Here is a 144,179-nt window from a genome sequence, read left to right as displayed (position 1 = left end):
AAGCATCGCTCATGCGAAACTAAGCTTGCCATTTTCTCACGGCCTGTCCTGCCAACTATGGATGAAGGGAAACAAGGAGATTCAATTTCCTAAATTTCCGAAAGGAATCTGATACTGTGGCCCACTGCTGATTGGTAACGAAGTTAGAGCATTCCGAATAGGTTAACAGGTATGTGAGTGGCTCGAATACTTCTTAACTAACAGAACCCAGTATGTAATCCTCTATGGCGAGTAATCATCATAGACAACACTACCGTCAGGAGTGCTCCAGGGAATGACAGGACCGTTCTTATTTTCTATAAACAAATTGATCTGGCGAACAGGGTGAGCAGCAACCTGCCGCTGTTTGATGATGATGCTGACGTGTTCAGGGAGGTGTCTATTTTGAGTGACTGTAAGAGGATTCAAGATGACTTTACAAAATTTGTAGTTGATGTGATGAAAGCCAGTGTTCAACCTCAAACTCGGTTACGTATGTATTTAAAAACGCTTGAAAGCTGCTTATTACGTAAAAGTAGGAAAATTCCTCGTTGCATATCCAGCGTTAAGGTGAATCTGCACCGGTTTTTTAGTTCTAATAACAACCATTGTGATATTAAACTGACATGCTGTTACTTGAACAGTTTACGTTTATACCTTAGCATTGTACTGTATTTGACTGTTGCATTACTGCCTCACACACACACACACACACACACAAACACACACACACACACACGCACGCACACACACACACACACATATATATATATATATATATATATATATATATATATATATATATGTATATGACTACTCTGCAATTCATATGTAAGTGTCTGGCAGAGATTTCATCTAACCACTGATCACACTATTTCTCCACAGTTCCACTCACGAACAGCTCGAAGGAACAACGAAAACTTAAATTTTTCCGTGAGCTCTTTATCTTGTTTTATTACGATTGATTGTTTCTTCCCAAGTATATGTACATCAATTAAATATTTTCGCACTCGAAGGAGAGAGTTATACGTTTTGTAGCTTACTTTTGTTACTCATTGAAAGTGGTGCGGCGGACGTAGAAGAATTATGCGCAAAATTTAAACAATTGTAAATTGTGCTCTGGAGAAGTATGTACCGAGTTAGTTGATTAAGGATGAAAAAGACCCAGCTTGGTTTAACAATGAAATCTGGAAAATGCCGAGGAGGCAAAAACTCTTGCACTCTCGGTTCAAAAGAGAAGGCACAAATGACGACACGTGAAGGTCAGCAGAGATTCGTGGGTACGTGAGCGAAGTAAGTGAGACAGTCGGGTGTTGGTCACACTGCTGAGCGTTCTCGAAATAGCTATCAGAACACAGAGATGCAACGCAGGGGATGTTGAATTTTCAGGATATTATTTTGTAAAGACTGATTTGAGAAGTTTGAAAACATTCAGGTAATGTTGTCAATCCGTAGTATGCTTGCACACAATTTATTATAAGATAAAAGAAGGCAAATTTTTAGCACAATTTATATCTGTTGATTCTGGTTAGTTGTTTTTATTGTCGAGACGTGATTAAACACCTCATCTGGTCACATAGCTTCGATTCAGAGTTATATTCTTACCACTCCTTTACCACTTCAGTAGCATATTATACGGACGACAAATATCTTTAACAAGAAATGAGTTCTTTAAAGATTGTAATTGTTAAGGAATGAATTTCTTAACTCAAAATGCAGTTTTTGAATGCTAGTCTCTACTCAGTCTTTCAGTGAGTTGAGTGTTTGCTATGTCTCCTCACGAAATTTTAATTTTGTACTTTTTTGGATAGAGAAACACAGTTGATCAACTCATAAAGCATTATGTGCTTACCATAGCTGGTTTTCGTTGTATTACACTTGGCAATGTTTTTCGTCATCTGGTTTTCTGCGGCGCATTATTTTAATATACACTACTCTCGAGCAGTACCGAGTTTCCGTTTCCACACGGTAAGTCATGAAAATTCGTTACGGCCAGTTCAACATCACTGTTTAGGACACAGTAATATCATTTATAGTTAAGCATTGCATTTTAAAATTATCTTCAGGGTCAGTTTAGGTGCAGTTCAGCTGAGATTTCATTTTCTTATCAGACCTCCTCAGTCTTACGGAGTAGTGTTACATAACTGAGTGTATGTCACGTGGTGTTACGATATTTATTTGGTCAGCGACCGTAATTTTGCTGGGAATTTTAACAGAAGCATTTTAGACATCTATTCTGTCGAAGTTCATTTTTTAATTTTATGCAGACTTTTTGCTCCTTTAGTTTTGTGTGTTGTAATACCAAGACACGTACTGTGACGTGACGCAAAGTAGCACTGTTCTCTGCACTGCACAATACGGTTTTCACAGGACAGTTTCTTTAGTACACAGTTTTACGTTTCTTAATTATTTTGGTAAACTTTAATCGCAATACAGTTACACAGTTTCAGTTGGATTTATCGAATCATTTCATCAGGTAATGTTTACATAAGCACGCCACATAGATTGTTCAACGTTCACATACACGACAGAAACACACACGAAAGTTAAAGAATAGAGAACCAATTTACATGTACAACAGCCAACAAACAATGATAAAAAATAAAACACAAACGTTTCACTTGGCGAACCGTCAGCCTAGGATGAGACGTTTTAAGATTTTTCTGTTATTTTTGTAGTCAGACGAAGCTACGATCTCGATAGTGAAGTTACAACAACCCATTTCCACAGCAGATTGTGTACATGATGCTTTGCTGGTTAATATCAGTGGAAGAATTTTGCATATTTGTCTTTAGGTATTGTCATTTGTGTTATACTGTTTATAGTTTTAGGGGTATTTGCGTGATATTTTCGCTATTTGCTGAAAGGTAACTGTACAGTCTCAGACAACTGTAGTGCATATTTTACGAGATTCCAATTAATATATGCATTTAGCACTTCATTATCAGGGACAAATTATCTTTTCGTGGACAGTCAGTGATTGAAAGTTACATTTTTGTGGACAATAGAACTTTTTCGTAGTATTTCATTTTCGTTGCGATTTATCGTCACCACTACCGAAGCTAAACTTGCTCTCCTTCTGTTGAGATTAATGTGTGATCTGTGAACGTTTGTCTTATAGAATTGTTGCTACAGATAAAAAAGCCACAGGACGAGACAATAGCATATGTTAAGGAACATTAGGAAACTGGATGAAAGTAATGTGTCAAAGAAAGAGAAACAGAGAGGATTAGGTCACAGGAAGAAAGTACTGGAAACAGGAAGAGAAACTGGAAAAGTTAAAAAAGCCGCAGGAAAAATACACTTGTTCACAGGAAGAGACAAAATCAGAGATACATAATTTGCCAGTTCAGATTAGTACTGAGACCAGGCCCCGTAATATTGAGACAGAACATCGTCTACACTTCGAAATGTGCTTATGAAGAGATAAAAAGATACGTCCGAGAATTTCAAATATATAACGGAATCAAGATCAGAACAAAGAAGTACTGCTAACACAGCTGAACAGTATACTGCCGAGTGCTGTAATCGCTCAATAAAATGAACAGAATGAGCAACTCGATGTTACTATTCGCAAAACATGTGAACAAGATAAGGCATTGTAATTGCAATCAGAAACAGAGAAACGAAAGCTAGATACTATTTCTGAGGAAGTTAAAGCACCTACTGCGCAAGTGACATATTTGTCGACTAACGCATACAGGGATTCTGAGAATACTTTATTGGCTCGTTTTTCGGACACAGAAAAGTACCAAGCCTTGAAACGATTTACAGATGGCCAAATGAAAATCGTTCAACAGTAGAAACGAGAAGTCAATATGATACGTGATCAGCTCACAGAAATCGAAAGAAAACTCACTCCAGATGGCGACGTTAGTGATTTTGGTCATTCTCAGTCAGATAATTTAGATGGAAACGGACACTCTTCGCGTATAGGTTAGCATTCTCTGGAACAACATTTCGCTCACAGACAAGATAATGGGCAGCCAAGGTGTGTACAGGAACAAGAGGAAAGACCCCCAGAATACCGCTGAGTTAGAATTTAACTGTCGACAAAACAAGGATGAAATACCTATTAAACGTAAAGTGCAGAGACATAAAACATGAAGGCGCAGACAACAGATGACACTTTTTCCCAATCATTTTTCACTATATAACTTTTTCTTTCATAATGGAGACGGCCGAATTTTCTCGTAGGAGAAGGATGTGCTACGGTGAAGTATTGAAGTCTCAGTGTATTTAAAGTGTGCGTGAATAATACGGTTCTGAAGAGCAGTATCAAGCATTTTTATTTATTGAAGTATGTGAAGTGAATTGTTTTATAATTACGAGAAGTGCCAGTGCCCAAGGAGTCCTTCGCCGCCTGCATCTTTAAGCATTCCGGCGAAGTCCGATCGTTAAACGAAATTAAGTTAAGCACAAGACAGACATTTACGCAAGCAATTACATTTTTCATATTCTTTCTAGTTATATTTATTATGTTCATTTTAATTATATTACAGGTGGCGCAATAAAGGACATTCTGGTACGCTGAAGAATGAGACAGTTTCGATTCTAAGCGTTTCCTGAGGTTGATATAATATTACGTTCCAAAATTTTTGAAAAAAAGCTGCAATTAGCTGATAAATGTTTTTCGTTTTGTACGTTAGCACGCAGCTACGTTCCTTCATACAACTGCTTATTTTCTGATTGTGCAATGTGGATTGCTGTAGTTTTACTCTTTTATTTTCAGTCACATGTATCGCATTATAATGTAAGGGCTATATTGTATTTTGTGGATTTGTACCTTGCTGTGTACACTGCCAGAAAAAATTAGAACACTCTCTTACAGGCTTCAAATTCACTCAAGATTTATTGCTGTAACAGTGCATATGGGGTTTGCAGAATGATTAAATACACAGATCAGTAGCAATAGCACCTCTTGCTGAAACGCCCAGTTTAGTACGCGATGTAGCCTCCACAGGCGGCAGTGTAGGTTCTGATTCCTGTATCCAGTTAATCGTAGAGGCAGCGAATACTGTCCTAGGATACATTATGCACACCAACTTGAACTGTTCACGTTCTTTCGTAAGAGTTGTCGGTTGACGAATCGCACGAGTCACTTCTCCACCCATTATATCCCACACGTGCTCGATTGAAGACAAGTTTGGAGATCGTGCTAGCCAAAGAAGTTGTTGAATGTCTTGCAGAGCACGTTGAGGTTTACAGGTAGTGTGTGGGCAGGTATTATCTTATTTGAACAACACACAACGTTCCTGTTGCAAGAACGGCAAAAGAATGGATCTAACAACATTCTGCGCCTACAGACTGCTGATCAGTGTCCCCTCTAGAAGCACCAAAGGTGAACGTGAGGTGAACGTGAGTTGTAGATTTTTCAATTGCAGACCATACGGTCCTTGGCGGGGCCAGCGGGTCTGGACAAACACACTCAACAAGACAGCATTCACAAGGTCTACAGTGTAAAGGCAAACAACCATCACTTGAGCGCAGGCATAATCTGCTTTCATCGCTGAAGACCACTGCATGCCATTCCAAGTGGTCCTCTGATGGCACCATTCAACTCCTGCACGTCGATGCTGCGAAGTAAGTGGAAGACGGGCAAGAGGTGTGCATGCCCGTAGTCACAGTGCTAATAACCGGTTTTCAACAGTTCGTGTTGACACGTCTGCCTTCATAAGTCCTCTTATCTGTGCTTTGGTAGCTGGACGATTTACCACCGCTACAATGATCCCGAAGGGAATCTGTGCTGCTTGGACATCCAGAATCTCGTCTACGGGCTGAGAATGTTCACGTGACGAATGATACCCAGCATCGTTGCAAAAGTAACGCAGCACGTCCAACTTGTGTGGTAATTCCTCTCAAGGACCATCCCGTCACTCGGAAGGCCACAATTTGACCTCTTGCCAATTCGATCAGTTAGCTGTAGAAAGTACGAGTGTATCCCCGTGGCATGGCTGCCTGCTTGCTTCACACATCTGCACCACAAGGATCACAAGAGGAGGAGGTATACTAGGAAAAGGCCGGGTAATACGGGAAAATTTTAATTGGACAGAGATTCCGAAGTCAGATACTGGTTTGTAAGGCGTACCCAGGAGCAGATATAGACTTAGTCATACAGTAGTGATGAAGAGTAGTGTGCAGTTCAGGAGATTAATAAAGAAGAATCGATACGCAAAGAAGTGGGATACGGAACTACTAAGTGATGAAGAAATATGCTTGAAGATTTCTAGGGCTATACATACAGATATAGGGAATAGCTCAGTAGGCAATACAGTTGAAGAGGAATGGACATCTCTAAAAATGGAAATCACAGAAGTTGGAAAGAAAAAAATAAGCACAAAGACGTCAACTGCGAAGAAACCATAGATAACAGAAGAAATAATTCTGCTGATCGATGAAGGAAGGAGGTACAAAATTGTTCAGAGAATTAAGGAATACAGAAATACAAGTCGCTGACGAATGAAATAAATATTAAGTGCAAAGAAGTTGAGACGAAATGGATTCATCAAAAATGTGAAGAAATCGAAAAAGAAATGATTGTCGGAAGGACAGAATCAGCATACAGGAAAGTCAAAACAACCTTCGGTGAAATTAAAAGCAAGGGCGGTAACATTAAGAGTGCAATGGGAAGTCTATTGTTAAATGCAGAAGAGAGAGCGGATAGGTGGAAGTAATACACTGAAAGCCTCTATGGGGGGGAAGATTTGTCTGATGTGATAGAAGAAGAAACAGGAGTCGATTTAGAAGAAATAGGGAATCTAGTATTACGATCAATATTTAAGAGAGCTTTTGGGGACTTAAGATCAAATAAGGCACAAGGGATAGAAAATATTCCATCAGAGCTACTAAAATCATTGGGGGCAAGTGGCAACAAAACGACTATTCACGTTAACGTGAAGAATGTATGAGTCTGGCGACATACCATCTGACTTTCGGAAAAATATCATCCATACACATCCGAAGACAGCAAGATCTGACAAGTATGAGAATTATCTCACAATTAGCTTAACAACTCGTGCATCCAAGTTGCTGACAAGAATAGTATACAGAAGAATCGAAAAGAAGATTGAGGATGTGTTTATGACGATCAGCTTGGTTTTAGAAAAGGTAAAGCCACGAAAGAAACAATTCTGTCGTTGCGGTTGATAATGGAAGCAAGACTAAAGAAAAATCAAGACACATTCAAAGGATTTGTCGACAATGTAGAATGGAGAAAGATGTTCGATATTCTGAGAAAAATAGGAATAAGTTGTAGGGAGAGACGAGTAGAATATAATATGAATAAGAGCCAAGAAGGAATAAGAATGGACGGCCTAGAACGAACTGCTCGGATTAAAGAGGATGTAAGACAGGGATGTAGTCTTTCGCCCCTACTGTTAGATCAGTACATCGAAGAAGCAATAATGGAAATTTAAAAAAAAGGTTCAGGAGTGGAATTGAAATTCAAGGTGAAAGGATATCAATAATATGATTCGATGGTGACATTGCTATCCTGAGAGAAAGTGAAGAAGAATTACGTGATCTGCTGAATGGAATGAACAATCTAATGAGTGCAGGGTAGAATATCTTTGGTGTGATGTCACATGTGCTGGACTGCAGTTGAAATTGTTCCTCAATATTTTATAAAGTTTTAGTCTTCAGTTACTTATTTTAGAGTTTATTAGTGTTAATATTTGCTGTAAAAGTAACTTATTAGTGAATTTTCATTAATCTCAGTCTTTCTTCTTGTGTTATTGACTCGAGTAGTATTTTATTCGTGAGTGTGCGCCGTTCGTCCAAGCCTAACGCCTCAGTAGTGTGTTTACATTTTGCAGCGTGCAGTTGCCGCTGTGGCGGCTATAAAGCTAAGTACTGAAAAAGTTATTTGTGCGCTGCTTTACAGTTATTAAATTTAATAGTTTTCAGCAGTGTTTGGTGCTGTTTGTGGCGAAATAAGGATTTAATAAACTTTTGGAAACGTCCGCTCGCTGTGTTTTTTAGAGTTTTCTGTGCGTTGAAGTCGTTTAGTAAATTTCGTGCTTTAGTTTTCAGCTGACTTTTCTTATTGTTTATAGTGAAATATTTCGGTATTATTTTCATTCGCGGTTTTAACTTCGTTGGGTGTTCCAGTGGCTGCTTGAATTTTTGGTTTCAGCTAATAATTTTGTTAAGTTTTGTTGGTATTGGTATTAGTTGTGGTTTAGTAATATTAATACAAGTAGTTGCTTTCTTAATAGAGAGAGAACTTCGAGATCGCTATTTTTAGTTTTATAAGTAGTTCTACTGATGCAACTGAACATGTGTAACGTAGTTGTATAGATTTCAGTAACTGTAAACTTTTACCATGAGTGAGAAGCGTGGCCTCTGTCGTAAGTTTGTGGGCATTGGGTTACACTGTGCGATTTGTTCAAAGTATTTTCATGGTGAGTGGGGTGGGGGGGGGGGGAAATTGCAGTGGGGAAGCCAGCGGGCATTCTAGTGAGACCCTCTCCTGGGAATGCAGAATCTGTAGTAGAAATATGTTGATAGGGGAGCAGGAGCGTAAGATCTGTGCCCTTCAGGTGCAGTTACAACACGCAGAGGAGGAACTAGATAGGTTGAGGAGGGTGAATGGTGCTGGGGAATGGGATCTGACCGTTGGCAAGAAGGCAGCTAGGAGGAGGAGATATTCAGACATTTACACTTTGTATATTTGCAACTGTCAGAGCTGAGTGGAGAGGAGCCTCTTCGAGCTGTAGGTGTAGGTAACATGCAGTAATCCTCAGCAGTTAGGAAACCTAGGTCAATTGAAAAGTCTAACAGAAAGAAGAAAGTTCTCTTGCTAGGTAATTCGCACGGTATAGGAGTGCGCCAGCAGTTTCAGGAAGTGATGGGGAGTGAGTACCAGGTCACCAACATCGTGAAGCTTAGTGCAGGATTAGCCCAGGCGAATGATAGCATAGGTGACTTACGTAAGAATTTTACGAAGGAGGATAAGGTAATGATAGTGGGTGTGGCAGGGAACAGTCTTGATAGGGACGGGGAATGTGGTGTAGGTGGTGATCTCGTAAAGATAACTACTCAAAGTGGTGGCAATAATGTGCATTTCATGCAACTCTTCCAGCGTCACGATCGGCCTCATCTTAATGTGGCTGTAAGGCGCGTTAACATGGGGCTGGAGAAGGTACTGATGGCAGAAGGCATGGGTCACATTTCAGTGGTGCCAGTTGAGTCCAACAGCATATTGGCCGTGGCCTGCACCTCAGTAGGTATCGGAAGAGGAGGCTGGCCAAGCTTATAGGTGAAAGTGTAGTAGGTGGCGGTGGGATCACTCATGAAAAATTCCTGTAATAGTCGGTGTTAGAGCTGCACTTTTTTAGATTGAAGTTAGCTGATAGGTATACCTGTTTAAAGGAAGTCCCTCTAACTATGGGTTCGCCTTCAGAGGACGTCATGTTTTCAAGAAGAGAAGGAATTAACGTATTTCATCAAAATATAAGAAAGAGAGAAAGTTAGTGAACTACTTATAGATGTTGACTCTGAAATTGTTGGTATAGCAGAGCACCACATAAATAATTTGACAATTCAGAGGATTCCTTTACCACGATACAGATTAGCTGACTCATTTTCAAGAAGTTCCTTGCGGGGTGGGGAAGTGGCCATGTACCAAAAAAACAGTATTCCATTTGATTCTGAACAGATATTTGAATGTTGTGCAGTGGCAGCTGAATTTAGTGAAACTAAACTTCTAATTGTTATTATTTATAGCCCCCCCCCCCCAACTCTGACTTCAGAGCATTTCTGCTCAAGCTAGAGAGGGTTCTTGATTCACTTTACTGGAAGTGCCAGAAATTAGTTATATGTGGTGACTTCAATATTAATTTTGTATATGATGGTGCAAGACAAAGGATGTTGGTAGACCTCCTAAATTCATATGATCTGATGCAGACTGTGTGTTTTCCAACTAGTGTGCAGGGGAACAGTAGCACAGCCATAGACAATATTTTATTCATTCTTCATTTCTAGATGGGCATTCTCTTAGTAAAAGGATGAATGGCCTTTCAGACCATGACGCACAAATTTTAACACTAAAAGGCTTTTGTACTCAAACAAATGTCACATACAATTACAAACTATGTAGGAAAGTTAATCCAACACTAATAGAGAGTTTTTTAGAGTGGCATCATATTTCTAGTGCTAATAATATAGATGACAAATGTAATTCTTTCCTTAACACATTTCTCATGCTCTTTGAGAGTTGCATTAGAAAGCTGACTAGTGGGATAAGGATATCATGTAGAAAAAAGCGGGAATTATATCAAAATGTTAGAAGTAGTTACAGTCAAGCTACAATACCCCTTTTTTAAACAGTACTGTAAGGTGCTTAAAAATGTTACTAGGAAGGCAAAGAGAATGTGGTATGCAAATAAAATAGCTAATTCGCAGGATAAAATTAAAACGATATGGTCAGTTGGGAAGGAAGTGTCTGGACAGCAGCACAAGGTCGACGATACAGAGTCAGTCTGTAGTAAAAATATTTCTGTTACTGATAGATCAGATATATGTACAGTATTTAACAATCATTTTCTGAGCATTGCTGCTGCATTGAATAAAAATCTGGTTTCTACAGGGGATCTTATAATCACTCACTTGGCAAATGCCTTTCCGAGACTGGTGTCTGAAATACTCCTCTGTAATACAGACAAGGTTGAGAGTGAGTCAATAATAATATCACTGAAGACTAAGGACTCTCATGAATATTATGGAGTGCCTAGCAGAATATTAAAGTACTGTGCTGCACATGTTAGCCCTGTATTTAGCCATATTTGTAATTTTTCATTTAGGAATCGTCAGTTTCCTGAGCGATTACTCAATAGTAAAGGGGAAAAGGGAGAATGTAGATAATTTTAGAGCTATTTCTATGCCATCATTGTTTTCTAAAGTTATTGAAAAGGCTGTGTATGTAAGCATAATTGATCATTTTATAACACACGATTTTCTATCAGATGTATAGTTCGGCTTTAGAAGACAACAACTGAAAATGCTATATTCTCTTTTCTCTGTGAGGTACTGGGTGGGTTAAACAAAAGGTTTCGAACGCTAGGCATTTTTTTAAAACTAAGGCGTTTGATTGTGGTTCAAATGGCTCTGAGCACTATGCGACTTAACTTCTGAGGTCATCAGTCGCCTAGAACTTAGAACTAATTAAACCTAACTAACCTAAGGACATCACACACATCCATGCCCGAGGCAGAATTCGTTTGATTGTGTTGATCACAAAATATTGCTCCAGAAGTTGGACCATTATGGAGTATGAGGAGTAGCTCACGATTGGTTTATCTCTTACTTTGGCAAAAGACAGCAAAAGATCATTATTCACTGTGTTGAGAATGGCTGTGATGTGGGGTCTGAGTGGGGTATGGTCAAGTGGGGGGTGCCCCAGGATTCAATGTTGGGGCCACTCATGTTCCTTATTTGTGTAAATGATATACCCTCCAGTGTTATGGGTAAGTCTAAAATATTTTTGTTTGCTGATGACCCTAGCTTGGTAGTAAATGATGTTGTGTGCAACATTGGCTCGGTTTCAAATAGCGCACTTCATGACTTCTTGCTTGTAGAAGATAAACTAACGCTAAAGCACAGTAAGACTCGGTTTCTACAGTTTGTAACACACAAGTCAACAAAAACTGGCGTTTACTTATACCAAATTGGCGTATGATTAGTTAAACTGAACAGTTCAAATTTCTAGGTGTTCAAATAGATAGTAAACTGTCGTGGAAGGCCCACGTTGAGGATCTTTTTCAAAGACTTAATGCTACCATTTTTACTATTCGAACAGTATCTGAAGTGAGTGATTGTTCGACACAAAAATTAGTCTACTTTGCTTATTTTCATTCGCTTACATCGCCTGGTATTATATATATTTTGGGGTAACTCTTCCCATTCTAAAAGGATATTTTTGGATCAGAAACGGGCGGTTCGGGCAATAAGTGGTGCAAGTTCACGAATCTATTTCCGACGTATTTTGACATTGGCCTCTCAATATATATACTCATTACTGCCATTTATTGTTAACAATAACAGCTTATTCCCAAGAATAAGTAGCTATCTCTCAGTTAATAGTCAGCAGGAATCAAATCTGCGTTTGGATTGGCCTTCCTTAACTCTGAAGGTGTGCAATATACTGCTGTATCCATTTTCAATAAGCCTTGACTAGAATTTAAAAAATCTTAGCAGTAATCCACGCGCTTTCAAATCAAAACTGAAGAGTTTCCTCGTGGGTCCTCCTCCTATTCTGTCGAGGAGTTCCTTGAAAAATTAAGCTGATTCTTGTTGTATTGTTGATTTCGTTTACTTAAATTTATGGCTTGACTATTTTAGGGTTCATAAACATTTTATTTTTATTTGTTATTACTACTACGTAGTAATTTCATGTACCGACACCTTCCATGACATTGGAGATTTGCTCCACAATTTGATCCTACCTAACTTGACGTGTAAATAAATAAATAAATAAATGGAGTGAGAGTAAATCGAGAGAAAAAGCGGAAATGAGAACAGAGAGAAACATAATATCGGGATTGATGGTCACGAAATAAGTGAAGTTAAGGAATTCCATTATCTAGGTAGTAAAATAACCAATGATGGACGGAGCGAGGAGAACATCAAAAGCAGACTATCAATGGGAAAGAACGACGATCCTGGCCAAGAGAAATGTACTAGTATCAAACATAGGCCTTAATTTGAGGAAGAAGATTCTTGGTATGTACGTCCTAAGTACAGCACTGTATGGTAGTGAAACGTGAACTGTGAGAAAACCGGAACAGAAGAGAATCTAAGCGTTTGAGATGTGGTTCTACAGACGGATGTTGAACATTATGTGGACTGATAAGGTAAGGAATGTGGAGGTTCTCCGCAGAATCGGAGAGGGAAGGAATATGTGGAAAACAAAGGAGAACGGTCAGGATTGACGACATGTGGCAATGTCTTCCATGGTACCAGAGGGAGCTTTAGAGGGCCATAATTGTAGAGGAAGACAGAGATAGGAATACATCCAGCAAACAATTGAGGACTTAGGTTTCAAGTGCTACTCTGAGATGAAGAGGTTGGTACAGGAGAGGAATTCGTGGCTGACCGCTTCAAACCAGTCAGAAGACTGCTGACGCAAAAGAAAAGCTTCTGGTTGCGAGCACTCCAGTGAAAGGATAGACACAGATGGCGCTCTGGTAAAACGCCACTAATTTATCTGTTGGCGAACGACGTCGAAACCATTATCAGTATATCTACTCTCGTACAAGTGGTGTCTGCCGTCATCAGATCAATATCGACATCGCCTTTCAGGTACGCTAACTTTTTTAAGGCATGTATTTAAATTTCATTTTTTATGTTTAAGGGATGTGTGACTCCAAAGAAAGTACAGTGCGAGATGTATTTTACGAGATGTCAGAAAGAAGATATTAATTATTACTCATCTGATGCAGGTAACTGGTAGAAAAGTTAATACTTGTATAAGCGATGAAGATAAAAGAATGAATAGAATCTGTTTTAACTTTCCCCTTGTAATATAAGCAATGCCCTAGATTTTTCTTTTAAATTTAATTTTTTCCCTCTGTAGTATAACTTTTAATTTAATGTGGATATATTCACTTCTAATAATATCCTTCTCAGTTAATGTAACTTGTCCTTTTAGAAACCAACGATATTTAATGAGAGTAAAATTCAAAGACATGATGGCAAAGTGAAGCTCTAAAGCTGGACGAAGATCAAACAAGATAAAGATGACTTTTCATTCTGCTTAGTATGCCAGAGGAATTTCATTCTTTTTTTATGTGATATGATATGGTGGTATGGTTGTTTTACAGTGGTCGAAATATGAGTATGAAATTAAAAGTTGATGAAGCAACGGGGATAAAAGGTAATATTATAAAGATAATTTTATAATGAGGATTAACATGTTAAGGTTTGATGACAGTAAAAGTTCATGAAGCAATTGATAAAGGGTGTTATGATAATGATAAGTTATAAGGAAGAAAAGTGTGATCAAGATTAAGGAAGGAAATGAGTCATCTATGTTCACTGCACTGAGAGGAAATGTTGGCTACTTCACTTAAGTGTGTTTTTACTGCCAGCAATGGCCAAAGCAAGCAGTAAAGGAAACAAAAGAAAAAATTGCAGTAAGTATTAAAATCCATGGAGAAGAAATAAAAACTTTGAGGTTCGCTGATGACATTGTAATTCTGCCAGAGACAGCAAAGGACTTGGAAGAGCAGTTGAAAGGAATGGACAGCGTCTTGAAAGGAGGATATAAGATGAACATCAACAAAAGCAAAACGGGGATAATGGAATGTAGTCGAATTAAGTCGGGTGATGCTGAGGGAATTAGGAAATGAGGCACTTAAGGTAGTAAAGGAGTTTTGCTATTTGGGGAGCAAAATAACTGATGATGGTCGAAGTAGAGAAGATATAAAATGTAGACTGGCAATGGCACGGAAAGCGTTTCTGAAAAAGAGAAATTTGTTAACATCGAGTATAGATTTAAGTGTCAGGAAGTCGTTTCAGAATGTATTTGTATGGAGTGTAGCCATGTATGGAAGTGAAACGTGGACTATAAATTATTTGGAGACGAAGAGAATAGAAGCTCTCGAAATGTGGTGCTACAGAAGAATGCTGAAGATTAGATGGGTAGATCACATAACTAATGAGGAGGTATTGAATAGAATTGGGGAGAAGAGGAGTTTGTGGCACAACTTGACAAGAAGAAGGACCCGTTGGTAGGACATGTTCTGAGGCATCAAGGGATCACCAATTTAGTATTGGAGGGCAGCTTGGAGGGTAAAAATTGTAGAGGGAGACCAAGAAATGATTACACTAAGCAGATTAAAAAGGATGTAGGTTGCAGTGAGTACTGGGATATGAAGAAGCTTGCACAGGATAGAGTAGCATGGAGAGCTGCATCAAACCAGTCTCAGGACTGAAGACCACAACAACATGTTTCGACATTTCATTCTATTTTTGTTCAAACAAAAATGCAGAAGGTGAAGGAATAAAACAGATGATTTACAAAATTTTTCCTCAATAAGTTACGTTTAGTTTGCAGTACAATTTAAATATTGTTGTCTTCTCATTTTCTTTGTTGAAATAATATGACATTTCAGAGTCTGTTCTTACGTCTTTCTGGAGACTTATGGCTTCCTAACAGAATTTTTGTTGCAGCTCTAATTGTCTGAATGCATTCAAGAACGTTTTCTATAGTTAGTCCAACCACAGTTGTTCGCTTGCCCTCTTACTTGTTTATAGTCGATTTGTTTCCTTTCCTTATACGTGTTTGAAGTGGATTAAAAGTAGTTTGTGTAGTTGAGCAAAACAGTGAAATACCTTAGGTGTGTCTACACAAATAGTATTGCTTTTTCTTTCTTTCTTGCCATTAAGTTTCAACGCGTAATTTTTTGACACATGCTGCTATGAATATTTTATTTTGTCACATGTTTTGTGACATTTGAAAAATTTTAACTTTGCAACTGCTAAAAATATTAGTTTTACTCATTTCAACTAACATGATTACACTGCATGTGTAGTTTTACTCTAGTACCTTATGGATTATTACTACGTTAAACTTTTGTATTAGTACTACGTTTTATGAGAAAACTGTACATATCTACTTAGGTACTACACATGTCATCGTATGTCACTTCTCATGTTCCACCCATTTTCTTTTATCTTATATGGCTTATTCAGTTATACTGTATATTGTAATGCATGTTACATTATTTTTCATGTCAGATTCATTGGACTTGCCAGGGAGACAATCCTTATCACCAAAGCAGTACAAGCCACCGGTTCTGTATGAAATGGATATTCACTTCACCAATACGATACTGCAAATGGACAAATGGTTTGGGCAGTGTGCCCTTTAATATACGAATATCGTGACCTGCGCTGCCTTGGGAAACGAACCGGATATTCATGGCATTACAGCTGAGATATTGGTATGGCGGAGCAAATGAGAAATCACAAGATGCATCAGTACTACCACTAACTGATTCGTGGGTTGTCACTAATGAGCACATTCCACCGGTCTTGCTGATTCTACACCTATTGGAAGTACATGTCGTCTTTTTGTTTCTGGCTTATTTTTGGTATTCAGTGAAGATGTGAGCACTCTTTTTATTCGATGTGTCATCCTCATATTTTTACACCACGCATTTTTCAAACAGAAGCCTTCAATAATCGAGATGTTAGGCCACAGAAGGTCTGAGCTCAAGTAACGTATCCAGTACTACTGTCGTTGTCAGAGAAACATTTAGAGTGAAGCAAGCGAAAGACTCGGATGTTGGTCACGCTGCTGAGCGATCTGGAAGTAATAAGCAGAAGACAGAGATGCAAACGTAGAGAATGTTGCTTTTTGCAGATGTGATTTTGCAACGATTAATTTGAGAAGTATGATGGCATTCGGGTTGTGCTGTCGCTCCATTTATTGCTCGAAAAGTTTTGGCAAAATTTATCATTGTTGATTCGGGACAGTTAGTTTGACTGTCGAGACTTGATTATTCACATTCACATAACTTGGACTCAGAGCCGTAGATTCACCACTCCTTTAACAGTTCAGTAACGTTTGTAACGTTTTATATGGCAGAGTAATATTTTTAATAAGAAATGAATTTTATAAAGATCGTTGCAATCGTTAAGGGATGAGTTTATAATTCACAATAAAGTTTTTGAATGACAGTCTCTTTTCAGTCATTCTGTAAGCTGAATCTTCCCCACTATCACTTCATGACAGCTTAATTTTGTAATTATTTGTTGCCGCATTGCACTTAGCGGAACATAGTTGCTCAAAATATAATGCTGCTTTCCCTCTCATTGCATTTGGCGAGGTTTTTCAGCAGCTGTGTTTTAATATTCAGAACTTTCCAACAGTACCGAGTAAGCCATGAAAATTTGTTACAGCCAGTTTAGCGTCACTGTTTAGAACACAATAATATCATTCACAGCTATGCATTGCATTTCAAAATTATCTTCAGGGTCAGTTCATATTTCATTTCGTTGTCAGACCATCTCTTACAATGCAGTGTCATATATTTACGTGTACGTCATTTAGCGTTCAGAATTTTATTCAGTCAGCGTATGTAAATTTTCAGGGAATTTTAACATAAGCATTTTGGATATTTATTCTGTCAGAGTTCAGTTTGTAATTTTATTCAGAATTTTTACTCAGTTCTGTGCAATGGAATTCAAGAAATATACTGTGACGTCACGCACTGCGTAATACAGAATTTCATAGGACAGCTTATTTAAGATATAGTTATACGTTTTCTGATTATTTTTGGTAAAATTTAACTGCAATAGAGTTACGCAGTTTCTGATAAATTTGGCGAATGACTCCGTCAGATAGCGTTTACGTAACCACCACTTGCATTGTTTAATAGATAGAACGTTTACTTTAGAATGTAATATACACACACACACACACGCACACACACACACACACACACACACACACACACACGAAAGTTAATAATGCACAACACGAAAACAAACCAAAAAGTTACAAAGTTGGTGACACATATTCCATGAAAAGATCCCGTAGCAAGGAAAACCGCCTTTCCTTGATGATTTCCACCATAATTCGTGTACGATATGCGTGACACTCTCCCCCCATAATACTAAACGAGCTGCCCTTCTTTGCACTTGTACTTGCAGAGGACTTGGAAGCGTAGGATACGCAGTCTCTTTAACACACTTGCTGCATCTTCAAGTGTTCTGCTTATAAATCGCAGTCTTTGCTTCTTCTCCACGACATTATCTATGCAACAGCTACAATTTAGGTTGTTCGTTAGTGTAATCCCTAGGTACTTAGTTGAATGGACTACCTTTAGGTTTGTGTGATTTATTGTGTAAGCGAAATTTAACAGGTGTTGGTGACGTCACATTTTTCTTTATATTGGGCTAACTGGCACATACAGATACCTAGCCTAACATATTTTGCAACTTGTTTTGACCTTCTGATGACTTTAGTAGATGTTAAATGGCATCATCATTTCCTAGCAGTCCAAGAGAGATGCTCGTAATGTCTCTTATACAATTTACACCCATTGTTATTAATTTTTTGGCGCTTTGGTGTTTATATCAGTAGTTTGGACGATGTTGTGGTGTAGAGGTAGAGACACTTCCGATATCAGTGCGTAGATGTGTGAATCTGTGTCGACATCCCTGGTGGGTAGTTGTCAGCATGTGGTTCAGCTCTCCACCTCGACACCATTGAAAGCGTGGTGGTGAGTTGGAACCTAGTGGAACACCGCTGACAAGTCAACAGAGTTAAACAGAGAATCATTTATTGTTTCCTATACCGTGATCGTTCAGATCTGGTAAACTGACACACGGTCGGAGAGCGGTGTGCTGACCACATGCCCCTCTATATCCGCATCGAGTGACGCCAGTGGGCTGAGGATGACACGGCGGCCTGTTCGGAAGGAGTACAGAATACTGTGATCGTGTAGCCGCAGCTAGCGGCTATTGTCGGACGACATCCCTGGTGAGCGTCGAGAAGCCTGAACTCGGAATTCTGTCTTCGCAGGTACGATCAGCTGAGGGTGTAAGCACAAAGCAAGCCATAGCAGGCGGTGTCCAGCCGCCAAAAGCACGCCGGTGAAGACGTGCAGTCATGGCTCCAGCCCGGGCAGCATGCAACTGTGATGGCCTCCGGAGAAGGTGATCGAGCTGGCAGGCTCTGGAGCACGCCTTGCGAGAAGAACACGGCAAGAGCCATAACTCGATTCCCCAGAAACTTCGCTGAGTGGAAGAGGAGTCAAAATAAGCGAACACCTGTCTGGGCTTACCCGCAGATAATCGATCTTTTCTGACAAGACGACCGTCGATAGAAGTTAAGTGCCTTTTATCGCAAGACAAACAGAGGCCAGCTGATGGCACAGTAGTAGCGCCATGACCTCTCACTTTTGCGTCCCATGTTCAAAACTCGATTATTGCTTATATTTATTTTAATTCATTTTACTTCTTTTATCTATCTACCCATGTCCATAGAAGATTACTGCACATATGTTTCCTGTCAAGTTACTAAGTGTAGAATTACAATTGTATTTCACAATAAGTGACATACATTACGTAATATGGTATTTTCAGGGGTTAAAATCTTTTTAATTTCTCATATTCTTGTATTTCATTCTTATATACGTTCTTAATTGCTATATTTTATTCTTATGCTTATTCTTCAAGAAGATTTGGTACACTCCCATACACTCCCATGGATGACACAGATCGTAGAAACATTCAAAACTTAGGAATTCCGAACACCACGGGTATCGAACGAAGACAGGTTTGCCACAGCGACCTACCTTCACATGAGTGTCGTTCGGCAAAGACACGTCGTTAACATCGGTGAAGGTTGCACACGTTGGTAATAATTTACTGGCAAACCACGCGTAACGGATCACTTTTCCGAAAACTGGCGCTTGCAATTGATTATGAACCAAGGTACACCACAAGAATTTCACCGAAAAAAAATTCAAATAATTTTCCCATTCATATATTGTCTTTTCTTCCTTTTAATTCATTCGCTACATGATTATTAGATGGACAAGGACAACGTTATTTCAGTACATGCTGGAAAACATTCACGTAACAGTCTTCTATGGATATGGGTAGGTAAAGGAACAACAATAAAAAATAGTAAACGGGGTTCGAACACGGGGCACAAACATGTGAAGCCGCGATGCGAACCACCGTGCCATCTCTTCGGTTGAGCTGCTTACTCGCACATATAGTACCTCAAAGTTTTGAACGTCCTTTCCTCAGAAACGATCGAGAATCTACGGATAAGCCGAGACACCACTTCCGCAGAGCAAAGTTTCCGGAAGGTCGGGTTATGGCACCTGCTGCGTTCTCATTAGTGCGGAAGACACCAGAGCGTTCTGAGTTGAATCACGGAAGCCAGTGATAGCAACTAGCAGCTGTACAGTATAGCCGCACAAGGCAGCAAGGGGAGAAGCGAGGATCGACAACCTGGCGACCTGCATTCGACGGAAGTCAGCCGGCGGGTGGCCTTCCAGCTGTAAGGCGCCAGTTTGGCTGGCAGCAGCATTGCCAGTCCCACTGCTAGTGAAGACACCGTACGGCAGCGGCAGCTAGATGACCTATTTAAAGACAACGACCCCTACGGAGAAATTGTGGCTGCAGGCGGCGACTGATAGTGAATGCCTAAAATGGGCCAGATTTCTACGGCCTTGGTCTGTCACTATTTGGAAACACCTAATTTTCCATCACGTAAGCCATAACAGAAACGCAGCGTCAGGCTTGGTCGTGTGGCGATCACATCCGTATAGCCACAGTGGCTTCCGTCTTCCTCCTGAGCCAGCAGTGTTACAGCTCTGGCTACACCATCCGGGCCTGAAGATATATTAACTTCTGCCATGAAGCCCTAGAGACAATTCCCGTGGTTTCAGTATTGTCACGATGCAGGTTCATAAGCAAGAAGAACAACTGGTCGGTCTCCTTCAGTGCTTCACAGTTTTTTTGAGACAGCCTATGGTGACGTCTTTTCTTCAACTCAGCCATGCCGAGTAAACAAGCTGTGGTACAACACACTTCCCTACTTTGGAAGATCTGAACCACCAGATGCAGACTGATATGTATTATATATCAGTCTGCATCTGGTGGTTCAGATCTTGTGTTGTACCACAGCTTGTTTACTCGGCATGGCTGAGTTGAAGAAAAGACGTCCACTTTTTCTCCCGCCTCCCGATTATACCAGTATTTCTCCCGATTTTTACTAGTTAACGTCAAACTTACGATATTTGTTTTGAAAACCCGCCATTTCAGTTTTTTTTTTCGCCAGTTGCCGGAATTAGTTGCGTATTAGTCGACCTTAATCGATACGTATCGAATTTTATAGAAATCAGGAAGTTGCGCGCGATTTATATATCGATAGTTATTTTTCCTCTTTCCCGCACATTTTGTCGAAGATGTACCAGTGTCCCGTAGTGCACATGTTGTAACCTCTCGGTAGTGCACAGTGTTCTGCTTGGACGTGTGTTGATGCATATTCTTGTAGTGTTCTGACTCGGGGCTTTGTTTTTAAACATGGCCAAAAAATATAACTCCGTCTTCTTAAAACAACTTTCGGAACAGTTTCCGTGTATTGTCGAGTCGAGGAAAGGCCCGTTGTTCGCTTTTTGTACCGTTTGCCGATGTGATATTTGTGTATCACATGGTGGAAAAAGTGATGTTTCCAAACATGTGGACACAAAAAAGCACCGAGACAATTTGAAGTGCGTCAATAACAATAAAAAACTGGAATTCAGCGACAAAAGTGAAAGTGATGGAGTGATAAATGCTGAGTGTATATTTACATCTTTATTTTAGAACATAATTTGTCGATTAATTGCGCTGACCACGCGAGTGAACTGTTCCGGAAAATGTTCCCGGATAGCAGTATAGTTACAAAATTCAGCTGCGGAAGGACAAAAACTATCGGAGAAATGGCAAAAAAGGAAAAAGAAGAAATCGTAGACATTTCGAAAAAATGGCCATTTTCTATTGCACGGACGGTAGTAACAAAGGGGATGCTAATTTACATCCCATAGTTGTTACCGTTTATAATGAGCCAACCCAAAAAATTGAAAGTACCTTATTATCTCTCCCCAACTTAAAAGGAGAGTCCACTGGTGTCAACATAGGAACACTTCTTCTCAACACATTGAAGGAATGTAATATTCCACTCTGTAACTGTTAGTCAATAGGTTGTGACAATGCCCCTGTAATGGTTGGATTGAAAAACGGAGTTTCAGGTCTCTTGAAACGTCATATGCCTAACCTCTTTGTTGTTGGTTCTCCCTGCCATTTGTTAAATTTGGCAGCAAAAAAGGGAGCTGCATGTCTGCCTTTCCAGATTGATGACTATTTACTAGACATATACTATTTTCTGCGAAAGAGTACAAAGAGAAAGAATTTCACAAATTATATGATGTCGAGATGAAGAAAATATTGAAGCAAGTGTGCACCCGTTGGCTTTCTGTGAGCAAATGTTTACTTCGGTTACTGAAACAGTGGAAGCCTTTGACCAGCCTGCTCAATTATGAAGTGAAGCCTGGTAAGAATGATCAGCTTGGGTGTCTCCAAACTTATCATATACCGAAGGTGAAACAGTCACCAATTGAGGGTAGTGCCTCTTCAAGAAAAAGAGCTAGTGAATTGCCAATTCCATGTACATCTACATCAAAAATAAGTAAACAGGATTCCCCAATTAAGTACAACCTGTCTCGTGAAGAAAGGATTTTTATGTTTCTGTCATCAGATTTAAATACGGCTTTGTGTCTGTTTTTGTCAAATTTTATACCTACAATTGACAAAACAAATATAATTTTGCAGTCAAGTGTACCTCACATACATTTCCTGCAAGATCTGCTGCTGGACACGTTACAGAATTTTATGTCTAAATTTGTACTACCTACAGTGATAAAATCCTGTTCTCCTTTTGAGGTTGATTACCAGAGCTGAAGAAACCAGTAGGATGATTGTAATCTGGTCATTGGCAGTTGTAATTCGCAACTTGTGGATTGCCTCAAGCATGATGAGAAGGTGGAATTCTTCTCATCTGTTCGGAAATACTTAATTGCCGCCTGTGACTATATGGTTCACAAATTCCCATTGAAGAGTGAAATGCTGAGAAATGCAACAGTTGTGCAAATCAGATCTGTTTCCAATGCATCCTTTTCTACCCTAAAGTATTTTGTGGAAAAGTTTCCAGTATTATTGAATACATAGCTAGAGTTAAATATGAGAATTTTAAGAATTTCTGTAATGACGTAGTTTCCCTGAAAATGTGTAATACTAGCTAACTTTGAACATGCAGAGATATAACATGTGAAATCTTACGAGGCGAAAGTAGGTGCTGGCCCTGAAAAATAAAAAAGAAGTGGTTGTGTTAAGATTTCAGCATACACCGGAGAACCAGTTGGCAAACCTATTTTTACAGTTTTCATGTGTGTCACAAAACAGTATGGTGAATGCTGTTTTACGGCAATCATACTTTTTTTTCCAATGCCAAAAAACATCACAACCTAACAGCAATTAGCTGGGCGAAACTACAAATAAGGGTTACGGAATCAACATTTTGGGTATTTCCAATGTTTCTATATGTTTTTTTTGCCATTATATAGCTTTGTGCCGCCTTAAAGAAAAACTTTTCAGTTGTCTTAGGTGTATACAAAAATGAGCCACAGCTTTTTGATCTTTCATATCTCCTGATTTCTCCTGATTTTTAAAAATGAATCTCCTGATTTTTGGTTTTTGAAGGTTGGCAGGTATGATATATATATATATATATATATATATATATATATATATATATATATATATATATTAGTTCAGCTTAAACCACAACGGCCCTCGGCTGTATACTTAATTATACTTAATTAGTCACTATTACTAAGGCTGACGCAGTCGACTGGCAAATGGGCCACTGGGAGCTCAAGTGCCTGGGCACTTTTCCGCCTCAAATTGGTACACGCTGCACACACAAGAGTAAAGCCCATTGAAATTGAAACACTCATTACCACGACTCGTTGAGTTGATCAGTACAATATCGCAGCTAGTGCTGGATTATCTGTTCCGCAGTAATGCACACTTTATGAACTGGTATAAGCTCACTGAACTTACCTCCCATTTTACAAGTATCCATTTCCACATTAAATCAACAGATAACAAAGTAATAAAACAATATTGCGAAACTCTGTCTCCCCAACAAATCTCGTTACCAAATGGTCTTTTCACACGTAATGATGGTAGCGGGAGTGGTATGACTTGCGCATTTACTCATTACTTACTAACAACATAAAATCTCAATTTATAAAGTTTCCTTTGTGGGCTTTCAAATAACTATGCACCCTGCGACTCAGAGTTGCAATACTAAAAGGTTTGGCTGGTTTCGTTGTTTGGGATCTGGGATACGTAGTTGCCGCATTACTGGCCAAATACTGCTGAGTCTACAGTCTATGATAAGAATACACACGTGCATCGAATGGTTGAAGGTTTCTATCACTCGGCAATTGCGAATTATGAAAGTAACAAATAAATTTATAAAGGAAAGATTGCAATTAAATAAAATGTGCAGGTACTATCCTAACTACTTTAAATGATGAATACGATAGTAGAAATAGTTTTGAGAATGCTGTATGTTTCTGCAAAACACTTATTGGTGTCGATGGTCGAGCAATTAAATAAAATATAAGTTGAATAGCAAGTAAACAATAGAATCCTATTACATGTAATTAATGATAAGCAACAACACATGTCGCGAGATAGTCACTTCTAAATGCACACTACGTCATCACTGTATAGGCCACGGAAATCGCACAAGTCAGCTCTTCGAAGTATTTCTACCTCTCGCGACCATGCGCAAACTGCTCCACACTCCAAGTCTCCGTCGCGCCGATAGGTCCAGCACTCCCTTGTTCTGTGTCGTACTCTCCAGGACTGCTGCACTGCCCATAACTACTTCGTGTCCTCCCCGGAGACGATCGCTGTGATTGGCTAAAGCGCTCCTGCCCTGTCTTCAAGCCAACGCCCACACAAAAACACAATGAAACATACGAAATACTGGAGTTACAGTTAGATAACTCGAAATTAAATAAATATTCCTATGGCTAGACCATAGACACGCTTTAACACACATTATTAGATACATAAACAAATTAAATAAACATATATGAAAGGAATAGAAGGAAAGGTAGGCTAGTGACTCTGTGCTTTCTAAAACACAGTAAATATTTAACCAATTTCTTCATGAATAGTATATATCGGATATATATACAAAGACATAGATGAATAAGTATATTTATAAGCATGCTACTACCGTTTTTTCGCGTAACTGCGGAGTACTTATGGCCTGACGCGATCGATATAATCGGCCATTTTGACCTCCTATAACTCATGGACTATTCACGTTACATGCCAGTAATTTATACCAATTTAGGTTTACACTAATAGCTTTCTAAAGACACGTAGATCGACAAAATCGGACGAACCGTTTAGATTTTGGAAATTCGTTGCTGGGTGTTACTTGTATAATTTAGTCAGTTACTAAACTTTAAACTAATAAGGATATTGAAAATCTGATTACACCATCAGAATCGTCCTGCAAATAAAAGTAATGTACATGTTTCTTTTGGAGATATCATGAGTCATCTGGCTACTACTAATTTCTATACGAACTGTGAAATGTCTGCCATTAAGGTTTCACAAAGTCCGCCATCTTTGGCACTCCCAGCATAGAAATATCCTTCATCGACACAAAGCACCGTCCTCGTCACAGTGTCAACGTGGAATTCCCAGCCACTCTGCCGCTGGACCCCTTTTGCTTCCGCCAACGTCCAGCACCACGTCGTCGGCCTGCCGAGCGGCCCACGCCCGCCGAGGGTCGTGTGCGACCGCCCCAACTCTGAACATACAACATTTGAAGTGCGTCACAACTCGCCCGTTACCTCACACCTTAAAAGTGCTATTTTTTTAATCAGTCACCTAGATAGCCAATGCAGCAACAAGAATTATTGACAAGATAACGCTTAATGATAAGAGTCAAATGCGAGGAACAACAGCGAGTATCTTAAAGTGATATTGATTGGCTTACCCCTAGGATAAAAACAGCAATGATCAACAATATTCAAAATGGTTCAAATGGCTCTGAGCACTGTGGGACCTAACATCTGTGGTCATCAGGCCCCTAGAACTTATAACTGCTTAAACCTAACCAACATAAGGAAATCACACACATCCATGCCCGAGGCAGGATTCGAACCTGCGACCGTAGCGGTCACGCGGTTCCAGACTGTAGCGCCTAGAACAATATTCAAGTCACGTCGTGAATTTACACTGTTAAATGAAGCAGTAGCCAAACAGAAATATACGAGTAGTAATAATTAAAATACTAAGAGGGGAAAATAAATTTACGCTATTACAGTGAATACAAATAACGGCCCAGAAACAGGTAATAATAACCAATAGGATGCACAGGAAGTTAATAGTGCCCACGGCATGGATGAGTTATAAACTGTAAATTCCAGTTTAATTCAGAAATTGCTTTCACACAAATCTACAATCCAACATAAAGCTTCTGCTGAAAATCAGTCCCATAACCACATGACAGCAGAATAAATTATTGTGGTCAAACGAACTAAGAACAATTGCACGTATCTACTATACAGTTCCACCTTCTGCTTCCAGTAAATACTACAGTAACTGTATCACAGGAAGGTTTACAATACGCTCTAGAGTCTGCAGAGAGCTACATGCAAAACAAGTACATACATACATACATACACACTTACACAGATACACAGGACGACGGTTCAATTCTGCATCCGGCCATCCTGCTTTAGATTTTCCGTGATGTCCCTAAATCGCTCCAGGCAAATGCCGGGATGGTTCCTTCGAAAGGGCACGGTCGACTTCCTTCCCTATCCTTCCCTAATCCGATGAGACCAGTGACCTCGCTGTGTTGTCTGTTCCCCCAAAAACAACCGAGCAACAACGGATACACGGTTTAAGTCTAGCCCAATTGTCACACTCCAACAGACGCAGAGCACAGGGTGCTTTATTATGAAAATAGGAGTGGCAGAGTGAGAAAGGAAAGGAAATGAAAGGAAAGGAAAGGAACTAATGATGTCAGCTGCATCGGGACTCTGTGGGGAGTCAACGGCGACGAGTAAAAATATGTGACTGACCAAGATATTTTTTAAGGATTTTTTTATATTTTGAACTCTTTTACTTCAGTTTTTTACATTTTTGTTTCCTTTATATCAAACCTAAAACGCATGTAACTAGCACCACATCATGCACGAAGTAAACAAAACAAATAATCTTGGGGCTTTCCTACACATAGGTAATATACCGGGTGATCAAAAAGTCAGCATAAATTTGAAAACTTAATAAACCACGGAATAATGTAGATAGAGAGATATGGTGTTTTATTAGAACAAAAAAAATCACAAAATGTCCGACAGATGGCGCTGGACAGCATGCAACTGCTACCGTGACGGGTGAGAGGTACGCCAATATGTTACAGAATCGCATCATCCCCAGCCTGGCTGATAAACACCTGCTGGAACGTACGATGTTCATGCAGGATGGCGCTGCACCCCATATTGCTAGACGCGTGAAAGATCTCTTGCGCGTGTGGTTTGATGATGATCGTGTGCTCAGCCGCCACTTTCGTCATGCTTGGCCTCCCAGGTCCCCAGACCTCAGTCCGTGCGATTATTGGCTTTGGTGTTACCTGAAGTCGCAAGTGTATCGTGATCGACCGACATCTCTAGGGATGCTGAAAGACAACATCCGACCCCAATGCCTCACCATAACTCCGGACATGCTATACAGTGCTGTACACAACATTATTCCTCGACTACAGCTATTGTTGAGGAATAATGGTGGACATATTGAGCATTTCCTGTAAAGATCATCATCTTTGCTTTGTCTTACTTTATGCTAATTATTGCTATTCTGATCAGATGAAGCGCCATCTGTCGGACATTTTTTGAACTTTTGTATGTTTTTGGTTCTAATAAAACCCCATGTCATTCCAAGCATGTGTGTCAATTTGCACCTCTCTATCTACATTATTCCGTGATTTATTCAGTTTTCAAATTTATACTGACCTTTTGATCACCCTGTTTATGGGGAAACGGGAACGTGGTTTTTACACGATGCAAAAATGGTGCGACACAACTCTCCTTACGCTTCATCATCCAGGTATTTCATCACGCATGTTGCATGTTATTCCACCAACAATCGGTCGTGTTCTTGTAAGCTCAGTCACTTGTTGTCTTCTGCTACCTGTTGATGATCCAGCTGCGTGAAGGGTCGCGTTGGGCACTCCCTAACTAATTAGAAAAATACTGTGCGTATTTTGGGTTCCGTACTATCTTAAAATGACGTTCTTGTTGGTAGTTCTAAAAGTCCAATACATCTTTAGGTCCATCGTGAAATAAATATTGCACCGCGTGCGCACGGACTCAAGTGACGGCGTTGGTTTTGGTGCAAGAGAAGTACAGCTCACCCGGAAAAAGTAGAAGTCGAGGTGCAATATGTTCCAGAGTCACCCTAGAAAATACGACAAAATTTGTCGCACCAAGCGCCATTTGCCTTCTGTCGCGCCTCATCTAAGGCGGTGCTCGTCCGTGTCTTGTACTCCACATTCCGCACATAGAGGCGGGTCCACCACATTTATCTTGTGGAGGTGCGATCAGGTGATCTGTTTACCGTTCGTTTTGATTACCATGTTGGTCGGACGTCTGTATCCAGTGTTACCGAGTGGTCCAACTACCTTCCAACTAACATGAGAGTTCTTGCCCTCCACGTTTGTTGGAAGCCTGTGATGTAGCACACGATATATCTCCCACGTTGTCGCCTGTTTCGTCGTTGGTACTGTGATACGGTCATAACTGTGTTCAATGAAAAAGTGACCGAAGTAGTAGAAAGACGGGGGTATGTCTTGTGTCGTCACTGAAAGCGTAACGGAGGGCGGAGCTAGGGACTACAGCAACAAACCTGTCAAACTTTCCGAGCAGTGGCACCACAGCGTGATGTACCCCAGAACGAACGATCAGGGTTTACGCTCTACTAAACACTTCAAGCATTTTTTTTTCACAGGGTACTTGAAGTCAGAGATTACAAGGGGGAGCGGGCTGACAAACTGGGCCACCGCTCTGTCGAGGACGTGGACTAGGCCAAGACCTCCCCTGCCTGGGGAAAGGGTCAGCGATTCATAACTGACTCTGAAGAGCATGCTTATACTGACGTAAACTCCGAATGCCACTAATATACGTCGATCCGTCGGTACAAGGGCTACGTTGTCCTATGTTCATGGCGACCGATTTGGTGACGTTGAGACAGCTGCCTGATGCCACACCGTATGTAGTAGTCTATTCTAGTGTCGTGGTTGCGGAACATGAGAACGACCACTCGAGTACAGGATCTCTTTTGCGCCACCCAGACACAGTGTTTATAGCGCATGCGCAGCCTATCTCGGGTCTCTCCCGAGTCGAGTCACATCCCACTTCGCGCTGCTTACTCCCAGCCCCCGTCCATTTCCTCCTCGCTCGTTCATTTTAGAACCCTGCTGGTGTCTAACGTAAATGTGTATCTGCACTGAAGGTTGTGGATTCATTGCCCATCGAGATGAATGAATTACTTGAGTGCGTGGTGTCACACATTAATGTAACAGACGGCTTTACTGAAACACGCCACACGTGCCGTATTTGCTTCCATCAAACAATACGTTCTTCATCGCGACTGTATGCCAGCTATTGGCTAGCTTCCTGTTTAACTGTTCCACTCTGCCTTCTTGTGAAATATTTCTTGTCTCTGTGGTACTCAACGTTCTGTCCGTAGTACGAAATAGTGTCTCACTTTGGCGCCAGGTGGAACTGGAGTAGCGTTGTATCCCCATAGCAGCTCCCTCACACTGCAGCACTGGCGCGGCTGAGGCTATAATCTCGCAGCCCTTTGAATTGCTGCAGGCGTGTGGCGTCGAATGACGGTAGCTCAGAGAAGACGAGCCTACTCAGTTGATCTTTCCTGCTCGGCATTTCGTCTCGCTTATCCATCAGCTACTACACTCGCTCCTTCGGTACTTCGTCTCTGCAGCAAACGTTTACCTTATACTTCCCCAGGAAATTCATAAGCCACACTAACATAACTCACGTTTGGTGCTACCAGCACCCCGTATGGTTTGTTGTTGTTGTTGTTGTGGTCTTCAGTCCTGAGACTGGTTTGATGCAGCTCTCCATGCTACTCTATCCTGTGCAAGCTTCTTCATCTGCAGTACCTACTGCAACCTACATCCTTCTGAATCTGCTTAGTGTATTCATCTCTTGGTCTCCCTCCACGATTTTTTACCCTCCACACTGCCCTCCAATATTAAATTTGTGATCCCTTGATGCCTCAGAACATGTCCTACCAACCGATCCCTTCTTCTAGTCAAGTTGTGCCACAAACTCCTCTTCTCCCCAATCCTATTCAGTACCTCCACATTCGTTATGTGATCTACCCATCTAATCTTCAGTACCTCCACATTCGTTATGTGATCTACCCATCTAATCTTCAGCACCCCGTATGGTATTCTCACATAATTCTCTTACTTTATTCCTAACATTTTCTTACTTTTTTTCGGGCCGTGCCCATTCAGCTGACTTATGTCAAGTAAGGCTATACGATCGTAAGGACAACACAACAACCAGTCCTCAAGCGGAGAAAATCTCCCACCCAGCCAGGAATCGAACTCGGACCACTTTGCTTAGTTACTGCTACCTAGCTTAGCACCCTGTGCTTCGCTCGCGTAGACTAATTTTTTTAATATAACATTATGTCGTTCACAAAATGTAACATCTTAAATTATCACTCTAATTAAGACCAAAGAAGCATGGTCTCTTCCGAAGGTACTTCTGACCGAAAAAAGTACTAATACCTGCGGTCGGAGGTCTTTGTTAACCGTGTCTTTTGTGTTCCTCTGATATTTCTACAATAACTTTCAAACCCTAACACATATTTTTCTAAAAGAAAAATACCAATTTTTATAAATTTATCCTTAAATATGTTTTAGTACAACGAAATATTTTAAGAAAATTTATTGTCTCATATCTCACCCCTGAGGCGTTGAATTTCCAAAGACCCACTGAAAAACTTATTTTTTATTTCCAACTGAGAAACCAAATACAAATATTTATATATATATAGTTTCAAAAGTGATTTCCATAAAAACTCTCATCCTCCATTTTACCCCCTAGGGGTTGGATTTCTAACCGAGAAGCCAAACACAAACTTTTTTTTAGATTTATCTTGCACAATGAAATATTTCCATAAAAATTATCATCTACGATTTCATCTCTGCAGGGGTTGAATTTCCAAACGCACTGAAACAGTTTTTTTAATTTCCAACCGAGAATTCAAATACCAATTTTCATAGATATAGAACTTTATAATGCAAAGTGCCATACCCATTAAACTTCATAATGAATGGAAGTAAAATGAACCACAAAACAGCTGTAACTGGTGGTATCTTTATTGTCACAACCGGTTTTGCTGCATTGAAACAACATTCTCAGGTGAACTACATATGAAGAAAAGGATCCCATGTAATCCATATAATCAAAACACTACAAAAAATAATTTTTTATAGATCCTATGTAAAATGTTTAAACAGCAGGAAAAATCAAAAATTAAGACTTAGCTACAACAGTGTCGCATTAGCCTACCAGCACGCCCCAGCGTTCTTACTCAAAAATCAAACCCCAGAAGAGAGGAAGTTGTCAAAATAAATAAAACTGGACACCGGGCGCGAAGAGTGTGGTGGCGCACTGCGATAGAAATACCATATGTAACTACAATGAGTGAAACCAAAATACATAAATGAAGAAAGATCAAAACTAGGCCTCCAGCGAGGTAAACAACCAAATTCCCTTCCATTCCCCCCCCCCCCCCCATCCCGGACGCTTTCTCACACTCTCCCCCCTCACTCACTCTAACAACGTTATGAATATCCATGTGGAATCCATGAAGTGGAGGACACTAAATTAAAACGGCAACATACTGACATAGTTACCGACTTGTTAAAAATATTTTGTCAGGCAGACTATATCAAGTAGAAGGACACATAATCGTGACGGAAATTTAATGTGATGAGAAAGCGAAGGACTATGATAACTTGAAGGAACATAAAACGAGGATCTACACGTACCCTGTGGTGGTTGCAAAGGTACAGCACGGAAGCTGGTCAGGTGTGTACCAACACTGAAAGTTGAGGTACGATGGGAGGCACAAATGTGCGACGGCCAAACAGCGACACTAGAGGCCTACTGCCTAGTGCAGTACTAAATAAATGAAACCGATTTTTCCCGCATCTCACTGTTTATGACATCTATCTCTTGAACTGTGTCGTACAATGATATATTTGAGTACGTAAATTCAGCAGCACATATAGATACTGTCAGCGAAATATGTTGCGAAAAGAGTTAGTAGCAAAGAAGTAATAAATTTAAATTTAAACGTCATGAACACTGCGGGAGTTTTTCACGCTTCTCAATGTTTATGACTGTTGTTTGTCCAAAATCATTTTTATAGTAAGTACGAATATTGTTGTTGTTTAGAAAAAATATTCTTTTTTGGCACATCTAACACGTGAGAAATTGACACTCCGAAATCTACTCGTGCAGACGCTTATTTCAATCCGTATCTGCCCCGTGTCCTAATCTGTGCGTCATTTAACTTAGCCGAAAAAGGGATTAGCTTATTCAGATGTACAGCGTATGGCGTGCGTCCGATAACCAATCTATTTGACTAAAAACACTACAGTCAACATCGTAAAAATATTAACATTATTCGCAGTTAACCAAACTCAAATGAAAAGGTAAAGGTTACCAACAGGTTGCGTCAGACGGTAGTGTCGCCTTAAATCGACGCACTCACGACAACCACGTGCCAGAGACACTGTTTTAATTACATCTTTCTTTTTAAGAGGAATGGGAAACAGCACCTGTACTGACCCCTGAAGTGAACTTCAGGTCAGGAAAAACTCTGAAGGAAAAAGGAAGGTTAAAGGTCAACCCTCCGCAGGCATTGTGATCATAACAAACGAGCCGAGTTACAGAGTACGCGAGATACTCATGTTTGACATAAACATTCCGTGTGAGCTTGCACAAGAGCACGTCGCGTAATATCACGTAAAAAAAAAAGTCGTATGCTAAATTTAGTACATATCTCTACTGTGAAAGGACCTCTCTACAGTCGTCGGAACGTTTGCTTCTGCTATAAAGTGACCTGCACACACTGCTCGGGGAGTGATGTTTGAGTACAGTAATTACCTGCACTTACCACAGGCCTCGCGGCGGCCTGGTATTAACATTCGTACTATTCAGTTCGTCGCTCCACGTAATTCGTCACTCTACGTAATTTCCAGATGTCGGGCTTGTTGGCTGCAAAAAACACGTTCTTCTGTATGTCGTTTACCATTTACCTGGTGGGTTATGGTCCAATTGTTTTGAATAATAAAATGGGATGTCATTAACTCTTTTTTTTGTAAGCCAAGTGCACTCTCCTCCTGAATTGCAAAATTTGCACAAAACTAAAATTCCTTCATACTTTCTAACTCAAGCACCGATAGACCTAGAGGGACACAAATTCGATGTAATATTACAAGCTCTTAATAAGTGGGCGTAATGTGTTATAAATCAAATTCGAGAGTTGACTCACTTCTTACTTATTTCTTTAGTTTTATTCACCCCATAATCATCTCACAGTGATACAGGAAATAACATGACAATACGATGAAAATCAATAGCTCAAAGTGTTCACAGAATACTTAAGGTGTTTGTCGTGACCTTCATGAAGGAACTATGCCAGCATTTGCCTGAAGTGATTTTGCAAAGCCACGGGGAAACTAAATCATAATGGCTCTCGAAAATGAGTTCAGTGTCGTAATAACTGCATTAAGTAGAAAGAATGTTTTAACTGCCTTTTTGAACAGATATATTTTATTAACCTCTTTCATTTCCTTGGTCATTTTATTATACAATTTTATTCCCTCTACAAAACTCTGTTTTGAGTCTCATTTATTTTTCCTTGGCAAATGTAAGTCCCTACTGGCTCTTGTTACGTGATTGTGAATAAATCTATTACTGAACTAGGGGCCTGCCTTCCCGGGAGTATGTAGGTGGGAGCCACATGGGCCCTTATCTACCCGTGACATTTCTTCCACTTTGTTGTATCAGACATCGTCCGTTTTCTTTACTGTCAGCCTCTCTTGGCAAACGCTTGCTTTTTCGACCCCGACGGTGTTTTGTTTCGAAGCCTGGGTTTGACTTTTGTTTTGATTCCCTATTGAAGAGGATGTCAGAAAAGAATGTTATATAATATCCCAACGGAGGCTGGTTCTCTCCACAATATGCATCATGCAGACGATTTAGACAAGTCAATGACAAACGATTAGGTATCGCAGACAGGAGAAAAGAGCTACATGGAACGTAAAGGGGTTGAGAAACGAAGAAATAGAATTAGATCTAAATTAAGAAGTAAATAAAAAAATGGTTCAAATGGCTCTGAGCACTATGGGACTTAACTTCTGATGTCATCATTCCCCTAGAACTTAGAACTACCTAAACCTGACTAACCTAAGGACATCACACACATCCATGCCCGAGGCAGGCAGGATTCAAACCTGCGACCCTAGCGGTCGCGCGGTTCCAGACTGTAGCGCCTAGAACCCCTCGGCCACTATGGCCGGCGGTGTGATATCTGTTTTGGCCCCAATTACTCAACGAAGCAGTTACAGTGATGGCTAAGAAGAAGACACCTAGGCCAAGAAGGCAAACAAATCCTGAAAATGTCTTTAAGGGTTCTTTGTGGAATAATGTGGCAAAGTATTAAGGAATGCATTGAAAGACCGGCATATGTGGTATTGGGAAAAAATAAGTTAAGGAAAAGTGAAAAACTTAGAAATGCAGATAACAGTTACATTTATTTAATGTCAAGGATACATCCCATAACAACACCTTGCACCACTATTAGTGTCAATACCAAACCACTACGACATCAGCTACCACAATACAAACTACTCACACTTGCGTCTAAATAAAATTTTATCTAACTGGTTATACAATAATTCCTTCACATAAGGCAATACAGAACAGAATCTTAACACATCAAACCACTCGCTCAGTCACTACAATTCAGTACACAATCAGTTCTTCAGGCCACTGAATATACAAATGCTTCACAGACTTTAACTTTTATTTAATTTGCCTAATTACGCTCACAGCTTGTACTTACACAAATAGGTATGCGCTGTCGCATAACACATATAAAAAAATGGCTCTGAGCACTATGCGACTTAACTTCTGACAAGGGAACCTCCCAATCGCACCCCCCTCAGATTTAGTTATAAGTTGGCACAGTGGATAGGCCTTGAAAAACTGAACACAGATAAATTGAGAAAACAGGAAGAAGTTGTGTGGAACTGTGAAAAAATAAGCAAAATATACAAAACGAGTAGTTCGTGGCAAGATAGGCAACATCAGGGACATTACGATCGCAGGAGCGCCGTGGTCTTGTGGTAACGTGAGCAGCTGCGGAACGAAAGGTCCTTGGTTCAAATCTTCCATCGAGTGAAAACTTTAATTTTTTATTTTCGGTGTATGTTACAAAACTCTTAGGTTTTCATCATTTTTTTGGGAGTGATTATCACATCCACAAGAAAACCTAAATCGGGCAAGGTAGAAGAGTCCTTTTACCCATTCGCCAAGTGCACAAGTGAGGTGGGTCGACAACATATTCCTGTCATGTGACGCACATGCCGTCACCAGTGTCGCATAGACTATATCAGATGTGTTTTCCTGTGGAGGAATCGGTTGACCTATGACCTTGCGATCAAATGTTTTCGGTTCCGATTGGAGAGGCACGTCCTTTCGCCTACTTATAGCACGGTTTTGCAATGCGGTCGCAAAACACAGACACTAAACTTATTACAGTGAACAGAGACGGCAATGAAAGAACGGACAGATAATAACTATGCAAAAATATAGAAAGTAAAATTTTCACTCGTGGGAAGACTTGAACCAAAGACCTCTCCTTCTGCAGCTGCTCACGCTACCACGGGACCACGGCGCTACTGAGCTCACGTTTTCCTTGATGTTGCCTATGTGGACCATCGACTACTCAGTTTGTATATTTTGCTTATTTTTTCACAGTTCCACACAACTTCTTCCTGTTTTCTCAATTGATCTGTGTTCAGTTTATCAAGGCCTATCCACTGTGCCACGTTATAACTAAATCTGAGGGGGGTGCGATGGGGAGGTTCCCTTGTGAGGTTATCAGTCGCCTAGAACTTAGAACTAATTAAACCTAACTAACCTAAGGACATCACACACATCCATGCCCGAGGCAGGATTCGAACCTGCGACCGTAGCGGTCACACGGTTCCAGACTGAAGCGCCTTTAACCGCACGGCCACACCGGCCGGCATAACACATATAGTCACACACTCCACGTGCGATAAACACCAAACCGGCTGTTACTCAAGACTCACGGACTTTCACTTAAAAGTTAGCAGTTGATGGTTGGAGTGCTGACACACTATATGCGTATCCTATAATGCTGGCAACTGATATATAGCGATCATATCAACAACGGCCTGAAGGCGACGCATTGAAGCGTTGAAACTGGGTGCAAAAAAATAAAATCAAATCATAAGAACGGCTGTAGGTGTTTTATTTTGTCGCAATTTCCCTTAGAAAGAAATTCACACGAGGCTTCAAATGGCTCTGAGCACTATGGGACTTAACATCTGAGGTCATCAGTTCCCTAGAACTTAGAACTACTTAAACCTAACTAACCTAAGGACATCACACACATCCATGCCCGAGGCAGGATTCGAACCTGCGACCGTAGCGGTCACGCGGTTCCAGACTGAAGCGCCTTTAACCGCACGGCCACACCGGCCGGCATAACACATATAGTCACACACTCCACGTGCGATAAACACCAAACCGGCTGTTACTCAAGACTCACGGACTTTCACTTAAAAGTTAGCAGTTTATGGTTGGAGTGCTGACACATTATATGCGTATCCAATAATGCTGGCAACTGATATATAGTGATCATATCAACAACGGCCTGAAGGCGACGCATTGAAGCGTTGACACTGGGTGCAAAAAAATTAAATCAAATCATAAGAACGGCTGTAGGTGTTTTATTTTGTCGCAATTTCCCTTAGAAAGAAATTCACATGAGGCTTCAAATGGCTCTGAGCACTATGGGACTTAACATCTGAGGTCATCAGTTCCCTAGAACTTAGAACTACTTAAACCTAACTAACCTAAGGACATCACACACATCCATGCCCGAGGTAGGATTCGAACCTGCGACCGTAGCAGACTGAAGCGCCTAGAACCGCACGACCACCGCGGCCAGCGCCAGGGGCTTCATTTAACACAGATTGCACATAACACGTTGCACCGTTGCAAACACAAGGCCACCAGATTGCAATCCAGCGTTAACTGCAAAAGCACTGACGTTGTGCTCCTTATGATCTGCCGCACTAAACTACAGTGCTGTGCATGAGACCCGGAAAGACAGCTAACGTTCCCTCAGGTTGTGCTGGACATGAAAGCTCTTCCCTGTACTTGGACTTCTTCCTCCCGAACTCGTCGTCGGGAGGAGGTAATTTTAACTAGACTCCGGACAGGGCAGTGTCTTTTTAGCCATCGACATATTTTAAGTGTTTTAAGTGGCGATCCTCCCCCTCTTTGTCCCCATTGCTCCCAACTGTGGACGGTGAGACACCTTTTAGTTGAGTACCCCTATTTTACTCCGTTACGCACTCGTCTACAGCTGTCGCCTGATATATCTTCCATTTTAGCAGATGACACGCGCTCAGCCGATCGCGTCCTCGAGTTTATTAGTGTCAGTGAGATGACGTCGGTCATTTGAAGCACTTTTTGGAGAAAACAATCCCCCCTTCTATAGTGGTTTTCCAAGCTTTCCTTCTGTTTTTTAGTTTCCCCACTTTTTGAGTTTAGCTCCCATTGCTGCTGATTTCCAATTTGGATTCTTTTTTTACCTTTCCCTAAGCCGCATACCGGGCGCTAATGACCGTTGCAGTTTTGCGCCCTAAAACCATAATAAAATAAAGTTCCCTCAGGTTGTTGGCGCCACCGGTCATGACCGTTATCTCGTCCAGTACTGTCCCACAACCGGCATGCTGAGGACATCGAACCTGACTCCACTTACAAACCGGCTCCATCTAGGAACTGATATCACAGTCACCAATAAAACGGCACGGCTTCTATTAGAGAAAGCAAATGAAACCCTCAAGGACGTCAGTGATTAGGCAATACATAATAAATTAACATCGAACCTTAAGAAAACAAAGAGTATGCACTTCAGCACAAAGATGGTAAACACCACTGTTGAACAAAGTATACATGTATATGATAAATCTATAGATTGTGTAACGAACATAAAGCTTTTAGAGATGAATATTAAGTCATTTAACATGAATGTTGACTTACAAAGACATTGGTAAACATAATATCGTCAGCATTTTTACTCTTACAGTTTATCATCAGTTTGAGTGCCGGAGTGGCCGAGCGGTTCTAGGCGCTACAGTCTGGAACCGCGCGACCGCTGCGGTCGCTGGTTCGAATCCTGCCTCGGGCATGGATGTGTGTGATCTCCTTAGGTTAGTTAGGTTTGAGTAGTTCTAAGTTCTAGTGGACTGATGACCTCAGAAATTAAGTCCCATAGTGCTCGGAGCCATTTCAATTTTTTATCACTAGTTTGAAGCCACCATTGTCCTGTGATGACACACTGTTCCTACGTACACTCAGTTCGTAGCCGTAGGATTATTTTTTGGGTATCAATGGTACAAAACATGGTCGCAGTTTTTAAACCGCATGAAATGGTCCTCAGAATAATACCTAGAAGTACAGTCTCACTGTGCACCACTACTAAACAACTAGGCATCCTTACTGCAATAAGTGAGTATACCTCACCAATTTGTGGTGCATATTAGTGCAGATATTACTGTTTTACTAACAGCATTCTTCTTCATCTGCTGCTCGATGCTTAGCGTTAGTGCCTGTTCCGTTTTCACCTTTCGCTGGCGCCTCGTACTGGGTCTTCCTACATCCCTTCTTCCTCTTCGCTGGCCTGATGCAATATGATTTCTACACTCATTCTCTGAGGTGATGTTCCCATAATATTTCATTTTCTTCATGCCTTTCTTTTATTATCAATCCAATCTCCACAAAACCCATTTATCAAGTAATTAATGTCTGTCAGTGATGCACATCTTCAAACTTGATTAACTCCTAATATCATTGGGCAGAAAATCATGTATGGGCCACATATTTTATAAAGGGGAATTAAGGAAAAATATGAGAGAAGCAGGGATAACTCCGTGCGCCTCATGTCTGGTGGTATTAAGGGCTAGGTTCAGCCATGGTAAAGGAAGGTCCCATTTAAATTGAAGCTCAGACAGTCAAAGAGGACTTCAGGTTATGGTTAACTCTCTTCGAAAATGAAGGTTCTACATCTACATGGATACTCAGCAAATCACACTTAAGTGCCTGGCGAGGGTTCATCAAACCACTTTCACAATAACTCTCTGTTATTCCACTCTCGAACACCACGCAGGAAAAACGAACATCTATATCTTTCCATGCGAGCTCTGATTTCCCTTATTTTATTATGGTGATCGTTTCTCCCCACGTAGGTCGGCGTCAGCAAAATATTTTCGCATTCGGAGGAGGAAGTTAGTGATCGAAACTTCGTGAGAAGATTCTGCCGCAACGAAAATCGCCTTTGTTTTAATTATGTCTACCCCAAATACTCTATCACGTCCGTTACACCCCCTCCCCTATTTTATAATACAACACGTGCTGCTCTTCTCTGAACTTTGTAGATGTACTCCGTTTATCATATCTGATACGGATCCAAGACTGTACGGCAGTACTCCAAAAGAGGGCGAACAAGCGTAGTGTACGCAGTGTCTTTAGTACATCTGTTATATTTTCTAAGTGTTGTTCCAATAAAACAAGTCTTTGTTTTGCCTTCCTCACAATATTTTTGTGTGTTGTTTCCAATTTAAGTTGTTCGTAATTAAGTTGAAATTACGGCCTTTAGATTAGGCTGATCCATCGTGCAAACGAAGTTTAACGGATTCCTTTAACCACTCATTTGGATGACCTCACACTTTTCATTATTTAGGGTCAATTGCCAATTTTCGCGCTATACAAATATCTTTTCCAAATCCGTTGCAATTTGTTTTGATAGTCTGATGGGTTTACTAGAGGATAAACGACAACTTCGTCTGCAAACATCATAAGACAGCTGCTCAGATTGTCTCTTAATAAGTTGGGGTATAAAGATATCGTGGTGACGTGTTTAACTCCTGATTGTAAATAGAAGTTCCGAAACTCTCTCGAAGAGAAAGAAGGCACGTTATCGCTAACAATGAGCTTTTGAGGACCGAAGCAATAGAAAGTCTTTCTCAAAAACCTTAATTCTTCCTCCGGCAGTATATCGCTACTGGGGAGCAACCAGCGGAACGGAGCACACCCATCAACCACTGTAAATATACAGCGCTATTCATCTTAGGTGCCGGCCGTGAGGATCTAGGCACTTCAGTTTGGAACCGCGTGACCGCTACGGTGGCAGGTTCGAATCCTACCTCGGGCATGGATGTGTGTGATGTCCTTAGGTTAGTTGGGTTTAAGTTGTTCTAAGTTCTAGGAGACTGATGACCTCAGAAGCTAAGTCCCATAGTGCTCAGAGCCATTTGAACCATTTTTGAACTATCTTCGGTCCACAGAAGAGGACCGCCGTAATCAATAAAGAGACGCTCTCTCGGGACCTCTGTCCGAGTGGAATGAAGCAACCCCTTACGACCATCGGAATTCGGCTCAGCCATCATGCATTCTCGACAACGACTAACCATTTTTTCTAACATCACACTACAGGGCGAGCCAGGTTAGGTACTCACGAATCTCCAGAGTGGGTTTAGATACCCCCCACCCACCGATCATTCTGCACTAAGTAATTATGATAATATTGGAAAACACCTGGGATAAGAACAGCAGGCCGACAGATTTTAAGCTTTTCATCCCAGCTCCCGTGACAGCAGAGAATGTCCATCCGCAATACGTACCCGGGAACTTGCCGACCGGATCTCAGCTGCTCCTTAATGGAGCCCAACTTGGTGTCCTGCTTCTTATGTTGCGCAAACAATACCGGAACCTTAGTAAGAACTGAATCAACAAAACCTTCTATCACCTCAACATTGTGGAGAGAACAACTATCCTCCTCCTCTTCGAACATTCTGCTCAAGGTATCAGCTATAATGTTATTTCACCCTCTAATATGGTACACGTTGAAGTGGAAGGTGGAAATTCGGACAGCCCCTACACGTGTTTGGGTCTTGCTACTTCTATATTGGACTCCGTTCAGCTTCCTGTTGTCGTTGATTCCTGTCCCTGTGTCTGGAAAGGCAATTTGAGGTGCACGTCGCTCATATGAAAACATAATAGCTTCAGTGTGGCAACTGCATTAGAATTTTGATTGTGTTTTAAATTATTGGGCTCCTTGGGGATGCGTAAATTTTAGTTCAATGTGACATTTGCTTTCTTAGTGACTGTGAGCAACAAAGTTTATGCGTGTTACAGGTGCAAATCTTTCTGCGTGTAGTTTGGTGGGTTAATACTTCCAAGCTAAGCTTGCTTTTAACGTAGGAGAGGTTGATCAGCCAACTGTTCGGGACTTCCTTGTACCTATGTTTTTCATCCAACGCAACGGTTAAGTATTTATCGTTTCCGCCTTGTAGTGTGATTTGAAGCTGCATCTCGGTTGGAATCAGCTCTAAGTCGGGTTGGCTGCCTTGGCTAGTTTACCTTATCATCTTTTAGCAACTTATTACTAATGTTTTGTCCACCCTGCGAGCGTCTAGTCTGATGACTTACGATATTACTTGTTTCACTTAAAAGTTACTTCACCAGAATATCATTGTATGTTCGTGCCTTGGGGCGTGTACCCATTGGGATGTGGTAAGCAGCTTAGGGGGACTGCCCTAAGTAATTTCTGAGTCATTCGTCCGGACCACAATGACCGATGCGTTGTTGTTTCATATCAAGCAGCTTCAATGGATTTTTTTTCTCCTTTGAATTAACTCTTGTTAGGTAAACCCGATTTTTTTTTTTGTGCTTCAGTCAAACACATTCTAAAGATGATTGTCGGCCTGTTCTGAAGACACTTTTCCTGTCATGTTATACTTGTTATAAAACACTGTTATTTGGGGCATTGTTGATTTTGTACTTTATCTTTGAAGAGATTGTATTATCGATTATCACTAATTGCTCTTAAATTGTTTATTTAAATAGATGTTTTTGTCTTAATATTTCAAGGTCCTGTTCACCTAACTGATAGTTACTTTCCTGAACAGTGTTAATAAAAACATTGATATAAATGACGTTCATTTCTTATTTTGCCCGGTCCTTTCACTCCCAGGCAACCCTACGCCAGTAGTAAGCACCATTAACATTTTCTCCCATTGCGACGTTGAGGTTCGAAATTTGGCATGAAGGAGCGTACAACCGTCCTCCGTAATTATGCAAAGGATGATGCCCTGCGAAGTCACCCCGGAGCTCAGAGACGCTTCAGGCAGCAAGGTGTCGACACGTTCAAGGGAAAGCCAGGTGTAAGGTAGGTTAATGATGACAACTAGTTTTATCTGAATTCTGCCCAACGCTACAGTGAACGAATCATTCAATGTGAAGGTCGCCATACATCCTCTTAAACGCATCGTACTCCTTGTCTTGACGCCTCTGCCACGGAGGTAGAACCGTGTAACCTAGTCTTGGAATCACGTGGTTTTCTCGCGGATTAAGGGAAGATCTTCCTGGATAGTGGCTACGTTTCAACCGCCGGCCTAACACGTTCCCGCAAACGACGCTGGGAAAACAGCAACTATAACATGAGAACCAATTACAGACGAGTGAAGGTCCAAAACTCGGCGTTGAGTTGAACCAGCATCACCTGGGTGAAAGCTAGGTTTCCTACTCATTTATTATTGTGATTCCCGTATGGACCTTATTGGACCACGCGAGGTACAACCAATCAATGTCGCTTTTGATGGTTGGCCTTCCTTTTGTGTCGAAATTTGATTCAACCTTTCAGAACGAAGTATCTTCCTTTCATCAGACCACGGTGCTCCAGTCCGTTTTATAATTTACCTCTGACCAGCTTTACAATCACATATCTTTTGTCTGAATGTTTTTCTGTCTGTAATTCTGCCCGAAGTATACCGGCTACTTTAAGATTCTCCTTAATCCCAGCGATCCATTTAATTGTCTCAGTTTTGGTCTTACTCCTGTTTTCGTAGAATTCTATTACTTGTTTTGTCAACCTAGTGGGTGCCATTCCTTTAATGTGTCCATAAAATTTAAGTCTTCGTTTTCTCATATCACCATGTATGTGTGTGTATTCTTCTATTTCCTTGTTACCTTTCAGCCTATAAGTTTCTGCATCAGTAATTTTGAGGCCTAATATTTTCCGAATAATCTTACATTCTTTTGAATTTCTTCAGTATCCCTCTTTCTATTTAAAATTAAACTTTCTGCTCCATAAAGACATTTAGATTTGATTACAGTGCTGTAATGTCTAAGTTTACCAAATTTAGAAAATGATTTTTTACTATCAATATTTTGTATCAATCTGAGGGCAGTTGCCATTTTTTGACAGCGAACTTGGTTTGCAACATTTTCCAGACCGTTTTCTTGTACAGTTTCCAGCAACTATTGAACTGAAAAACCCTTTTTATTTTTCCATATTTCATTTTCAAAAACTTTGGTGCTTGTTTGTTGCGTGTCATATATTCCGTTTTTTCGAATGATATTTGTAGTCCTCCTTTTTCCGCAACTTCTTTAAAAATTTCGATTTGTTTTTGAGCTGTGGTAATATCCCTAGTTAAAACTGTCAGGTCATCTGTACAGGCGAGGCAATCTACTCTAATAGTACTTCTACCTAACTTGATTGATTGATTTATAGTTTCACCCGACTTTTGCTCTCGCCATTCTGTAATTACCTTTCTCAAAATACATTTAAACAGTAATGGAGAAAGTCCATCTCCCTGTAAAGTTTGGAAAGTAGAAGACGAGGTACTGGTGGAAGTACAGCTGTGAGGACGGGGCGTGAGTCGTGCTTGGGTAGCTCAGTTGGTTCAATCCTCGAACACGTTGCTTGGGCGTGGCGGCGGGATGGCCAGCCTTCGGGTGTCGAACCCTGCCCTACCCGTCGTCCTGCTCCTGCAGCGGTTCCTTTTGTTAAAAAAAAAAAAAATTGTTAGAGCACTTGCCCGCAAAAGGCAAAGGTCCCGAGTTCGAGTCTCGATACAGAACAGTTTTAATCTGCCAGGAAGTTTCAATATGATTGTTGCTTGTCAAATGGTTCATGAGTCAATTAAACGGAATAAACTGAATTAATTGGGATTCTTGTTTCATTCAATAGCCGTTGAATTCCTAATCCATTAATCAGTATGATTTCTAGTTAATTTATTTCCGATCACAGGGCCAATTTGCATGCCTGCTGGCTTACAAAATACAAGCAGTGTTTAACCCGTCTGTCATTTCACACTGACGTAACTATACAGAGCCTCTTGAGGAGTAAAAAGCAACCTTTGTTCATTTACACATACAGATGCCGCTTTTGTCTATTGGTCTTTGTATGCGTATGTGTGTGAATGAGCCCATGTGTGATGATGATTTGAAGTTCCTTCTGCATGGCCAGCTGTAGCAGTGAGGGTTTGCGTTACCAACTTAACTTGACAGGTGGGAGTTGTAGAATCCAAAGAGTTTTGGCGAATGTTAATAGAGAGACGGCTAGGTCAGTCTCAGCCCACAATTGGCACTCCTTCCGTGAACTAGAGGAAAATTCTGACTCCATTCGTCACTGGGTGGGTGGCCAGAGCTTTCCTGCCATCTGGCACTCTGATTCTAAGTACTGGTGGATAGCGTTTTGCAAGCCGCTGGTAGATGGACAAAGGTATTGCTGTTATTTGTGTTGTTCCTATAGTTACATTAATCTTTTCTTAGAAAACTGTTAATATTTAAAAAAACTATTAAAATCTCCAAAAAACTATTGACGCAATGTTACTGAAACTGCCAGTTTGCAGTGTGCGTGAGAGAAGCGGCCAAGAAGTAGCACGGAAATGTGCTGCTAGAGGGTGCAAGAATGGAGACGGAAGAAACACGATTACATACCAACCGAAGGCTGGGAACGGCTGCAAAATAAATTAAGGAGGAAAAAGACAGTGAGTAATATAACAGGGCAGTAACATTACAGGACACGTGATAAGAGGCGCCAAGATAAAACTAAAACTAAAATTAGAAGTACCATACAAACTTCCTACGCTAAAACTTTTAATAATCTAAAGTCTAGAGCAACCTGTAAGAATGGATATAATTGAAATAAAACCCATCAGAGGAAAATATTAAATAGAGACAAGTAATCGTTCCGTAGTCACCAAGTAATAGTAGGCAAATATACTTGTGGACAGGCTCTGGAAGGGAACTAAAACTTCCTGTAGCATGAGTAACATGAAATTGCAAAGTAATGTACAAAATGGTTAAAATCGTAACAAATCCATTAGGGGAACTGTTACATGGAGACAAATAACCTCTTCATATCATAAATTAATACTAGGCGTGGGTAGCACAAGTGCATACTTGAATTTCCTGTGGTGTAACCTGAATAAATGAAATTACGGAGTGGCCAACAGGGCATTTCGCAATTCACTGTTCCACATTTCTAGAGTTCGTAGAGGGAACTCAGTAGATCAAGTTTTACATAGGAAGCCATGTCCGGAAACGTCATCCAACAATGCTGAAGAGTGTCAAAATTATACGGGGTGATTCCGCGATGATGTTACAAACTTTCTAGGACAAATGTATCAATTCGAGGTAAGAGTCCCTGTAAAGGAAACGAACGAGTCGAAAGTTATAAGCGAAAAATCCCGGGATCTTGACTATTTCTTCGCTAAGTTACTGAATAATTTACCATAAGACGACATTGCTGCATTCTTTGATCTTCAGGGACTTCAAGTGGAATTTCGAAGAATGTAATGGTTCGAACCCCGAGAGCAGTACGGGTGATGGAGACTTCAGCAAAGTTACTGTCACTATGGTTGAACTTAAAGTGTTCCTCCACTGGATTCAACAATTTTCTTACATAGATTAGAATTTTTCTATTTAATAAACATCATGGAAGTGACTGTTTATCGAAATACATTCCTTCAACACCGTCCACTTCACCTTCGGCTATCGCTTCTAACCAATAACTTCGAATGGCTTAGGCCTTGCAAATTATCTGTCGAAAATAAACTCCAGAGTATCTTTTTTACTAACTCGAGCCATCATTTCATGTTAATCCACCCAGGAATACCAGAAATACACAGCACAGGGGCACTGTAAGCTCGCGAGTAACCGCACCGATGTATATGCTGCCGGCTGCAAAGCCCTCTACAACTCTCCCATCACACAACATCGCTGCTGCATACTGACCGAGCTCTACAAGCACGACGCACGACCCGCCATAACAGTTTTACTGCCACCAGTACCTCTTCGTCTATCTTCCAAACATCACAGAAGTCCTCCTGCATCATGCCGGACTAGTACTCTCGGAAGAAACCATACTGTGGAGAAATAGCGTAGTCATAAGCTCGGTTATTGTTTCCAAAAATGGATTTCCGCTATGTAGCAGAGTGTGCGCTGATTTCAAACTTCCTGGAAGATTAAATATCTATACTGAGACTCGAATAGAGAAAAGAATAGAGACAAAAGTGAAGCTGTGAGGGCCGGTTGTGAACTGTGCATAGATGGCTCAGTAGAACACTTGCTCAAAAAAGGCAAAAGGCGCAGGGTGGAATCCCGTTCCAGAATATAGTTTTAATCTGCCAGGAAGTCTCAGTAAAAGTGTTAAAATACGGATTCAGTAATGAAATACCTATTAAAGAATAAAGAAAGAATAGGCAGAAAAAGAAAGATTCGATACTAAATCAATTTATACAATATGCAAATTTCTTCTTATTTATTAATGATATTTGCGGCGTTTTTTTTCTAGATCTTTCTAGTTTTGGGTGATTTGACGTAACCGTACATATTTAATCTTCTCACCTCTGTATACTTGTATGTACTATCTCAAATGTCCTCGATAACGCTTCTCATTTGGTAAGTTTTCGTTACCTCTAGAACTAAAGGATCACTGTATTTCGTAGTATATGTCTCACTGACATTCCCCAGTATTCTTTATGGTGCCTCTTCATTTTGTTTCTTCTCTGTCCACAAAGTTTCTTATCCATCCACGGCAGCACATTTCCTACTCTTTCTGCTGGTACTTCCTGGTTTTCACACGATCCGCGTTTCACGTCCAGAAGGTCAGTACAGATATTTCTTCTTCAGTTCCACATCGTAATAACTACAATTAAAGTTGAAGAAAATTTCCTTAGCTATGGCAGTGTATCTTGTGTTTCGATGTGTATAACTTTGTTCATACATAGTGTAGTGTTGGCAGAAGAGCCAACACCGTGTTGCTAGAGGAGGCCGAAATGCACGCTTTTAAGCTCACGTAGATTGGCGTGAGGTCTGGAACAAGGTAAAGTAATTATCCTATAAAGAAAAGACGTAGTTCTTGGAATACTTAACTTAAATCCACAATTGGAGAACATCGCTCTTGTTAGACATTATTACACTGAATATAAACTGGTAATGGCGCCATGCTAGGTCGTAGCAAATGACGTAGCTGAAGGCTAAGCTAACTATCGTCTCGGCAAATGAGAGCGTTATGGTCAGTGTAGCTTCGCTAGCAAAGTCGGCTGTACAACTGGGGCGAGTGCCAGGACGTCTCACTAGACCTGCCGTGTGGTGGCGCTCGGTCTGGAATCACTGACAGTGGCGACACGCGTGTCCGACGTATACTAATGGACCGCGGCCGATTTAAAAGGCTACCACCTAGCAAGTGTGGTGTCTGGCGGTGACACCACATTCCTCCCCCGCAAATCGGCGAACGGTTGTGTTATAAGGCTTCCGCCCGCCGTGGGGAGGACCCCATGTTGACGTATGCGACGAGGTGGGGAGCCTAACAACAGGCGAGGCTGTGCCACCCGCACCCGGCCATTCGGTCCGAGGGGAGCTAGGAAACGCCTGAAAACCTAGTCCAGGGTGCACGCCAACATGCGGTGTATGCGCCCGTAAAGAGACAGGAGGGGCCGAAGATTCGACCTCCATCGGGGCGGGGCAGCCGACGGGCGATGACGACATCTGGTCCGGAGCGGGCAAGAGGTCCATGTCGGAGGAGAGCTGGTAACGGGAAGCGATCAGTGGTGCGTGACCCGGGGAGGCGCTTGTCGGCTGCAGCGAAGCGTCCACTGCGGGCGTCGCCGGCGGGAGAACAGGCGGCGGCGGCGGCGGCGGCGGCGGCGGCGCGTCGCCATGGGGCAAAATAGAAGGCAGCGTCGGTAACACCTGGGGATGAGGCGAGCCAGTAGATGGGTCCCCAGGGCGCTGACCGGACGGCACCGCCGCTGAAAGCAGACGGGAAGCGGCAGAACCCAGGCGACGACAGAGGCGCAGCTGATTGAGATGCCGACGCACCTCACCAGAGGCCCCCAAATCCAGATACATAGCGCGGCCGAGGTAGCGGAGAATGCGCCCTGCGAGCCAACGCCGTGAACCTCGATAGTTGCGATAGTATACAACGTCGCCTGGAGCAAAAGCATGTGGCTGCCGCTGCACAGGAACCTGATGCGGCGGATGCAGCAAAGACATCAAGGTTCGATGAGGACGACCGTGCAACAACTCAGCCGACGAGCGACCATCTCGGGGCTGAGAGCGATACGCGGACAAAAAGAGCAATAACGCGTCCTCCCGAGAATGCGACTCTTGCAGCTTCAACTTCTGTGACTTGAAAGTCCGGACCAATCGTTCAGCGGCACCGTTTGACTGAGGCGAAAACGGCGCGGATGTCAGATGTTGAATACCATTGGCCTTGCAGAATGACTGAAATTCTGCGGACATGAATTGTGGGCCTTTGTCGGAAACAATAGTCTGTGGAAGACCTTCAATGCAAAAGATAGCAGATAACGCTTGGATGGTGGCAGATGACGTCGTGGAAGGCATCCAAACAACAAAAGGAAAATGACTGAATGAATCTACCACAACCACCCATCGAGCATTCCAGAAAAGACCAGCAAAATCGATGTGTAAGCGTTGCCAAGGGGAAGTGGCTTTTGGCCATGCAAAGAATTTCCGCGGTGGTGCGGATTGTTGTTCGGCACACGCCATGTAAGAAGAGCACATATTCGTAATCGCAGCATCGATTCTGAACCAAGTACAGTGTTGACGAGCAAGTTGTTTCGTTCTTACTATACCCCAATGTCCTTGGTGGAGAAGCCGTAAGACAGAGGACTTTAACGAACGTGGGACCACGACTCTGGACTGATCATTATCAGAACGCAACAGCAAAACACCACGTCGTACAAAAAGTCTCTCCTTGTGAGCAAAAAATCGGCGAAACAACGGATCCTCGATCCGGGACTTTGACAAGGGCCATTGCGTAGCAACAAAACGCAAAACTGCAGCGAGAACAGGGTCAGCAGCTGTGGCTGTAGCTACACGACGAAAATCAATCGGAAACGATTCGACCACGTCATCGGTTTCCGAATCAATGAACATGCAAGCTAGTTCGGAAGAATCGAATGCTCTATCCTCAGCAACAGGCAAACGGGACAACGCATCGGCGTTCCCGTGCTTAGCAGTGGACCGAAACAAGATATCGTAGCGGTACTGCGAGAGGAAAATAGACCAGCGAATGAATTTCTGCGCTGTGCGTGGAGGTACAGGCTTGTTCGGATGAAAAAGCGATGTCAAAGGTTTGTGGTCTGTGCTGATGGTAAAGTGACGACCATACAAGAAATCATGAAACTTAGTAACACCAAATATGAGAGCCAAGGCTTCTTTCTCGATCTGTGAATAATTTCTTTGCGCAGACGAGAGCAATTTGCACGCAAAGGCAATAGGGCGATCATGCGATCCATCTTTGTGCGCAAGCACAGCACCGATCCCGAAATCCGATGCATCTACCATCAACAAAAGGGGTTTCTGGGGATCGAATGGCGTAAGGCAAGTATTAGAAAGCAACGTCGATTTCAACTGGCGAAAGGCGCGTTCGTATTCCGTCGTCCAGACGAACGGAACACCTTTACGGCGTAAGCGATGAAGCGGAGCTGAAATGGAAGAGGCATGGGGAACATAGCGATGATAATAGTTAATTTTGCCCAGCACACTCTGTAGCTGTTTCAAATTCTGCGGCGAAGGCAAGTCTTGTATGGCACGGAGGTGCTCGGGACTGGGATGTACGCCTTGGGCACTGATTACATGTCCCAGATAAGGTAAGTCACGAGCAAAAAAACACACATTTGTCCTTCCGCAAGCGAAGACCATTTTGTCGCAAGATCTGAAATAATGTTCTGAGATTGGCTAAATGTTCTTCTTCCGTCTTTCTGGAGATCACAATATCGTCCAGATAGTTTGCTGCAGTAGGGACCGATGCACAAACAGTTTGCAGATATTGCTGAAACAATGCAGGGGCGGATGCACACCTGAATGGCAGTCTTGAATCGGTACAAACCAAGATGCGTGTTAATCACCAAAACGCGCTGGGATTCTTCGTCCAGCGGTATTTGCAAGTACGCATCTGCTAGGTCCAACTTCGAAAAATATTTACCCGGGCACAGTTTGTCAAAAAGATCTTCCGGGCAGGGTAAAGGAAAAGTTGCAATCACTAGTTGTGGATTCACTGTTGCCTTGAAGTCCACACAAAGTCTCAATTTTCCGGAAGGTTTTGGCAAAATTACTAAGGGTGATGCCCAGAGAGAAGCCTGCACACGTTCAATCACACCTTGTGATTCCAAATCGTGTAATGTTCTTGCGACCTCATCACGCAATGCGTGGGGAACATTGCGCGCTCTGAAAAATTTCGGTTGTGCGTTGACTTTCAGTTCCAAATGCGCTTTATAGTTCTTAGCGCAACCAAGGCCCGGTGCAAAAATGTCTGCAAATTCTTCACATAGACGAGAAACACTGGCTGAAGGCACAGTCTGGTTCACTGATAGGACCTGATTGACTATAGACAAGTTAAACAACTGAAATAAATCGAAACCAAACAAGTTCACTGCAGAAGAAGAACGAAGGACGTAAAATGACACAAGTTTTGTTAGTTCCTTGTATGTTGCAAGACGGCTGCACTGTCCTAACACAGGGATATTCTGACCGGAATAACTATTTAACTTAAAATGTTCGGCACGTAACAGAGGTGTGCCCAGTTGTTGGTACGTGTCTTTATTGATCAGTGAAACTGCAGCTCCAGTGTCGAGCTGGAATGGTATCACGTGGCCATGAATGTCCAAATCTACAAAAAGTTTATTGTCCTGCTGACGACAAGAGCTACTGTCTCGTGCAACGCGAACTGACTCTGGTACAGAATCACTTGCGACATGACGGGATTTCCGCCGATGTCGACGTACACGTTTTGTGGGACGAACACAGTCACTGTTAGAATGAGTGGCACTGGGCGGAGTGGATTGAACTACATGAATGTCCATGGGCGAAGGTTCACGAGCCTGTGTATTCTTGGTTCGATTCCGATTCCGGCGCAAAGCAAAGGGCCTGGAATGGTTGCTAGTGTCCCATCGGAGCTTTTTCTGGCAAACACTTTGAATATGTCCTTTTCTATTAGAGAAAAAGCAAATAGCTTGGCGTGATGGGCAATCCTCACGCGAATGTCTAGTAGCACACCGCGGGCATGATTTTAGCACTGCATTTGCCTGCTTGCGCGGCACACTTAGCGGAGAGCTAGGCGGCAGCTGCGCGGACGGGCTGTTTACTGTTCCGTGCAGCTCGCCCGGAGAGCCGGTTAATGTGACACACGGCTGGCGAAGTTGCAAATGATTCCTGAGCAAAGTCAAGTGTGTCTTGCCTATCCAATATGTCTATCACTTGTTGAAGGGAGGGATTGACTAGCTTCAAAATCTGTTCCCTTATACGAACATCAGAAACGTTTTGTGCAATTGCATCACGCACCCTAATATCTGAATAAGGGAGTCCACATTCACACTCAAAAGCACAATCCCTAGTAAGGCCTTGCAAAGTTGCAACTCACTCCCGATTAGTTTGACTGGCTGTACGTTTTGTACGAAAGAAGGTATACCTTTTTGCAACGACATTGAGTGATTCCTTGAAATATGCATCTAATGCAGACAAAATTTCGTCGTAGGACAGAGTTGCTAGGCCGCGTCGGGGAAACAATTTCACTATCAATCGGTACATGTGCACTCCGACGGATGCTAACAATAAAGGCTGCCGCTCGTTACCTTGAATTCTATAGGCGGCGAGATGGAATCCAAATTGGCGTGACCACTCCGTCCAGCTTTCCAGTGCCGCATCAAAAGGACGAAAAGGTGGTGCAACTGCATGTTGTGGCTGCAGTAGCGGTGGAGCGGCGGCGGCCGCTTCGTTTTGCAGTACACGTTGACCCTGGACGAGCTGTCCAAGGGCTTCCAATAAGGCCTGCGTCTGCTGATTCTGCAAGCGATAAAATTCGGACTACATCTGGTGATTGTGGCGAAGCCATGACACAAGTAAATCAGTGCAATATAAAGAAGAAGACCGTTTTGATACTCGTCGCCATGTGTAGTGTTGGCAGAAGAGCCAACACCATGTTGCTAGAGGAGGCCGACGTGCACGCTTTTAAGCTCACGTAGATTGGCGTGAGGTCTGGAACAAGGTAAAGTAATTATCCTATAAAGAAAAGAACGTAGTTCTTGGAATACTTAACTTTAATCCACAATTGGAAAACATCGCTCTTGTTAGACGTTATTACACTGAATATAAACTGGTAATGGCGCCTTGCTAGGTCGTAGCAAATGACGTAACTGAAGGCTAAGCTAACTATCGTCTCGGCAAATGAGAGCATATTGGTCAGTGTAGCTTCGCTAGCAAAGTCGTCTGTACAACTGGGGCGAGTGCCAGGACGTCTCACTAGACCTGCCGTGTGGTGGTGCTCGGTCTGCAATCACTGACAGTGGCGACACGTGGGTCCGACGTATACTAATGGACCGCGGCCGATTTAAAAGGCTACCACCTAGCAAGTGTGGTGTCTGGCGGTGACACCACACATAGCATACTTCTTTCATTTTTTCTGATTTGTCTTCAGTTTCATTGATAGTCTAATAACATCCTCACTTTTGTATCTGACGTTTTCACTTCTAAAACAAACTCTGTGTTAGATAAGCTGTTAACGTTTTTTTATTGTTCTAATTTTCGGCATAAGAGCCATCTCGTCTACAATCCAGCAATTGTATTTGGTCCTCTTTCACATTTTATTCCTCTTCTGAAAGCGTCACTGAACCTTCCGTACAGTCCCTAAGCAACAGTTCTGATGTGTGACGTGTTACACCCTTTTTAACACTGACATATTTTTTTGGACTTGATTATTACTAAAGTGACGTAGTTTACCACGCGTAAGCTACTTGAAAGTTTTAAATGTGTTAGGAAGATTTATGCATCAGGGTAAGAACGGAAAAACTCGTTTTATTCTTGTAGCCTGTTATTTTTAATTTGCTTCTCAAAAATGATTTAATGCAATAAATAAAGAACAATTATCTGTAGAGAATAGTTAATGCTATTGAGATGTATATAAATGGTACTGCATACTCTTTTATATTTACACAGTGGCTTTAAATTCAGCTGCTATCAAATAACTTCAAAAGACACATAATGAACTGGGATAATGATCAACGTTCAGTGCACATGAGCACAAAAAATAGTTCCATATCTTCATATAATTTTTGAATTTCATTTTTCGTAAAAATGTACGTTAAAAATTCAGTTTGGCTCTGGAAAGATTTAATTACTCTCTTCATCATTCGCTGTGCGACTGTGGGGATATGATGAGTAATTTCTTGCTGCTTTAGTTAATTATCTTTTCAGTACTTTCAAGTCCTCTTATTTAGCGTTTGGGCTGATTGCAGGGTTTCGCAAAGCATTTCTGAAAAACTTGCAACAACAGCAAACTTTTCCAGCGTCGTCTTCTTCCTTCTGCAGTGTTCTTTAGAGGGCCTGATGTCTGCTGTTTGACAGATCTAAAAAGGATACTTCTTGAATGGATTCCTTAAATACGAAGTCCAGTTTTAAGCAAAGTGTTTTTAAATCTCAACCACAATGAAGAAAAATAGATTACGTCGCGCATTTCTCATGATTTTAGACCACTCTTTTGCAATTTTCATAGAGCTTTTCTTCTAATTTTTTATGCCTATCGTCTTATGATGTCAGGCATGATACATACTGCAATATTCAAAATGATACACACACTTCAGTTTCAGACAGCTCACCCTTCCATAGCATTACGGCCATAAGGATTTCCATGTACTCCATCTCATGTCCCCTTGGGCGACATCTAGTTGCAGGTCACCCACCTATCTGACGCAGATGGCTATCGTGGCAGTTTCAGATGCTGTTTCACTTATGTCTCTATTCTTCCTAATGGTATAGTTTGGAAACAACGAAAGTTACATTTATAATGCTTTTCAGTGTTCCTTCTGTTGTTGCTGCATTTTATCTTGATCTCTACAAGGTACACAGGTGCACGTTAGAAGAGCTTGAAGACTACACATAACAAGCAAAAAAACACAGAAATATACTTGAATAAACAAACTAAACATGATTGATATTTATAGTGCTTCAAGCCATGTTACAAGTCCTACGTCGACCATACGTAAGTTACAGTAGTTGAAAGGAGTCTCCTTATATGCTTACATTTAAAATTGACATGACTGATTTGCTGTTGTGAAAGTAATGTCATTTTCTCGTAATTTATTTTTCCCTCGCTTTCAAATACAATGAGTGTCATATTCCCATGACTTTTATAAATAAATCATTAAGCAATTTAACTTTTGTGAAAGTTATACACTCTCTCATATCTTGTCATAGAAATATACCGTCAGTTAGATTTTCATCATGTCTGATATGTAGCAGGGAAGAAACTCGTATTTTACAAGCGACATTTCTGCAAAATTTCTCGTTAAAAATAACATGTAAAATACTTATACGGAAAGCGTCTTCATAGAGTTCATTGAGTACAGCATCATATCACTATACTTTAGACGGATGGGATGGGTGGCGGTGGGGGGGGGGGGGGGGGGAGAATTTATTGATATTGACATGCAACCAACTCATATACTACTCGAGATCTAAATACATAGGACGCAACCTGCACTAACAGTAAGATATGGCAACTTTTAGAAATTATGAGTGAAAATTACGTTTTCCACTGATAGTGTCCGTCGTATTGTATGACCACGTCTTGAACGCGAAGGCAAACTGGGTAGCTGTTTCCGACGGCTGCAGTGACCCAAACGAATCTGCGTGCTCGAGCTTAACCGAAACTCCGCGAGATGGCAGCACTGCTCAGCAGATGCTCCTCTCAACAACTGCGATGCCAAGAATGCTGTTGTAAGGTAATTTCAATGAGTACATCATGCTGAATTAACCTACCGAGAATAAAACACTAAAACTCAGAATCTTTCGAAAGTAAAGAGAATATATGATTCCCTAACCAGACTCGCATTCCATAAAATATACAATTTTGTTGCTTCAGACTCGTACTGCAAGGACACGAGGCTTGGCATACTTTTTTTTTTTGCTTTGTTTTTACAGGTGACATCAGTTTTTGTTTTGGCAAGAACTGTATTTTCTTAATAAGTTGTGTAGCGAGCAAGCTTAAACTGTGTCAGCAGCTATTGAGAAAGTTGTATGTGGGTAAAACATGAGCTCGCTTTCTAGAATATTTATAACCAACTTCAGCGATTGCGACGACATTGTCGCCCTTTGAAATGGACAACGAGTGGTGAGAAATCTTTATCATCGGAGCAGGTGGAATCCCTCGCAAGCTTGTCTACTCAGCACTGGTCCAACGTGAAACGTAGAAAATAATGAAAGAACCAAATGACGTCCTCATTATAAGAAAGATGTTGTCTCACTCGAAAGAAATGAAGAACGTGGATGAGATTTCCAGTTTGCTGCCGCTAAACGAGATGTTCGTCGCAGGTGATAATTTTCGTGTTCTGAGGAACATCGTAACATTAGGCTCCAGCAGTAAGACTGTCATAGTATGATTCGTCATCGTAATTATGTTCTAGAGATAACTCTAGAACTCACATTCAACTGCTAGGCTATTTGCATATTCGTAACTTAAAATTTAATTCTTTTTTTTTTTATAACCAAGAATTATCATACTGCAGTCAGCCTTAACGTTACATAATAATCTGTAACCTTAGATAAATAACACATCACTCCAAGCAAGTTAAGGACATAGTTACTATAGTGATTCAGCTGATTGTCTATTGATTTATTCATTTATTGCTTTCTGAAAACCTTCCCTCTTTTATCTGGAAGTCGTGTCGTACAGCAATTACGTTCAGCAGTTTACTGTCTTCTGTGTTGGCGTTCCCTTTTTTGTTAGCTCTGTTAATATAATATAGAATATAATGGATGATATTTAATAAACCACAGTTCCTCAATACGCACATTATATAATCATAGATATTTTGTAACAGATTGAACTATAGAGTAGAACAGACAAAAGCAAAGAGGTAAGCTGCTTTTAAAGTTTTCACCAGTGTGGAAGTATATTGATGCTACCTAGTTATGTCCCACATTTTGCTTGAATCGACTGTGAAAGTCTTGTAAATATGTGTCTACGTTTAAATTTGCTGCAGATAACATCCATTAAATGTAGTTGTTACAGAAATTACCATGATTTTAGTGACTGTAGACTGGAAGCACACTAGCGGGCGTCAGTTGTTGATTATACATTTCACTGTATATGGAAAAATTGTTCGTACATTTTTAAGTCTTTTTTGTCTGTTTGTTCATGAAATTGGTATAACGTGACAAATAAGCAAAATTACATTCGAAATTACAACCATCACTTAGAGTAAACCTTAGCTGTGACTGTTAATTAATTTAACTGAATTTTTAGAAGAGCGAAGGGTTTTATGGGTGCACAAAATAAGTAGCCGTTGATTTACAGTGTCAAAAGTTGATATTGTTGCAGTTAAATATGTCCTACACAGAATCAGCAGCCACCTTAGCGAAAATAAAATAGTACAAATTAACAATCAAGTCATAGAGCCAGGAGTAATTTTTTGGTGTTTAGGGCACTGAAATTCAATGTGCATATGGCATTTTCGACCAGGAACCCCTTTCGTAAAGTTCGGCTGCTTGGTTAGGACAAAACACACACACACATACACACACACGTATATATGTACAGTACATATATATATATATATATATATATATATATATATATATATTTATATTTATATTTATATTTATATATTTATTTATTTATTTATTTATATGGAGGAAAAGTTCGACCAGGCTGGGGTTCGAACCCAGAATACTTGAAATCAAAAACTGAATAGACCTCTAAGGAACTATATACACAACAGTACAAGTAGTTCGGAGCGCTTTTGGCAAACTGAATACATTTTTCAAAACCAAGATATGAATCTATCTGGAAAGGTATTTTCACAACCATTGTTCATCATCAGTTTTGATATATGCCAGTGAGACACAGTCTTTTCATGCAAACGCGATTAAAAAATTGAAGGTTTTTCAGAAATCAACGGAGATATGTACTTTGGAACACTCTAGGAGAGGCAAGAAAACAAAGAATGGAATCAAGAAACGGAGTAGAGTGGAAATTTTATTACGACGGCGAAGAAATGAAATTGAGGTGGACATAATATGTAGCCCTGGTAGCTAAACGAAGAAAGGAAATACTTTGCTCCATTCCACGAGATGATAAAGGACTCAAACTACTACCTGATACAAGCGTATTTAATAAAAAACCGGAATTTTTTCAAGAATTTATTACGAGTACGGAATACAACACGCATTTGTTTTCCAACGTAGTCTCTCTCAAGTTCTATACGCTTACGCCAGCGCTGGAGAAGTTCCTCAATGTCACGCATAAATAATTCTTGGGGTGCGTGTGTAATCAGTACTTCCTCGTTGTCAGCGAACGTTGAGCCACTAAGAGCTTCTTTTCGTGGGTTAAGAAAGTGATAATATCAAGGCTCCAGATCCGAGGAATACGAGCGGGGAGGGGTCGGGGGGAGGGGGACAAGCAGACATACTTCAAGTCTCCCTACAAAAACCCATCATACACCTTTCTTTCATTTCTGATCTCAGATGTTTTGGAAGCCACCTCGAACACATTTTCTCAAACATAAGTACATCATGAACAATATGGTGGGTAGATCCGACACTAATGGTCCAATTTCACTCACAGTAATACGCCTGTTTTTCCGTTCTAACTCACTGACTCTCCCAATTGTTCTCTGCACAGATTGAGCGTTCAAGGCGTGGCCCATCTTTGACACTTGATACACACCCTTTGAACTAGTACACTTGTGACTGACCTAAATAACTCTCACCATATTGCACTGCCATCCGATGGTGAATTTCGGTTGATTTCAACCTGTCAGCTAACAGAAATCTGATGACAGTCCGCTGCACCTCGATGGTGTAAACCTGTGGGAGTGCCGCCCCATCTTGTTCCACTGATTCCCAGCATCCCGTTCGCGACGTCAGAGTGGAGTGACCCCCATCTGATAACAAATAAGCATAAACTTGGTCGAAGTTTTGTATTTTATAGTATTTTTCCGCTTATTTATTAAATGTACCTTGTAGATGATGAGCAGATGTTACAAGTCATCTAGCAGCAACGTGGATTTGCTGAACTGAAAACCGTAGTGATAGAAATGCCTACGTGAGGCTTTTATCCAGCACTGAATGTCAGATGCCACTTGTAGTCATAATTATGATGATGTTAATAATGATGACTAGAAGAAATGCAGGCTACTAGTTATCAATTATGAAAAGTTTCAGGTGATATTTTCTGCGAGAGGCATTAAGGTTAATGCTTGGACGTACATAAACGTTAGGAAATGCTGCATTTCACTGCCTGAGACTTACGAATTTGTTTGCATCTTGCTAGAATTATAGCTCTGCTGATCCAGAGCTAGAGCAGTGAATAACATAAGTCCTACGAAAACTTGGCGGTGTTGCATTTTAAATTGCATATTTGTTACCATTTTATTATCATCATAAACAATTCAATGCGGCGGTGTACATATGGGTTAGCAATGTCATCAAAGATAACTGGAGCACCGGACCACAGCTATAACAGCCTTTAGGTAATATTTTTCTTTGACAAATATGAGTACATGAATTTCGCTCTGGCTAATAACTAGTACTTCACGATTGAAGGTGTAACAATAAAAAAACAGACGCTTACATTAAAACATTTGGACTAATTATGCAGTAACCTGTTTCAACGTGAAAATTAATGCGCTGAGATATTACTCACACTGCGTTTTTAACATATCAATACTTGCACAAATGTTTATGCAGCTTCATACCATTTACTTTACTGAATGGTTTGTATGAAAGTTGTTGAACTTTTTCCAGTAATAATAATACAGTGTCCACTCAAATTAATGTGAGTACTCTGTCAAATGTCAGGATAACCAGAGACATGTGGGAAGACTGTCAGTAAGGCTCTGGAAGGTACTGATAGGGATTTGGAGCCATGCTTACTTCAGTACCGTGTCCAGCTGCGCTAGGTTTCTCGGCTTAGGATCCATGTTGCGAATAGCAGGATCAAGATGGTACCACAGATTCTCGATTCCGCTCAAATCAGGGGATTCTCGTGGCCAGCAGAGTACAATAAACTATAGTGTTGTTCTTCGAAAAACGAACGTACACTGCGAGCTGTGTGATACGTTGCATTATTGTGCTGGTAGATGCGACCGTGCCGAGGAAAAGCAACTGCACGTCGGTCTGGACACGGTCCCCAAGGATAGATGCATACATGTATTGTGCCTTCCAGAATGCTCTGCAGTCTGGGCCCGTCCGATAACTGTTGCAGGGTGTTCGCTTTCAGACGTTTCACGCCGTGCACGGCAACGGCGATCCTTCTGATAGTGCGTAAAACATGATTTATATGAGAAGGGCAACTGTCGCCAACCATTGGATGTCCAGTAGCAGTATCGGCTTGCTGATTCCCGCCTTCGTCACTGATGAACAGCAGTCAGTGTGGATGCATGAACCAGGTGCCTGTAGCGGAGGCCCATATGCAGCAACGTTCACTGAACAGCCATTGAGGAGACGCTGACACTGTTGGTAGTTCATCAGTTCATTATGGCGGTTAAGGGTTCCACATTTGCACATCTGTTCGCCTGTACAAATCTCTGCAGCCGTCGTGTACCCCCGTCATCAATGGCCTGTGGTGTACCAAGGTTGCTTTGGTGCCAGTTCTGGATGGCACCACTTTGTCGAGCACGATAAACTTTAACCATGGCGGCACATTAATAGTTTACGAACTTAACTATTTCGGAAATGTCTGCACCCTTGGCCTGAAAGCCAGTCATGGTTCACTTTTGGACGTCAGATAAATCGCTCCGTTTCCATATTAAGTCAATGACTGCACTGTTTCTCAACGTATCTCCAACAGGCTTTATATACCCTCCATTGCTAGTGCTGCCACCTGCCATCTATGAGTGGTTTTTGTCCGTTGACGTCGAACATAGGTGGTGGTCACATTATTGTGATGGTACAGTGAAATTGCATTTCCAGCTTTATTATTAATTAATTTATTGCAACCTGCAAGTGTAACAATGCAACGCAATCATTTGTGTAGTGGCACGAAATGTATCAGGATGGCCAAATGTAGTGGTATGAGATACAATATGCCGTATTAAAACTCGGCGAGAACTTTCCAAGTGATTTATTGTTTTTTAGCTACAGTGCCCTTGTTCCTCTTGGTCCACGTCACAGGGCCCCGCAGTGCTGAGGAAGCACCCCAGCGACCCGTGTAATGCAGTGCTGCGGCGAGCCTGCCTTCTACGGCCTGCTGAGTTCCAGTGATGTCAGGATGGCTGTTCCAGTAGCCGACTCAGTGGCCACTCTCCTCGTTGTCTCAGCGCTGTTCCACTGGGAGCATTAGGCCGGCCCTGCTGCTGCTTCTTCCTCGCTGGCACAGCTGAGATCACAGCGGCAACAAGCGACCACTATCCGGGGTCCGAATCCGCTTCCCTCGCCTTGGGAATTCTCCGGCGAGTGTCGGGAGCCGAGACGACTGCCTACAGTAGTGAGCCGAAGAGCGGCCCACCGCTGGCTGGCTGCGGACCCCGCGTCGCTCTCAGAGGGTCAAAACAACGACCCGCCGTGGACTGGGTCACTGTCGCCCCATCAGTTGCTGCATGTAGCTCGGTGGTGTGATACGCCCCGCCGTCCAGGAGAGCTGCCACACTTGAATGAATCTCGTTAGGAAACGGCACCTATTTATACTCGGCTGTGCGCCTACATTTTGCCAAGCGTGCCGCTTCGCATCACGTACACATAACACTCTAAGTTGGCCAGTGGCCCATTGTTTCTGTGCCTTGCGCCATGAAAACTGCTGTGTGTGCCTTCTCCGGCAGTTCTACACCCCTGTGGCCTCTATTTGCCTTCGCAACTGCTGGTATGCCTAACTCACTGCAATCTGGCCTGCACCTGGCTGTAACTTTTGTTCAGAATTTCGCACAAAACTAACTTTCCCTATCCTAAACTGTGGTGCTGCTACATTTGGTTTGTGGCAAAGTAGCACCTCGAAATAGTAGGATATCCATTACCAGATTCATATGCCAAGAATATATTAATTTTAGTATATCTGAAATAAATCATCAAAAAGACAAATTACATTTTCAGAGTCATTTTCCAGTGTCGTAATAGACTCTGAGAATCATTATGCAGTGTCTTATGAAAACGTGTATAGAGAGTAAGTAAACAGTAGATATTAGCTGTCACAAAACCTTGAAGTAGGAGTATGGGGGCAGAGCCCGCTCTATCTTCCGTTTTGTTAGACGAAAATGTAGTAAAACGCAGGTAGTTTCTGATATCAAAATCTACGACGAATAATATGAGTGACAAAAGCAACAACAGTTATCCCAGGCTCATGTAAAATTTTGTTGTCACAGTACATCACAAGACTGAAACGCCAATCCGTTGAATCTACCAATGGCGCTGTCGTGCGTTACATTCGACATGCAGAACGCGGCCCACCTTGTATTAATAAAATTAGACGTGACGGAAACACAATTGGCTAGCGTCCTTCCGATCTAGGACACCACTCGGAGCACGATATAATCCCAACATACGACATATTACAGACACTGGAACCACCAGAATGGGCAGGGGGGAGTTTAATTCCAAACAGGAAGAACTCCTCATGAGTGCACTTACTTATTAGTTTATCCCTCCAGTAAAAAAAGTTAAAGGACTATATTCCCACGGTGGCATTAAAATACTTTCTCTAGTGCTTGCATGTAATTAGTGGAGGTGGCAGATGCATGAAGGCTCATGAACCTTAATTCTTTATGTGATGTCATAATCATTACTTATACAGTCAGGCATCATTGAGTACTTTCAGACCATAACTGAACTATAATGCTTTCATGCAATAAACAACGTTCTATTTCTTTATCTGAATTGCTTTTGTTCTATTTAACAATGTGGATGTTATTATTATTAATAAGTAGCTGAGATACACTAGCAACAAGTTGCTCTGCATCAGTAGGAATGCACTTGTAATGGTGATCGAAGAAATATGTTACAACCAGTAATATTAGGATGGGTTTATTAAAGATAACTGAAGTAGATTGGCACGGCCCTAGTAGGTAATTAAATGTAGTTCGTTCGGATGATACAATCTTGCAAGCGACGAATGAATCGACCTTCCACCAGGTGTAGAATTTAAATGATGGATAAGTGAAAGGTATTCTAGATTATTTTGTAAAACGTAAAATATATGTGGTAAAACAGGTACTGTTTCATTTAGAAGCCGGTAATTGTGTCTAGATATTAGCATTCCCAGAGAACTGGATAAATAAGTCATATTGTGGCGAACACTCATAAAAATGGAAGCACAGTACTGGGGTAAGTATGTGTACCCTGGCCTGAAGCCCTGAGTGTAGAACTTAAAGAACTCTTCATTCATAGCTGTAATATGAAAGCATTCTTCGTGTACAACAAAATGCAAACTAATCTTGCCTCCTCAAAATTACAAAATTAATGAACTATGTATAGTGGAAGTGATATAACTGATCAACTACAGTCTGGAAAATCATTGTCGGTCTTCATTTTTTGGTATAGAGATGACCACCTCAAGTGATTTGATATAAGCTATGGGGATCTTTATGATGAGCAATTATTACAGTAATATTATAGCTTATTATTTACCTTGTGATACCATGAATCAACTACGCTGGCAATATACGCTTTAAAACAAAAACACTACACACCACGGAGAAATTATCTAAATTCGTATATGTGATGTACGTATAAAGACAAACAAATGATTAAAATTTCAGAGAAATTCGATGATTTATTCAAGAAAGACAGCTTCACAAATTGAGCAAGTCAATAACGCGTTGGTTCACCTTTGGCCCTTATTCGGCTTGCCATTGGTGGATAGAGTTGTTGGATATCCTACTCAGGGATATCGTGCCAAATGGTGAGTTAGATGGTCAGAATCCCGAGATGGTTGTAGGGCTCTGCCACAATGCTCCAAGCGTTCCCAGTCAGGGAGAGATCCGGCGACCTTGCTGGACAAAGTAGATTTTAAAAATGGTGGTATCATTTTGGGGAAGCAACGTTGTGGTAAACTACATACAATCAGTTAAAAATGTAGTGCGCGATGGTACTTTATTAAAATGACCGGATGCTCAGATCAGTTTCAGCGGCTGCGGTCAGCTGACTATTCTACGCATCGTCAACTTCAGCTGATGGTGCTGTCTGAAAATTGCCTAAGCATATGCCGAAACCGGTCATTTTAATAAAGTACCATCGCGATCTGTACTAGTTTTTTTTGTGATGTTATAAAGCAGATTTTCGAAGCACAAATACGAGGAGAAGAAGCTCTTGCCGTGTGTGGGTGGACATTGTCTTGCTGAAATGTAAGCCTTGGAAGGCTTGCGATGAAGTGCAATAAAACAGGCGATAGAATATCGTCGACGTACCCCTTTTTTCTTAGGTGCCGCGGATGACAACCAAAGCGGTGCTGCTATGAAATGGCACGGCACCCCGACCATCAGTGGCTGTCAGGACGACAGTAAGGTTGTATCCACCGCTCTCCAGGGCGTCCGCAGACACGTCTTCGGCCTGGATTCTCACTGACAGTTGTAGTCTTCAGTGATGGGTTCCGCTTCGAACTGAACCCAGATAAGCCGGAAGACGTGCCTGTGGACGCCCTGGAGAGTGATGGATACCAACCACATTGTCACCCGCCATATCGGGCCAAGAATGATGACGGTGGGGGGGGGGGGGGGGGGGGGGGGGGCTGCCATTTCATTTTAGAGCAGCATCCCTTTGGTTGTCATCCGCTGCAGCACAGTGATAGGTCGACGATATTCTACCTCACAGCACAGCGATACGCCCCGTAATGTTGCCCTTAATGGCAAGTCACCCAGGGCTTAGATTTCAGCGAGATAATGCCAATCTGCACATGGCGAGAATTTCTACTGCTTGTTTTCATGGTTGCCAAACCCTGCCTTGGCCAGTAAGGTCCAAGGATATCACCAAAATTGAGAACGTTTGGAGCATTAAGCATAGGGTACTTCAACCATCTCGGTATTATGGCTATTTAAGTCTTCAACCGGACAAAGTTTGGCAGAGTATGCCTCACGGAGATATCCAAAAATTCCATCAATTAGTACTAAGCCGAATAACAGCTTGCATCAGGGCCAGAGATAAACGAACGTATTACGAACTTGCTCATCTTCTGGTTACACAAGGTTTCTTCGCGGTTACCTTACTTGTATCCATGTTTGCCTGTCCAGCATCTGTGATCGCCGTTTCTAGAGGTCTCTGTTCCCCTTCACCTGAACTGCCTACTGTGATATTCACTGTCACAGTATCTAGACTCTTGGGGAACTTCAAGCGCACTTCATTATACGTCAGTTCTTCATTATCAAACCCCATTGAACGTTGAGTCTTCCGGACCATTCTCTTAATCTTATTATGCTTCAACATTACTCCAACGTGGTCCGTGTCTTTAACAGCAACGAGGTACACCCTACAAACCACAATCCGATTTCTGAATCTCTCTCTGAGCCTGATGCCATCCTGTAGGAATTCACCTTCTCTCGTCTATTTTTGAACATTGTATTCGCCGTTAGCTGCTGAACTTTATGTCCGAAGGTTTTCCTCTCACTGATTCCTAATATCGAGGCTATATTCTCTCGTAACTCTAATCCCTCTTCTATTACCACGTTCCGATCCCACCGATCCCCCGTGGTTATTGATTATCAGCTCCTTTTACACAATGAATTACCCATTCTGTTTCTTCCCGTAATTTTTCTATCTCTGCACGTTCTGTGACGTCGACATGTATATCGGAACTACTGTTATTGGCGTTGAGTTTCTGTAGATTCTGACGAAGGCAGACCTATCTCTGAACTGTTCATGGAAGCTCACTCTCCGCCCTGTCTTCCCGTTCACAGCGAGTCCTATTCCCTTTACGTCATTTTCTGCTGTTGTTGATATGACCCTGTATTCGTATGATCTGAAATCTTTATCTTCTTTCCATTTCACTACATTGACACCGAGCGAGGTGGCACAGTGGTTAGCACACTGGACTCGCATTCTGGAGGACGACGGTTCAACCCCTCGTCCGGCCATCCTGATTTAGGTTTTCCGTGATTTCCCTAAATCGTTCCAGACACATGCCGGGATGGTTCCTTTGAAAGGGCACGGCAGACTTCCTTCCCTAATCCGATGTGACCGATGACCTCGCAGTTTGGTCTCTTCCCCCCCAAAACAACCCAACCCCAACTACATTAACTCCACCTATATCTAGATTAAGCCCTTGCATTCCTCTTTCCAGACTGTCATTACCAAGTTAAACAAGAAAGTTTATTCAAACAGAATAATAAACAGGTAATTTTTTGTTAAGAGTTTGTTAAAAACTTTTAATTGGTAAATGTGTGTGAATTTAATTTCGCTTTGATATTTAAATTACTGACTGAGGCAATAGCTTTCTACACAAAGGAGTGTCTCAAGTAAGAAACGCTCTCTGGACAATTGACGGCTATCTCGTATTTGCTCATTCAGGCAAATAGGTAGTTTTCCGCTGGAAATATCATGTTGTGACCTCAATGACGAACACTTAGTGTGAAAACACGTGGAGATAATAAAAATAAAAAATATGAGCAGAGGTTCTCGAAGCCTCATCAGCATGATCATAGAAATGGGGCTCTAACCGCCGGCGAACCGTTCCTAAAGTAATTGTCTGGTGCGCTTCGGAAAATGCGCGCTTTTTATGGCTTACATTTACGTTCCATTCGGTAACGCAAATTAAGTGTACGCGAAAGGTACAAAAAAAAAGGGAAAAAGTTCGTTTATTTGATGTTCGTACCGCCTGCAGTTCTGGCTTAACGAAGCGGTGTTCATTGCTAGTTAGTATTCATAAAATGTCATACGTGTGTCAATGTGAGTGTTCCGAAAAGCACAGTCTGACTACTTTTGTTTTACAATGATTCCGAAAATATCTGAATCTTCACTTCCAAAGTGCATTCCATTCTGAGCTTCGTAGTTTGACATCACTACTTTTCAATTTATTTATTATTAGTGTTCTTTATTCTGTCTGAAACGTCTTCTCATTTAGTAAACGTATTTTCATTTAGTCTAGTCTTCTAAATGTCGTGTCTGACGCTTCTGAATTATTTATCAGAGTTTGTGTAATATTGCAAAATATTTTTTAAAATTTTTTTTGAGTTAACTATTAGCGTCACGACTTTGTAGCAAGTGGCCATTACAATTGCTACGTTGACGCGTTACTAGTGATGAAGCCGTCGCCAAAATACGCTGCTGGCTACTGTAACATCATCAAGACGACATGCAACAAACGTCAGATTGGCACAAAGTGTGCTATAAGGGGCGGTCGAATGCCGTACATTCCAGTTTCGGTATGCCGCTTAGGCAAAAACGCCGTGAGCGTTGAGGAAAACATCCCAACGATGCTCGAGATTGGGGATTTGCGTCTGGCAAAAGATCGTGTTCTGTTGTGTGAAGAAGTTCGGAACTTGCCCCTGCACATTCTCGTTCGACAGGAATCGTCGACCCTTCAAGGCCAATTTCAAAGGATCGATGTTGTGCCGGCCGTGGTGGCCAAGCGGTTAAAGGCGCTACAGTCTGGAACCGCGCGGCCGCTACGGTCGCAGGTTCGAATCCTGCCTCGGGCATGGATGTGTATGATGTCCTTAGGTTAGTTAGGTTTAAGTAGTTCTAAGTTCTAGGGGACTGATGACCTTAGAAGTTAAGTCCCATAGTGTTCAGAGCCATTTGAACCATTTCATCGATGTTGTGATAATTGTATGGGGAGAGATCAAGATTACAGGACTCGTGGTCGAGTGTCTCCCACTTAGGCTGGCGTAACTTCTGTGATACAACATTTGCGATACGGGGACGTGCGTTATCATAAAGCACCACGGAACCTGGCGCGCCATTCCACAACAGTGATTTTCGACATGCATGCTGCCTCATACACATTCTTCATTTTCCGATGGATATCTACCGGTGTTTGTCCTTTTACAATACGGAATGATTAGCAGCACGTTGGTCCTATTTGTAAGCATTTGGTAATAACATCACTGTAACTCACGTGTTTGCATTCATCGCATGCATGTCGGAAGGACACGGATGCCACACTAATCCCTTGCCTAGATGTCGGTGTTTGTATATCAGCGTCGGAGTAGCGTTACGATGCATATACGCTGCAGCAACGCCCTGAAAAGGAAACTTCTTTATCGCCTCTTTTACATACTTTGAAATGTAAATGAATATCATTTCAGCTCAATCGAAACAGATGGATAGGAATAACCCCTTCTACATTTCGTATGTAAGGACAGATGAAGCAGCGGGATGGTCATTCATAAATGGCGTTTTAATAGTTCTTTGCAAAAGGACGTAATATACCTCTTCTTCTTCTTCTGTTGCTGCTGATTAGGGTTGCTCCCGTTTATCTGCCTCATTCCTTGAATGTATTGGACCGACTGCTATCGCACCTCTTGGGTTGTCGTCCAGGTAGTCGTTTCCCTTGGGGTCAAAATGGCCAGAATAATCACAAATGTATTATTCTTTATTTAGATGTGTTATAACAAATCGAAAAGGTTACATATTACATCAGACATAATGAATTCAAGACAATATGGGGTTTAGTTAGAAGTGAAATGGGGACAGTTTATCAGACAAGAAGATGATCTAATAATCATATAACAAACTTCAGGACTCTCCTTCACCACATGGTGCCCTGCTTGTCACCATTGATGCCACCTCTCTTTACACTGACATCCCTAATGTCCATGGCCTTGGCACAACTGAACCCTACTTTTCCCAATGCCTGAACGATTCCAAGCCTAGAACATCCTTCTTAGTCACCATGACCAGCTATGTCCTCACCCAAAATTACTTCTCCTTTGAAGGTGTCACCTGAGAACAAATCTGGTATATGGCAATGGGCACTTACATGGCGCCATCCTATGCCAACGCATCTATGGGCCATATAGACGTATCCTTTCTAACCACCCAGAATCCCTAACCTCTCACCTAGTTGAGATTCACTGATGACATCTTCATGATCTGGATTGAGGTTGAGGACACCTTATTCACATTCTCCAGAACCTCAACACTTCCTCCCCAATTTGCTTCACATTGCCCTCCTCAACCCTACAAACCACCTTCCTCGATGTTGACCTCTACCTCAGAGATGGCTACATCAGCACCTACGCCTGTATCAAAACTACTGAGCACCAGCAATACCTCCACTTTGACAGCTGCCACCACGGCCATCACATCTGTACTGACAAGCAGTCCCTCGCGAAATATACCAAGAGTCTCACGGAGACCTTAACTGAGTGCAATTACTTTCCAACCTTGTACAAAAACATATCTTCCATGCCTTATCACTCCAGTCACCCACCACCTCCCTAAGTCCCACTGCCCAGCCAGAGAGGAGCATTCCTCCCATGACTCAGTACCACCCACAACTGGAGCAACTGAATAATGTTCTCTGCCAGCATTTTGACTACCTCTCATCATGCCCTGAAATGAGGAATGCCCTACCCACTATCCTTCCCATTCCTCCCACATTGGTATTCTACCACCCACTGAACGTACATTATATTCTCGTCCATCACTACACGACCCCAGCTCCCAAAGCTTTGCCTTATGGCTCATATCCTTGTAATAGATCTAGATGCAAGACTTGTCCCATACCGCCTACCACCATCCACACCACCTATTCCAGTCCTGTCACAACCATCCTCTATTCCATCAGAGGCAGGGTCAGCTTTGAAACCAATGATGTGATCTACAAGCTAAGCTGCAACCATTGTGCTGCATTCTATATGGGCAGGACAACCAACAAGGTGTCTGTCCGTATGAATGACCACTGACAAACTGTGGCCAAGAAACAACTGGACGACCAGTTGCTGAGCATGCTGAGCAACGCAGCATTCTTCATGTCAGTGACTGCTTCACAGCCTGTGCCATATGGATCCTTCCCACTGACACCAGGTTTTCTGAGTTGTACAGGTGTGACTCTCCCTGCAACCTATATTATGTAACTGTAATCCTCCTGACCTCAACCTTCATTACTCACCTATCCCCTTTCCTGTTCTCATTCCAGCACTACACTGCCTTCTGTTCCACAAATGTACTCCGTCTTTTTACTGCCCCCCCACCCCCACCCTCTGGCTAATCTCCTGACTGGAGCTAGCTACCCTACTCACTCTTTGCCCCATCCTCATATGTCCCACAAGCAGCATGTCACTGTCTCCCACCCTTATCCTGCTACCCCTCCCCCTCCCCCTATAAACCACTTCCTCACCTCCATCAACCGGACTGCTCCTTCCATCATGTGCTGCTACTTGCAGTTTGGTCTCAGCAGCCAGACGCTATGGTCATGTGTGTGCGAGTTGCGTCTGCATGAATACATGTGCGAGTTTTGTTTGCGTGAATGTGTGTGTGTGTGTGTGTGTGTGTGTGTGTGTGTATGTGTGTGTGTGTGTGTGTGTGTGTGTGTGTACACGTGTTTAGAAGTTCCATTGCTAAATTTTCTTACACACACACACAGTAAAAAATCTAACACTTAATTACCCCTTGCTCAATTTATCATTTTATCCTCTGTGAATTATTCTACTGAATAGTAGCATTTCTCCCACAGAATCTGCTATGGCCTGGTTTTTAGAGCATCTGACTCCATATTATTATGTTCTTGCCCGTTAACTGTTGTATATTGTCATCTCCATATACTGTGGAGTCCATGCATATAATTTCATTTGGTGCATGGGTGGCTCAAAAATGGCTCTGAGCACTATGGGACTTAACTTCTGAGGTCATCAGTCCCCTAGAACTTAGAACAACTTAAACCTAACTAACCTAAGGACATCACACACATCCATGCCCGAGGCAGGATTCGAACACGCGACCATAGCAGTCGCGCGGTTCCAGACTGTAGCGCCTAGAACCACTCGGCCATCCCGGCCGGCGCTGGGTTGCATAAAAATACTCCCCATGATATATTTCTCCTTGAATAATTTTTGTTTGCTTTTTAGGAAGGTCTATCATCATTTCCTTTGGGCCTTTGACCTGCTTCAACGTGGGGTCAGCCATGCTTCTGCGGATTTAGCAGTGTTAGTTGCAGAGGGTGGCCGGGTGCCCTTCCTGTCACCACCCCCCAAGACAGAGTTAGTGTATCCCAGTTGTCTGCATCTAGTGTAAGCCATGAAACAGTGTGAACGTTTTCAAATGTCTGCAAGTTGTGTAACGACCAGCCCAGTATTCACATAGTGGGGTGCTGCTGGCTGGCATACCGGCCCTCATCATTAATCTGCTGGGTGGATTCAATCCACGGCCAGCGCGCCTACCCCTGTCCAGGAAGCAGCACATTAGCACTCTCAGATAACCTGGCAAGTTGTGTACGAAGATTATAATTTCGTAAATATATGTGGAGGGAACAGAGTCTGCATTTTCCAAAATAATGGATGACAAGATTCTGTTTGCCACTGAGTACAAATGTAATTGACAGTTTTCTTCTGCAGTTTTAGTGTTCAATACACACTATTTGAACTTCCCCAAGAAAATTATACAATACCTAATAACAGAATCAAAATATCTATGATATGCTATTTCTCATGTACTTTAGTCAGTAGAATTTGCTAGTATTTGCACTGCAAATGCAAAACTGCTTAGTTTGTTTGATAGGAAGTCAACATGTATATTCCAGCTCAAGCTCTTGTCCACTTTTCGTTGAACAAATTTGATCATGTCAACTTCTTCCATAAGTTGACTGTTATGTTGTACTTTAAGTTCCACATATTTAAAATATTTGGTTTTGGAATGTATCATATGGGCTTTTGCAATGTTCAGTTTCAACCCATTTAACTGGAACCAGTTTTCTAGGGTATCAGTGAGCAATTAAGCCACTAGTGGCAGGTTTTCAAGGCAAGGGAGACCAGGCCTCTTCACTTTTCCATGGTAGTAGTGGTAGTAGTGGTGGTGGTGGTGGTGGTGGTGGTGGTGGTGGTGGTGCTAGTGGCAGCAGTGGCAGGATTGAAATGTTAGTTTGTGTTATTCCTTTTAAACTGCCAACACTTGAGATCAAGTCAAAAGTGCATAAGCTTGAACGTAGCCCAAGGGCAACGGATGTGTGAAGCATAGTGCAAGGAGACCAGATACATTCCAGGTGACCTGTAAATGCTAGGTTGCTATGGTAACCGTGACAGCACTATTAGGGACAGAAGATGGATTACCAGCTCTTTTAGCCATGTTGGGTTTGTTTGCATCATAGGACGCCTGTAGCTCTGGTGCTGCTTCTCTAGATTTTTCTCATGTTTGTTTCACCTTTGCAGTAGTTGTTCCATGTGCATTGAATACGTACGAAGCCCTATCTTGTACATGTACTGATGAAACACTTTCGAGTGAATACATCATTCCTTCCTTGCAGGAGCTGTTGCTTCCAAGAAGGTGATAAACTGAATGACATGAAATTTATTGAAGAAATTACATCCAACACTGGAACTACATCTTCAGAAAGATAAGTTAAAAACAGATACTTTGTAAAGTTCAAGGTATGAGCAGTGGTTATGTATTAGCCCTACGAAACGAAAATTATTCTACTGGCCAAATTTGCTATCAAGTGTGAGAAAAACTGTGTGGTCTGCTGAGGGTTTTGACGATCTGAAGGATCTGTCTAGAGGTTTACCAGTGCATGGTTCTTCTAATGTTTTATTTCATACAAAGAACTATCCAAATAAATGTTTAGTATTTCGGAAATACTCAATGAAAATCATCGCCTGAAGAAAATCGAACTCATAATGAAGTGAAAGGTAACAGAGACAATATTAAAACTCTAAATGTCTTTTTCGTAAACAGCAGCTAGCTTCAGAGGTCATGACAAGACAGACGATTCCTTGAATATCGGAAATTTCAGAGCCATTTTTAAACGTGTGCTAAACAGAAACGAAGAGCTGAAAGCACAAGAAGAAAATGAGCAATCTCCAAGGATATTTGAAAACTATACAGAATGAACTGATTGAATTTATAAAGGAGGAGATTTGTGAATATTTTCATTTAAGTTGGGATAGAACCTTATTTTATGTCTGCATTGTAGACAAAGCAACTGACTTTTCAGATACATCACAAAGTGCCATTGTTGAGGGACTGTTTCACCCATCAACTAAAATTAGTTCTGCAGCAGTGTTTTTCTTGTATAAAACTAGTAAGAATTTTTTCTCCTCATGCTTCAGAGTTCAGAGTGTTCCTGCTTTCTTTCACCGCTCTTCCAAACACGTAATACTTCTTGACGTTACTGGTAAACTCAGTCCTTCAAACAGTGAAATGAGATGGAACTATAACACCAGAAGAAATTGATGTGACAAAAGTCAAGGGATACCTCCCAATATCATGTTAGACCTCCTTTTGCCTTTTGTAATACAGTAGTTTGATGTGGTATGGGTTCAACAAGTCACTGCTCGTCCGTTGTATAAATACTGAGCCATGCTGCCTCTATAGCCATCCATAATTGCTAAAGTGATGTCAATGTAGGATTTTATGGATGAACTGGCCTCTCAATTATGTCCTACAAATACTGGATGGGACTTACATTGGGTGTTCTGGATGGTCAAATCATTTGCTCAAATTGTCCAAAATGTTCTTGAAACGAATTTCGAACAATTGTGGCACAGTGTCATGGTACATCGTCATCCATAAATATTCCATCGTTATTTGGGAACAGGAAGTCTACTTATAGCTGCAAATGGTCTCCATGTAGCTGAACATACCCGTTGCCAGTCAGTTACCAGTTCAGTTAGACCAGAGAACCCAGTCCTTTCCACACAAAAACACAGACCACACCATTATGGAACTACCACCAGCGCGCACAGTGCCTTCTTGACAACTTGGGTCCATAGCTCTGTCAAGTCTGTGCCACACTCAGACCAAACCATCAACTCTTATCAACTGAAATCAGGACTCATTTCACCAGGCCATGGTTTTCTAGTCATCTGGGGTCAAACCAATATGGTCACCGACAAGTCTGCCACTGACAGTTCTACACAAACACCTCTCTAAGTCGTTAAGTGAAGACTGTCAGACACTGCATTGTTATGGCTAGAGTTAACGCCTGAAATGTGGTATTTTTGGCGCTCTCTTGACACTTTTCATCTCAAAATACTGAATTCCCTAATGACTTCCAAATGGACAGTCCCATGTGCCTAGCTCCAACTACCACTCCGTGTTCAAAGTCTGTTAATTCCTGTCGTGCGGCTATAATCACATCAGAAACTTTTTCACATGAATCACCTGAGTACAAATGACAATTTAAACGAAATAACTGATAGTCCAGATTCTAGTTCAATGACTACAAAATAAGCCTGGGGTTAAAAATGTCTCCTAGGCTTTAACTTCGTTTTACTTCTCTTTGTTTTTCAAAGCATATTTTTAAAGACTGGACAGGTTTTCAACATTCTTAAGAAACTGATGCACAGTTTTGTAACATTGCTGTCTCAGAATGCATATCTTACACTAGAAACTTAAGAAATGACAGTCAATTTATTGACTCTTTAAATTTCATGAAATGATCAACTAATTCACAAGCTGAAGCTTCCATGTTGAAATGATGGATGAAGTACTGGATAATATTGTAACACAACTGGAAATAAGATTTTGACATTGTGATAAAGTGCTCTTTCTCAAATAAGGCAATAATACTCAGTAAGCCAATTATAGGCAGCATTTCCCTGTAGAAGGTGAGTTTTCTTTATTACAAATATATGGTGCAACCTTCAGTTGCTTGTAGTTGTGCATAGGACTGGAGACTATTTTCTTCCAAGCATAAAGAAACGTTTCACTGTTTCTGTTTGGGAGATGTTATCAAAAGAATGATTGACAATGAGACAGACCAAATTATTCAAGAAGTTTTCAAGTTTTTTGTCTAATTGCTGCCATTCCTGCAAAAAGTGCTTTAGGTGACAGACGTTTTTCTTGTCGAAAACACACAAAAACGTATTTAGAGAACAGTATGTCCCAATATTACTTTTCAGCTCTTGCTTCTACCTCAGCAGAAAAACCAGTACTGCAAATACTTGAAAGCTGAGACACATGATATGATGATTTCATCAAACAATTGAGGAAGAAGGAGAATAGTCAAGTTCACTTCGTTTGCAAGTAACAACACTGAAATGCCCACTCTGGCAGTTTCTTTGTAAATAAAACTGAGTATTATTACTACTACTACTATTATTATTATTATTATTATTATTATTATTATTATTATTAGCAGCAGTGGAACTAGTGGTAGCCCTCAGTGCAGTAGTAGTAGCGGTAGGAGGAGGAGGAGGAGGAGGAGTGGTAGTGGTAGCAACAACAACAGCTGCAGCAGCCTTGGTAGTTGTGGTCGTGAGGAATGCTAGCTATGCAGTCATTAAAAGGGAAGGAAGGGGTTTTCCTAAATGTTTCCTGCCTTCCCCACAATTTAGGTCCATAATCTGTCACTTTAAGACACAAATATCAGAATTTGCTTTCTTTATTATACTTCCAAATATGGCAGTAATATTTTTATAAATCCCAGCACACACACACACAACAATAGTTCAGTAACCTTTTGCATTTTATTAACCCACTACATATTTTGTAAACTAAGTCGCTTTTGAAACATGTAGTTCATCGAAATTAGTAAACTATAACCTAGTTGTTTTAAAAAACAACTATGTTGTTTCTGAAATCCAAAAGTATTCATACACAAGTCTTTAAATAGCATGCAGCATCCAAAAATCTTCAGTCTGCACCCTATCAGTACATGTCCTACATCTCCATGTAAGTCCACTATCAATCAACATGTAGTGACTATTACTATCTTATACGAACTACTTCCATTCATTCTGTGAGTAAATTCCATTCTGGTTACATCATTTTCTCAATAGCATGAAGATCTAATTATTTCTATAAGTGATTAAAAAGTTTAATGTGTTCAATAACTGTGCTTCAGCAAAAGAAATACCGGTTTATACCACAATATACTAAGTACTCTAAGCTGGCCTGTGGACAACTACAATTCAAGCACCATAAACAGAAAAATTCTTGAATTGTTTTTTAGTTATATGTAATGAATCTTTTCCTCCTGTATTTTGGCAAAAGTAGGTAAGCAGTAAACATAAGTAGGTTACACAGGAATAAGGAAACTCCCCAAAGAGCTAAAATCAAACAAAAATCCAGATTTTAAAAAGTTACTAAGTCAGAATTATGAGCCAAAGTAAAAAGCCACGATATTTCCAAAATTAGATTTGAAAAAGTGAGGTCAGTTGTTGATGTAGCAGCCTATCAAGACAATGTAAATTTCATAAGCTTGGAAAACAGCCTGAATACATCTTTTAAACAGTTTGAAAACAATCTCCCAAAGGGATGTCGCAAATCAAACTTTGTCTTTACAAAAGCAAACCCTCATCTGGGCAAGATGAATTACCCACATCAGTAATCAAAATAGTGTACAATATCATTTCACAACCACAATCAGTTATCATAAACCAATCTTTTGAGCACAGATATTTTCCCAATGCATCAAAATATGCTAGGATGAAACCACTATTCAAAAAGGGATCCATAGAAGACATGGGGAATTACTGGCACAGTTCTCTTCGGCCAGAACTTTATCAAGTCTGTGAAAAGATTTCAGAAACAAATTCAAAAATTTCTTACTGTAAATGACAATTTTTAAAATTAGCTCTGATTCCATTGACAGATTGATAGATTGACAGATTGACAGATTGATCCATAGATTGATCGACAGATTGAATGACAGATTGATAGGTAGATTGATATATAATAGATCGAAAGATTGATCTGTAGATCGACTGTCAGATTGGTCAGTACACTGATCGACAGATAGATCAACAGATTGAATGATGGAAAGACAGATACAGATCGACAGATACATAGATGAGAGATCGATAGACTGACAGATAGACAGTTCGATAGATCTATAGGTGGACAGCAGGGCAGAAGGGTAGATCGACAAATCAGTTGATAGACAAATCGATTGATCGATAGATGAGCAAGTGGATAGACCAACACATCGACAGATCGATAGGTCCGCTGATTGACTAATCGATTGATCAGTTGATGACAATTTTTAAAAGTTAGTTCTGATTCAATTGACAGATTGACAGATTGATCTACAGATTTATCGATAGATCGTACGATAGGCAAATGGATAGATGTCTGATATGTACATCGACTGTTTGATACATTGTTCGGCCAATGTATCGATCGGTGGTCTGCTCGGCACATCTGTAGATCGATACATCGATAGACAGACAGATCGACGTAGCGACACTGACAGATCGACATGTCGACTGATCGACTGTTGACTGACGAACTGACAGATGGATCCACTGATCGACAGATCGATAGATCGACAGATCAACAGATTGACTGTCTGACTGACTGACTAATAGACAGAACGACTGTTCTACTGACAGACATATTGACTGTTCGAATGATCGACAGATGGAGTTATCGACGGACCTACTGATCAACTGAATGACTGATCGTCTGATTGGCTCACTGACTTATGTTTGATGATTTATCGATTGATCGAGTGATAGATTCTTCATTTGATGATTGATCGATTTGTCAAGTAATCAGTTTTTCAATGGATCAGATGATCAATAGGTCGGTAGAACGACAGTATAGTAGATCGATAGGTTCGTAGATCGATTGGTCACTTGATGGATAGACCGAATGGTCCTGTTCTGTCACGATGTATCAGTCGCATGACATAGCATGCGTTCGACTCATATACAGCCACGTCTTCTGTATGTTGCATAATGCTCTGTCTACTTGCGATCATTAATGGTGAACCGGTCGGTCATCAGAGGACTTTCATCTCATCTGTGATGAAACTTAACACATTCCTCTAAACGAACTATGATTTATGTAATGTACTCTACCCCCCCCCCCTGTTGCATCTTGGGTGTAAAATCAAGACTTCAACTTCATAATTAACTTAGCGGTAGGTTCATGTCAGGCGCTGCAAACCCTGGGTATACATTTGTCTAACAGATGTGCTGTTTACAGAGTTAGTGACGGAATGACTTGTAATTTTTCACATGTCGGACGCTGGTGCTATGCATTTATCTCTTTCCTTGTAGGAGGTATTCGCTGTTACTAACGATCATTTTATATAGTGCTGATGCAGGGATAGTATAATTTCCGAACCGTGATTGGATGTGAACAGTGGGTACATTGTGCTTGTATCATGCAGAGCAAATATTTTACGGAAGTAGTTCTTTCGTTTTACGGTTCGATAATCTAGTTTATCGTAGAGAAACCGGGAAGAAGGATTATCTCATGCACTTGAAATATATTTCTCATAATGTAATATTAACAATGCTACATTCTATATGACTGATACGTCAGAAGAGCAAATGATCTAACATCATAACCCGTCTTAAGTGTAGAACGTTGTAGCCTTAGTAGTGCGTGTGTTTATGTTCTCTCTCACCAATACCTTCCAGATACCGATCCTAGAATCTAGAACAAATCTTTAAAGTTGATAGCTTGGTTGATTTACGTAAAAATGCGTCGAACTCCATCCGTCTGGAGCTCCATTGTGCATAAAAATAATTCACTTCTTGTTATTCTTAACTGTCTATTACATCACGACACTTTGAAATCTGTTTCTATACATCGATACGGAATGCTAAGCTCCTCCACATGAGCGCATCTCGAGAAATCTTGTGCATTTGGATGGGTGAGGACTCGGAAAGCTCCATTCATTCTCGAGAAGTGGAGTGTAGTGGTCTAAGTCTGATCGGTTGCAGATTAATTCGGTAACGGTGTTGCAGGGCGGGTTGGTTAATGACAATGTGATGAAGGTCTTTCTAATTCTACCCTAAGACAGCGAGAATGCTCTGTGATTCTCATACACAGAGAGATAGATCGTAAATTAAGCACTGTGCTCAAGGTGTTAGAAATATGTAGACTGCTGTCTGGCATACTTTGATGGTTTATGTGTTCGAGAATTAACAAAGTGGTTCCCATGGCTCTGACGACTATGGGACTTAACATCGGAGGTCATCAGTTCCCTAGAACTTAGAACTACTTAAACCTAACTAACCTAAGGACATCACACACATCCATACCCGAGGCAGGATTCGAATCTGCGACCATAGCGGAAGCGCAGTTCCAGACTGAAGCGCCGAGAACCGCTCGGCCACAGAGGCCGGCGAGAAATGACATTGTATGGATGTACTCTGCAGTCATCTATCAGTTACATTCACAATGATACTCGCAAAGTAGAGAAGGGGCGATTTAGCTATGATACTGAAATTGTGGAAACATGCTGTCACATCATTGGCTGGTCTCAAAATTACCGTAAAATTGCTAAAATTGTTCACGCTATCAACTGTGATGCTTATTATTACAGTACATCGGAGGTTTCTTTTCCGTCCCATATGTGCATTGGCGCGCTGTTGATTACCACATAATGATTGACTGACAGGAGGGAAACCTTCTGGGGGTTGCTAGCACCGAAACAGTGATCACGTACAGGAGTGCAATATGAGGAATCAGTCGTAAGGGAATGCAGAGCCATCATCTATTCCGTCACTGTGACAGATGAGCTTAAATGTAGAGGTTGTCAATCATTTTCGGACATCAGTTTGGAAACACTCCACAACACAGCCAACCTCTTCTAGTTTTCTTATGTTGTAACTGTCTTTTATTTAAAATCATCCACCGTGTGTCGCGTGTTATGGTAGCTGCACTAACAAACAGATTTACACCATGCGATGTCGGGTTTTCTGCGAGAGGGCGTGGATCAGAGCATCTTAATGTCAGTTTAGGACCTGACACAGTCCTCTAAGTCATGGCAGAAAAACAAAACGTATGGCAGCGTACAAAGCGTGTTAGAAAACAATGTTTCAAACAACGACACATGGTCACAGGGAACGTCTCCTGCAACTTACAGTACAGTCTGTGGGATACGGTCATCATCCTACAGTACAGATGATTATACCTTAAACTGCCCTCTGCAATGGATCAAAAGCTATATATTTAATAGGATCGTCCCGCACAGTCAGCAGCAGTTTGACAGGTAAATTCGATGACGGACAGTGTCCCGTTAGGAATGCTATTCTGGGGAGCATCGCAACAACTCTCTCTCTGTGCCGGATCCACATCGCAGCTATGTGTCATTTCGCCTGAAACAGCACATAGGTGAGTCCTATATCGGATGAAGTTAGTGGAGCTTTTATAGTTGTAATTTTTCTCTGTTGGATTGTACAGAATAATGATGATAGCATGTTATACTGATGGATCTGAATGGACGCGGATCTCGTTCCGACTGCAGTATCTGTATTTAGTTTGGAGAAGTGCTACATTGCGCACATTTCCACTGAATGGTCAAAACACGGTCCTGTTGCACTAACTCGAGTCGTTCTGTTTCTACATGGGTTTCAGAAGGTGGTGGATATGTCTGTCTCCGACTTCTGCTCAGTTCTTACTTAAATTGGAACGATCACATGCGCAAAGCTGTAGAAATGGGAGCAGTTGCAAGATGTGTATGGGCTGACTGAAACCAGTTTGGAATTCTACTGTAGTAGATAGGTTCGAGAAAGTTGGCTCGTTTCGAGATATGGGAGTGCCAGATATATGATTGAGTAGTGGTTGTAATCATTAAAGTGTCAATAGGATCCAATGCATGTATGTGCTTGAATGGAAAGACCTGATTCCAAATCATAATATCGTTTCTAGTGGATAGCGTAACACTAGAGATCTGAAATGCTAGTGTACATTTTCTTACGACCTCATCAGCACACCATCAGTGGATATATCATCAAACCTCTGACATGAGATCGAGACAGAATGCGCTACAAATACAATAGAAATATCTAGCAGCGGTGGCGTGAGGGATTCGCAGATACCGGTTTCATACCACGTTCCTTAGCCGAATCACTTTCTAAATTGGGTAATTTTATTGAAAGGTTGCGCGGTCGGCGACGTGTAGGCGCGTAATTGGTCTGATTCTATATACTCCTGTGTTGGCCGTCACGGTATTTGTCTGGACAAAAAAAACCACCTCATTCAGAGGTAATGTCATAACTCGATTTGTGAAGCGAGTAGAGCTTTTAACATTGATACTTGTATACACATGTAGAATCAAGACCGCTTGTGACAGTAAAATACAGTAGTTATTGGGATCGGGTTTTTATAACATCTGGCGGTTAAGCCTCTTTTTCTAGGACACGGTGGTAGCACTTGCAAGAAAAACTTATGAGATCTGACCACCCATTGTTGATTTTCTCTCAGTATTATTTCGTATCGCCAGTCATTAGTTATAGACGAAGTATTATACTTAGTAATAGGGAATGCATGATATGTTCGCATTTGAGCATCAGGCTTATAAAGTATGTGTTTGTATTCCGACAAGTGCAAAGGAAATGAATATTTCCAGTTGTAACGAAGGTACATATTTGACGTGGTGTACTGTGATAGCATGGGAAGAGTATGGCAAGTCATCAGAATGGGTACCGATATATCTATTACCAGAGCCACAGCCGGGTGTATTTGCGATACTTTGCTCATTGACGAGTGTCATTCAACTGAGACCGCAATGGTAACATTTAGTTGTTAAGTACTGGGATAAAATATATATGTGAACGATTTCATAGGATCATTCTGTCTGTGTGTGTGCTTGCCCTGCAGCGCCAGTGACCTGTGCGGGAATGATACACGTTTCCCGTTAACAGCAGCAGTTGTTCGAATGCAAAAGCCTGTTGAAATGCAGGAATGTATCTCAGTTAACTTTTCCGTCCTCTAGAGGGCAGAATAGTGAACTAATACTTAGTATGTGTTGCTCAGCTTTCTTGATTGCGTGAAAATTTGAGAAGATCGAATATGGAGGTGTATTTACGCTGGACCGTTATTCCCTCACACGTAAATTGTTCGGTTGATTGCTTCTGCACATTTCGCGCCTTTATTTAGTTGAGGGAACATCGATTGTGGTGAGTGCATCTAGCAGATGAAAGAGACGTTTGCTTGTTCTCTAGACATGAGAAACACCTTAGTTAACTTTGTAAATTACAGGGATGATTTGGAATCTGTTACATCACCGACATTGGTACTCGCGAGTGGAAATATCATTTTCCTCTATTTGTTTCGAGTCCTCGCGTAAAGGTTTTCGCAGGCGGGATAAGCGCTAAAGTTTCAGGTTTGTAGATAAATAATTTCAAGTCTATATCTTCGGAACTAAGTTGCGCGAGCGATCAGTAGGCTATAGCTGTGTTGCAGGCCACGCGAAAATACATGTGTTCTTGTAATCCCAGAGCAGTTGAACGGAATGGACAGTGTCTTGAAAGGAGGATATAAGATGAACATCAACAAAAGCAAAACGAGGATAATGGAATGTAGTCAAATTAAATCGGGTGATGCTGAGGGGATTAGATTACGAAATGAGACACTTAAAGTAGTAAAGGAGTTTTGCTATTTAGGGAGTAAAATAACTGATGATGGTCGAAGTAGAGAGGATATAAAATGTAGACTGGCAATGGCAAGGAAATCGTTTCTGAAGAAGAGAAATTTGTTAACATCGAGTATAGATTTAAGTGTCAGGAAGTCGTTTCTGAAAGTGTTTGTATGGAGTGTAGCCATGTATGGAAGTCAAACATGGACGATAACTAGTTTGGACAAGAAGAGAATAGAAGCTTTCGAAATGTGGCGCTACAGAAGAATGCTGAAGATAAGGTGGGTAGATCACGTAACTAATGAGGAGGCATTAAATAGGATTGGGGAGAAGAGAGGTTTGTGGCACAACTTGACTAGAAGAAGGGATCGGTTGGTAGGACATGTTTTGAGGCATCAAGGGATCACAAATTTAGCATTGGAGGGCAGCGTGGAGGGTAAAAATCGTAGAGGGAGACCAAGAGATGAATACACTAAGCAGATTAAGAAGGATGTAGGTTGCAGTAGGTACTGGGAGATGAAGAAGCTTGCACAGGATAGAGTAGCATGGAGAGCTGCATCAAACCAGTCTCAGGACTGAAGACCACAACAACAACAACAACAATCCCAGAGTCTGGAGACGTGTGTAGAAAAAAGAAAGCAAGCAAGCAGGTCCGGACCGGAAACAGTAAAGCGTTTGTGTCGAGAGGGACGAGCCCGAATTTGTAGAACAGTTGTGAGAGTGACTTCGATCCACTGAGGGCGCTCTGGTCACTCGGCGGGAGTCGATGACCGCCTACCTCGCAGAGGGATACCTAGTGCTGGGAGGAGTATATACGTTGGTGTCTGTCTTCGCTTATATGTTCAAAAAGATTTCGGGCTTGCAGCCGGTCGTTGTAAACTTCATTGCATGATATCTCGGCTGGACAACTGCCAGCCATCTTCAGATGAGCCGAACGAGGACTGACGAAGACGGTCTACGCTCCGTCTTATATAGTGCGCTGATGGTAATGCTGCGCATGCGTTGCAGTCGCGGAGACAGAAGGACCACGCCGTCCAGCGACAGCACACTAGCTGGTGGAACTGCAAGACTCAGCTGCCGTCGGTATTGTCACTGGCCACAGATATAGAAGTCTTCTAGCGTCTTCGTCTAGAGCAAATTTTTAATATGATTGGATTCCAAGCGTTATTCAATTGGTAACCACTGTCACGGTTCATCAGATTTCCCGCGATGCATACTTCAACGGATTCTTTGACAATGGATTCCCATTGCTGTGGCCAAAATCGAAGTTTCCCGCATCTCGTGGTCGTGCGGTAGCGTTCTCGCTTCCCACGCCCGGGTTCCCGGGTTCGATTCCCGGCGGGGTCAGGGATTTTCTCTGCCTCGTGATGGCTGGGTGTTGTGTGCTGTCCTTAGGTTAGTTAGGTTTAAGTAGTTCTAAGTTCTAGGGGACTTATGACCACAGCAGTTGAGTCCCATAGTGCTCAGAGCCAAAATCGAAGTTTCGTCGTACTCCATTGAATGTCCGTTGGAAATACAATGTTCCGCAACTGCAGACTTACTGAGTTGCAGTAGGCGAGTATAACGATGATATTCCGTACAACGCTCTTCCACTGTACGCATTGTGTGTCCTATATAGGCCATACCACATTGACACGGTTATTTTGTAAATTCCCGCCTTCTGCAGTAACAAATCACAAATCATCCTTCACCGATCCCAGCAAATATGAAATCTTACAGGGTGGACGAAAAACGACTTTCACATAAAAATTATTAAGAATCCTCACTATTTTCAAGGAGATATTTCCAACGAAGGGAAAAAAGCTAGCCAGCAAGAAGGAAAGAAAAGCTAGGGACTTGGTTGGCGCGTTCTCCTCTTTATCCACATCCTGGTTCCTGGTTCTAGTTGAGAAGGCCCTGTTAATTTGCCGGGTCCAGTATCCTTTGTCTCTGAACACCATCATTAAATGTGCAAGTTACTTAGGCAAATTCTCTGCATCCGACACCGTATGTGCCCTGTGCACAAGGGTTTTAAATACGCTCTTGGTTTGGGATGGATGATGGCAACTTGAAGAATGCAAGTACAAGTCAGTGTGAGTGGGCTTACGATAAACAGAATGTCACACCGAGCCGTCACTCTTCCGTTTAACCAAAACATCCAGGAATGGAAGAAAACCATCTTTCTCTAGTTCCATAGTAAATCGAATATTCTCAAGGATGGAGTTAAGATGATTAAAAACTCCATTAACTTTTCTTCTCCGTGGGGCCACGCTATGAATGTATACTCGACGTATCTCCAAAAAACAGTTGGTTTACAAACCGCTGATTCAAGTGCTCTCTCCTCAAAATCCTCCATAAAAAGGTTAGCCACCAGAGGAGACAGAGGGCTGCCCATGGTGGTACCGTCAGACTGTTGAAAATATTCCTGGTTAAACATAAAATAAGTTGAGGAAAGAACATGTCTTAACAAACCAGTGACGTTAACAGACCCTGCCCCAATGCCTTGGCCGGCCGAAGTGGCCGAGCGGTTACAGGCGCTGCAGTCTGGAACCACAAGACCGCTACGGTCGCAGGTTCGAATCCTGCCTCGGGCATGGATGTTTGTGATGTCCTTAGGTTAGTTAGGTTTAACTAGTTCTAAGTTCTAGGGGACTAATGACCTCAGAAGTTGAGTCCCATAGTGCTCAGAGCCATTTGAACCCAATGCCTTCACCGTTTCTGCGCATGCGTGAATGCAGAATACTCGGCAGTTTAAAACTCTGCACTCGACACAGTCTGTAGTTCATTGACGCCACAGACACACTTGTGTCTGATGTTTAACACGCACGTGCTTAGAGTAGTCCATTTATACCAGAAAGTCGCTAGTGTAAAACGGGCTTCACTCTCAGCGTCCTTTACGGTCATTAGTCATTTCGAGTGGCAAGTGAGCTCTTGTGAAATGCCCTGCGCTGCTATAAGGAGTCCGGCAAAGTGCTTAAGAGACAACTGGGAGGCCATTGTCAGAAGAATGGACAAATTAAATGGAACATCTTTAATGGCATTCAGGAGTGGTTAACATGACAGGAGCTGTAGGGGGAATAACACAGACATAGATAATCACCGTAATACGTAAAACTAATTTCCGTTGAGTTTAGTGGTAATGTAGCGATCAAACAATTAAATGAAGCAATGATCAAGCGGAAGGATCAACAGGATCAGATTATACCAGTGATTCCCGAAGATCAGATAAGTTCAGTGATTTCCTAAGAGATCTACAGCGATCCCCAGGGGTCGACTTCAAGCTGCAAGGAGTCCTTATCAGCAAAAAACGAACAAAAAAAATAGTGGTTCATCAAATGTAAATGCGGCCCAAGATTTAGGCTGGTTGCACGAAAATTCTTCTCATCGAGCTGAATCTTGATCCTCTGTGCGTCACTGTTCGCCTCATCTGCATAGGGAGGATGGGTCAACTCTTCATATCCGCTATCCTGTTCACAACATTCGGTGACATTGGAAACACTATATACCGCTACCCGTGATCGGCCGGGAAACGTTCAGACATGTATTAATGTGTGACATAAAACAACACGACACAACAATCACTTCACAATGGCTACGTATTCTAGGTTATTACGTCGCTGATGTTGGTCGCGGTAGAACGCAAAACATTAGCTGGCAAAAGTCAACAGACTTCCGCCGATCCGGAACTAGAAGCCCCTCGTTCTTCTCTCTATGAACAGATTATACTCTAAGGTGACCTAAAATCCTGAGATACCTCCTAATATTGTGCGGAGCTCCTTTTACCCGTGATAGTGCAGTAACTCGATATGGCGTGGACTCAAAAAATCGTTGCAAGTCCCGTGCAGAAATATTGAGCCATGCTGCCTCCACAGCCGTCCATAATTGCAAAAGTCTTGCCGGTGGAGGAATGTGTGCACGAACTTACCTCTCGATTACGTCTCATAAATGTTCAATGGGACTGATTTTTGGCGATCTGGGCGGCTAATTCATTCCCTGGAATTGTCCAGAATGTTTCTCAAATTAATCGAGAAGAATTGTGGCCGAGTGTCGTGACACCGTATCATCCCTAAAAATTCCATCGTTGTTTTGGAACACGAAGTTCATGAATAGCTTCAAACTGCCTCCAAGTAGCGGAAAATAACTATTTTCAATCAATGACCGTTCACTTGGCCCAGAGAACCTACTCAATTCTATGTAAACGCAGCCCACATTATTATGGAGCCGCCATCAGCTTGCACAGTACCTTGTTGAAAACTTGGGTCCACGGTTTCGTGGGCGTCTGCGCCACAATCGAACACTATCATCAGTTCTTAACAACTGAAACTGGGACTCGTCTGACCGGGCCACAGTTTTGCAGTAGTCTCCACTCCAACCGATATGGTCGCGAGCCCAGGGGAGGTGCGGCGGGCGATGTCGTGCTGATAGGAAAGGCACTCACGTCGGTCGTCTTCTGCTATAAGCCATCAACGCCATATTTTGCCTCACTGTCCAAACGAATACGTTCGTCGTACGTCCCACATTGATTGCTGCGGTTATTTCACGCAGTGTTGCTTATCTGTTGGCACTGTCATCACTACGCTAATGGCGCTGCTATCGGTCGTTAAGTGAAGGCCGTCGGCCACTGATTTATCCCTGGTGAGAGAGAGGTTATGCCTTAAATTTGGTATTCTCGGCACTCTCTTGAGACCATGGATCTCGGAATAACGAATTCCCTAAGGATTTTGGAAATGGGATCTCTCATGCATCTAGCTCCAACTATCACTCAGTGTTCAAAGTCTGTTAATTCCTGTCATGCGGCCATAATCAAGTCGGAAACTTTTTTACTTCAGTCTCCTGAGTGCAAATAACAGCTCCGCCAGTGCACTGCCCCTTTGTACCTTGTGAAAGCGATAATAACGCCATTTGTATATTTGCTTATCACTATCCCCTGGCTTTTGGCTCCTAACTGTAAATATTACCATATAAGTTAAAATGTGTAGGAGTGCCGGAGAAAAGTACGTAAATTCCTTTTTGTTAAATTTTCCTTTTGTATTTCCTTCGAAAGCGTAGAGAAGCGACGATCATGCCTTCAGGTTCGGAGGACTAATTTTAATTGCAATGTCCTTTCACATTTATCTAAATAGCTTAATTTTTGTCCACAAATAACTGGTACTAAACATGACCGCATTTAAGAAGAAACAGCGCTGATTATTTCAAGTTTGGGTTAATTTCTTCGTTGTCGGACAAACGATTACCTTCGTGTAGAGATGCTATGAAACAATCCAGTCTAGACGATTATCTGAGAAAGTGTCTCCCTCTAAAACAGGTAAAGATTTGAAATTCTTTCAAATAGTGAAAGAAAAACTTCACAATACAATCGCCGTGGACAATATAATCGCGTCAACGTCACCAAGAGATGATGATTGCTGGCGGGCGTCTTACAACATCTTACTACTAACAGTAAAATCCAGAAAATCACATACTATCGGGGAACAGCTGATTTTTCCAGCCACAGAAGAGGTTTTAAAATCCATTCTACACAAACCTGCTTATGATATACACAAAAGTATTCTTTGGGCAATAATGCAGTTTAAACGTGTGTTAATGAACTGAGTTATGATACTGAAAGTATCCTGTGTAATCTACCGAAAACGATACATTTCTCCATACAACTGAACGTGTTAACTTTACCGGCAAATGAAGTATTATTATTAACACACGTTCATTTCTTACGGACCAAGAAATACATGAAAAACTACTCTTCGAGAACTGTGTGTACCGACATTAAAGGTGAATCAAAACGCATTGTAACTTGATAATTGGTAAAAATTAAATTTCTGAAAGAGAAAAGAGAAAAAATTGGAACATTATCTACAAGATCAAACGTTTGGCGATGACTCGATTTGATGAAACTACTGACCAAAGGAAAGATCTACTGCGCCTCCTCTGCAGATAGTGTTACGCTCCTGTTGACTGATCGACCACTATGATTCAATACGTACATTAGCTCATTTTGCGTTGTAATTCTGTCACTGGATTTATATCTGGCATTATAGATATATCTACAATTTAGTTCTGAACCCTAATAATATAGTATCATTGGAAATAAGCTGGCATTCAACTGAGTTTGTGTCACATATTCCTGATGTTATCATCTACTATATACATTTCACATTAAATCAGTTGGACATAAGGCGTTGATTCTGCAGCTGTTGAATAAGTTAATTTTATTCTTAGCCCGCATTCTCTGCTAATTCTGTTGTCCATTGCCTAAAACAGATTTCTGTTATTTTTTTTCGTATTTTCGACCTGAAAGATTGTGTCTGTAGCGAACGAACACTAATATATATTTTTCTTTGTCTTTTCTTGCCATTGTTTAACTACCTTCACTAAATAACCGAGGTGGTATGCTCCATCATTTATTTCAGTCTTTCTGTTTGTCCATCTCTATTTTCGATTTTCGTTGTCCTCACTTTGTGTTTGTAGATAGATACCATACATTGTAACTTACCCTCATTCAAAAGTTGTAAATTTCAGTTTTATTCACTTGATGTCTATCCTCATTCATGAAATTTCAAGCCGGTGTCGTAATTTCTCAGATATTAACAAGAACTTTTTGCCTAAGTCAAAAAGTCATAAAATCGTACCTTATCACTTATCTGTTACAGCTCCTCGTTATGGACATATTTCCGATGGCGTTTTTAGCTGGATCACGCTATATGCATTTTATTCTATTTTTATTTGGTCCTGTTAAATCATCTACTACAGAAGAATGTATTCTAATGTAGGACAAGTATAAGAATAAAATATTACATGGAGAAAAAAGAGAGACACGAAAAACAGAAAAATGTATCTAATACATTTTCCGTATTAGTAATCATTATTTACAGTGAAGTTATTTGAACCGAGGATTTACACACATAGTCCTGCACTCAGTATACGCACAAGGAACACAATATTACATACAGTACGTGCGTAGTATCTGTGTGCTAGTTATCATTATTTACAATGCAGTAGTTTGAACTGAAAATCTACCTAATTGCCTCACACAGTGCCGCAGACAATACACATATATGACACTCAATATATGTACATACACACATAGCAAACAATACCATTTATAACACGTTTTCTACATAACTGAAAACTCAAGAAATTCATTTAAATTATAAAAGGTATTGAATAATTCGTTTCCTCTTAATTATGTGGGGGTTGTCGTTGTCCTTTCTTATGTTGAATGGATCTTATTTCAAACTCTTGTAATAGATTGGATAACTCCTTTTAGAACTGTATTGAGAGTTATTGTATTCCTTGTCTTGTGGCACGAATGTGAAGCCACAGTTGGTTTGTAATAGTTTTTTATTTATTTTGTAACAAATATCATCAGTGAGCACATAAACGACTTATGATTATCAATAGGCCAAAAGTCTTTAATAGGTGCCTACTGGATTCTTGGTTTTTAGCTTTACAGATCAGCTTCATATTCATTCTTTTGTCATTAAAAAGTCGTCAGTTTGCACCAGCAGGTGGGTGGGAGATATGATAGTAAATATTGTTTGTTGATACGTAGATTTGACGGTTGAATGGAAACGATTGATTACCATTTCTCATATTTAACTATCATTTGAATTAATACAGTTATGTCAGATTAGCAGCTACCTAGTTGCCACTCTTCAGTCTTGGGGTAAAACGAAACTACATAAATATACATTCATAAGAAAAAGTAAGAGTCTCTGAGCGTTGATGAGATAATGTATTTAACTCTGAATGTGTGAGGACGAAGGTCCTCGTGTCTCCTACGCTGTTTGCCAGGTAAGGGATTTGGATTCAGATGTGACTAGGTGAGAAGATAGATGTGACTACAGGAAGGCATCAACAGCAGGGTCGTAGGTGGCAGGAAGTGGCTAGCATGGCAGCTATGTAGCCAAAGTGAGGGGTACGGTAAGTTGTAGTTTACCACCTTTTAAATTAGTTCACATTTATTCTCCTGGATGACTACCGCCTTACTGTGGCGGGGAAGGTTGGTATGCTCTGCTGTGACCCAGCGAGCCATGCTTGGTGAGAGCTTAAGTTCCTGGTAGGGCCACTCTAGCCAGTCTCTTGGGCAGAGGAAGCGCAGTTCACGACGTAAGAGTGGCGGAGGAGGGCTCTTCGCAATAGGGAAACCGACACTCCTAGAACAGACAACCCTGATATAAAACAAAGACAGACACACTACAAAACCTGGAGAGCTGAGTCCATGGACAAAGTGAAGGCAATCCTCTAAAGGACACAACGCCAAAAGAAAAACAAGTGTGCCGCGATACTTCGAGATGGCAGTACGGCCACCTGCCTACCCTGGGTACAGATCGGTATTCTGTAACGGTGATGTTACAAGATTAGCCACCAAACGAAAATAGAAAAACGAAATTATCTTTTTATGGCGAGGTAAGTGACGAAAAATGTTAACAATAAAAGGACTCGGAAAATTTTGAATACAGCCACTTGGAACGTTAGAGAAATGAGCAATAAAATAGGACAACTATCAAAGAAATTAAACAGCACAAAAACCGATAGAGCTGTAATGTCAGAAATAAAGAAGTACTTACAAAGCTCTAAATAAATGATTAGTTATATTATCTTATATGTTGGAGTAAGTGAAACTGAAGGGACAAGAGCTGGATTTGCAGTTATGATCAAGCGATCCAATATAAGGGGTCTTTAGTATATTCCTACAGTCATGATTTAAGAATGATTATTGAAACTTTGTTAGTAGATTTTGTCGGAATAGTTTAAAATCTATCTTCAAGAGTCTGACAGTTCTGCTCTTTCATCATCTCTGTGACACTTTCCTGCGGGTCAAACAAACCTATGACCATTCGTGCTGCTCTTTATGTACACTTTCGATATCCCCTGTCGCTCACTTGGGCAGGATCTCCTGAATCATAAGTAAGAAATCTTTCTTCTAGACTGATTGCATTTCCCTAGTATTCTACCAATAAACCTAAGACTGTTACCTACTTTATCCACGACAATGAGCCCCTGTAACCGCTCCATTTCATGTCCCTGCTACGTGTGAAACCAAGGTATTTGTATAAGCTTACAGATTCCTACTGTGATTCACTGATATTATAAATATGCGTGCCACACTGTGCTTTTTCGTTCTGTGAACTGCACTATTTTACATTTCTGAAAATTTAAAGCAAGTTGCAAGACTCTGCAGCACTTTGAAAGCTTATTACGGTCTGACAGAATATTTTCGTACCTTCAATCAGACCATACCTCGCTGTAGGTAACTGCATCATCAGCGAAACGTCTGACACTACTATTAAGAATGTTCGCAAGGTCACGAACAGCAAGGAATCCAACACACTTCCCTCGGGAACAGCAGAAGTTACTTTTGCATCTGACGATGACTATACATCCAAGATAACATGTTGCGTCCGCCGTACCAAGAAGTCCTTAGGCCTGTCACATATTTCTTCTAATATCCCAAACGATCGTACTTTTGATAATAAGTGTACGTGTGGTACTGAGTCAAATACTTTTCGGAACTCGAGAACATCAACCTTACCGCCTTGATCCATGGCTATCAAGATGTTATGTGAGAAAAGTGTGAGTTGGGTTCACATAATTTACGTTTCCGAAATCCATGCTGGTTGGCCTGGAGGAAGTCGTTCTGTCTGATGTATCGTAAATGAGCTCAGAATTTGTTCCAAGATTCTGCAGTAAATGGACATCAAGGATCCTGGACGGTAGTTTTGTGGATCACTTCTGCTACCCTTCTTGCAGACAAGTATGACCTGTGCTTGCTTCTATTCAGTGGGAACGACCTTTTGTTCGAAGGATATACAACAGATTATAGTCATCAGTGGATCCACCTCGACCAAAAATTGGTGTAGAATTTGACACGAATTCCTTACAGCCCTGAGGGTTCATTGAGTTCTAACGATTTCAGCTTTTTCTCAAAGCCACTGACATTAACATGTATTTCAGGCATCTTTTCTGTGGTACGACAATTAAATTGGGACACTACTCCTGGGTTTTCCTTTGTAAAAGAATAGTTGGAAGCAGAGTTAGCACTTCTGCTTTGCTTTGCTAGTCTCAATTTCAGTTTCTGCCTTGTCCATAAGTAACTGGGCACTAACTTTGGTGTCACTAAAAGTTTTTACACAAGACCAGAATTTCTTTGGGTCTTTTGAAACATCTCTGGACAGTATTCTGCTACGGTAGACATGGAGGGCTTCATTCATCGCTCTCTTGACTGCCAAACACGTTTCATTCAGTATCTCTTTTAAGTTTTCTTTTATTACTAATTCTGACGGGATGGTGCATGGATAAATGTTACGTAGTGAGCCAGCTTATTAAAATAATTAAGTACTTAATTCATAGTACTTAAATTTTAATTAATACTTTATTTATTTGTTTATTTATTACGTTTCAAATATATGTCAGTTCCTCTCTTCCTGCAGATGTGCCTTTAAACTTTCTATCTGTAGCTCTATGGCTTGTTTTATACTTACTATCCAATAGTTTCTCTTTCTTTAGAAGTCTTTTACGTGACTGTATACCGTGGAGGTTATAGTTCTACTGGGTACCTATCCTATCCTGGAGAAGATGACACTCCGTTTACAGAGACGATAACTGACAAATTGTGATGCATTTTTTTTTATTTTTGACACAATCACTTTTTTATAATACAATCATGGTCTCCTTCGGTCTTCAGAGACCATCTTCAGATGCTGTGGGCGACATTTGATGAACAAGTATTCATGCGTTGTATATATCTGTCCAGTGAAGGATCAACTGTTCTTTTAAGCTAGGGCCATAGTTCATGTACACGTTGCTGTCCTAAGCTAGAAGTTTGGTTCTGTGTCTAGTTTGCTGAACATATAAATTTTTCTGCTTGTTTTAGTTGCCTTTCGTACTCTGGTATTCACTGCTGTTATAACTTCCTCATTCTAACTGATACCATTTTAGATGTGCATTTCTTCAAAAAGGTCAGGCCTGTTTGTTGCCATTAGATCTAATACATTTCCATCATGAGTGGAGTTCTTAAATATGTGTTCTACGCAGTTTTCACAGGATGTCTTGTCGTGTCCACCACTGACAAAATTTTGACTATCCTAGTTCATTATTGGATGAGTGACGTCTCCTCGAAGGCCGCTTTGGCCGAGCGGTTCTAGGCGCTTCAGTCCGGAACCACGTTGCTGCTACGGTCGCAGGTTCGAATCCTGCCTCGGCAGTGGATGTGTGTGACGTCCTTACGTTAGTTATGTTTAAGTAGTTCTAAGTCGAGGGGAATGATGACCTCAGATGGTAATCCCATAATGATTGGAGCCATTTGATTTTGACGTCTCCCCCAAAGGTTGGAGTATGATTAGGGCACTTATGTACATACGAAATGTTGTTTTCTCTAAAGTTTTGTAGCATCAGGATGTGAGTATGGTAATAGCTAGAACGACCATATTACACTCCTGGAAATGGAAAAAAGAACACATTGACACCGGTGTGTCAGACCCACCATACTTGCTCCGGACACTGCGAGAGGGCTGTACAAGCAATGCTCACACGCACGGTACAGCGGACACACCAGGAACCGCTGTGTTGGCCGTCGAATGGCGCTAGCTGCGCAGCATTTGTGCACCGCCGCCGTCAGTGTCAGCCAGTTTGCCGTGGCATACGGAGCTCCATCGCAGTCTTTAACACTGGTAGCATGCCGCGACAGCGTGGACGTGAACCGTATGTGCAGTTGACGGACTTTGAGCGAGGGCGTATAGTGGGCATGCGGGAGGCCGGGTGGACGTACCGCCGAATTGCTAAACACGTGGGGCGTGAGGTCTCCACAGTACATCGATGTTGTCGCCAGTGGTCGGCGGAAGGTGCACGTGCCCGTCGACCTGGGAGCGGACCGCAGCGACGCACGGATGCACGCCAAGACCGTAGGATCCTACGCAGTGCCGTAGGGGACCGCACCGCCACTTCCCAGCAAATTAGGGACACTGTTGCTCCTGGGGTATCGGCGAGGACCATTCGCAACCGTCTCCATGAAGCTGGGCTACGGTCCCGCACACCGTTAGGCCGTCTTCCGCTCACGCCCCAACATCGTGCAGCCCGCCTCCAGTGGTGTCGCGACAGGCGTGAATGGAGGGACGAATGGAGACGTGTCGTCTTCAGCGATGAGAGTCGCTTCTGCCTTGGTGCCAATGATGGTCGTATGCGTGTTTGGCGCCGTGCAGGTGAGCGCCACAATCAGGACTGCATACGACCGAGGCACACAGGGCCAACACCCGGCATCATGGTGTGGGGAGCGATCTCCTACACTGGCCGTACACCACTGGTGATCGTCGAGGGGACACTGAATAGTGCACGGTACATCCAAACCGTCATCGAACCCATCGTTCTACCATTCCTAGACCGGCAAGGGAACTTGCTGTTCCAACAGGACAATGCACGTCCACATGTATCCCGTGCCACCCAACGTGCTCTAGAAGGTGTAAGTCAACTACCCTGGCCAGCAAGATCTCCGGATCTGTCCCCCATTGAGCATGTTTGGGACTGGATGAAGCGTCGTCTCACGCGGTCTGCACGTCCAGCACGAACGCTGGTCCAACTGAGGCGCCAGGTGGAAATGGCATGGCAAGCCGTTCCACAGGACTACATCCAGCATCTCTACGATCGTCTCCATGGGAGAGTAGCAGCCTGCATTGCTGCGAAAGGTGGATATACACTGTACTAGTGCCGACATTGTGCATGCTCTGTTGCCTGTGTCTATGTGCCTGTGGTTCTGTCAGTGTGATCATGTGATGTATCTGACCCCAGGAATGTGTCAATAAAGTTTCCCCTTCCTGGGACAATGAATTCACGGTATTCTTATTTCAATTTCCAGGAGTGTATAATAATATTGTACATCCACCCTTGATAATCAATCGTGCCCAAACAGTCTTATGTGTTCTCCTCGATTTCTATCTCAGTGGGTTTGAGGTTCTTGTGTACTGTGACAAATAGACCACCTCCATTACCTATTACCTATCCTTTTTGCACACACTTAAATTTCCCCAAGGGTCTGACTATCGTCAACTATCAGGTTTTAAACAAGTTTCTGTGCCCAGTGTTATGTGAGCTTCAATAATGTGGAGCTCGTCAAACTCTGGCATTTTGTTGCGAATGCTTCGGCAGTTAACCACTAGGATTTTCATACTCTCACCTGCGGAAAGTATTTCTTTGGATATTACACTCACACTTAAGATTTTCCTACAGCTATCGTTACCTAGATTGGATGGAGAGTCGCCTTATCTAAAGGAAACCTTTGTGTGCACACTACTGACAGGCAGCTTCTCTGGTAGCTCCCACTGATATGTACTGCACAACTGACCCATTTACAGGAACCCAACAACACTCAACCCTATGGTGGAAGTCTAGGAAGTCACAGCCTAGCTTGTCACAGAATCTTTGGAGTCAGTGGTTCAAGCCTTCCACTCAGCTCAGAACCAGGTAACCACAATCTGCTCTGTGGACTTGAGAGCTTCACTGAAACTCCGTGAACAAGGCTGATATTCTCAATCCTCTCTACTAGTCACTGGAATGAGCCAAGTATGACCTCTGAACCCAGGCGTCAGGCATCGTTTGTTGCAAATTGCGCTTTGATTCCTCAATGATTAACGGAATAGCATGATGAATGAGGTCTTCTGGCATACACTCTGAGTGCACCTGGTGTTCCTTCCCCTCTCTTGCTGCCATTTCCCTATGGGATACCAATGTTCACCGTACCTTTGGACTGCCGACGATTAATATCCCCCTACAACTTTGATTTCGCTAGCCCTTCACACAGGACACAGTAGGTTTCCCAGCGGATGAAGCGAGTCTCATGGGCTCACATTTGGTTTCAGTGGAAGACAGCACCTCAACCTGTTGATATGTTGGATGAGTGCAACTTCCTTAATTGTCCCTGATCTCTGTCTCCCCTGTACAGGACGCATGGATCCACCATTGACACGCCACTTGCATTCCAGGTTGTACTTCCCGCAGGAGAGACAGTATCCACAAGAGAGGATAGGGCTCTGGTACACAGCTCTTGATAAGCCTCCCAAAACACCCATTCGAAGTAGCTTCTAATAGCTTGACAGTGGACAGGACGATTTCCAGCTGCTTACGAATAGCAACCAAATTATCCCCTTCCCGAGAACATCAAACACAGTTGGGCAGCCTTACACCTAGTGCAATATCTTACGGAACAGTAAACAAATGCCTTGTACCCGGTGCATCATTTTACATAATAGTAAACTAATAACTTTGAACTAAACTTGCTGATTCTGTTTTAATATATGATTTTGATATGCTACAATTATTACCAGTAGCCTTTTTGAACTTAAGTGATTTATAGGAAAAAATGAGATATCTACTACAACAACAGAAAAGTTGCTGCAAGGGGTCGTGTTTCTCTGAATCGTTTTCCAGGTTATGGTCAATAAGAAAATTTGACACTAGCGTACATTTAGGGGACATGCTGACCATATACACACTGGTTAAAAGACATTACCAATGCGACACGATATGTTACTTATTTATAGTAACTCTAAACCACAAATACCAATTTATTACGAAGTAGGTGTTGCATAACACTTTTAAATCACGGAAATCTTTGCAAGCGCCCGAAACGTATCAAAAACATATTTTTTCCGTGTAAGTATATAATGAAATTTGGGAACTTGGTCGTGAATGAGGATACAGTGGGCAAAGTTTCTGAAAAGAACAGTTACGCTCACAGCTGACGATATAATACTATCCAATACACCACGTTGCTGAAAGGTACAGGTTATGTTTACAACTGGCCATTTAATATTACACAACTTATCACGTAACTCGCAGAAGTTCTGGTAAAATGAGCACAAGAAACACTCTTACATTTTACAAAACACCTTTAAATATTTTGTCAAGTTTTCACCAGAGTTTTCGAAATGAATTTATGTGACGTACGCGATTTTACTCGAAGACAAAGTAAATATACATCTGCATCTACATCTGCATCTACATCTACATCATTACTCTGCTATTCACACTAAAGTTCCTGGCAGAGGGTTCAATGAACCACCTTCAAGCTGTCTCTTTACCGTTCCACTCTCGAACGGTGCGCGGGAAAAACGAACACTTACATTTTTCTGTGCGAACCCTGACTTCTCTTATTTTATCGTTATGATCATTTCTCCCTATGTAGGTGGGTGCCAACAGAATGTTTTCGCAATCGGAGGAGAAGACTGGTCATTGAAATTTCATGAGAATATCCTGTCGCAACGAAGAACGCCTTAGTTTTAATGATTGCCACTCCAATTCATGTATCATGTCTGTGGCACTATCTCCGCTATTTCGCGATGATACACAACGAGCAGCCCTTCTTTTAATTTTTTTGATGTCATCCGTCATTTCCACCTGATACGGATCCCACACCGCACAGAAATACTCCAGAATAGGGCGGACAAGCGAGGTCTCTTTAGTAGATCGGTTGCACCATCCGAGTGTTCTGCCAGTGAATCGTAGTCTTTGGTTTGCTCTACCCACAACATTATCTATGTGATCGTTCCAATTTAGGTTATTTGTAATCTTAATCCCTAAGTATTTAGTTGAATTTACAGCCTTCAGATTTGTGTGACTTATTGCGTAATCGAAATTTAGTTGATTTCTTTTAGTACTCATGTGAATAACTTCACACTTTTCTTTAATCAGCGTCAATTGCCACTTTTCGCACCATACAGATAACTTAGCTAAATCATTTTGGAATTCATTTTGGTTATCTGATGACTTTACAAGATAGTAAATGACAGCATCATCTGCAAGCAATTTAACACGGCTATTAATATTGTCTCCTATAACGTTAAAATAGAGCAGGAACATCAGAGGTCCTATAACAGTTCCTTGGGGAACACTGGATATTAGTTCTGTTTTACTCGATGACTTTCCGTCTATTACTACGAACTGTGATCTTTCTGACAGGAAATCACGAATCCAGTCGCACAACTAGACGATATTCCTTAGGTAAGCGGTTTGGTTAGAAGACGTTTATGAGGAACGGTGTCGAAAGCCTTGTGGAAATCTACAATATGGAATCAATTTGACATCCCCTGTCGATAGCACTCATTACTTCATGAGTATAAAGTGATGCTTGTGTTTCGCAAGAACGATATTTTCTGAATCCGTGCTGACTATGTGTCAATAAATCGTTTTCTTCGAGGTACTTCATAATGTTCGAATACAGTATATGTTTCAAAAGCCGCCTGCAAGTCGACGTTAGTAAAATGGACCTGTAATTTAACGGATTACTCTTACAACCGTTTTTGGGTATTGGTGTGACTAGAATAATTTTTCAGTCTTTTGGTACGGATCTTTCAGTGAGGCAGCGGTTGTATATAATTACTAAATATGGAGCTATTGTATCAGCATACTTTGACAGGAACCTGACTAGTATACAATCAGAACTAGAAGCCTTGCCTTTATTAGGTGATTTAAGCTGCTTTGCGACACCGAGGATATGTACTTCTATGTTTCTCATCTTGTCAGTTGTTCCTGATTGGAATTCAGGAATATTTACTTCGTCTTCTTTGGTAAAGGAGTTTCGGAAAACCGTATTTAATAATTCTGCTTTAGTGGCACTGTCATCAGTGACTTCACCCCTGTTATCGCGCAGTGAAGTTACTAATTGCGTCTTGCCACTGGTGTGCTTTATGTATGACCAGAATCTCTTTGGATTTGCTGCTAGATTTCGAGAGTTTCGATATGGAAATTATTAAAAGAATCTCGCGTTGAAGTACGCGCTATATTTCGAAGGCCTGTAAGACTTTGCCAGTCTTGGGGATTTTGCGTTCTTTTAAATTCCACATGCTTTTTTTCGCTGCTTCTACAATAGCGATCTGACCCATTCTGTGTATCATGGGGGATCAGTACCATCACTTGTTAATTTATATGGTATATATCTCTCAACTTCTGTCGATACTATCTCTTTGAAATCATTCCACCTCTTTTCTATGCTTACATGATCAGATGGGAAGGAGTGAAGAATGTCTCTTAAAACGGTATTAAGACCATTTTTATCAGCTTTTTTTTTTTTACTTTTCGTTTCCCTCTGATGGTTGTAGGTGTTACGGCATTCAGCCTAGCTGCAACTGCCTTGTGGTCGCTAATCCCTGTATTCGTCACGATACTCACTATTTGTCCAGGATTATTTGTTGCTAAGGGGTCAAGTATGCTTTCGCAACCATTTACGCTTCGAGTGGGTTCAAGAACTAATTGTTAAAAATAATTTTCTGATAAAGCATTCAGTACAATTTCGGATGACGTTTCATGCCTGCCGCCGGCTTTAAACCTATGATTTTTCCACCATATCGAGGGTACATTGAAGTCACCACCGACTATAGCTGTATGAATGGGGTACCTATTTGAAATGAGACTCAAGTTTTCTTTGAACTGTTCAGCAACTATATCTTCTGAGTCGGCGAGATAGGTAAAACGATCTAATTAATAGTTTTGTCCGATTGACGGGTGTAACCTCTACCCATTCTATTTCGCAGGAACTATCTACTTCCATTTCACTACAAGGCAAACTACTTCTGATAGCAATAAATACTCCACCACCATCTGTATTTAATCTATCCTTTCTGAACACTGTTAGATCGTTTGAAAAAATTTCGGCTGAACTTACTTCCGGCCTTAGCCAGCTTTCCGTATCAATAACTATTTGAGCTTCAATGCTTCCTATTAGGGCTTGAAGCTCTGGTTTTTTCCCAACGCAGCTACGACAATTTACAATTACAATACCGATCGTATCTACAACTAACTTACTGTGTTTTACCTCTCCTCTTTTAGACGGACGCCCTTTCTGTGGTTCCCTGAGACCCTCTAACCTAAGAAACTGCCCATTCCCTACCCTTGTAGCAGCTTCTTGTGTGTTGAGGACTTCTGACCTATTAAGCGGAACCTGGAAATCCACCACCCGATGGCGCAAGTCAAGGAATTAGAAGCCTAACGGTCACAGAACCGCCTGACCCTCCACTGGGCTCTGCAGCAAAGAACCACAGTCGGTTCCATCGACGATGCTGCAGATGGTGAGCTCCGCCTTAATGTCGCAATGTAGACTGGCAGTCTTTACCATTTCCGCTAGCCGCCCGAAAACTGAGAGAATCTCCTCGGATCCAAAGCGACACATGTCATTGGTATCGAAATGTGCCACCACCTGCAGTTGGCTGCACTCTGTATTCCCCATGGCATCCAGAAGCACCCTTCCCACATCCGGAATGACTCCCCCGGGTATGCATATGGAGTGCACACTGGTTTCCTTTCCCTCCTTGGCAGCCATGTCCCCATTACGTGCCTAATGTTGGATCTCCCAACTACCAGCAAACCCACCCTCTGCGAATGCCCAGAGCTTGCGGGCCGAGATGCTTCCTCTGGAACAGTGAGTTGGCTTATATACGGAAGTGTAAGTAAACATGAGAACTGCATGGGTTTTGCGACTGAGCTGATTTGATGCCCCCTTTTACACTAGATGAACACTGCAGCTTCAATATTTCTCACTAAAATGACGTGAAATGTCAGAGCATAGCAGACGCACATCTGCGTGGGGCAGCTAGCACTCCCGAAGACTGCAGCCTCTGATCGGATCAGATCAGGAGATCATATCAGAAGAAAGAAAGGAAAATAAAACAAGAAAGCTGGGAAAATTTTCTGAGTCGAATAGAGTATAATGTACAGGGGAATCAAAGTAAAGCCTATAAGATATTGAAACAACTTACTGCAGATGAAAGAGATATTATCCTAATTAATACAGTTTCAGAAAATGTGGGGCTGGATTACTTCAAAAGTTTATGGACAGGTGATGAGTGAAATGTGAATATCGCAGTTACTGACGAACATGTTAAAGTTGTACAATAGCATAAAATCTCCAGTGGAAGAGAACTTCAATTTAGAATTATTTAAATAACTTCAGAATCCTTATTCTTAAAAGTACTAGATTTTATAAATCCTTACTGGAAATACAGTAACATACCAGAAGACTGGCAATTGTTCCATTATTTTAAAAAGGAGACCGCAGGATGAGAATTCTGGGTACTAGACACATGCTAAACTGGTAACAAATAGACTAACGATTCTTTGAGAAACGTTTCTTACAAGAGGACACAGTGAGTTTCGGACGAGAAGACAGTGTTTTTCCAGTCTGCCAAATCATAGAAAACACAATCATCCCACATACATAACTATTATCGGCTACTATCTAAATTATGAGAAATTTTAGATATTAATGGTATACCTCAGCATCTAATGAGTATAATCCAAAGTAAGTATACACACAAAAAATCACAGAACAAAAAGAAAGTCTACTTCTCAGAAACAGAGACAGTGGTGTTCTTTATCATCCACATCATTTAATATATACATGGACGACGTCGTAAAGACATGTCAGAATAAAGTAGGGTATCATTATGATATTGATAATAAAGTTATACATATACTCGTGTTCGCAGATGATCAAATAATCTTAGTGGACTCATAAAAAAGTCACATAGAGAAATCTAGCCCTTGTACATGGTAGCAAATGATTGTAATATGACATTTTGACATTTAAGCATTAAACAGAGGTAATGGCATTCGAGGGCAAGAAGTAACTAAGAGTAAAAATAATAATGTGATAAACCCCTAGAACAAACAAATACTTTCAAATATCTGGGATGTGAGATTTCGTATATTATATCCAATGATCAAGAATACAAATTGTAAAAATTTCAGGTCGCAAAACAGTTGGGAAGGAGACAGTATTGAAAGTTTATATGGCAGTGACAGTTGTAACGTTTGGACCAGAGACACAGACTAATTGCTAGTTAAGGGAGGAGGATTGAAGCAACAGAGATGATACTCCTAAGACTACTTGCTGGTTATGAACTCGTAGACCGGATAAAGAATAATAAAATTAGAAATGAACTAGACTTCTAAAACATACTTCGCAAAGCAGAGGAGTACAGAAAGAAATTGAAAGAAGACATTCAAATGATGTCATATGGAAGTATGCCTAAAGTAATACACAAATATAAACCTCAATAGAAAGTAAATGTTTGGGTGCCTTAAGAAGAGATAAAAAGATCAGCCGCAATCTATGTGAAATTCGAATATTAACCAAAACAAGATATGGTGAAGATGATTTAATATATATTTACTTACATTAATCCTTGTGGGAGTTTGGTGACGGCCAAATTTTGCTCTTCAGACATTGCTTCACATAATTTACAGTTCTAATATAATAAGCTTAAGATACTAAAGCAAGTCACACGATGATGCTGATTTTATGAATATTACATGGTGGAGTCTCCTAGTAGCTGCAGATAGGAGTATGAAATGTGAGATGTATTAGACAGAATGCTGTTTGGAAAAAGATTTGGAGGGCTCCAATAATTGGGATGTAGCTGTCAGATGAATATGAAAAAAGTGGATTGGTGCCATTGTTTAGAATGGGATTAGTATGGTTTCTATTGTTGAAAGGATACTCTAGTTCAGGGATGGTGTAGGAGAGAAAGGCGATCGAAATTACCTTGGTAAACGACAGGGAGTGTTTGGACATGAAGAGAAGGTGAGATATGTTAATGACGATGTGGTGGCAGTCTCGATGGAATGTTTGGGCTCGAGTTTATTGGAGATGTAGCAGGGGCTAAAGCGTACTAGATGGTTGAGGAGATGTGGTAGCTGGTGTAGGATACAAATGGGAGAAGGTAGTTTGATACAGAAAGCGAGGTGGACTGCAAGATCTATAAGATCACCTATGGTACAGGACCTTCCCATAACGTCCAACGCTGGATGCTATTCCAATCCTGGAGATCCCTGGCAGTAATGACAACGTAAGGCGAAAACAAGCTGAAGATATGAAGTTTGTGTTGGGGAGGGTAATGAACTTGGGTAGTTCATGCATCAATGCTAGCCATAATGCTGTAGGGGTGTAATGGTTAGCATTTCTCCCTAGCAAGCAAGAAGACCCGGGTTCGAGTCCCAACCGCAATATAAATTTTAATTCACTTCTTCTGCTTCGATCATTATCGTGGACTGCAAGTTATTACAGCATTTAGAGGGAGCAAACAGAAGTCCATGCTACACTGGGATAAGATGATGGAATTAATGGGGATTTTATATCTATCTATCTATATCTTATTCGAATACCGCTCCAACTACTGCCAGGTCTGGGTGCTGAAGAGTCCTCTCCATTTGGCTCGGTCCTCCCACCACTTTTCTTCCTCCACTTGCTGCCAGGTCACACCTCTCCTTTCTACAGATATTCTCACTCCCATTTTCCACCGTGTTCTTGGGCGACCTCTAGGTCTTTTCCCATCCATCTTTAGTTCTTCCATAATTTTGGGGAGTCTCTGCTCTGCCCATGCATCCTTTTCACATGCCCATACCATCTTAATCTCTTTTTTTCAATTTCTTCTCTCGTACTTTCTTGTTTAAGGTCCTTTCTAATCTTTACATTCCTTACTCTGTCCATTCTTGTTTTTCCCTTAACTGTTCTGAGAAATTTCATTTCCCCTGCTTGCAGTCTGCTCCAGTCCCTTTCTGTCATTTTCCACGTTTCTCCACCATAGGTGACAATAGGAAAGTAATAATTCTTATACATAAGGAGTTTTGCTTTTTCTGAAACTTCCGTATTCCAAATCAGGTGTTTTATTGTTTGGTAGAAATTGCCTCCCTTCTGTAACCTCCTATTAATTTCGTTAGTTATTCTTCCATCCCTAGATGTTTCACTCCCTAAATAAGTGAAACTTTCTACCACTTTGAGGGGTTCTCCATTCAAGGTAATATTTCCGTTGATCCCTTTCTCTCTTCCAAATACCATTACTTCACTCTTATCTTTATTTACTTTTAATCCATACCTTTTCATTATTTCCTTCCACGTTTCAAGCTGTAACTGTACATCTACCTCTTTATCATCCCATATTACAATATCATCTACAGAAATCATCTTTTTGTCTTTTTCTTTCACTATATCTTTAACTGCCCTGTTCATTCCCTCCATCACAACATTAAAAATTGCAGGAGATAGAATACTTCCTGGCTTAAGTCCTTGTCTTATTTCGAAGCATTCAGAGTTCCCCAGTGGTGTTCTAATTCTAGAATTCTGTCCTCTGTACATTGTTTTTATTAAATTAATGTAACCATCTTCTATATCTATCTTCTTCATTTCTTCCCTGAGTCTTTCCCTGTTAACTGTGTCATATGCCTTTTCTATGTCTATAAAAACCATTATCACCCTTTTGTTATACTCCCAACTTTTTTCCATCATTTGACGGATACAAAATATCAGGTCGATCGTGCTTCTTCCTTTCCTAAGCCCATGCTGTTCTTCACTCAGCTCCTTTTATATCTTTTCACTTATTCGATTTAGTAAAATTCTTTCAAAAATCTTGGCTGTATGACTCATAAGGGTTATTCCTGTGTAGTTTTCACAAAGTCTTTTATTTCCTTTCTTGAAGATGGGAACAGTGTCTCCTGTTCTCCAATCGTCAGGTATTGTACTGTTGGGACTTTACATCTATGAAATTGAATTTCTATATTCGACCAGTTGGCAGTTACAGATATTTAGTCGCAGTTTGCACTTGCTGTCATGGGCTATTTTTGGAGGCTGCTACCAACGAAAGAGTACCATCGATTCATAATTATCGTCCTGGTGTAGTACTCATTCTCACAGGCGATAACAACTTCACATAACCTTGAACCATCACCGTCCGCCCAGTTTCAATTAACATTCCGACTGCAGCCTGCGGCGTAATGCAATGGTATCACACTCTCGCGGACCGACGTTGACTACCAGTCATTTCACGGGGCGGCAATCTGTGACGTTGTGGTCGCCACACTGCCCTCTCTGGCTGTGTGCCCTCTCCACACCTGCGTCACCGCCTCGCGGTGCATGATGGTAGTTCCGCGGACCGGTGGCGTCGGGGGATCCCCCGCGAGGTGGGGTTTTGGAGGGGCGGGGGGAGGTGGGGGGGAGCATCCGCGTAATCTGCCGCGGAATGCGGACGCAGACACGCATATTTCCGGCCGCGCCCGCTCTAATATTACATTGTAATTTGCTAGCGCACTGAGCACGTAATTACAATCTCTAATTATATTACCGTCGGCCGAATCCACAGGCCGGCCGGACAGGCCATTTAAATTAGGGCACGATGCCCGTGCCGATCCCAATTTCGTTTGAAAGCCGTGCGAGTTACGCAGTATCGGCACCGATGCGAAGTGCCGTCCACAGCGCAGTAAAAAATGATGCGAACGGTTTATTCAAAGGTTCCATTATGAGGATTTTTTTCAAGGTTTGGAGTGGTGAAAAAAAGGTTCAAGTGCGCTGTTTGTCGGTCAGTCGGGGATACGGTGAAAGTATTGTTTCGAAAAGAGGGATTTTGTCGGCAGTTTTAAATATATCGGCGAGAGAAACGGCTCTGATAATGTAGAACTGCCGAGTGCTAGCTAGATCGTATCTCGGTGTCCATTAATGCTAGCAAAATAACACTTTCCAGCGACGTTATATCTATAGCTTCAATAATATTGTGATTACTCTTGAATGATAGCGTAATTGCCGTGTGTGCTATGTTTTTCTCGTTCGCTTTCTACTGGCGTCAGCAGCTCTTATCAACATTTCGTGCTTGGCAAAAATGGAAGCTGCGACTAATTTGATGAAACACAGATAAAATGACAAAGGAAGCAAAATTGCAGGGAATTGCAACTACAATGTCATTCAGCGAAGATAAACTTTAAAAATAGAATCACCCTCAAGAATTTTATTAAAACTGGTTTAAATGTACTTGTTTATTTACTCGACAGAACGTGCTACTTACGTGTTTCTTATAATGCTGAGGAGTATAAGATGATCAGCCGAATATTATGACAATCGATCTACCATCGATACAAAACCCATCCAGGTGACAGCAGCGTCACCTGGCGAGGAATGACTGCTAGTCACACATACGAACGGAGCATGTAGCATCAGTGAGCGTGCCGTCCGTGTGTAGAAAGGGGAAGGCGCGCGATCTATCTGAGGTTGACCTAGGGCAGATTGTGATGGCCTGGAGGCTCGGCACGAGCATCTCGGAAACTGTACGACTTTTTGGGTGTTCGAGGAGTGCTTTGGTGAATGTCATCAACAAGTGGTGAAACCAATATTACACCACGTCCAGAAGTCGTGGGGTTGGGCGGCCGCCCCTCATTACAGATAATGGACATTGTAGGCTTGGCGGACTGGTAAAACAGGACGGCGCCGAACTGTGGCGGAACTAACACCAGACTTCGACTTCGAGCAGAGTACAAGTGTGTCTGAACACACAGTATACCATATAGTCCTAACGATGGGCCTCCCCACTGACGACCTATGCATTTGCCAATATTAACACGACGACATCGGAACTGCGGCTAAAATGGGCAGGTGACCATCGGCACTGGACGTTGGCACAGTGTCAGAGCGTTGTATTGTCTGGTGAACCCCGATACTTTCTTAATCATGCCGATAGGAGAGCGCGAATCCGTCGTCTTCCAAAGTCACAGCTCCTTGACACCTGTACTATGGGACGGAGGTATGGCGATGGCTCCATTATTCTCTGGGGATCACTCACGCGGGCATCCATGTTTCCAGTGCAGCTCCTGCAAGACACCATGACGGCCAACGAATATCGTACATTGGTTGCAGACCACGTAGACCTCTTCAGGACGGCCATGTTTCCCGACGACAGCGACATTTTTCGACAAGAGCATGCACCACGTCACAAGGACAGGGTCGTGATGGATTGGTTAGTGGATGACAGTGGCCAATTCCAATTGGTGTGTTGGCCTCCCAACTCACCAGATCTGAACCCGATCTAACACATCTAGGATGTGATTGAACATGGCGTCACAGCTCATCGCCGCCCTCCCCCCCTCCCAGGAAATTATGAGAATTAGCTGACATGTGTGGAGATGTGGTGCCAACTCCCTCCAGAGATCTACCAAGACCTCCCTGATTTAACGCCACGACGCGGCGTCGATCTTGTTCCTGCCAGTGGTGGACATAGCGGATATTAGGTAGTTGGACATAGTGTTCTAGCTGATCAATGTGTATGGGCTATTCAATCAGATGCTATTCGCGAACTTGCCGAGGATTGAAGCCACTGAGGTCGTAATGAGCCACAAGTGAGGAAAATCTTCTTTAGCTCATTATTTCTTCAGATTTTCAGCAGGTTAGCTGGATTATTTTGAAAACGCTATGCTCTCTTAAGCAAATGATCTATCTTGCTCTGATATAAAGAAACTATGCATTACAAAAATCTAGTAATAACCCAAATAACACCTCTGTTAATGCAATCTGACTTCGTTAAGAGAAAAGAGAAAGACATGCCTAGATTAAATGTTCAGCGGGAAGACGGCATACACAGTACAACAATGGAAATAATAGTGAACATGAAAAAGCAATCATAAGATCCTAATAATATTTAAAAGTTGAACTGCGCAACCTACGGTTGTTCACTGTCCAAAGCGATGTGGACTCAGTAAACACAACAGTCGAATATGAAAGACAGAATACTGCTGACAAAACCACCTGAAGTCGACTGAAGATGACACTGTTTGATGGGTTAGAATATGCTTGGTTTTCCTATTTGCACTAAACACCTATAGATGATACTCTACTTGTAGAAGCGTCTGAGATGTGGAAAAATACATTTTTCTAGAATCAGCCTCAGCATCACTCCAATCAGCATCCGTCTTCAGAACCTACCTTGATATCTCAAACTGTGCCCATTGGAACTTCTGGATGTGCTTCATTCTCACACAAATACACAATAAATGAAGAGACAGTTCTTGAATTTAGACTGTATAATTGACCCAGAATCATAAGAACATTGAAAAACTTTAGCCCCTGATGTCATGAACATAGGTCATCAGACAAATTCAACATAACATCATTACATGGAGACTGTAAAGGACACACCACTGTTGTTAATGACAGATCATATGGGGATACTCTGATAGAAAAGCTTCAATGTGTTGGGCATGTACAAAAAAGAAAGGGAGCTCAGCTGAGAAAATTATGTGAAGACTTCAGTCGAAAAAAACTGTCAGACGGAAAACACATAGGTGTTCCAGGTTATCTTACAAAAAATGTAATTGATTCTTTGACTCAATATTATGGACTAGCAATGAAGAGATTTGGAGAACATGAGACGGGCTGTTCGGGCAATATGGTTTCACAGAGTGTCAACAGATGAAATCCCATAGCATTATTTGTGTCCAAAAGGCAAGTACTGGTTGAGCAATGCTACAGGAATACAATATATCCACAAGCATTCCTTACCACTTGCTGTAATGGAGGCAATTAGGCAAATAAAAATCTCCTAAGGAAATGTATGCATGGACTCTGTCAGAGTGCAAATGAAAGCTTCAACAGCTGTATACGGGAGAGAATAACCAAAACTGTATTAGTTGGGCTGACAGTGCAGAAGATTGGTGTAAAGGATGCAATAATAACATTCAATGTTGGTACAATTACAAGGATCAATTTTATGAAGAAATTGAACATCCAGATGGGAAGGAATATGGCTTGAGCTCTAACTGCTATTGATAATCAGCGGGTAACTGAAGCAGAGACAGCTGCAAAGCTGCTACCAAGGAGTCAAGGATAAAGAAAAGAATGAAGAGAAAGAGTATGGAGGATTAAGGAAACAGGAGGAAACCGGAGTACGCAGCTGGAATGTTCTAAACGAGCATGGTGGTAAGTTAATAAATAAGTAAATGTTCTTTTGCAATTTACCGAAAACTTAAATTTTCATCTTTCAGGTACACTTTTCTCCTAAATGAGTGAAGTTAAACTCACAAAAATTGGTACAGATATTTACAATGACCTCCTCTACTATTTCCTGAGAAATTTATAACCTAATGACTATGTTTGTGATATTTGAGGTACATTTTTAAATATTTTTGCTGTAGCAAAATAATTTCTCTATCTCTTTCACAGATCACCATCATGGGAGGAAATTGGAGGCATAAAACACTTACGTGAATGTTGTCTGTACTCTGACTCTTTTTCCAAGTTGTGCAGTCAGTGGTTCCAAAGAAAATGGTACCGCAGTGAATTAGTATTCCATTTTTATACTATTATAGATATTGTTGTCAGTACCAAAATGTAATAAATGTCGCAATGAGTTTTTCGGAAATGCTTTGACTAATGACCCTAATTGTGTGTGAGAGTTTTGAGCGATCTGTCATTTATAGATCAGTTGCACTATGAGGGTGAAGATAATGCTAAAAATGCATATATATATATATATATATATATATATATATATATATAGTACTAAAGACGCTAGAATAGAATTGGAAAGATTTTAAGAAGCTATCCACCATGCCGTGTACGAGGTCATGCAAGAATAGAATTGGAAAGAATTCAAGAAACTATCCAACATGTTACGCATAAATAATTAAACACTACACCCTAACATTGGAAAAATTTTTGCAGGGGCTATTGCAAACGGAAAGGAAATTTCCTGCAGGGTTTAACTATGGACACATCATGGTAAAATGCTATACCACTTTCATTTATGAAAATAATGCGCTGCAGTCCTGCAGGAAATTCCTTTTTCACTTGCAATGCATCTTGTAAAAAATTTTCCCGTGTTAGCAGTGTAGTATTTATTTATAGGTAGCATGGTGGCTTCTTGAATTCCTTCCAATTCCATTCTTGCATCACCTCGTACACTGTTTGCTAATTTCCTCACTGGCCTAGGTATGCCTACTTTGTTGTCCAATGTATTATACCTAAATTCTTATGTACGGTAATCGTTGTATCATTAGCATACTGCTTAATTCCATTGCTACTTTATGCATTTCTTTAGCTATGTTTAACAATCCTCGCCCCATACCTATAATTTACGTCGTATGCCAATCCACTATTGTTTCTGTGTCTCGCTACTTCTTGGACTTCGTCTATTGTACGATTCAAACATGAAATATCATCACTATCTGCTGAGCCAAACACGGTTTTTAGTAGTTTCCCTCCAGCTTCAGCCACCCCCTCTTCCTCCGTATGGAACTGTACCTGTCACTTGCTGCAGCAGGTCTCTCGGCTTATCATACGAGAACTTAAGTTTATAATATTCGTTTAATATATCCCTTATCATATTTCCCCATTTCGCTCCCTTTTAATACTTCTAAAGCCATCTCTTGCAATTTTCTCACTTCGTTCCTTACCTCTCAGATGTCGAATGTCAGTCCCAACGACCACCTGTGATTCGTGAGGAATACATCCGGCAGATGGTCAAACAAAACCCCATTCTGTAAAGGCCAGTTGACAATTTCTTCCCCTCCAACGATGAGCAAAATCATAACACTTGCTATACTCCACCTAGGCGTCATACTCGCCATAAACTAAAGGAAATAATTTACACGCACTCCCTTCCTCGTTAGAAAGAAGAGGGAATACAACTACATGAACCAATGAAAAATATATAAGAAGAATAATCATACTATTTCCAACGAATCTGTACATCCACACATAGGTATCCATTGGCCTCAACCCAAATGACCTATTCTGCGGTATTCATTTACTCTTTTGCTTCTTAATTCTAGTACGTTCGCCGGCAGTGTGGCCGAGCGGTTCTAGGCGCTTCAGTCTGGCACCGCACGACAACTACGGTCGCAGGTTCGGATCCTGCCGCGGGCATGGGTGTGTGTGATGTCCTTAGATTAGTTAGGTTTAAGTAGTTCTAAGTTCTAGGGGACTGATGACCTCAGATGTTAAGTCCCATAGTGCTCAGAGCCATTTGAACCAATTTGAATTCTAGTATGTGGCATCTCCGCTGGTACTTAAGGAAAGGAAACTATGGCCCTTGAAAACGTTTAATTCTACTGATAGGTACTATTGAAGTCCATCCTGGTAATTTTAACTTTACATTTACAGGCAACTTTACCTCGACCACCTGGTAAGGACCCTAAAACTATTTGTCTTACTCTTGGGAGTATAAGGGTTTCCAAGTAATACCTGAAATGGCCCTTTATTGGTGGCGGCAGGAATTCCTGGAAGGGCCAAGCCCCAGGTTCACCATCACTGGTGGTTGGTCATATCTAGATTTTCTTTTTCTTTTCGTACATCCATATTTAAATTGGATTATGGTGGGACACAGCTGGTATAATTTTTATTAAAAATGAAACTCCTGCAGCTGTACTTAAGATTTTATACTTATTTGCCTACTAGTTTCGACGTTGCGTCAACGCCATATTCAGGCCCATACACTTTGATGAAATCAACTGTGTGTAGCTGAGTACTAAAAGCCCGCAGTGAGACCAATACGTGCTCCACATGGATGGCACACATATTGGTCTCACCGCGAACTTCTAGTACTCAGCCACACACAATTGATTTCATCAAAGTGTACGGGTCTGAAGATGGCGATGACGCAACGTCGAAACTAGTAGGCAAATAAATATAAAACCTTAAGTACAGCTGGAGGAGTTTCAGTTTTAATATAAAAGCATCTAGATTTATTTCGTGAAAATATTTCAAATTTTCCTTCACAGTTGAATAAAGCGAAAATCCAGTTAACAACAACCAGCAATCACAGAGCGCCAGAAGGGCTTCAAAATTTGCTTTGAAATTTATTCCCTTTTATCAAAAAAATTACAATAGGATCAACTTCATAGTCACAGAGCGCCAATTGGCCTAGAATTTACTTTCAAATTAACTCTTGAAAATGATTTACAACAAGATCAAAATCAATAGTCAGCAAGCGCCAGGAGGCTTAGAAATTACCCTGACATTTTTAAGGCCAAGTACATATGGGGCCTCAGAAGACTTATATATGTTGTTGTTGTTATGGTCTTCAGTCCAGAGACTGGTTTGATGCAGCTCTCGATGCTACTCTATCCTGTGCAAGCTTCTTCATCTCCCAGTAACTACTGCGACCTACATCCTTCTGAATCTGCTTAGTGTATTCATCTCTTGGTCTCCCTCTACGATTTTTAGCCTCCACGCTGCCCTCCAATACTAAATTGGTGAACCCTTGATGCCTCAGAACATGTCCTACCAACCGATCCCTTCTTCTAGTCAGGTTGTGCCACAAATTTCTCTTCTCCCCAATCCTATTCAATACCTCCTCATTAGTTATGTGATCTACCCTTCTAATCTTCAGCATTCTTCTGTAGCAGCACATTTCGAAAGCTTCTATTCTCTTCTTGTCCAAACTATTTATCGTCCATGTTTCACTTCCATACATAGCTACACTCCATACAAATACTTTCTGAAACGACTTCCTGACATTTAAATCATTACTCAATGTTAACAAATTTCTCTTCTTCAGAAACGCTTTCCTTACCATTACCAGTCTACGTTTTATATCCTCTCCACTTCGACCATCATCAGTTATTTTACTCCCCAAATAGCAAAACTCCTTTACTACTTTAAGTGACTCATTTCCTAATCTAATTCCCTCAGCATCACCCGATTTAATTCGACTACATTCCATTATCCTCGTTTTTCTTTTGTTGATGTTCATCTTATATCCTCCTTTCAAGACACTATCCATTCCGTTCAACTGCTCTTCCAAGTCCTTTGCTGTCTCTGACAGAATTACAATGTCATCGGCAATCCTCAAAATTTTTATTTCTTCTCCCTGGATTTTAACACCTACTCCGAATTTTTTTTTGTTTCCTTCACTGCTTGCTCAATATACAGATTGAATAACATCGGAGAGAGGCTACAACCCTGTCTCACTCCCTTCCCAACCACTGCTTCCCTTTCACGCCTCTCGACTCTTATAACTGCCATCTGGTTTCTGTACAAATTGTAAATAGTCTTTCGCTCCCTGTATTTTACCCCTGCCACCTTCAGAATTTGAAAGAGAGTATTCCAGTCAACATTGTCAAAAGCTTTCTCTAAGTCTACAAATGCTAGAAACGTAGGTTTGCCTTTCCTTAATCTAGCTTCTAAGATAAGTCGTAAGACCAGTATTGCCTCACGTGTTCCAATATTTCTACGGAATCCAAACTGATCTTCCCCGAGGTCGGCTTCTACTAGTTTTTCTATTCGTCTGTAAAGAATTCGTGTTAGAATTTTGCAGCCGTGACTACTTAAACCGATAGTTCGGTAATTTTCACATCTTTCAACACCTGCTTTCTTTGGGATTGGAATTATTATATTCTTCTTGAAGTCTGAGGGTATTTAGCCCGTCTCATATATCTTGCTCACCAGATGGTAGAGTTTTGCCAGGATTGGCTCTCCCAAGGCTGTCAGTAGTTCTAATGGAATGTTTTCTACTCCCGGGGCCTTTTGTCGACTCAGGTCTCTCAGTGCTCTGTCAAACTCTTCATGCAGTATCATATCTCCCATTTCATCTTCATCTACATCCTCTTCCGTTTCCATAATATTGTCCTCAAGTACATCGCCCTCGTATAGACCCTCTATATACTCCTTCCACCTTTCTGCTTTCCCTTCTTTGCTTAGAACTGGATTTCCATCTGAGCTCTTGATATTCATACAAGTGGATCTCTTTTCTCCAAAGGTCTCTTTAATTTTCCTGTAGGCAGTATCTATCTTACCCTGGTGAGACAAGCCTCTACATCCTTACATTTGCCCTCTAGAGATCCCTGCTTAGCCATTTTGCACTTCCTGTCGATTTCATTTTTGAGACGTTTGTATTGCTTTTTGCCTGCTTCATTTGCTGCATTTTTATATTTCCTCCTTTCACCAATTAAGTTCAATATTTCTTCTGTTACCCAAGGATTTCTATTAGCCCTCGTCTTTTTACCTACTTGATCCTCTGCTGCCTTCACTACTTCATACCTCAAAGCTACCCATTCTTCTTCTACTGTATTTCTTTCCCCCATTCCTGTCAATTGTTCCCTTATGCTCTCCTTGAAACTCTGTACAACCTCTGGTGCTTTCAGCTTATCCAGGTCCCATCTCCTTAAATTCCCACCTTTTTGCAGTTTCTTCAGTTTTAATCTACAGTTCATAACTAATAGATTGTGTTCAGAGTCCACATCTGCTCCTGGAAATGTCTTACAATTTAAAACTGGTTCCTAAATCTCTGTCTTACCATTATATAATCTATCTGAAATCTGTCAGTATATCCAGGCATCTTCCATGTATACAACCTTCTTTTATGATTCTGGAACCAAGTGTTAGCTATGATTAAGTTGTGCTCTGTGCAAAATTCTGCTAGGCGGCTACCTCTTTCATTTCTTACCCCCAATCCATATTCACCTACTACGTTTCGTTCTCTCCCTTTTCCTACTTCCGAATTCCAGTCACCCATGACTATTAAATTTTCGTCTCCCTTCACTATCTGAATAATTTCTTTTATTTCATCATACATTTCTTCAATTTCTTCATCTGCAGAGCTAGTTGGCATATAAACTTGTACTACTGTGGTAGGCGTAGGCTTCGTGTCTATCTTGGCCACAATAATGCGTTCACTATGCTGTTTGTAGTAGCTTACTCGCACTCCTGTTTTTTTATTCATTATGAAACCTACTTCTGCATTACCCCTATTTGATTTTGTATTTATAACCCTGTATTCGCCTGACCAAAAGTATTGTTCCTCCTGCCACCGAACTTCACTAATTCCCAGTATAACTGTAACCAATCCATTCCCCTTTTTAAATTTTCTAACCTCCTGCCAGATTAAGGGATATGACATTCCACGCTCCGATCCGTAGAACGCCAGTTTTCTTTCTCCTGATAACGACGTCCTCCTGAGTAGATCCCGCCCAGAGATCCGAATGGGGGACTATTTTACCTCCGGAATATTTTATCCAAGAGGACGCCATCATAATTTAACCATACAGTAAAGCTGCATGCCCTCTGGAAAAATTACGGCCGCAGTTTCCCCTTGCTTTCAGCCGTTCACAGTACCAGCACAGCCAGGCCGTTTTGGTTAGTGTTACAAGGCCAGATTAGGCAATCATCCAGACCGTTGCCCCTGCAACTACTGAAAAGGCTGCTGCCCCTCTTCAGGAACCACACGTTTGTCTGGCCTCTCAACAGATACCCTTCCGTTGTGGTTGCACCTACGGTATGGCTATCTGTATCGCTGTGGCACGCAAGCCTCCCCACCAACGGCAAGGTTCATGGTTCGTGGGGCTTAGAAATATTCTCTTTAAAATAAATTAAAAATAAACCCTTTAACAGAAATAGATCAAGATATTTTACAGTTCCTAGAAAACACTGAGATACTAAATGCCCCACTCCAAAACAACAGGCCAGTTGGTGAACAAAGCTTGCAATGGAGTTTAATTGGTGGAATTTAGTAACTGTCTGATTGCTTGAAACCTTCCTATTTGCATAATTTTGAGGCTTGATTTCGGGAGGGGAAGGGAGGCAAGAGCAAATTTAACGATAAACGGAAAATTTGCCCCAGACAGAACATCATAATAAGCATGATAACTTAAGTGACCAACGACCGGCAACCGCATCTCGGCACGGAATGGCGGTCCCAATGAGGATCTAGTATCGACGTCCGTCCAGAATCGCCCCCGCTTTTTCTCCCGTCGGCAAGTTGGCCTGACGGTGAAGCATACCGGAACACTTTGTTGGCCGTCAGACAAACAGAAGCTGGGTCAGCATACAACATAGCTAAGTAGCCCAGCCTGCAAAACTAACATCCTGATACTAGAGTCAGATCAACTTGCACAGCAACCACTTAAAACACGACGCAAGAACAAGTCTGCCTCCCCTGAATATAACGATGGTTTGTTGGCGGTGAGCCATTGGATATTTCGCCTAGCCCTGACCCAGTTCACCTTCGGGCAAAAGGTCGTTAATGTACCACAAATTGGACCAGGGAGAATTGGGCAGATATGCAGACATTAGAGAAACGGGAATTGTCTTTATAGCCTCTTGCTGGGTTGATCGACGGAAGCGAGGCATCCTACTTGATGTGGATCTTAGTATGATAGATGATGAGAGCAGCCTTAAGGTTTTTATTTACTCTGTCAGAAAACGAGACCTGGGGCTGGTGAGACATTGTAGTAATCTGTCTAATAGCATTATGAAAACAACTCATTAGAAACATAGGCTGTGGCATTGTGAGTAACTAAGTCCCTCGGTGGACCAATTATAGAAAATATCTTCGAAAGATGGTAAATAGTAATTGCAGCTGTAACTCCCCTACTAGGAATAAGTCAGCTGAACTGGCACAAGCCCTTCATGACAACCGAGATGTAACGAGCCCCTGCCTTAGTATGGGGAAGGGGGCCCACTTAATCAACGAATAACTTGTCCATAGGGTGTTGTTCTCTCTCAAATGGAGGAGGCCCTTGGGTGAGTTGTGATTAGACTTTCCCATTTTACATAGCTTGCACGCCCCAACTTGGGGATGGTCTTGAGAAAACACAAATGGCCCCCGAGCAAGGAGTCATGAAAATAGCGAAATGTAGATGAGACAAGTTCAACGGGCAAGCAAACTCTAGGGTCCTGGTTAACGCCGAGATCAGCAAAGAGCTCCGGCACCTCGGTTAAGGTGACACCAGCCGATTCCTCGGATGCTTTGTCACACTCGGCTACCTTCTCGCTGTCGCCCTGAACGATCCGGCTAAGTGTGTCAGCCACCTGGTTGTCAGCCTCTCTTATATGCCACACCCACATAGCTATTCTGACAGTTTTCATGGGATGGGTCACGACCCAGCTTAACTCATGATTGTCAGTTTCGAGATCATACTCCCTATGTTCCAGGTATAATTTACATTTTTCGAATGCGGCCAAAGCCTTACATTCTAAATCGAGTATTTTAAGCCGATGTCGAGCTCCTAGAAGCTTAGGCTTTAGGGCCTAGGGCCTAGAAGCGGGAGTCTCTCCCCAGAAAATTTCTGCAGTAGAACAGCGGCGACACCAACACTGAAGGCATCGGTCTGGACGATAAAGGCATTTGGAAGTCCGGGATGACCGAGACTGGAAGGTTACTCAGGTTAGTTTTAGTGGCCTCAAAAGCAGACTGCTGACGCTCTCTCCAAAGGAAGCACCCTCCCCCCCCCTCCATTTCTATGTAAACTATTAAGAGGAACGGCAAGCTTGGCGAAATTTGGAACAAATTTACGGAAATAATATTCCTGGGCAAGGGGGAGGGGAAAGGGCAGAGGGCGGAAGCCGTCTGAAGGCGGAGGCGCGCACTTGGTCAATCCTGATTCTGTCCTCTGAAACAAGATGCCCCAGGAAGGAGTTCTGGCGTCTAGCTCTGGTGATTTTAGCTGGTTTAACCGTTATCCGAGCTGCCCAAATCCGCAATAACACCCCCTGTATATGATATAAATGCTGATCAAAAGAACTACTATAGATGAGAATATTGTCGATGTAGTTAAACATGCAGCTGAACTTGAGATCACCCGACACATGGCACAACAAACGAGACAAGGCCGCTGCTCGGGTAGATAAGCTGAAAGAAACCCGATTGAACTCATACAGGTTCCAGTCCATACAAAATGTGGTCACCTGCCGGCTTGAGTGGCCGAGCGGTTCTAGGCGCTACAGTCTGCTAAGTCCCGTAGTGCTCAGAGCCATTTGAACTTTTTTTTTCGTCACCTGCCTGGAAGTATCAGTAAGCGGTATCTGATTATAAGCTTGGTTAAGATCAAGCACAGTAAAACAGCTGGCCCCATAGAACCACGTGAAACAATTGTGGAAACTGGACAATGGCATCTATCAAGGACGACCTTTTGGTTAAGGGCCCTCTAATCAGCCACCGGCCTAAAATCCTGGCATTGCCCCTTGGGAATGGGTGAAGCATCATGTTCACTTTTTGCCACAATATTCTCATCTTGGGAGGTGACAAACAGTATGGAGTTAGTCACTAAGGGACATCCTCCGATAAACAAAATTTATACTGAATTTCGTCCATTACACCTAAACAGCTCGTGAGGACATCAGAATAGTCTCCCAAGATCTTCATCAGCTGGCGAGGCTGACCTTCCTCAAGATGGTTAACGATGAACTCATATTGGCACGAGTTAAGCACTACTATGAGAAGAACAAAGGACTATTTTTCCAAACGACGAAACTTAAAGGAAAAGTCTTACTTGCGAAATCGCGCACCAACCCGGTTTGCCAACTACAGAAACACAACCGCGGAGTAGGGGAATGAGAAGATTCTTGACGACTACCAATTCAATTGACCATGAAAAATCACAGATGGGTAACTACCCCCATACCTCAGCTATCAGAGGCAACACTTTGCCATTAACTGCCCGACATCTCTGAATAGAGGTATGCAAAGGGTGTATCCTACATAAATATCAATGGTAATCTAACAAAGAAATTGAACTGCCCGAGTATAACAGGCCACAGACTGGTTCCGCTTAAGTTGAGCACAAACATACAGCAAGGAACGACCATTAATGCTGCGGATACGTGCACATCAGCCCCGACCGCTCTCAGTTTGATGTTTATGACTTTACTTATTAGATCCCGAGCCGCGCTCGACTGCACGGTCACGCACCAGATGATCCCCTTTTCCAAACCGGAAACAGGCCTTACGACCAGATGGTTTAAATGGTAACCGATGGGGTTTGTTTCCTTGCAACTGGAATTCAGGCTCTAACCCCTTATGCTGGTTGCGCTGCTCGTCTGCAAATCTCAAAGCCTCCATGGAAGACAACAATTCGTTTAGTTTAGAAAACCTAGTAGGCTTCTGGGCGAATTCAGTCCATAACCGACCTTCCGGTCTCATGTCCTAGAAAATATTGAGCACACTGTCGTGTTCCGTGACTATCATCTGCAAAACGGCATCTGATGCGCACGACGCTCAATGTATTCTAGGAAATTCTCAGTAGGCCCTTGTACCAGCCAATAATTGTCCCACTTTAATTCATTAACTGTACCATACGACGTCTCAGGTCTCCTAGAGCGCCCCGTTCCCTAAGTATTTCCGAAAGTACACTACTCAGTAAACCTCGGGTCAAATGATATAATAAACGCGATATAACCGAGTGGGGAGCCTGAAAAGCACCAGTATAAATCCCAAAACGAACAATCAGCCATAACAGCTCTTCAACTTGCGGCAGATGGTCAATGGCTAGATCGGAAACTCCCAAAAAAATGCGTATTTGCATTAGGAAACAGCAAATAACTCTACAGCATATCTATCGGAGAGGTAAGCAGCAGTAACCTGGCCCGCCTCACCTGGCAAGTCCTGGGTGGCGCCACCCTTCTCTGTGCCACTCGCCTCTCCTTATAAATTCATCACGCTAGTGATTACTTGTAAATTTTTGACGTGAGTAAGCAAACGACAAGCCATATCACAGTGCTCCTTAGAAAGAGAGATACGGTTCCCTCGGCCGGCCGCGGTGGTCTCGCGGTTCTAGGCGCTCAGTCCGGAACCGCGCGACTGCTGCGGTCGCAGGTTCGAATCCTGCCTCGGGCATGGATGTGTGTGATGTCCGTAGGTTAGTTAGGCTTAAGTAGTTCTAAGTTCTAGGGGACTGATGACCACAGATGTTAAGTCCCATAGTGCTCAGAGCCATTTGAACCTATGAACGGTTCCCTCCACCGAAATATTGAGCCTGAACGTTCGCTATCTGATTGCGACTCGTATGATTCCTTTCAAGAAATTGAATATTGCGACTAAGTTCACTGGGAGCAATAGAACAAGCAGGAAGCACTGCACCTACCCCTCGCCAATCAGGTCGGAAGAATTATGAATCGGTGTGTCCAAAGACGTTCGCAACCTCGCTGCTAACTCAAAAACACCGCCACCTATTGGTTGCCACCGTAACTTAAGCTCATATTCCAGCTGGTCCCTTTTTAAGTAGGCCAGGAAAAGGCGTCTTCTGGGGTACATCTCCCATAACACGCCCCTACAAAACAAAACAAAAATAAGACTAGAAAACGATCAATAACGAAACAACGAATAATGTCAACAAGGAGAAGACAAACTCTCCCTCGCCCCTTTCACACAATGGAACAACCACGCCATGCAGCTACTACTGAAATAGTTTTTCATTGGTGGCGCCAACATCACTGGTGGTTGATAACATCTAGATTTCTTTCGTGAAAACATTTAAAATTTTCCTTCACAATTGAATGAAGAGGAAAGCCACTTAACAACAACCAACTATCACTGAGCGCCAGAAGGGCTTAAAAATTCGCTTTGAAATTTATCCCCTTTTATCAAAAATATATAAATAAAGAAAGCAGAAGATCAACAACAATAATCACATATTCCAGAAGGTCTAGAATTAACTTTAAAATTATCTCTTTAAAAAACTTTACAAGATCAAAATCCATGATAACCATGCACCTCAAGGCTAAGCAACTGCCTTGAAATTTTTAAGGTCAAAACCATACAGGGCCCCAGAAGGCTTAGAAACATTCTCTTATTTTAAATAAAAAATCACTTTAACAGAAATATATCAAGATATTTTACAATTCTTCCAAAACACTTTATAGGAGTGTTCGCCTCCTTCAAAACAACCCACGACCAGTAACTGCAACTCGGCATGGAATGGCGGTCCCAATGAGATCCTAGTATTGGCCTCCGCTCAGAATCGCGCCCGCTTCTTTTCCTGTCGTCAAGTCGGCTACCTAGTGAGGCACACCGGAACAATTAGTTGCCAGCTGGACAACCATGAGCCGGTTCAGCATACAATGTGGCTAATTAGCCCAGCCTGCAAAACCGACAACGTAATATTAGTGTTAGATTGACTTAGACAGTAACCACGTAAAAACAAGATAAAATCACCACTTGAACCTTTTGAATATCTGTTCCCTTTAAAAAAGTGACAAACACTTAAACAAGATTATAAGGCTTAAGCCCAGGAAATAATATATATTTTGATTAGAATCTTATAATTTCTTGGGCTCAAGGGTTATAATTTTCATTAAGTGTTTGTCATTTATTTGAAGGGGAGAAATTTGCAAAAGTTTCAACTGATGACTTGCTCGTATGTTGTACGTGGTTCCTGTCTAAGGGGTGGACAGGGCAGTTATTGCTCTGAGGTGTTAAACTCTTTCCTTAATTCTGTTTTAGAATTACGTACTTTGGCCATACAACGGGATGTCCGTTAGCCTTAGCCGCGCAGGGAGACAACTGTCAAGTAATGAACGCTGTGGACTGTTGATGAACGTCCTGTATTGGTATGGTGCAGTATCTGAATCTAGTTAGATTTTTGTTTGAGCAGTCAATCTCAGCACTGTCCGAGTACTGGATTTGTGAAGGCAACTTGTTGTAAATACCTTGGATTAATCAAGTGTTTAAATATTACTCTCTTGTTTAAACGTTCGCCTATATATACTGACAAATATTTACACAAGGGAGTAATATTTCCCTTCCGTCCAGGTAAGCCCCACTCGGTCAGCCAGAATGTGAGAAACGCTGGTGCCCTGATCCTGGTGGGAAGGAAAGACCTACAGTTCCTACCATCTGTGGTAGAGGCAGGCTGTAGTGTTGAACTCTGAAACTTGTGATTATGGTGAGGTAGCTATCCGTCCCAGTAATGGTTGTTGTTTGCCCGTAGCATGCCCCTTCTACAAAAGACTTGTGCCAGACGTCACTTCGCTGCAATCACGGAACTGAGTGCGGATGTCATATTCACATCAAAAAAAGTTTAGCATAACCCCGTTCCCAGAACTCCTGATGATAGACGTTGACTGTGGATATTGTATCACAGACATAGTCCCTTTGACTGTTCAGAGATGTTACTAAACCCGCCCAAAGATGTAAACCACCATGCATGAGCAGCGCCTATTAGACGAAGGGGGTCCGTCAGCCGATCAGTTCCAGTCATTATACCAGGAAGGAGGTACAGGGCTCGTGTTGTCTATAGTTCAACCATGCCTAGACGGTCAATACCACGGTTCGATCGCGTCCGCATTGTTACTTTGTGCCAGGAAGGGCTCTCAACAAGGAAAGTGTCCAGGCGTCTTGGCCTGAACCAAAGCGATGTTGTTCGGACGTGGAGGAGATACAGAGAGACAGGAACTGTCGATGACATGCCTCACTCAGGCCGCCCAAGGGCTACTACTGCAGTGAATCACCGCTACCTACGGATTATGGCTCGTAGGAACCCTGACAGCAACGCCATCATGTTGAATAATGCCGTGCAGCCACAGGACGTCGTGCTACGACTCAAACTGTGCACAATAGGTCGCATGATGCGCAACTTCACTCCCGACGTCCATGGCGAGGTCCATCTTTGCAATCACTAAACCATGCAGGGACGTACAGATGGGCCCAACAGCACGCCGAATGGACCGCTAAAGACTGGCATCACGTTCTCTTCACCGATGAGTGTCACATATGCATTCAGCCAGACAATCGTCGGAGACGTGTTTGGAGGCAATCCGGTTAGACTGAACGCCTTAGATACACTTAACTGCGAGTGCAGCATGTTTGAGGTTCCGTGATGATTTGGGGTGGCATTATGTGCGGCGAACGTACGCCGCTGGTGGTAATGGAAGGCGCCGTAACGGCTGTACGATACGTGAATGCCACGCTCTGATTGATAGTGCAACCATATCGGCAGCATATTGGCGAGCATTCGTCTTCATGGACGACAATTCGCGCCCCCATCGTGCACATCGTGTGAATGACTTCTTTCAGGATAATGATATCGCTCGACTAGAATAGCCAGCATGTTCTCCAGACATGAACCCTATCGAAAATGCCTGGGATAGATTGAAAAGGGCTGTTTATGGACGACGTGACCCACCAACTACTCTGAGAGATCTACGCCAAATCGCCGTTGAGGAGTGGGACGATCTGTACCAACAGTGCCTTGATGAACTTTCGGATAGTACGCCACGAGGAATACAGGCATGCATCAGTGCAGGAGGATGTGCTACTGGGTATTAGACGTCCCGGTGTGTACAGCAATTTGGACCACCACCTCTGAAGGTCTCGTTGTATGGTGGTACAACATACCATATGTGGTTTTCATGAGCAATAAAAAGGGAGGAAATGATTTTTAAGTCGATCTCTATTCCAACATTCTGTACAGGTTCCGGAACTCTCGAAACCGAGGTGAAGCAACACGATTTTGGTGTGTGTATATGCTGTCGATCCGTCAAACGACTGCCTTATGAGCTAAGCTGCTGAGGTATTTAAGTAGCGAGTAGTGGCTAACGTCACGACCACAAAGGACTTGCTATTACTGAACTATCAGCCTTTTTCCGTCTGCCATGCTTGCTCAACAATTTGGCATAGTCTAGGATTGGTTCGTAAAAGCTCTTTTTAACGTTTGTCGCTTTCGCCTTAGCCTTTCTTTCGTCATATAATGAAGGTGGAATGATCCTGTTCAGTTGCTCTGACCCACTACATTCTGGTGAAGTCTGCTGGCTGAGTGGCCAGAAACGCCGATGTGTTTCACCTTGATCCAGTCTCCGTGGCGAAATGTTTTCATTGTGGCCCTTCGTGTCGACATTGCCATAGTGTAGCGAGATAGATTAGCTATGGGACTGGCCAGTGGCTGATATGTACGACAGGTCTATATATGGATTAAGACAACAATCATGTGAAGTTATTGAGAGTCGGGCTAACCTCTCACGCCGCAACTTGCAAATGCAGAGTAATGTACTCTGCAGGCAAGAAAATGTCTGCAACATCGGTATTTTGTGGTGCTGCTGAGTACAATATCAGGAGTGGTGCACTGACACAAGTGATCTCCTATCTCGTATAAATTACCGTTGTTTTTGTGGCAGATCAATTCACAGTTCAGCAGTACCATGAGGACACAGGGGCTACACCAGACAAGGAGACGACATGGAGCCGCCTGCCATAACCGCAGACTCGAGTCCTGCTAGGACACGTGTTTCCTGCACGGCGCAGTGGGTCTGTCGGCGCACTCTGACAGCGGCCAGACTCTTTTCGGGATGCAGTAGGTCACACACCCCAGGCACAGCAGTAAACTTGCGACAATGCGGTGGGCGCATCTCTTACCGTTTGCGTTAGCTGCCGGGGTGTGGTCATTCATGGAAGAGGGACTGCCTTTACAAGAGTCAGTACACACAGCTGACGTCGGTGCTGTGGTTCACACAATATAGCTAAGAGTCCAACACCGAGTGCAGATGGCAGCAAAAGCTGGGCGGCTGCACATTTTGCAGCCAGCTGATCGGACGTTAGCCGCCGGCTGACCGACCACAAGTCCACTCCGATGGGGCAGGGGCGTGATCGCCTCCTCATCATGCTACGAAAAAAATGTGTAAGTCGTAATTAAAGTGTTAATTTATACATTTGCTTCTTCCAGCGCCTCATCCCTTGGCCGCTCAGACCCCTGACAGTGTAGCTGCCTGACACCATCCCTGGGTTTGGCTGTATACTTGTCTTTGTGTGTGTTTTTTCAGATACATTCTGATTAATAGGATGTACTCTGGAGCACCAAAGAAATTGATATAGCCATGCGTATTCAAATACAGAGATACGTAAACAGGCAGAATACGGTGGCGCAGTCAACAACGCTTATATAAGACAACAAGTGTCCGGCGCAGTTGTTATGTCGGTTGCTGCTTCTACATGGCAGGTTATCAAAATTTAAATGAGTTTTAACGTGATCTTATAGTCGGCGCACGAGCGATGGGACACAATATCTCCGAGGTAGTAGTGAAGTGGCGATTTTCCCGTACGACCATTTCACGAGTGAACCATGAACATCAGGAATCCGGTAAAACATCAAATCACCAACATCGCTGCGGCCGGAAAAAGATCCTTCAAGAACGTAACCAACGACGACTGAAGAGAATTGTTCAACGTGACAGTAATGCAATCCTTCTGCAAATTTCTGCAGATTTCAGCGCTGGGCCATCGACAAGTGTCATCGTTCGAACCATTCAACGAAACATCACCGATATGGTCTTTCGGAACCGAAGGCCCACTTGTGTAACCTTGATGACTGCATGACACAAAGCTTTACGCCCCGCCTGGGCCCGGCAACAGCGACATTGGACTGTTGATGACAGGAAACGTGTTGTCTGGTCGGACGAGTCTCTTTTCAAATTTCATCGAGCGGAGGGACATGTATGGGTATGGAGACAACCTCATGAATCCATGCACCCTGCAAGTCAGCAAGGATTGTTCAAGCTGGTGGAGGCCCTGCAGTGGTGTGGGGCGTGTGCAGTTGGAGTGATATGCGACCCCTAATACGTCTAGATAGGATTCTGACAGATGACACGTACGTCAGCATCCTGTCTGATCACCTGCATCCATTCACGTCCACTGTGCATTCCAACGGACTTGGGGGAATTCCAGAAGGACATTCGACATCCCACACGTCCATAATTGCTAAAGAGTGGCTCCAGGAGCACTGTTCTGTGTTTAAACACTTCCGATGGCCACCAAACTCTCCAGGCATGAACATTATTGGGCGTATACGGGATGCCTTTCTCCGTTCTGTTCAGAAGAGCTCTCCACCCCTTCTTACCCTGACGGATTTATGGACAGTCCTGCAGGATTCATGTTGTCAATTCCCTCCAGCACTACTTCTGACATTAGTCGAGTCCGTGCCACGTCGTGTTGCGGCACTTCTGTGTGCTCGCGGGGACCCTTCGCTATAGATGCCGTACGCAATTTGTGTCACGTACAGGGTGAGTTGTGACAAAATTAATAGGATTTGAAGGTTGATAGTATTACTGAATCTGAACAAAAAGCGTCTTATGAACATATGTTCTTCACAATTTCCAAGAGAACTAAGGGAAATCAGTAGGGAACAGAAAGAATGCAGATGATAGTAAATGAAACATCGTGGTCTAACGTCTTGTTTAATTGCATACGATTCCTCACATAAGATGTTCAAAAATACACTGCCAACTGACATAGCCAATCAAAACTTAAAACAGATTTCCAATGGAACTTGGAACGGCTAGGCAAGGATCAGGGGAGACATCTTTCGCCCATTAGCTTACACACTTTATTTAAACAAGACCCAATTTTTTTAATAAGTAAACATCTCCGGTTTTTTAAGAAACATAATAACAAGGCTTAAAGGATTTCAGTAAGAAAACACATAGAGTAAACTACAGGACCACTCGAGCGTTTTCGGAAGCTCTACAACTTCCCTGTTCTTAAAAGAAGTGTTAACCATTTAAGAAAAAAGAGACAATTTAAGCGTACCCCAAAAATGTGCTTAAACCCACCTTTCCAAATATGTATAATCTGTACTTAAGGTAGGAAAGTCTCGATTGGTCCACCATACCTAACAAAATATTACAATTTATTTCAGTTAAATAAGCAACAGGAAGAGTTTTTAAAAAATGTATTAACCATTTAAGAAAGCAATCATTTAAGAGACACCCCCAACAGGTGCTTTAAACTCAACTTCACAAATGCGTCTAACGTGCCTTATGTAACTCTTGATTTAGTGACCCGTTTGCGGAACCGTCGTCCCTCGGTTGTTGCAGGTCCAAGTGTCCTTCCACTCTGTCAGACCAGAGTCGTCTTCCGCAAGGCATGGCCCTCACCTCGACAAAACTAGAACACACTATGTCATGTGTTAATGGTCGGTTCCACATCACGTGTCCATAAGTACTTTTAATAAATACACACCGGAAGGGAATACGATTCTGGTCCGAAATAGGATATTGCCTTTGAGAAACCACACTCAGTATGGAAGCACTGAGTATCAGAGGCAGAAAGCAAAGCATCCATCCCACATGCGGCCATATTGAACCAAAGCACAAGAAAGATGCTACAGACACTCAGAGCAACTCAAAGAGGTTGCCAACAGATGGTAGGTTAAACCAAACAACTGCCGAACTTAGATCAATTCTGGAGAAGACAGCAGCTTCCACAGTTCAAGAGTGGGGTTTAAGGATACATACCCACTACCTGAAAGATGTCAGGAAATATCCAGAATAGAAGGACGTGTGGGCCTTCAGATTAACTGAATAACTATGACACAAATGCCACCGCGAGGCCAGCGCTTCCAGCAGAACAAGAACATCTCAAACGTGAACAACAAAAGACAGACCGACCCCAGGAATTCGAAGGAAGATCAACCTGGCCCGCCAAACCCACAGAAACCCCCTACCGCTTTTGATGTGTTGAGTGTTCAGGGAGGAAGCTATTTATCCTTAATGTGGGAGACATGAGCCCTGGATAGCTTACGTTACTGAAGATTGTGGCCAAGCAAGTTGACTTGACCCAGTACTCAGGCGATCTCAAAGGTACCCAAAAACAGGGGTACTAATTTGCTAAAACAGCCCTTCCCCCTTTTTGGTTAGCATTGGGGCAGCACAAGGAAACCCATTACCAACCTTACCCTTAAATTCCCTACGCCCCTGATTATAGCGATCAGCAAACCTCTGACGGGCCTGCTGAATATTTCGATACGTCTTCTTCCAATTCTCCTGCAGAACCTTAGCGCAAATATGCTCTGGGAACTAATTATTAACTGACCAAAAGCTGGCCACAGCTGAATTAACTTGATAGTCCAACAAAATAGAAGCAGGGGCAGCTTTCAAATACTCATGCCGGGTCGTATTAAATGCAAAATGAAACCACCTCAGGGAATTCAAATGGTTCAAATGGCTCTATGGGACTCAACTGCTGAGGTCATTTGTCCCCTAGAACTTAGAACTAGTTAAACCTAACTAATCTAAGGACATCACAAACATCCATGCCCGAGGCAGGATTCAAACCTGCGACCGTAGCGGTCTTGCGGTTCCAGACTGCAGCGCCTTTAACCGCACGGCCACTTCGGCCGGCTCACGGAATTGTCTCACTTACTATGGGAATTACTATGGAAGGCAATAAGAGTCCCTTTGAAATTTCGGCTAACACTTCCCACTTTGCACAAAAGCTGGTTGAGGATAAGAGGGGGTAGTTGTGATGTGACAGAGCCTGCTGTAGACAAAACCTCGTAATGCCATTAGATTTAAAAGACTGACCATTGCCACTATCCAAATACCTTGGCGAGCCAAAGATAGAAATTATCGCCGACAGAAGTCGAATAGCAATAGGAGCCGTAACCCCACGACTAGGGATTGACCAACAGAAGCATGAGAACGCGTCCCGTCACCACGAGTATGTGGCGGTTACCACTCCGAATGCGTGGCAAAGGACCAATATAATCGATGAACCATATATTCAAGTTTTCCTAGTGGATTGTAGAAGACTTTTACCAGGGTCAGAATTTCGTTTGACTTCCTTGCAAACTTCACACTCACCCACCGTCTGCCGGACATCATTGTGTAAGGAAGGCCAAGACATATGGCGCTTAATATTGCGGATAGTTTTGTCGACACCTAGATGTCCTCCAACCACCTTATGATAAAAGTAATGGAACAAACTGAATGGACAAGCAGATCCGAAAACCGTCTGACCACAACCCACGACAAAAAAGTAGACCTTCATGCATGAGGTGACCAGCCAGCTGTTCCCCGTTCAATAGTTCATTCTTAAAAGCCTTAATCCTGTCCTGTCTTTGCCTGAGGTCCCTGAAAAGTTCTAGGACTTCGGATAGTATCACACCTACACAATTCTGTGGACCGGAATACTTCCCTGACTGCTGAACCCATTCAGCATCCGACTCAGGGCGTCGGCCACCTGACTGTTGGTGTCACGAATATGCTTCACCGAAGAGCCCAGCGAGCCATACGACCCCTCTTATGGGTGGGTGTACCAAGACATAACTGAGAGCCTGATTATCAGTTTCGAGTAAAAACTCGTGGAGCTCGAGGTAAAACCTAAACTTTTCTACAGCGGAAAGCACAGCTAGCGCCTCCCATTCGTAGACAGAAAGCTTAAGCTGGCCTGGGCTAATGTAACATTAGAAGGTTTCACGGTCAAACCTGCCTCCCTAAACCTCTCTAACACTGCTTCCAATTATCGGAAGTGTTCCACAAAGGTACGGTTATAGATTATAACATCGTCTTAGTAGTTATTTGCACAGTTAAATTTTAAGTCGCCGAGCACCCGATCCAGTACCTTGATAAAACAACCGCTCCTGTCAGCAGACCAAACGGAACCCTGTTAAATTCGGAGAGATTCCAGTCAGTACAGAAGGAAGTAATGTGTCTGGAATCCCCTGACAACGGAATTTGGTAATAGGCTTGGTTCGGATCCAAAACGGTGAAATACCTTGCTCCAGCAAACCATGTGAAACAATGATGACCATCAGGTGAAGGCACAGATTCCAAGATAACCCTTTCGGTAGCCAACTTGTAATCAACTTGCAGTCGAAACTCCTGCTTATTACCCTTAGGAACCAAGAATATTGGTAATGCATAGGGAGAGGTGGAAGGTCTTACGGCCCCCTCACGCAACATGCTGTCTATCAGGGCACGTAGTCAATCGCCAGTCAACCGGATTTTGTACTGGATCTTATTAGTCATGCCAATCCTGTTGGTGAGGGGTTTCGGAAATTTATCGAGCACCTACGACAATTAGTACCTTCGTCGCATCTCCAAATGACTCTGTTAATAACACCCAGTAGCAGGCAAAACAGGACACACAGGCAATGAAACATTGCATGACCATAAACCGATTCGCTCCCCGGAACAAAAGTCACATTGTTGACCATCCAGCATTAATCCTAACTAACATCAATCCTAACTAACAACTTAACAGGTCAGGAAAACTTCCCAGTACTCAATCTAACTACAAACCCACCGACTTACAGCAGCTGATGGGCGCTAACAGCTTGACATTTCCGAGAAGAAGTTTGTAAGTGAACAAACTTACATAGAGATCGATACTCAGTGACAGTCCAACAGTGACATTGAGCTCCCACAATCAAAAAGGGCGCAAAATGGCTCATGATTCAAATTAGCATAAACAAATTGTAAGGTCACGCCCACTACACCCCCAGTCCTACGACAACGCCCAGGAAAGGAAGGTATGAACTCCTTTTTTGACTTTCGGCAGTATCAACTGTCTACCTCCCCTTGTCACTGAACTGGACATTCAAGAACTAATTGTCCCATATGCCAGCAACGGAAACAGGCTTTAGATCGTTGTCGAGAGACGCTATCGAATTTAGGTTGCACCGAAGGGCCACTAGCTCCAAGACAACCAAAAGATAATTGAACCTGCTGATTATCAGCTTACTAAGTTCCTCAACGCTGGAAACAAACGCACTTAATTGATCAAAGGTTGAGGGTTTGCTATCAAAGTTGATGCGAGATCCATCCTTGGACCTCAGCATAATACATTGTCGACAATTTGATCCTTGGGTACTCGCAGTTCTAAGAACAAAACAGCAATTTGGATCCTCTCAATATATATCTACTCAAGGGCTCATTACTTGACTGCACTCACCAATAATTCACACACCGCAGTAGTAGATTAAAGATAGCATCAGCACATTCTGTTAGTGCAGCTTTCCTACGTCAGGGTCAAGCATACATCCAGTGGCGAACCTACCTTTCTCTTTGGACGGACAGGTTCTTAAGCTATTGTTCTGTTAAGTGGATTATGACCACCTGTGAATAATCTCTCCCTGCAAAAAACCTCCCAATCCATCCCCCTCTCCCTCCACCTCACTGTCCCCCTCCTCCTCCCCCACAGTTCTGGGAACTCCCCTCGCAGATACAAAGGCAATTTTGATATCAAATTAATTGACTAATTAATTAAATCAATAGATTAATTAACCTCTCCCTCTCTGAGCACCATCCCACAACATTCCGGTGTTACTGCAAGGACAGAACATTAATGTGGTACATGAGAAGCTACCATTTCCTCCCAGTGCTCTACTGCTTTTCACTGCAACTTAAAATTTAACACCTAGTGGCTCAAAGCGCTTAAATATTTGTATAGAGGCATCAGTTGACTGTGACTGGTGTTAGAGGTTAAAAATTCATTGACAAGTGTTAAAGGTGGTTTACGGACCTGTGTCGTGTAGAATCCTGCAATAAACAACGGATGACCCAGTATCCCCCGTCTCTGGACATTTTCTGCATTGGTCTGACCCTAACTTTTTTTTGTCATCAGTTTCTAATTGGTTTGATGCGGCCCACCATGAATTCTTCTCCTGTGCTAACCTCTATATCTCAGAGTAGCACTTGCAACCTATGTCCTCAATCACTTGCTAGATTTATTCCAATCTCTGTCTTCTTCTACAGTTTTTGCCCTCTACAGCTCCCTCTAATACCATGGAAGTCATTTCCTCATGCCTTAACATATGTCCTATCATCCTGTCCTCTCTCCTTATCAGTGTTTTCCACATGTTTCTTTCCTCTCCGATTCTGTGTAGAACCTCCTCATTCCTCATCTTATCTGTCCACCAAATTTTTAACATTCGTCTGTAGCACCACATCTCAAATGCTTCGATTCTCTTCTGTTCCTGTTTTCCCATAGTCCATGTTTCACTACTGAGCCTTGGTAAAATTTGCTGTTTTGAAGAGCGCGCTGCAGTGCGTAGTGTAAAGCAGTCGCCTTCCGTTTCTGGCGGTGGTGCCGCTGTGGTAATCGCAGCTTTGGTGTCTCCCTCTGGTGGCAAAGGGGAAAAGTTGCCTGTTCACGTGCATTTAAGGAGCGCTATGAGCTCGGCAGTCGGTTCTGTCCTCTCCCCTCTCCTTTATCTCTTGTATACGGCTGATATGCCCAAGCCACCCCCACCAGTCCACCTTCTCCAGTATGCTGATGACACCGCCCTCCTGGCTCTCTACCCTACCCTTCAACAGTCCCAACGTACCCTCCAAACCCACCTTAACCAGTTCACCACTTGATGTAACCAGTGGTTTCTCCGTGTCAACCCCTCCAAAATACAGGCAATCATCATAGGCCACACCACTCGCTCCTTTCGCCTCCATGATTTCTACCTCACCCTTTATGGTTGTCCCACCCTGAAATACCTTGGCCTCGCCCTTGACCGACACCTCACCTGGACCCCTCATCTCCAGACCATCCAGCAGAAAGCCTATTCCTGCCTCCGCCTTCTGAAACTCCTGTCTGGCCGGACATGGGGATTGCATCCTTCTACCATCCTCCACACCTACAAATCCCTCATCCGTCCTATCCTCTCTTACGCCAGCGTTGGCTGGATCTCCGTCCCCACCCGCTTTTACAAGGCCCTCCAAATCCTTGAACGCCATGCGCTCCGCTTGCCTTCTGTAACCACCTTCCTTCCCCCACACGGCTCCTGTATGAACTGATAACCTTCCCTCACTTCCTCCTGTTCTTCCAACATCTCCGCATCCTTTACATTGTCCGCAGGCTTGATCCCCCACACCCCCTGGTTTCCTCCTTCCTCTCCAACCCCTGCCCGTTGCCGCGCCTCTATCGTAGTATCCCTCCCTCTCTCCACCTCCACACCCTCCATCTCCTTCATCAGGGCAATTTCCAACACCTCCCCCTGCTGTATGACGAACTTCGCTGTGACATCTACCCTTCCTTCCAACTATAACCTGGCCTTGTCCACCCCCCTCCCCAAGGCCCCCTTTTTCCTCTCCCAGAGCGGATTTTCCTCCTTCCCCCCCCCCCCGAGACCCTACACGCTATACTTGCCTCTTTCCTTCCCACATCCCTCCCTACCTGGCCCTCTCCAGCGCGCTCCTCTCCCATCTCCCCCTTCTCTTCCCCTCCCTCCCTCCCTTCTTCCAGTCTCATCTCCTTGTGCCTGGCAGATCCTCCGTTTTGATCATCATCAGTGTGCCACATCAGTGTTGTGTTTAGTGCTGTTTCTCCTGTACGTCAAGAGGTGTGATTGTAATTGTGTACTGCCTTGAGGTTCGCCGTCAGTGTTTGTTATGTGCTACGCCATCCATCGATACCTTTTATGCTCCAGCCATACTGTGCCTTGGGTTCTTTTAATTGTCACAGTGTGTGGCTTTTTGTGTTTGCTGCTTTTAAAGTTTTTTATCTCCATTTTACAGTCAACCCGTTTTTTGTCTGTTGCCTTCCATGATGTTCCCCCTTTTTTATATCTATGTTCATCATATTCTCTCCTTTGTTATTTTTAGCCGGCCGAAGTGGCCGTGCGGTTAAAGGCGCTGCAGTCTGGAACCGCAAGACCTCTACAGTCGCAGGTTCGAATCCTGCCTCGGGCATGAATGTTTGTGATGTCCTTAGGTTAGTTAGGTTTAACTAGTTCTAAGTTCTAGGGGACTAATGACCTCAGCAGTTGAGTCCCATAGTGCTCAGAGCCATTTTTTGTTATTTTTAAAGGTTTTCTATTGTTTGTTCTATGTCTTTCAGCTGAAGAGCAGCGCTTATGCTGCTGCCAGCCTGCCCCGATGGGGAATTGAAATACAATAAAGAAAGAAACAAAAAAAAATCGGCAGTCGGTGAGTCTGAGTCGGTCAGTCGGAGTGAGTCTGGTGGTGAGTCTCAGGCAGGGCGAGTCTGGGCACTTGGTCAGCCAAGTTAGTCTGGGTCTGTCTCTCGTCTGCATTGGTGAGGCGGTTAGTGTCTGCCTGTCATCCGGAGCGCTAGTATGTGTTAGGCCGCCAGTCTGTTCGAGTTTGCTCAGGCAATGGGCATTGGCGGTAGGATCGATCGGTTGGTCGGTCGCGCGCTGGGACACAAGATGACTTGTCCGCCTGGAGTGTCGGCGTATGTGAGGTCGCCACGTAAGTCCAGTGGCCGCGCCGTATAGCGAGGCGTAGTGGCTTCGCGGCCGACACGAGAACAACAGGAGTCAACCCACGACGTCGGTCTGGCCGGTGCGAACTGCGACGTCGTGAGACGGGAGATCGGCGCGCTTTCTTGCGTCCGTTGAAGCGGCTGGCAGCGGAAGTTTCTGGAGAGCGTTTTGGAGGTGTTGCGCCAGGTATTCGCCAGAAATCGCAGTAATTAGAAGTTAACTGATTCGTGATATGTTGTTTCAGTTAATTGTTAAATTCTACTTTTCTTGGTCAGTCTCTCGTTCCCAGCTTGCTCGTCTGTCTCCCGTCCGCATTTGTTAGGCAGTTAGTGTCTGTCCGTCTGTCTGTCGGTCGCCGTACGTTAATAGCTGCCTCTGCCATGTTTGTCGGATTCGGTTTGAACGAATTTATAGAATTAAGGTGTAAGACCGAATTCCTGAAATATGTTTTTATCTTGCCTATCATCTTGCGAGGCGGTATATGTGTAATGTAGAGCATGTTGTACATTTTATGTAAGTCTGTATTTTCATGGGTTTTATTTAAATAGTCAATTTAGGTTATAAGGTTGCCACCCTTCCACCGTAAGAGTCCTTTAAAAAAAAAAGAAAATTGCACCTTCGGACTCAAATTATTTGAGTGTTGTACCATTTCCATCCCTGTTATGGGGTGCATAGTTTACGTGTTTGTGTGAGTTGTTAAAATTCTTTAGCTTAAAGTAATCCGGTGTGTGGCATATTTGCACCATTGTACTCTTTCAGAGGTTGTTGTGAGCAGTCATGACCACGGCCGTGTTGAAAGGGAGCAGGCAAACATCTCAGCCCGCCCAGCCGGAGAGGCCGAGCGGCTTTAGGTGCTTCAGTCTGGAACCGCGCGGCCACTACGGTCGCAGGTTCGAATCCTGGCTCGGGCATGGATGTATGTGATCTCCTTAGGTTAGTTAGGTTTAAGTAGTTGTAAGTTCTAGGGGACTGATGACCTCAGAAGTTAAGTCCCATACTGCTCAGAGCCATGTGAACCATTTTTCTCAGCCCGAAGGCTCATACTGTTAGTATTGTTCTGTCTGCCTCTAAATAAAATTGGAACTTGATATTTCGAGGGCGCTGTTCTGCTTATAATTTTAAATCTGTTTTGAAAAAGCTCTTAGGAATAAAATTCACATTTGTTAAAAGTAATTTCATTTTCCATCAGTTACTTCCTGGCAACTACTTCCACATTCACCTAGTGTGATTAAATGTGTTAATGTTCTTGATGTATCGCTAGCAAATAAAGTAAATTCTTTAAGAAAAGATTTTCAAAGTAAATTCACGGTTCAACTACCATACAATGCTGCACTCCAGACAAACATTCTGAGAAATTTCTTACTCAAATTAAGGCCGATATTTGATATTAGTAGACTTCTCTTGGCCAGGAATGCCCTTTTTGCCATTGCTAGTTTGCTTTTGATGTCCTCCTTGCTCCGTCCAGCGTTGGTTATTTTACTGTCTAGGTAGCAGAATTCCTTAACTTCATCTACTTTCTGACCATCAATCCTGATGTTAAGTTTCTCGCTGTTCTCATCTACATCTACATGATTACTCTGCAATTCACATTTAAGTGCTTGGCAGAGGGTTCATCGAGCCACAATCGTACTATCTCTCTACCATTCCACTCCCGAACAGCGCGCGGGAAAAACGAACAACTAAACCTTTCTGTTCGAGCTCTGATTTCTCTTATCTTATTTTGATGATCATTCCTACTTATGTAGGTTGGGCTCAACAAAATATTTTCGCATTCGGAAGAGAAAGTTGGTGACTGAAATTTCGTAAATAGATCTCGCCGCGACGAAAAACGTCTTTGCTTTAATCTGCCACACTCTCCCCCCCCCCTGTTACGTGATAATACAAAACGAGCTGCCCTTTTTTGCACCCTTTCGATTTCCTCCGTCAATCCCACCTGTTAAGGATCCCACACCGCGCAGCAATATTCTAACAGAGGACGAGCGAGTATAGTGTAAGCTGTCTCTTTAATGGACTTGTTGCATCTGCTAAGTGTGCTGCCAATGAAACGCAACCTTTGGCTCCCCTTCCCCACAATATTATCTATGTGGTCTTTCCAGCTGAAGTTGTTCGTTGTACTTAGTTGAATTGACAGCCTTGAGAATTCTACTATTTATCGAGTAATCGAATTCCAACGGATTTCTTTTGGAACTCATGTGGACCACCTCACACTTTTCGTTATTTAGCATCAACTGCCACCTGCCACACCATACAGCAATCTCTTCTAAATAGCTTTGCAACTGATACTGGTCTTCGGATGACCTTACTAGACGGTAACTTACAGCATCATCTGCTAACAACCTAAGAGAACTGCTCAGATCGTCATCCAGGTCATTTATATAGATCAGGAACAGCAGAGGTCCCAGGACGCTTCCCTGGGGAACACCTGATATCACTTCAGTTTTACTCGATGATTTGCCGTCTATTACTACGAACTGTGACCTTCCTGACAGGAAATCACGAATCCAGTCGCACAACTGAGACGATACCCCATAGGCCCGCAGCTTGATTACAAGTCGCTTGTGAGGAACGGTGTCAAAAGCTTTCCGGAAATCTAGAAATACGGAATCAACTTGAGATCCCCTGTCGATAGCGGCCGTTACTTCGTGCGAATAAAGAACTAGCTGCGTTGCACAAATACGATGTTTTCTGAAACCATGCTGATTACGTATCAATAGATCGTTCCTTTCGAGGTGATTCATGATGTTTGAATACAGTATACGCTCCAAAACCCTACTGCAAACCGACGTCAATGATATAGGTCTGTAGTTCGATGGATTACTCCTACTACCCTTCTTAAACATTGGTGCGACCTGCTCAATTTTCCAGTCTGCAGGTACAGATCTACCGGTGAGCGAGCGGTTGTATATGATTGCTAAGTAGGGAGTTATTGTATCAGCGTAATCTGAAAGGAACCTAATCGGTATACAATCTGGACCTGAATACTTGCCCGTATCAAGCGATTTGAGTTGCTTCGCAACCCCTTAGGTATCTACTTCTTAGAAACTCATGCTAGTAGCTGCTTGTGTTTCAAATACTGGAATATTCCATTCGTCTTCCCTGGTGAAGGAATTTCGGAAAACTGCGTTCAAGAACTTCGCTTTAGCGGCACAATCGTCGGTAACAGTACCATCGGCACTGCGCAGCGAAGGTATTGACTGGGTCTTGCCGCTTGTGTACTTTACATACGACCAGAATTTCTTCGGATTTTCTACCAAATTTCGAGACAATGTTTCGTTGTGCAACGTATTAAAGGCATCTCGCATTGAAGTCCGAGTCAAATTTCGCGCGTCTGTAAACTTTGGCCAATCTTCGGGATTTCACGTTTTTCTGAACTTCGCATGCTTTTTCCGTTGCCTATCCAACAGCGTCCGGACCTGTTTTGTGTACCATGGGGGATCAGTTCCATCTCTTACCAATTTATGAGGTATGAGTCTCTCAATTGCTGTTGCTACTATATCTTTGAATTTGATCCACATCTCGTCTACATTTGCATAGTCAGTTCGGAAGGAATGGAGATTGTCTCTTAGGAAGGCTCCTAGCGACACTTAATCCGCTTTTTTAAATAAATTTATTTTACGTTTGTTTCTGGTGGATTTGGAAGAAACGGTATTGAGCCTAGCTACAACGACCTTGTGATCACTAATCCCTGTATCAGTCATGATGCTCTCTACTAGCTCTGGATTGTTTGTGGCTAAGAGGTCTAGTGTGTTTTCTACTATTTCTCATTACCTTCGTCTTTCTTCGATTTACTCTCAGTCCATACTCTGTGACCATTAGACGGTTCATTCCGTTCATTAGATCATGTAATTCTTCTTCACTTTCACTCAGGATAGCAGTGACATCAGCCCTCCGCCACACACCGTCAGGTGGCTTGAGGAGTATGAATGAAGATGTAGATTGATATCCTTTCTCCTTGAATTTTAATTCCACTCCTGAACCTTTCTTTTATTTCCACCATTGCTTCCTCGACGTACGGACTGAACAGTAGGAGGGAAAGGCCACATCCTTGGCTTACACTCTTTTTAATAGGAGCACTTATCTATATCATTGTACAACAGTGTGACACTCATGGTGAGATCCGGAGGTCGATCCATTTATCTGCAACACTCCACTGTTACAAACTTGTTTGGCCTATGGATGGTGCTATCCCTTGTGCTGGAAAGACTGAACCATGTGCTGCTGTGTGTTCTAACTGTTTATAAAGACATGATGAGCTATCTCCATATATACAATGCGCTTGCAGATTATTTAGAACAAGTGCTCATTTTTCTATAAAACTTTATTGCACACCAAAACCTTACATAGTATATTGTCGGCATCACGGCCAGGTGTGTGAAGCATCAGAACTTTTTTAAGTGACTAGGCCTGTGATGGCGTGGAAGAAGACCAGAAGAAGAGGAATAGACTACTCCTACATGGAAACTTAAGAGTAATAATTTTAGGTCCATCCAAAGGTGGAAAGACAAATGTTCTCATGTCACTGCTAACACCCCCGGGCATGTATGTGTATTTACAAAAACACTATTTCAACCCAAGTACCAGCTGCGGCAAAAGACACTGCAGGCTGTTCATGATGTAACATACATGACATTCAGTCAAAGCATTCAACTTCCCACACCAGAACAAGTAAAGCCAAACACAGTGTTCATATTTGACGATGATCCTGTGGAAAAATAAGATCGGATTCTGAAATATATCTGTTTTGGTAATCCTATGCTTATTAACATATTTTATTTGAGTCAGATACGTTCTAGAATCCCAAGACAGTTGTGAGGGTTAGTTAAACTCTCAGAATAGCTTTTAGACATAACGGTTTGAATCTAAAACACATTTACAGGTGCGTGTAGGAACTGACATGTCATTCAATGATTTTGTAAAGATATTTGCAGATTTCTGGAATCACTCATAGTACAGGTTTCTTGTTATTGATAAATCAAGAAAACTGAATGAAGGTATAGACAGAACTGCAACTGTAATTTGTCTCGAACGGCATTCTGTGCAGTGATGACCTTATGCCTAGTTGCTGTGCTATATCCTAAGTGGCCTGCTTTACAGGCTGCACCTTATATGTGTTTCGTTTATCCTTCTACTGCGGTGACCTGCCTCGGGCATGGATGTGTGTGATGTCCTTAGGTTAGTTAGGTTTAAGTAGTTCTAAGTTCTAGGGGACTGATGACCTCAGATGTTAAGTCCCATAGTGCTCAGAGCCATTTGAACCAAAAACCCTGACTGAAGCGCCTAGAACTGCTCGACCACACCGGCCGGCTCAGGATTTTTTCTATGACTAGCAGCGCCACTATGATGGTGCAAACGAGGTTTGCTTTTAAATTGGACGTGGTGAATTGATAGTCAAGAATGACTTTAAGGTGACAATGATGGTATTAGTAACAATGCAATGATTTCGTGCGAGGTCATGTAATTGGTTTAGAAGCTGTATGTTCCTTCTGCAATATTGCAGAAAGACTAGGCAAGAATATAGCCACCGTACAAGATTACTGGTAGCGGTGGTCACGAAAATACACTGTCGTAAGAAGTCCGTGTTCCGTACAGCCACGTGCCACTACCGAACGGGAAGACAATCACGTTCGGTTTATAGCTCTGGAATATCGTACTACATCTGCAGGAGCAATGTGAGCTGCTGTTGGCACCACAGTGTTACACCTTGCTGTTACAAATCGGTTACTTCAAGGACAGCTTCAAGCCAGATGCCGTGTAGAATGTATTCCACTGATCTCAAACCACCGTCATTTGCCGCTTCAGTGGTGTCAAGCGAGAGCTCATTGGAGGAGAGGGTGTAGTTCTGTTGTCTTTTCTGAAGAAAGCTGGTTCCACCTCCATGACAAGGACGGCGGTGTGTTGATTAGGAGCAGGCCAATCGAGGATCTAACCGCTACGAGTCTGTGTGCTAGACACGCTAGACCTATACCTGGAGGGTTGGGTTGGGTTGTGTGGGGGAAGAGACCAAACAGCGAGGTCATCGGTCTCATCGGATTAGGGAAGGATGGGGAAGGAAGTCGGCCGTGCCCTTTCAGAGGAACCATCTCGGCATTTGCCTGGAACGATTTAGGGAAATCGCGGAAAACCCAAATTAGGATGGCCGGACGCGGGATTGAACCGTCGTCCTCCCGCATGCAAGTCCAGAGGGCTAACAACTGCGCCACCTCGCTCGGTCCTATACCTGGAGTTACGGTCGGAGGTACGTTTTCGTATGACAGAAGGTGCACTCTCGTGGTAATCCCACTCACTCTGATTGCAAATCTGGTTATTCGGCCTGTTGTGCTTCCGATGAACACCAATCCAGGGAGGATTTTCCAACAGGCAAATGCTCGCCCACGTTTTTTTTTTTTTTTTTCTTTTTTTGGACATCAGTCTACTGACTGGTTTGATGCGGCCCGCCACGAATTCCTTTCCTGTGCTAACCTCTTCATCTCAGAGTAGCACTTGCAACCTACGTCCTCAATTATTTGCTTGACGTATTCCAATCTCTGTCTTCCTCTACAGTTTTTGCCCTCTACAGCTCCCTCTAATACCATGGAAGTCATTCCCTCATGTCTTAGCAGATGTCCTATCATCCTGTCCCTTCTCCTTATCAGTGTTTTCCACATATTCCTTTCCGATTCTGCGTAGAACCTCCTCATTCCTTACCTTATCAGTCCACCTAATTTTCAACATTCCTCTATAGCACCACATCTCAAATGCTTCGATTCTCTTCTGTTCCGGTTTTCCCACAGTCCATGTTTCACTACCATACAATGCCGTACTCCAGATGTACATCCTCAGAAATTTCTTCCTCAAATTAAGGCCGGTATTTGATATTAGTAGACTTCTCTTGGCCAGAAATGCCTTTTTTGCCATAGCGAGTCTGCTTTTGATGTCCTCCTTGCTCCGTCCGTCATTGGTTATTTTACTGCCTAGGTAGCAGAATTCCTTAACTTCATTGACTTCGTGACCATCAATCCCGATCTTAAGTTTTTCGCTGTTCTCATTTCTACTACTTCTCATTACCTTCGTCTTTCTCCGATTTATCCTCAAACCATACTGTGTACTCATTAGACTGTTCATTCCGTTCAGCAGATCATTTAATTCTTCATCACTTTCACTCAGGATAGCAATGTCATCAGCGAATCGTATCATAGATATCCTTTCACCTTGTATTTTAATTCCGCTCCTGAACCTTTCTTTTATTTCCATCATTGCTTCCTCGATGTACAGCTTGAAGAGTAGGGGCGAAAGGCTACATCTTTGTCTTACACCCTTCTTAATACGAGCACTTCGTTCTTGATCGTCCACTCTTATTATTCCCTCTTGGTTGTTGTACATATTGTATATGACCCGTCTCTCCCTATAGCTTACCCCTACTTTTTTCAGAATCTCGAACAGCTTGCACCATTTTATATTGTCGAACGCTTTTTCCAGGTCGACAAATCCTATGAAAGTGTCTTCATTTTTGTTTAGCCTTGCTTCCATTATTAGCCGTAACGTCAGAATTGCCTCTCTCTTCCCTTTACTTTTCCTAAAGCCAAACTGATCGTCACCTAGCGCATTCTCAATTTTCTTTAGCATTCTTCTGTATATTATTCTTGTAAGCAGCTTCGATGCATGAGCTGTTAAGCTGATTGTGCGATAATTCTCGCACTTGTCAGATCTTGCCGTCTTCGGAATTGTGTGGATGATGCTTTTCCGAAAGTCAGATGGTATGTCGCCAGACTCATATATTCTACACACCAACGTGAATAGTCGTTTTGTTGCCACTTGCCCCAATGATTTTAGAAATTCTGATGGAATGTTATCTATCCCTTCTGCTTTATTTGACCGTAAGTCCTCCAAAGCTCTTTTAAATTCCGATTCTAATACTGGATCCCCTATCTCTTATAAATCGACTGCTGTTTCTTCTTCTATCACATCAGACAAATCTTCACCCTCATAGAGACTTTCAATGTATTCTTTCCACCTATCTGCTCTCTGCTCTGCATTTAACAGTGGAATTCCCGTTGCACTCTTAATGTTACCACCGTTGCTTTTAATGTCACCAAAGGTTGTTTTGACTTTCCTGTATGCTGAGTCTGTCCTTCCGACAATCATATCTTCTTCGATGTCTTCACATTTTTCCTGCAGCCATTTCGTCTTAGCTTCCCTGCACGTCCTATTTATTTCATTCCTCAGCAACTTGTATTTCTGTATTCCTGATTTTCCCGGAACATGTTTGTACTTCCTCCTTTCATCAATCAACTGAAGTATTTCTTCTGTTACCCATGGTTTCTTCGCAGCTACCTTCTTTGTACCTACGTTTTCCTTCCCAACTTCTGTGATGGCCCTTTTTAGAGATGTCCATTCCTCTTCAACTGTACTGCCTACTGCGCTATTCCTTACTGCTGTATCTATAGCGTTAGAGAACTTCAAACGTATCTCGTCATTCCTTAGTACTTCCGTATCCCACTTATTTGCGTATTGATTCTTCCTGACTAATGTCTTGAACTTCAGACTACTCTTCATCACTACTATATTGTGATCTGAATCTATATCTGCTCCTGGGTACGCCTTACAATCCAGTATCTGACTTCGGAATCTCTGTCTGACCATGATGTAATCTAATTGAAATCTTCTCGTATCTACCGGCCTTTTCCAAGTATACCTCCTCCTCTTGTCATTCTTGAACAGGGTATTCGCTATTACTAGCTGAAACTTGTTAAAGAACTCAATTAGTCTTTCTCCTCTTTCATTCCTTGCCCCAAGCCCATATTCTCCTGTAACCTTTTCTTCTACTCCTTCCCCTACAACTGCATTGTGTACATGTTGTCTAGGAGTACCTAATCTCCAGATGTCTCCAATCGAGTACGTATGCGACATCATCGGACGACAGTTCCAGCGTTCTCCACAAACAGCATTAACTGTCCCCATATTGGTGGTGGTTAGTGTTTAACGTCCCGTCGACAACGAGGTCATTAGAGACGGAGCGCAAGCTCGGGTTAGGGAAGGATTGGGAAGGAAATCGGCCGTGCCCTTTCAAAGGAACCATCCCGGCATTTGCCTGAAACGATTTAGGGAAATCACGGAAAACCTAAATTAGGATGGCCGGAGACGGGATTGAACCGTCGTCCTCCCGAATGCGAGTCCAGTGTGCTAACCACTGCGCCACCTCGCTCGGTCTGTCCCCATATTGACCGGGCAAGTGCAATAGGCATGGAATTCCATCCCACACACTGACGTCCGGCACCTGTTCAACACAATACATACATGTTTGTGCGCTTGCATTCAACACTCTGGCGGTTACACCGTTTATTAATGTTCCATCATTTCATATTTGTAGTGGCTTATTTAGGGCTTAAATTAACCTTTGATCTTACAATTTTAATCACTTAAATATTAAATTATTTAATTATTAATTATTTTAGGTGTTTAGATTTATTTTCAGTCAGTGTATATGGCTTTTACTTTTCGTTCTTATTTTTTAAATTTTCAGATTTAATGTTTTTATATGTATATTTACCCATTTGTCCCACAGCTTGTCGAATTTTTGGTCATAAGACACTCACTGTTGCTTATATACGGTCTAAATACTGCAGATTATTTTAGTATATGACATAACTACTCTAGTATTCAATGTTCTGTATATTATTGGTATTGCAACAACCACGTACTTGTTTTAACCATGTGCTAAGGACAATCATGTGATCTCACCACCAACGTCACCTACGAGTGTCAGCTTCGAACTTGAAACCAGCATATGCTGTCCGTTCGTACAGCAATTGTGTATGACGAACATCTGGCTGGACACAACGTATCCGAAAAAACACACGTAAAGTTAAGTATGTTGTACTGTATATATCCAATAGTTTTCTAAAAGTTATGTAGTTCATGTCCAATGTTCTGTATTTATTTTATGTTTTAAAACAATATGATCATGGCAACAGCTGAAACCAATTACCGAAGAAATTAAAATAGCGATCTTGACGGAAAATTGTAATAAAAACTGTGTAAAAATGATAGCGGACACTTATTCAGATTTTGTGTCTTCAGCTAACGGCAATGTGTTGGCATTTAATCTTGCAGTCTTCCTGAATGAGTCCTGGACTCGACGTTAAAACTTCTTCTTAATTTCTCTGTCCATGCTGGCTGTAATTGAAATTTTGCGAAAAAGCGCTGATATGAAACTTCCTGGCAGATTAAAACTGTGTGCCGGACCGAGACTCGAACTCGGGACCTTTGCCTTTCACGGGCAAGTGCTCTACCAAAGGTCCCGACTTCGAGTCTCGGTCCGGCACACAGTTTTAATCCGCCAGGAAGTTTCATATCAGCGCACACTCCGCTGCAGAATCGGCTAAGCCATGTCTCCGCAATATCCTTTCATTCAGGAGTGCTAGTTCTGCAAGGTTCGCAGGAGAGCTTCTGGAAAGTTTGGAAGGTAGGAGGCGAGATACTGCCAGAAGTAAAGCTGTGAGGACGGGGTGTGAGTCGTGCTTGTGTAGCTCAGTTGGTAGAGCACTTGCCCGCGAAAGGCAAAGGTCCCGAGTTCGACTCTCGGTCCGGCACACAGTTTTAATCTGCCAGGAAGTTTCAGTTTTATGTTGTAATTTCATGTACTGACACGTTCCATGACATTGGAGATAAGTTCTTCATTTTGGTCCTACGGAACTTGACGTGTAAATAAATAAAATAATGTCCGCGGTTACAGAATGTTAGGGAAAAATTGTGGAAGTATTTCCACTAGCAGTCGACATGGTCTTCTCCTTTAATATGGTTTATTGCAATAGCGTGCACAGACGAACAGAACCGACATTATAATATAAACACATTAGTGATAAAACTACGAGGATGTGCTGAAAACTAATGTCTCTGGTTTTTTTGTTTGAAGACTTCTAAAGCACTGCCAATAATGCTAACCTTTTTAACATTCTACATCTTTATTCTTCATGTCCACATATTTGCAACCCTTTGTTGCTGGAGGGGACCGTACTGTACCGAGCAACATAGCTGTGTTTAACGTCACTATGCTGGTGCTTGTGAAGCAGCGTGCTGCAATCGTGTTTCGAATTGGAAGAGTTCCAGACATGAGAATGCCTGACCAC

Source organism: Schistocerca piceifrons, chromosome 4 (genome assembly GCF_021461385.2).
Source record: "Schistocerca piceifrons isolate TAMUIC-IGC-003096 chromosome 4, iqSchPice1.1, whole genome shotgun sequence".
Classification (NCBI taxonomy): domain Eukaryota; kingdom Metazoa; phylum Arthropoda; class Insecta; order Orthoptera; family Acrididae; genus Schistocerca; species Schistocerca piceifrons.
The sequence above is the reverse complement of the archived record's forward strand: the minus strand, read 5'-3'. Positions refer to the sequence as shown.